This window comes from Gorilla gorilla, chromosome 12 (genome assembly GCF_029281585.2).
Source record: "Gorilla gorilla gorilla isolate KB3781 chromosome 12, NHGRI_mGorGor1-v2.1_pri, whole genome shotgun sequence".
Taxonomy (NCBI): domain Eukaryota; kingdom Metazoa; phylum Chordata; class Mammalia; order Primates; family Hominidae; genus Gorilla; species Gorilla gorilla.
In genome coordinates, this window is record NC_073236.2 from 49,816,340 (window position 1) to 49,960,518 (window position 144,179).

The following is a 144,179-nucleotide window of genomic DNA, read 5'->3' on the forward strand; positions in this document are numbered from 1 at the left end:
CCACTCCTCTATGAAAGACATAAAAACACTGCCAAAACAGTCAAAAATCAACTTTTTCAGAATCTGGAAATTAACTGAAGGCTAGCAACAATTTGAAGAGAATTTATTCAAGCAAAACAGCTGAATCTTGGTGAAATGCCTGTGGCATTTTAACTTCTCTAATGTCATTCTCCTCTCCCCAGCTCCACAGTATGAGCCTTGAAGACTGAAAGCCCTGCAACCTTAACAGCTATGAAAACTAGTACCTACTGGTCACTGGAGTGAGTAGAACAAGTTGGGAGCTTCTCAAAAACTCCACCCCCCACTAAAATTCACTATTTGATCTCACAGCTTACTGAAAAGCTACCTTCTCAGGGCTTAGACTCAAGAGCTCACTCTGTGTGAACAGCCTTACCATTTGTCAAAAACAATCAGTAGCAATTGTTTAATATTGCAACTGGAGGTGTTGTTACCTCCAGAGCCAACAAGAGGCTGAGCAAAAAGCAAAAACAAACAAACAAACAAACAAAAAACTGGGAAATGAAATATCTACAGGGGGCTTTGAAAAGCTCTGACACATCCCTGGGAATCTAGAAGACCATGCATGTGCAGGGATGAGAACATGCCCAAGAAAGACCTGAAAGGGTCCTAAGTTCTTATCTCAGGCCAGCTTGAGGTACTTCTCATGCAGGAAGTAAAGCCTAAGGCAGAGTTGTAAATTCTCAGCCAGAATATTGAAGGTATGTTCCAACTCACACACAGAGTTCCTCTATGAAGACTGGAAGACTCATATGTTCAAGGTATTTGAGAAAATCTCTGCCCAATCAAGGGCTGTCTATTAAGCTAACTAAGCGCTGACTTCAATAGTCATACAGAATAAAAAAATACAAACTTTACACAATTAGTCCAGGAAAAACACTAAACAAACAGCAATGACAATAAGCAGAAACAAGCAAACCCTGGATGGAGTAGTATGATTTACAAAGTTGACAAATTATATTGTTTAAAATGTCCAATTTTCAATAAAATATTATGAACTTACCAAAAAAAGGGGGCCCAAAGAAGTATGCTCCCATGCATAAACAGTCAATACACACTATCCCTAAGGAAGCTCAGAACTTATGTATTAGTCCGTTTTCATGCTGCTGATAAAGACATACCTGAGACTGGGAAGAAAAAGATGTTTAATTGGACTTACAGTTCCACATGGCTGGGGAGGCCTCAGAATCATGGCAGGAGGCAAAAGGCACTTCTTACATGGCAGTGGCAAGAGAAAATGAGGAAGATGCAAAAGCAAAAACCCCTGATAAAACCATCAGATCTCATGAGACTTATTCACTACCACGAGAACAGTATGGGGGAAACTGCCCCCATGATTCAAATTATCTCCCACCAGCTCCCTCCCACAAAATGTGGGAATTATGGGAGTACAATTCAAGATGAGATTTGGGTAAGGACACAGCCAAACCATATCAGCTTACTAGAGAAAGACTTTAAATCAGCTATTATAAATATTTTCAAAAAAAGTAAAGAAAACCATGTCTAAAGGAGGTTGTCTCATCAAATAGAGAATATCGATAAAGAGATAGAAACTTTTTAAAAAAACAAATAGAAACATTAAGTTGAAAAGTATAAGGTTGAAATAACAAATTCACAAGAAGGCTCAAGAGACAATTTGAGCAGGCAGAAGAAAGAATCAGTGAATTTAAACATAGGTCATTGATATTATCCAGCTTGAGGAACAAAAAAAAAAAAAAAAAAAGAAAGAAAAACTATCTGAGCCTTAGATATTTGTGAGGTCACCATCAAGCATATCAATATATGTATAATAAGCATCTCAGAAGGAGAAGATAGTAAGAAAAGAAAGAAAGGGTATTTGAATAAATAAGGCAGGAAACTCCCCAAATCTGATGAAAAACACTAATATGCACATCCGAGAAGCTAAAAGAATTCCAAGCAGGATAAAGACAAAAAGATCCACACTTAGACCCATCATGGTCAAACTGTTGAAAGTCAAAAAGAATTTTTAAACTAGTAAGAGAAAAGACTTCAAGTATAAGGGAGCTTCAATAAGAGTAACAGGTCACTTCTCATCAGAAACTATGGAAGCCAGAAGACAGTGGGAGGACATATTCAAAGAGATCAAAGAAAAAAAGCTGTTGAACAAGAATTCGATATCAGCCAAACTCTTCTTCAAGAAAACAGAAAGTTAGGCATTCTCAAATACAGAAAAATGGAGAAAATGTATTGTTAGCACACATACCACATAAGAAATATTAAAGGGAGTCCTTTAGGCTGATACAAAAGAACACTCGAGAGTAACTTGTATTCACACAAAGAAATAAAGAACACCAATAAAGGAAATTATGTAAGTAAATGTAAAAGACAATATAAATATATTTTTTGTTTATGACACTGTTAAATTTTACCTTATTTAAATGACAACTGCATAAAGCAACAATTATACAACTGTGTTGATGAGTTTATAATGTATACAAATTTAATTGGTATAAATAAAATAGTACAAAAGAGGGAAAAGGGAAAAAAGCCATATTGGAACAGGTTTTCACTGTCTACTATAGAAATTAAATTGGTGTCAATCTGAACTAGATTGTTTTACATTGTTAATTATAATCCCTGGGGCAATCATTAACAAAATAACTCAAATGGCTATAGTAAAAGAAATATCAAAGGAATTAAAATAATAGACTAGAAAATATGTATTTAACACAAAAGCCATTCGTAGAGGAATAGAGAAACAAAAAGGACATGACACTCAGAAAGCCAATAACAAAATGTCAAACATAAAATTCTAGCTTACCAGCAATTATATTAAGTGTATTTGGACTGTTATATATGCATAAATTTTATATATGTATGGAGTAACTACTAAAAAAACTATACAAAGAGATACACTCCAAAATACTATAGAGAAATAAAAATGGAATTCTAAAAAATGTTCAAGTAACCCACAGGAAAGCAGGAAAAGAAAAAAAGAACAAAAAACAAAGATAGCAAAACAAATAATAAAATGGCAAATTTAAGTCTTGACAGATCAATAATTACATTAAATGTAAATAACAGTCTAAATACACCAATTAAATCATTTGCTCATATTTGTGTGGACCTAGTTCTGGAATCTCTAATCCATTAAGTTGATATGTTTGTCTGTCACCTCACCAGTATCACACTATCTTCATTACTGTAGCTTATAGTAATTTTTAAAATCCAGCTAGCATGAGTCTTCAAATTTTATTCTTTTAAAAAAAATGTTTGGACTATTCTAGTTCCTTTGCTTTTCCATATAAATTTTAGAATGAGCTTGTCTATATGTATAAAAAATTATTTGGGGATTTTTATGGGAGTTATGTTAAATCTAAATTAATTTGGAGAGAATTGACATCTTCCTAATGTTGAGACAGTGTAGAATTGGTGGTGTTTCTTTTATAGATTTTGGTAGAATTTGCCAGTGAAAATATCTGAACCTGGAGATTTCTTATGTATAAAATTTAAACTATGACTTCAATGTCTTCAGTAGTTACAAGGACTAATTCAGGTTATCTACTTCCTCTTATATGGGTTTAGTCATTTGTGATTTTAGAGGAGTTGGTGTATTCCATCTATAATCTCAAATTTGTGTGCATATAGCTGTTTGTAGTGTTCTCTTATCCCTTTCATTTCTTGCAGGATTTCTGGTACTGTTCCCATTTTCATTCCTAACACTGGTATTTTTTGTCATCTCTCTTTTGCTCCTTATCAGTTTGCCTAAAAGTTTATCAGTTTTACTGACCTTTACAAAGAACTTGGTTTAACTGACTTTTTTTCATTGATTTTGACCTACAAAGCTTTGGTTTCACTGATGTTCCCTATTATTTTTCTGTTTACAGTTTCATTGATCTCTACGGTTGTCTTCATTTCCTTCATTCATTTTGCTTTGGATTTATTTTGCTATACTTTTTCTAGCTCTAATCCATTTTAGATTATTGACTTGAGATTCCTGGGTTCAAGCAATTCTTGTGCCTCAGCCTCCCAAGTAGCTGGAACTACAGATGTACACCACCACAGCTAATTTTTACAGAGACCGGGTTTTGCCATGTTGGCCAGGCTGGTCTCAAACTCCTGGGCTCAAGCAATCCACCTGCCCTTGGCCTCCCAAAGTGCTGAGATTACAGGTGTGAGCCACCGTGCCTGGGCTTCTATTATCTTTCTTATTGACTGTATTTTTTTTTGAGACAAGATCTCACCCTGTTTCCTAGGCTGGAGTGCAGTGGCACAATCACGACTCACTTCAGCCTCAACCTCTCGGGCTCCAGTGATCCTCCCACCCCAGCCTCCCAAGTAGCTGGAACCACAGGTGCACACAACCATGCCTGGCAGATTAAAAAAAGAATTGTAAAGATGGGGTCTCACTCTGTTTTCCAGGCTGGTCTCAAACTCCTGGGCTTAAGTGATCCTTTTGCCTTGGCCTCCCAAGGTCCTGGGATTACAGGTGTGAGCCACTGTGTTCAGCCTTCTTACTGATTTTTAATCTACTTCCATTATGTACAGAGAATAGACTTTGAATTATTTCAATACTTTTAAATTTGTTAAGTTTTATTTTATGACCCAAGATATGGTTTATCTTAGTCAATGCTCCATGAGCACTTGAAAAGAACGTGTATTTGGCCAGGCAAGGTGGCTCATGCCTGTAATCCCAGTACTTTGGGAGGCAGAGGCAGGCAGATCACCTGAGGTCAGGAGTTCGAGACCAGCCTGGCCAACATGGCAAAACCCTGTCTCTACTAAAAATACAAAAATTAGCCGGGTGTGGTGGCGGGCACCTGTAATGCCAGCTAGTTGGGAGGCTGAAGCGGGAGAATTGCTTGAACCCAGGAGGCAGAGGTTGTATTGAGCAGAGATTGCACCACTGCACTCTAGCTGGGGCGACAGAGAGACTCCATCTCAAAAAAAAAAAAAAAACAAAGAATGTGTATTCTACTCGTTTGAGGTATATTCAATAAATTTCAATTAGAGCAAGTTAACTGATAGTGTTGCTCAGTTCTTCTGTAAATTTGTTCTGTCTATTAGTTGTATGGATTACTAAGAAAGGAGTGTTGAAGTTACCAAATATAATTGTAAATTTGTCTATTTCTTGTCTCAGTTCTGCCAGTGTTTGCTTCATATTCTGATTCACTGTTTTTAGAATGTGTACACATTTTGGATTGTAATGTCATAACAAGTCACCCCTTTTGTTATTATGCAGTGACTCTATCTTTTGAAATTATCTTTGCTCTGAAGCCTATTTTATTATTAATATAGCCTCTCCATCTTTCTTTTGTTTAATGTTTGCATGTTGCATTTTTTTCCTATCCTTTTACTTTTCACCAAAGTGACTTTACTGTAGACAGCATATAGTTGGGTCATTTTTAAAAAATCCATTCTGACAATCTTTTTCTGTAAAGGCAGAAAGTAAATATTTTGGGCTTTGCAAGCCATACATCCTGTGTAGCAATTACTAAAGTCTGTTGTATTGGGAAAGCAGCCATAGACAACATGTAAACAAATGGGCATAGTTGTGTTCCAATAAAACTTTATTTACAAAAACACCTAGTGGACTGGGCTGGAGGTGGTGGCTCACACCAGTAATCCCAGCACTTTGGGAGGCTGAGGCAGGAGGATCCCCTAAGGTCAGGAGTTCAAGACCAGCCTGGCCGACATGGTGAAACCCCTGTCTCTACTAAAAATACAAAAATTAACTGGGCATGGTGGCAGGTGCCTGTAATCCCAGCTACTCGGGAGGCAAAGGCAGGAGAATCGCTTGAATCCTGGAGGCGGAGGTTGCAGTGTGTCAAGATCACACCATTGTACTCCAGCCTGGGTGACAGAGTGAGACTCCATCTCAAAAAACAAAACAAAACAAAACAAAACAAAAAAAAAAAAACACACATAGTGGACTGGGGACTGGATTTGGCTTTTGAAGTTTAGACCATTTACATGTAATTATGTCTGGATTTAGGTCTATGTTTTATTGTTGGTATTCTGTTTGATCCATCCACTTCTTCCTTCTTGTTTTACTGGCCATTTCTGTTTGGTATTCTTTGCTGAGTCCTCCTTATTTCCTCAGACTCTTAATTATGGAGTACCCTATGGTTCAGTACTGGATTACTACTCTCTCTCTTTTTATCTCCACTAACTTTCCAGATAATCTTATACAGTCTGATAGTTTTTAATATTATCTACATGCTGATAACTCCAAAATTTATATTTCCAGGCAAAACTTCTTGAAACAAATCATATCTTAAAAGGGAAACAAATCATATCTTAAAAGTGACAACTTCAAATTCCTCTGACATTTGGGGATCATTTCATTTGTAATAACATAAATATATTTCTAGTCCAAATGACCCAAATTAACCCTCTGGACCTGTCTTGAATGAATGGCTGATTTCAGAAAAAGGTTATGATGATGTGGCATTTGATTTGGACAATCCACCCCCTCCCCAAGATCCCTTTTGGTTCCCTTAAAAATGCATATTAGACAACTTCCATTGTATTGTCCCTTAAATTTTTCAGTGTATTTACATCCATTACCTCATTGGAATCTCAAATCAAAATCATAATGTAGGCATGACAGATTTTATTTTTGGCTCCATTTTCCGGATAAAGAAACTAAGTTTCAGAAAGATTAACTGCCAAATGTCACACAGCTTAAAAATGAAGAAAATGGGATTCAAACACAAGACAATAATGAAAACATGGTGCTTTTTCTGCTGAAACAGGCTACCTTTCCTCCTTTATCTGCACCTCCGGCTGCTTCTCTGGAGGTGTTTTAGTATGAAGAGTGCTTCAGAACTTCTGAGTTTGACAGACTTGGGTTCAAAGTCCAGTTCAATCATTTGCTGAATTACCCTGGGAGAAACTCAACCATTTTAGCTTTCTGGTGTGAAATGGCAATGACATCATCTACCTCATAGGCTTACTTTGACAATTAGAAGTAATAAAGAAATATACCATAAACTTAGGGAATGAAGAAATAATTTAATGGGCCCACAAAGCATGGCATCTCCAGAGTGAGAAAGGGGAGACAGAGACACAATGTGTCAGAACATGACTACATTGAGAATGTCAACATGAGAGGGTAACCAAGCATGGGCTATCACCAGAGCCTGAGCAGGGTGAGGAAAATGGAGTCAGACAAAAATTGAAGTCACAAAAGGAAGATGGCAATCTGACCCAGGATGTAGGAACCCTATATAGGGAAGATGCATGTCTTCACAGGATGGCCACCTGACATAGTGTGAGAGCCCAAGCAGAGTGAGGAGTCCATCTGCTTAGAAGAGTGGCCCAAAAAAGGGTGTCAGAGCCAAAAGAGGGTGAAATTGACATCTGCACATGTCAGCCTGGCCTGGGGTGTTGGAGGATGAGGGTGAAGTAGGATTAAAGGTGGAATCTATACCAAGTGGAGCCGGAGCACCAAGTGGAATGAGAGATGTTTATGTGGGGAGTGGTGATGCTGGCAGCCCAGCACGGGGTGTCTGAGCCTGGGGAGGGTGAGGAGGGAATTTGTGCAAGATATAGGGCACTGAATTCTGAAAGGGATGGGGAGGAATCCAGATTGGTGATGGCAATCTGACATGAGGTGTTGGAGCTCAAGCAGAGTGAGGGCAGTGTCTTTACATGAGGTGGAGAATGTGGTGGCAGGGGCATGGCTCGGTATACCTGAAGCCCAGAAGAGTATCAGAGTCTTATCCTTCACTCAGAGATGGGGTAGCAGTAGGTAGCTGCAGTGGCGATGGAGATCGTAATCAATTAAATTAATATGTATATTAAAGATATTGGGATCCAGAATTCTCGCTGTTGAAGAAGGTTGTTAAAAATAAGGAAAGGTAATAGGCCGGGCATGGTGCCTCACGCCTGTAACCCCAGCACTTTGGGAGGCCAAGACGGATGGATCACCTGAGCTCAGGAGTTTGAGACCAGCTTGGCCAAGATGGCGAAACCCCGTCTCTACTAAAAATATAAAAATTAGCCAGGCTTGGTGGCACATGCCTATAATCCCAGCTACTCAGGAGACTGAGGCAGGAGAACTGCTTGAACCCAGGAGGAAGAGGTTGCAGTGAGCTGAGATTGTGCCACTGCACTCCAGCCTGCGTGACAGAGTGAGACTCTGTCTCAAAAAAAAAAAAAAAAAAAGGAAAGGTAGAAAATTGGACTGGAATTCAAGATGCTGGTGTGAAATCATGGTTTCCAATATATGTTGAAATATAGATGTAAATGTGTGTACATTTATACATACACACAAGACACATATTCCCTAGTTGTGTCTTAAGAAGGCACTAGATGCAGTGACATTCAGTAGTAATGAACACATCTAGCGACCAGTATTGGTTTGTAAACACTATTCTTAACTAAAAGGAATCTGGGCTGCTTGGAGAAATGGCTGATCTGAGGGCTACGGTGGGAAGATACAAAATAAGCCTGGAGCACCTCTTCCAAACTCATTCAGGTTGCTGATAGATTAAGTGGCTGTGGTTATAAGACTGAAATCTCCACCTCTTGTCATCTGGGGGTTGCCCTCAGCTACTAGTGGCTGTCCACAAGTCCTAGATGCATGGCAGTTTACTTCTTCAAGGCTAATAGCAGAATCTCTCTGATGCTTCCTGTCTTTGACTTCAGAAAGGGCCCAGTCTCTTTAAAGGGCTCAACTGATTCATTGAGGTCTACCCATGATAATCTGCCCCACATTTTTTTAGAGTCAAAATCAACTGATTTGAGACCTTAATTGCATCAAATGTCAAATCTTCATATTTGCCATATAATAAAAATTAATCATGGGAGTGAAATCCATCATATTCATAATAATGCCCACATCCAAGAGGAGGGATTATGTAGGTGGTATACATTAGGGAAGAGGAATCTTGGGAGCCATCTTAGAACTCTGCCTACAGAAAGCAGGAGGGGGCAAAGAACCATTCTTTTTCATTGAAAAAATCTTCATTATGCTTTTATAATTCATTCATCCATAATAAACTCCATAACAAACTTTATTTCACAGTAAACTTTTATTTAACTATGTACAACTTCAGTTAAAAATTATATTTAATAGAATCTAAATGCCACTGAATCAATAAGATTCACCATTTCTTATGTACTGCTAAGAAAACAATAACCTGCTAATTAAAATGTGAGTCTATCAATTGTAAAATATATTCCAGTTTCAGAGATGTTAAATAATGTGTAGCTCAGAGTAACATACAATAACTAAAAACATGTCTTTTTTTGTTTTCTTTCATGCCTCCAAGACAAGTTCGAATTTAGTTTATTTATTTTTAAATAATGTAAATGAGTGTTACAAATTTCATGGGAATCAACAGCACTTTTAAGATGAGTAGGGCATCTTGTCCCTCCCTATCCAAACATATACATTCTCCCCTTTCCTCTTAACCCTTCTAAATATATCTATTCTTCCTAGTTTTCTGCTCCTTATTATGAAAATAGCCCTCCCCATCTTAATTTCTCTTCATTTCTTAGTCCATTTGGGCTATTATAACAAAAATACCATAGACTAGGTGGCTTAAACAACACTTACTCCTCACAGTTCTGGAGACGGGGGGAGGTCAAGGTCAAGGTGCTGGTAGATTCAGTGTGTGGTGAGGGCCTGCTTCCTGCTTTGTAGACAGCCATTTTCTTGCTGCGTCCTCACATGGTGGAAAAGGGAGACAGCTCCCCAGGGCCTCTTTTATAAGGGCACTAATCCCATTCATGAGGGGCTCCACCCTCAAAACCCAATCATCTCCCAAAGGCCCTACCTCCTAATAGTTAGTCCTAGGAGTCAGGATTTCAACACATGAATTTTGGGGGTCGCATACATTCAGTGTATAACACTTCCTTAAACCTGTTTCTTAATGTGTGCTCTTTGCAGGAGCTGAATACAATGAATGTAGTTTTTGGTGAAGAGGATGGCGAGGGGGAGAAACATGGACTTTGGGAAGAAGAATGTAGGTTTGCTTCTTAGTTCACATTTATTAGTTTCCCTTTGGCTGCAGGTAGCATAGTAGACAACCCAAATCAAAATGGCTTCAACAATAATGAAAATATATTATTTCAGGTGGTATGACATGAAATCTGAAGGTGGGGTATCGCTCATCTAAGACTGGTTAAGTCCATGGCTCAGCTGTTATCAAGGATCCAGCTTCTTCCCAACTTTCCTCTCTGTTTTCTTCAGCTAGCACCCCTTGAAATCTTAAGACAGCTGTCTCTGTTCTGGTGTCATAATCCCTATTATAAGACTGTAATAAAGATTAAAAATAGATTTAAAATGCATAGACACAATCCTAGCATTCAGCAGGTGCTCAACCTGAGATATTCTGATCTTGCCAAACTCCAAATGTGATGTCTTTGCTTATAATTGGCAGGAGGAGCCCCATGCTCTTTAGGCGCATTACCAAATCACCCAGTATTTTGACTTCAGCAAGCACAACTCAGAAGAAATCCTTTTTTTTTTTTCTTTTTAAGAGACAAGGCTCTGTTGCCCAGGCTAGAGTGCAGTGGCACAATCAGGACTCACTGCAACCTCGAATTCATGGGCTCCAGTGATCCTCTTGCCTCAGACTCTCAAGTAGCTGGGACTCCAGGTATGCACCTCCATGCCTGGCTAATTTAAAAAATTTTTGTAAAGATGAGATCTTGCTATGTTGCCAAGGCTGGTCTCAAACTCCTGAACTCAAGTGATCCTCCTGCCTTGGCCTCCCAAAGTGCCGAGATTCAAGGTGTGAGCCACTGCACCCGGCCTGAAGAAATCCTTGCACGTAACCCCCCAGTGGTTATGCTTATAAGAAACTAGTCAGTGAACTGAGACAATTATGCTGAAAGTCAGGAAACCTATTAAAACAGGGGACAGTCATTTAACATCTCTGGGTCTGAATTCCTAAAGTTCTACAATTGGATCAAGTTAAAACACCAAAAGGCTATATACTTGACCTATATTATCTCACCAACAGATAAAAATTGAGTTCTGGCCGGGTGCGGTGGCCCACACCTGTAATCCCAGCACTTTGGGAGGCCGAGGTGGGTGGATCATGAGGTCAGGAGATCGAGACCATCTTGGCTAACACAGTGAAACCCCATCTCTACTAAAAATACAAAAAATTAGCAGGGTGTGGTGGCATGCACCTGTAGTCCCAGCTACTTGGGAGGCTGAGGCAGGAGAATCACTTGAACCCGGGAGGCAGAGCTTGCAGTGAGCCAAGACTGCACCACTGCACTCCAGCCTGGGCGACAGAGCAAGACTCTGTCAAAAAAAAAAAAAAAAAGAAATTGAGTTCTACTATTATGTGGCTTTTAGTAACTGACCATAAAAAGACCCATACGAAACCTGTCACACAGAATTTTAGAAATGAGAATTCTGTCCATTCTATTCTGTGATTTCCATAATGAAGACCCACTTAAGAATTTTTTTTTTTTTTTGAGACAGAGTCTCGCTGTCGCCCAGGCTGGAGTGCAGTGGTGCGATCTCAGCTCACTGCAGGCTCCGCCCCCTGGGGTTCACACCATTCTCTTGCCTCAGCCTCCCGAGTAGCTGGGACTACAGGTGCCCGCCACCTCGCCTGGCTAATTTTTTGTATTTTTAGTAGAGACAGGGTTTCACCATGTTAGCCAGGATGGTCTCGATCTCCTGACCTCGTGATCCGCCCACCTCGGCCTCCCAAAGTGCTGGGATTACAGGTGTGAGCCACCGCGCCCGGCTAAGAATTGTTTTTATGAAATTATTGAGAGATTTTGCCTCCTGCCTCCTTTCTGGTATTGAGAGGTAAGTAGTTGATCACTTTATCCCGTTTGCTTTGGCTTTAAAGATGGTCAAGGATAAATTCAATAGAGCCATGATAACCATGCTGGCCAAATAAATCTGTGCAGATTTTTCCCATACAACTTTCTTGCTTTATTTCTCCTGGTTTGAATTTTTTAGACTATGGTTTTATTATATATATATTATATATGCTTGGAGCTGCATCAAGGGTCAGTGAGATTTACTTCACAGGAGGAAACCAAGGGGAGCAGAGGGAAGTAGGAAGCCCGGCTTGGTATGGCTACAATAGCTAGGTGATAGAGTACTTTGGACGAATGGCTCTTGGTTCAGGGAACGGCACAGTGGGGGCATGCCTGAAGCAGTATACTCGGAAATCTGTTCTGAGGAACCAGAGCAAACTGTACAGAGGAAAGGGGAGAATGGAGGCCAGTGATTGGCTGTGAGGTGCTGCCATAACCCAGGTAGGAGAGACCCACAGGCTAGCAGCTGCTTTGAGAACACAGGACACATTCATGAGAATCTCTGTCTCCTAACTTGATTCAACACAAATTAAGATATTTCACTTACACAGGTATGCTTGTTTCTTAAAACAATTATTTGAAAAATAAGAGGTTTTTAACCCACTTTATTTGACTTCTGAGTCCCTCAAATCTCTGCGGTGTCTTTTAAGTTTACAAGTGAGATGGGTACTGCCTCAGAAATATAACAATTATTTTTTTCCTTATATATAAACTTTATATATAAAATCTATACTTTATAAGTATCAAACTATACATGAGGTAATATTAGGAAGTAAACTGCTAGACTGTAGTATAAGATTAATTACAAGTATTGACAAGGCTCATAAAAATTAAAAAATTAAGCATTCCTATTTTCCCTTTCTATGCAATGAATTGCATTATCCACTGTATAAGGTTGTTACGAGACTTAAATAAGAAGTGCCTTGCCCACCTCCTGAGCCACAGCTGAGAAGTGAACCAACCAACCTGGGCAGACAGCAAAAGGGCACTGAGAGATGACTTGCTCTCCATTCCTCAGTTTCCTGCTTCTAAGGGCCTAGGATTTACCCTTGTTTCCTGCTTTATTTGGTCTTGTCTGATAAACCTTTGCTTGGAGTATATGCAGTTCCCTTTCTTGCTTTAGCAGGATTAGATAACAATGAAAATAACTTTGATTCCTATTTTCAAATAGGACTTTGCTAAGAAGTATCACTAGCTTTGGTGTACTCTGTATGTCCAGCAAGTTGGTAATACTATTACTTTTCCCAACAATAAAACAATATAATGACGAGTTTCCATTTCATGGTATTTGTCTAATAATAACCAATAATCAATATTACTATATAAAACTGCATATTTAGAATCTCATTATTATTTGTACTTGGAACATTTGTATTTGAATCTTGTGTTAATGATACCATCACACTCCTAAAGTTTGTAACTCACACAAGTGTATAATCTGAATACAGTTTATAAACCAATGAGAAAGATAAATATTCTTATATTTTAACAACAGAAAAGTTAGGAACTCTAAATTTAGAAATGGTATAGTAAGAGATATTGTTTCACTTTATTTATAATAGTAAGAAACTGGAAACAAATGTCTAACAATAGGAAACTGGTTTAAAAAAATCATAGAACCATAATTTATTTTAAGCCCTAAAATGAAATTGTGAACAACCACTAAAAATATGTTGTAAAACTATTTAATGTCATAAAGAGAACTAACTCTGTTTTTATGGTCCATCTACCAATGTCTTCCGAGCAGTTGTCTCTCCTCAAATCTCCTCCACCTCTTTACTCACCCTCACTCAGCCTAACCTTGCTTCCTATTTTATTAAGGAAATCCAATCAATCAGAAGAGGTGTCTACAATTTACTATCACATTTACCCACCAGCCATCACCTCTGCCATATATGCTCCTCTCCTATTCCAATGGTTGGAATGTCTCGGGGAAGACCAAGCCCTTCACTTGCACATTAGATCCCAGCTCTCTGTCCCATCCATTATGGAAGCTGCACATCACCCCAGTCACACAAGAGGGCACTCTGAATGAGGAATCTTGTAAACTACTCCAAATCACCAGTCTTGAACAGTCTTGAACAGGCATGGGCGTTAAAGTACTCTTTATCTGTACATTGCTACCTACAGAAGAAAACAGAGAACAAAAACACATCAGCTCATGAAAATTACCAGCAGAGCCGCCCTTACTCCCAGCTCTCATCTCCCAAAACAACAACAACAAAAAACATATAGCTGAAGAAAACAAGCAAAAATCCAAACAGAATTAAACACCCCTCTTTGGGAAAATTAAAGAACATTCTGAATTGAAATTCAAAAACTAAGATTAGAACTGAAGCAAAAAAAAAAAAAATACAAATAATGAGACAAGAGTTGACTAACCTCAGACATGGCAAACAAGAAAAAAATTATATTACAAATGAAGACTATATTACAAGAAAGAATAAATTTGAATGGAAACATGATGAACATTATCGGACAAAAGCAGAAAGAGAACAAAAAATGAGATGAAGAAAGAAAAATTTAATAGAAAACAAAGAAAACACATTATAGAGAAAGAAACACAGTAACAATAAAATGACAGAAACTAAACCAAACATTTGGTAATTTCAACAAATGTGAATGGTCTTAATCCACTTATCAAAAGAAAAAGATTTTTGGTTGAGCCCACAGAGCAAAACCCAACTACATATGTTCCATACAAGAAACAAACCTAAAAATTATTCAGAAAAGCTAAAAATAGACCAGGCGCGGTGGCTCACATCTGTAATCCCAGCACTTTGGGAGACCAAGGTGGGTGGATCACTTGAGCTCAGGAGTTCGAGACCAGCCTGGCCAACATGGTGAAACCCCACTTCTACTAAAAATAGAAAAAAATTAGCCAGACATGGTGGCACATGCCTGTAATCCCAGCTATTCAGGAGGCTGAGACATGAGAATCACTTGAACCCAGAAGGCAGAGGTTGCAGTGAGCAAAGATCGTGCCACTTCATTCAAGCCTGGGTGACTCCATCTCAAAAAAAAAGAAAAGCTAAAAATAAAGTGATGGGCAAATGAATATTAAAAGCAAATGGAAACATTTTCAAGTTGCAGTATAAAATCTGAAACCACATCAATGAACTTTTTATACTGTTACATTAAAATCCATTGGTCTTTGTAGGTTGGATGGGTGCTTTATGCATGTATAATTCTGTAATATTGTGCATTGTTTATTTAGAAAATATCAGTTTACTAATCTATGCAGATCTTCCACATGTTTCATTATATAGTAGAGTGTTTTTAAAAAGTTACATTCTTTAATATCACCAATGAATCTTGCCAAAACAGTCTTTAGGTACAGGAAAGCTTTCAAGCTCACAGGGATGGATCAGATGTTCTAAAATTATAATTTTTGCTTAAAAGCTTGAATTTTATCATTGACAACAAATATTTTCAGTTGTCCTCCTCAAAGTGACAGGGTCACTCTGTTCATTTCTGAAAAAGTTCCTGTCAAACATCTATATCTGAAAAAAAATGTTGCCCCTTGGTTTTGTTTCTTTGTTTGGGTTTGTGTTTGTATGTGTGTCTGGTTTCTTGTGTTTTTTGTTTTTGTTTTTGTTTTTGTTTTTGTTTTTGTAGAGATAGGGTCTTATTGTGTTACCCAGGCTGGACCTGAATTCAAACTCCTGCCTCCACCTCCACAGCAGCTGGCATTACAGGCTCATACCAGCACACCCAGCTCTCAGTTGTTCTTTCAAGTAAAAATAGCAGTCATGAAAAACAACTCATTCAGCTTGCAACTCAGATAACACAGCACATGTACTTATCTTAGGAATACAGTTGCAGAAGTACTTCATCTATCTTCCCATTCTCTAGGCATAATATTGAAAAGACTGTATATGAGGTTTAATAACATTAATAATTGTTACTGCTTCATCAAGGACATTCTTAAATGAACCTCACCCCAAAGGCAGATGTTTTCAGAAGGGAACTCTACTCAAGGTTTAGAAACCAGGCAGTCTCAATGGAACATAGACTCTTCTAGTGGAAATGCCTCTACTGTTTGCCTTATTGAGTATGGTGCGTTCCTATTAAGGTATAGCATATTTTATCATGTTAAAAAAGTATCCCCCCAATGATCTTCTATGTAGAAAACCTCAACACACAATAATCAGGTGTATTTCTACACACTAACAATGAACAGTCTAAAAAGGAAATTAAAACAATTCCATTTACAGTACCCAAAAAGAATAGAATACGGTTGACTCTTGAACAACACAAGTTTGAACTGTATGAATCCACTTATATATAGATTTCAATAAATACACTGGAAAATTTTTTGGAGATTCACTACAATTTGGAAACATATATAGAGAGAGAGTCTACTTACGTGTTAATCGACTGTTTATGTTCTTGGTAAGGCTTCCCATCAACAGTAGGCTATTATTATGATTTTGAGGAGTGAAAAGTTATATGCAGATTTTTGACTGCATCTATATATGCAGATTTTACTGCAGGGGTCAGTAACCCTAACTCCTCTGTTATTCAAGGGTCAAATGTACTTAGGAATTAATTTAATCAAGAAGGTGAGACTTGTGTAACAGAAACTATAAAACACTGCTGAAAGAAATCAAAGGCACATAAGTAAATGGAAAGACATCCCATGTTAACGGACTGGAAGACAATATTGTTCAGATGTTATTACTACCAAAAGCAATCTATGTATTCAATGCAATCTCTATCAAATTCAAATTGATGGTTTTTTCCAGAAATAGAAAAATCTGTCTTAAAATTCATATGGGATCTGAAGGAACAAATAGCCAAAATCTTGAAAAAGAACAAATTTGGGAGACTCACACTTCCTGAGTTCAATACAAAGTGATAGTAATCAAAACAGTGTGCTAACAGCATAAAAGATAGACATATAGAGCAATGGAACACAGTGGAGAGGGTAGAAATAAACCCTCACGTCTATGGTAAATAATTGTTGACAAAAGTACCAAGACCATTCAATGAAGGAAGGACGGTCTTTCAACAAATGGTGCTAGGAAAACTGGATCTCCTCATGCAAAACAATGAAGTTGGACCACTGTCTTAGACAACATACACAAATTAGCACAAAACGGATCAAAGACATAAATGTAAATGCTAAACCTATAAAGCTCATAGAGGAAAACATAAGGGAAAGTCTTCACAACACTATTTACAACATTATTTACCCAGAAGTCATTCAGGACCAGGTTAACTTCCATGTAATTGTATAGTTTTGAGCGATTTTCTTAGCATTGATTTCTACTTTTCTTGCACAGTGGTCTGAGAGTGTGAGTGGGGTGATTTTTTTTTTAATTTGCTGAGGATTATTTTATGCCCGGGTGTATGGTCAATTTTAGAGTATGTGTTATGTGCAGATGAGCAGAATGTACATTCTGTTTTTGGGTGGAGAGTTCTGCAGATGTCTACTAGGTCCATTTGGTCAAATATAGAGTTCAGGTCCCAAACATCTTTGTTACTTTTCTACCTCAACGATCTAATACTGTGAGTGGAGTGTTTAATGTCTCCCACTATTATTGTGTGGTTATTTAAGTCACTTCATAGGTCTTTAAAAATCTTTGTTGGTTTAAAGTCTGTTTTGCCTGAAATTAGAATAGCCAACTCCTGTCTTTTTATGTTTTCCATTTGCTTAGTAGATTTTTCTCCGTTCCTTTACTTTGAGCCTAAGGGCGTCATTGCATGTGAGATGATCCTCCTGAAGACAGCATACCATTGGGTTTTGTTTCTGTATCAGTTTTCCAGTCTGTGCCTTTTAACTGGAGTGTGTAGCCTATTTACATTCAAGGTTAGTATTGATACATGCAGATTTGATCCTGTCATAACATTGTTAGCTGGTTATTATGCAGACATGTTTGTGTGGCTGCATTATAGTGTCACTGGCCTATGTACTTTTAAGTGTGTTTTTGCAGTGGCCAGTAATGGTCTTTACTTCCCATATTTCGCACTCCCTTCAGGACCTCTTGTAAGGCAGGTCTGGTGGTAACAAATTCCCTTAGCCTTTGCTTGTCTGAAAAGGATGTAATTTTCCTTTGCTTATGAAACTTAGTTTGGCTGGATATAAAATTCTTGGTTGAAAATTCTTTAAGAATGCTGAATATAGGCCTCTAATCTCTTCTGGCTTGTAGGGTTGCTGCTGATAGGTCTGCTGTTAGCCTAAAGACCCCTTTGTAGGGCTGGGCGCGGTGGCTCACACCTGTGATCCCAGCACTTCAGGAGGCCAAGGCAGGTGGATCACCTGAGCTCGGGAGTTCAAGACCAGCCTGACCAACATGGAGAAACCCCATCTCCATTAAAAATACAAAATTAGCCAGGCATGGTGGTGTGTGCCTGTAATCCCAGCTACTCAGAATGCTGAGGCAGGAGAATCACTTGAACCTGGGAGGCAGAGATTGTGGTGAGCTGAGATCGTGCCATTGCACTTCAGCCTGAGCAAAAAGAGCGAAACTCCATCTCAAAAACAAACAAAAAAGATCCCTTTGTAGGTGACCTGCCCCTTCTCTCCAGCTGCCCTTAACCGTTTTTTCTTTCATTTTGACCTTGGAGAATCTGATGACTATCTGTCATGAGGATGATCTTCTTGTGTAGAATTTTGCAGAGGTTCTCTGTATTTCCTGAACGTGAATGTTGGCCTCTCTAGCAAGGTTGGGGAAATTTTCATGGACAATATCCTGAAATATGTTTTCCAAGTTGCTTGGTTTCTCTTCCTCTCTTTCAGGGATGGAAATGAGTCATAGATTTGGTCTCTTTACATAATTTCATATTTCTCAGAGGTTTTGTTCAGTCTTTGATATGGTTTGAATCTGTGTCCCTGCTCAAATCTATGTTGAATTGTAATCCCCAATGTTGAAGGTGGGGAGGTGACTGGATCATGGGGGCAGATTTCTCATGAATGGTTTAGCACCATCCTCCTTGGTACTGTCCTAGTGATAGTGAGTGAATGCTCACAAGATATGGTTGTTTAAAAGTGTGTAGCTCCTCCCCACTCTCTCTCTCTTGCTGGCCATGTGACATGCTGGCTCCTCATTCACCTTCTGCCATGTCTGTAAGTTTCCTGAGGCCTCCTCAGAAGCAGATGCCTCCGAGGGAGGAGCCAAGATGGCCGAATAGGAACAGCTCCGGTCTACAGCTCCCAGCGTGAGCGACGCAGAAGACGGGTGATTTCTGCATTTCCATCTGAGGTACCGGGTTCATCTCACTAGGGAGTGCCAGACAGTGGGCGCAGGCCAGTGGGTGCGCGCACCGTGCGCGAGCCGAAGCAGGGCGAGGCATTGCCTCACCTGGGAAGCGCAAGGGGTCAGGGAGTTCCCTTTCCGAGTCAAAGAAAGGGGTGACGGACGCACCTGGAAAATCAGGTCACTCCCACCCGAATATTGCGCTTTTCAGACTGGCTTAAAAAACGGCGCACCACGAGACTATATCCCACACCTGGCTCGGAGGGTCCTACGCCCACGGAATCTCGCTGATTGCTAGCGCAGCAGTCTGAGATCAAACTGCAAGGCGGCAGCGAGGCTGGGGGAGGGGCGCCCGCCATTGCCCAGGCTTGCTTAGGTAAACAAAGCAGCCGGGAAGCTCGAACTGGGTGGAGCCCACCACAGCTCAAGGAGGCCTGCCTGCCTCTGTAGGCTCCACCTCTGGGGGCAGGGCACAGACAAACAAAAAAACAGCAGTAACCTCTGCAGACTTAAATGTCCCTGTCTGACAGCTTTGAAGAGAGCAGTGGTTCTCCCAGCACGCAGCTGGAGATCTGAGAACGGGCAGACTGCCTCCTCAAGTGGGTCCCTGACCCCTGACCCCCGAGCAGCCTAACTGGGAGGCACCCCCCAGCAGGGGCACACTGACACCTCACACCGCAGGGTATTCCAACGGGTCCTGTCTGTTAGAAGGAAAACTAACAAACAGAAAGGACATCCACACCAAAAACCCATCTGTACATCACCATCATCAAAGACCAAAAGTAGATAAAACCACAAAGATGGGGAAAAAACAGAACAGAAAAACTGGAAACTCTAAAACGCAGAGCACCTCTCCTCCTCCAAAGGAATGCAGTTCCTCACCAGCAACAGAACAAAGCTGGATGGAGAATGATTTTGACGAGCTGAGAGAAGAAGGCTTCAGACGATCAAATTACTCTGAGCTACAGGAGGACATTCAAACCAAAGGCAAAGAAGTTGAAAACTTTGAAAAAAATTTAGAAGAATGTATAACTAGAATAACCAATACAGAGAAGTGCTTAAAGGAGCTGACGGAGCTGAAAACCAAGGCTCGAGAACTACATAAAGAATGCAGAAGCCTCAGGAGCCGATGCGATCAACTGGAAGAAAGGGTATCAGCAATGGAAGATGAAATGAATGAAATGAAGCGAGAAGGGAAGTCTAGAGAAAAAAAAGAATAAAAAGAAATGAGCAAAGCCTCCAAGAAATATGGGACTATGTGAAAAGACCAAATCTACGTCTGATTGGTGTACCTGAAAGTGATGCGGAGAATGGAACCAAGTTGGAAAACACTCTGCAGGATATTATCCAGGAGAACTTCCCCAATCTAGCAAGGCAGGCCAACATTCAGATTCAGGAAATACAGAGAACGCCACAAAGATACTCCTCGAGAAGAGCAACTCCAAGACACATAATTGTCAGATTCACCAAAGTTGAAATGAAGGAAAAAATGTTAAGGGCAGCCAGAGAGAAAGGTCGGGTTACCCTCAAAGGGAAGCCCATCTGACTAACAGCGGATTTCTCGGCAGAAACCCTACAAGCCAGAAGAGAGTGGGGGCCAATATTCAACATTCTTAAAGAAAAGAATTTTCAACCCAGAATTTCATATCCAGCCAAATTAAGCTTCATAAGTGAAGGAGGAATAAAATACTTTACAGACAAGCAAATGCTGAGAGATTTTGTCACCACCAGGCCTGCCCTAAAAGAGCTCCTGAAGGAAGTGCTAAACATGGAAAGGAACAACCGGTACCAGCCGCTGCAAAATCATGCCAAAATGTAAAGACCATCGAGACTAGGAAGAAACTGCATCAACTAATGAGCAAAATCACCAGCTAACATCATAATGACAGGATCAAATTCACACATAACAATATTAACTTTAAATGTAAATGGACTAAATTCTCCAATTAAAAGACACAGACTGGCAAGTTGGATAAAGAGTCAAGACCCATCAGTGTGCTGTATTCAGGAAACCCATCTCACGTGCAGAGACACACATAGGCTCAAAATAAAAGGATGGAGGAAGATCTACCAAGCAAATGGAAAACAAAAAAAGGCAGGGGTTGCAATCCTAGTCTCTGATAAAACAGACTTTAAACCAACAAAGATCAAAAGAGACAAAGAAGGCCATTACATAATGGTAAAGGGATCAATTCAACAAGAGGATATATATATCCTAAATATATATGCACCCAATACAGGAGGACCCAGATTCATAAAGCAAGTCCTGAGTGACCTACAAAGAGACTTAGACTCCCACACATTAATAATGGGAGACTTTAACACCCCACTGTCAACATTAGACAGATCAACGAGACAGAAAGTCAACAAGGATACCCAGGAATTGAACTCAGCTCTGCACCAAGCGGACCTAATAGACATCTACAGAACTCTCCACCCCAAATCAACAGAATATACATTTTTTTCAGCACCACACCACACCTATTCCAAAATTGACCACATAGTTGGAAGTAAAGCTCTCCTCAGCAAATGTAAAAGAACAGAAATTATAACAAACTATCTCTCAGACCACAGTGCAATCAAACTAGGACTCAGGATCAAAAATCTCAATCAAAGCCGCTCAACTATATGGAAACTGAACAACCTGCTCCTGAATGACTACTGGGTACATAACGAAATGAAGGCAGAAATAAAGATGTTCTTTGAAACCAACGAGAACAAAGACACAACATACCAGAATCTCTGGGATGCATTCAAAGCAGTGTGTAGAGGGAAATTTATAGCACTAAATGCCCACAAGAGAAAGCAGGAAAGATCCAAAATTGACACCCTAACATCACAATTAAAAGAACTAGAAAAGCAAGAGCAAACACATTCAAAAGCTAGCAGAAGGCAAGAAATAACTAAAATCAGAGCAGAACTGAAGGAAATAGAGACACAAAAAACCCTTCAAAAAATCAATGAATCCAGGAGCTGGTTTTTTGAAAGGATCAACAAAATTGATAGACCGCTAGCAAGACTAATAAAGAAAAAAAGAGAGAAGAATCAAATAGACACAATAAAAAATGATAAAGGGGATATCACCACCGATCCCACAGAAATACAAACTACCATCAGAGAATACTACAAACACCTCGACGCAAATAAACTAGAAAATCTAGAAGAAATGGATACATTCCTCGACACATACACTCTCCCAAGACTAAACCAGGAAGAAGTTGAATCTCTGAATAGACCAATAACAGGATCTGAAATTGTGGCAATAATCAATAGTTTACCAACCAAAAAGAGTCCAGGACCAGATGGATTCACAGCCGAATTCTACCAGAGGTACAAGGAGGAACTGGTACCATTCCTTCTGAAACTATTCCAATCAATAGAAAAAGAGGGAATCCTCCCTAACTCATTTTATGAGGCCAGCATCATTCTGATACCAAAGCCGGGCAGAGACACAACCAAAAAAGAGAATTTTAGACCAATATCCTTGATGAACATTGATGCAAAAATCCTCAATAAAATACTGGCAAACCGAATCCAGCAGCACATCAAAAAGCTTATCCACCATGATCAAGTGGGCTTCATCCCTGGGATGCAAGGCTGGTTCAATATACGCAAATCAATAAATGTAATCCAGCATATAAACAGAGCCAAAGACAAAAACCACATGATTATCTCAACAGATGCAGAAAAAGCCTTTGACAAAATTCAACAACCCTTCATGCTAAAAACTCTCAATAAATTAGGTATTGATGGGACGTATTTCAAAATAATAAGAGCTATGACAAACCCACAGCCAATATCATACTGAATGGGCAAAAACTGGAAGCATTCCCTTTGAAAACTGGCACAAGACAGGGATGCCCTCTCTCACCGCTCCTATTCAACATAGTGTTGGAAGTTCTGGCCAGGGCAATCAGGCAGGAGAAGGAAATAAAGGGTATTCAATTAGGAAAAGAGGAAGTCAAATTGTCCCTGTTTGCAGACGACATGATTGTTTATCTAGAAAACCCCATTGTCTCAGCCCAAAATCTCCTTAAGCTGATAAGCAACTTCAGCAAAGTCTCAGGATACAAAATCAATGTACAAAAATCACAAGCATTCTTATACACCAACAACAGACAAACAGAGAGCCAAATCATGAGTGAACTCCCATTCACAATTGCTTCAAAGAGAATAAAATACCTAGGAATCCAACTTACAAGGGATGTGAAGGACCTCTTCAAGGAGAACTACAAACCACTGCTCAAGGAAATAAAAGAGGATACAAACAAATGGAAGAACATTCCATGCTCATGGGTAGGAAGAATCAATATCGTGAAAATGGCCATACTGCCCAAGGTCATTTACAGATTCAATGCCATCCCCATCAAGCTACCAATGACTTTCTTCACAGAATTGGAAAAAACTACTTTAAAGTTCATATGGAACCAAAAAAGAGCCCGCATCGCCAAGTCAATCCTAAGCCAAAAGAACAAAGCTGGAGGCATCACACTACCTGACTTCAAACTATACTACAAGGCTACAGTAACCAAAACAGCATGGTACTGGTACCAAAACAGAGATATAGATCAATGGAACAGAACAGAGCCCTCAGAAATAACGCCGCATACCTACAACTATCTGATCTTTGACAAACCTGAGAAAAACAAGCAATGGGGAAAGGATTCCCTATTTAATAAATGGTGCTGGGAAAACTGGCTAGCCATATGTAGAAAGCTGAAACTGGATCCCTTCCTTACACCTTATACAAAAATCAATTCAAGATGGATTAAAGATTTAAATGTTAGACCTAAAACCATAAAAACCCTAGAAGAAAACCTAGGCATTACCATTCAGGACATAGGCATAGGCAAGGACTTCATGTCCAAAACACCAAAAGCAATGGCAACAAAAGACAAAATTGACAAATGGGATCTAATTAAACTAAAGAGCTTCTGCACAGCAAAAGAAATTACCATCAGAGTGAACAGGCAACCTACAGAATGGGACAAAATTTTCGCAACCTACTCATCTGACAAAGGGCTAATATCCAGAATCTACAATGAACTCAAACAAATTTACAAGAAAAAAACAAACAACCCCATCAAAAAGTGGGCGAAGGACATGAACAGACACTTCTCAAAAGAAGACATTTATGCAGCCAAAAAACACATGAAAAAATGCTCATCATCACTGGCCATCAGAGAAATGCAAATCAAAACCACTATGAGATATCATCTCACACCAGTTAGAATGGCAATCATTAAAAAGTCAGGAAACAACAGGTGCTGGAGAGGATGTGGAGAAATAGGAACACTTTTACACTGTTGGTGGGACTGTAAACTAGTTCAACCATTGTGGAAGTCAGTGTGGCGATTCCTCAGGGATCTAGAACTAGAAATACCATTTGACCCAGCCATCCCATTACTGGGTATATACCCAAAGGACTATAAATCATGCTGCTATAAAGACACATGCACACGTATGTTTATTGTGGCATTATTCACAATAGCAAAGACTTGGAACCAACCCAAATGTCCAACAATGATAGACTGGATTAAGAAAATGTGGCACATATACACCATGGAATACTATGCAGCCATAAAAAATGATGAGTTCATGTCCTTTGTAGGGACATGGATGAAATTGGAAACCATCATTCTCAGTAAACTATCACAAGAACAAAAAACCAAACACCGCATATTCTCACTCATAGGTGGGAATTGAACAATGAGATCACATGGACACAGGAAGGGGAATATCACACTCTGGGGACTGTTGTGGGGTGGGGGGAGGGGGGAGGGATAGCAATGGGAGATATACCTAATGCTAGATGACGAGTTAGTGGGTGCAGCGCACCAGAATGGCACATGTATACATATGTAACTAACCTGCACAATGTGCACATGTACCCTAAAACTTAACGTATAATAAAAAAAAAAAAAAGAAGCAGATGCCTCCATGCTTCCTGTACAGCCTACGATGAGCTAATTAAACCCCTTTTCTTTATAAATTACCCAGTCTAAGGTATTTCTTTATAGCAATGCATGAACGAACTAATACAGTCTTCTTTATTGTTTTTACTTTATTTTTGTCTAACTGAGGTATTTTGGAGAGCCAGTCTTCCAGCTCTGAGATTCCTTCTTCAGCTTGGTTGATTCTGCTGATAAGACTTGAGACTGCACTGTGAAATTCTTCTAGTGTGTTCTTCAGCTTTATCAGGTCAGTCTGGTTCTTTGTTATAATGGTCATTTGGTCTAACACCTCCTGTATTGTTTTATTGTAATCCTTAGATTTCTTGGATTGGGTTGACTATCTCCTGTATGTCATTGATCTTTGTTCCTATCCATATTCTGAATTCTATTTGTAACATTTCAGCCATTTCAACCTGGTTAATAACCATTGCTAGGGAACTGGTACAGTCATTTGGAGGTAAGAAGGCACCCTGGCTTTTTGAGTTGCCAGAGTTCTTATGCTGGTTCTTTCTCATTTATATCGGCTGATATTCTTCAATCTTTGAAGTTGCTGTCCTTTGGGTAGATTTTTTGATTTTTTCTTCTTGATAACCTTGGGGGTTTGATTACAGTATAAGGTGGGATCAGTTGACTGGCTTAGATTCTGGCCTGCTCCTGGGTCTTGGAGGAGCCCTCTCTGATTACTGTCTCTGTGCCCATGTTTCTTTTGTTGAGTGTTCTTGTCCATGGGGCTCTCCCTCAGACAGGAACCTCAGTTGACAGATAGGTTGTATCCTTGCTAGGTCAGCCCTAATCTGTTGTCTGTTTACTTCCTGAGTAAACACGGGGTTGCACCTGCCTGCAGAGTTCAGGTAGAAGTGGAACCACTGGGTTGGAAGCTCTAGCAGGTGTGGCCTGGCCTGTATGGCTACAAGAGGTGGGGGGTGGGTGGAGTTGCCTGCCCTGCTGTCTGGGTGTTTCCAGGGCAAAAGGAGGCTGTGCCCTAAAAAAAGAAGGAATTCTGACATGGTACAATATGGATGAATCTTGAGGACATTATGCTAAATGAAATAAGCCTGTCGAGAAGGACAAATACTATATGATTTCACTTACATGAGATACCTACATTTGTCAAAATCACAAGGGACAGAAAATAGGATGGTGGTGACAGAAATGTCTGTCAAAAAGGACAAACTGTATGATTTCACTTATATGAGATAAAAAAAGGACATACTGTATGATTTCACTTATATGAGATGTCTAAAGTAGTCAAAATCACAAGAGACAGAAAACAGGATGGTAGCTGTCAAGGCCTTGAAGACAAGAGGAAATGGGGAGTTTTTGTTTAATGGATACAGGGTTTTAGTTTTGAGATTAAAAACATGAGCTCTGGTGATATATGTGGTGGTAATGGTTTCAAAACTATATGAATGAACTTAACATTACTTAGCTGTACATTTACAAATGGTTAAGATGGTAAATATTATGTGTATTTTATCACAATAAAAAACTTTTAAAGTATCCATCGATTCCTATTTTCTTTAGTGTTTTTTTAAAATAAGAAATGAGTGTTGACTGCATGTTCTCACTCATAGGTGGGAATTGAACCATAAGAACACTTGGACACAGGGTGGGGAACATCACACACTGGGGCCTGTCGTGGGGTGGGGGAGTGGGGAGGGATAGCATTAGGAGATATACCTAATGTAAATGACGAGTTAACAGGTGCAGCACACCAACATGGCACATGTATACGTATGTAACAAACCTGCACGTTGTGCACATGTACCCTAGAACTTAAAGTATAATTTAAAAAAAGAAAAAAAAAGTAAAGAATATTTAAAGAAGGAATAATAAATCTATATGAACAATCGCATGTCAATGTATTAATTTAGACGTAATGGACAAATTTCTAGAAACACACAAACAATCCTCAAGAATAGAATAAAATAAATAAAGCCATTAAAAAAAAGAAATGAGTGTTGAATTTAGCAGAAAGCTTTTTTTAGCATCTACAAAAATCATCATGATATGAAGGACTGCTGTTTTTCCATGATAATTCTTATATAACCTCTTGACTTTTTAAACTATCTGCATATATTACTTTTATAAGAATATTTAATTTAAAAAACTTTGGGGCTACAAGTAAAATAGTACATTAAGAAAAATGTATAGGTTTAGATGTGCTGAGAAAGAAGAAATGCTAACAATCAATCTTTGGGCAAAATAAGCCCAAACAATGTAAAATGACTGATATAATCTAGAAAATAAATTGATGAAATAGAAAATTAGTATAAAATAGAATTAAAGAAAGCAAAGTTGGTTCTTTCTAGAGAATAATGTAACTACGAAACTGCAGATTAATTGATGAAGAAAAACAGAAGGCACAAATAATCAATATAAGGAATAAAGGTCAGGCACGGCAGCTCACACCCTGTAATCCCAGCACTTTGAGAGGCCAAGGCGGGTGGATCATTTGAGGTCAGGAGTTTGAGACCAGGCTGGCCAAAATGGTGAAACCCCATCTCAACTAAAAATACAAAAATTAGCCAGGGTGGTAGGTGCCTGTAATCCCAGCTACCCAGGAGGCTGAGGCAGGAGAATCGCTTCAGCCTGGGAGGCAGAGGTTGTGGTGAGCTGAGATAATGCCACTGCACTCCAGCTTAGGTGACAGAGTGAGACCCTGTCTCAAAAGGCATTAATATTTTGGCATAATATTAATGGTATTTGAAAACTTCACGTTTATATTTAAAAATTTAGTTTATATCAGGAATGTAAGGGTGGTTTAGTATTTTTAAATGCATAGATATAATCTGTTGCTTTGGCAGAATAAAAAGAAAAACTCTGGTCATGTCAAAAAGAATTCCAAAAAAGTCAACATCTCTTCCTGATTATAAAACAAAGAAACAAAAAGTCCAACAACTCTTATCAAGCTACAGTTTGAAGAGAATTTCATTAACTTGACAGAGTTTCTACCAGAAAATTGCAGGACACATTGTATTCAGTGGGGAAAATATTAATAGCAGTCTCTTTAAAACCCAGGACAAAAATACACTATCATTGCTTTTATTTCAAATTACATTGCCTCAAAGACTTGAACATAAATGTTCGCTGAAGCTTTATTTATAATACTCAAATGTCCATCAACAGGTGAATAAACAAGTATATCCATACAAAAGAACACAATTCAGCAATAAAGAGAAGTGTGCTGCTAATATACATAAAAACAGGAAGCTTGAAAACACCATACTGAGCAAAAGACACAAGAGTGTAGACTATATAATTCTGCTTATATGAAATTCTAGAACAGGCAAAACTAATCGATACTTACTGAAAGAATACCAGTGGATGCCTGAGGTCTGAGAGAAGGAGAAGAATGAATTGTAGTAAAGTGTCACAGGGAACATTCTGGGGTGATGGAATGTCCTATTTATTGATTGTGGTGGTAGCCACATGGTTATACACATGTCAAAACTCATTGAACTGTATACTCTCCATTTATTTAGATCTTCAGTGTCTCTCGGTTTTGTAATTTTCAGTGTACAAGTGTACACCTTTTTACTTTATTCCTATTTTATTCTGTTTGATGCTACTGAATGAAATTGTTGTTTAAACTTCATTTTGAGACTGTTCACTGGTAGTATGTAGAAAGAGAATTTATTTTTGTGTATTGATCTTGTTTCCTGAGACTTTGCTGAATTTATTAACTCTAGTGGGTTTTATTTTGTATGTGTGCATTAAAAATGGGTGCAATTCATTGACTGTTCTGTATACCACAAAATAGTTAATTGTTAAAAAAAAAAAAAAACAAAAATATGCAACCCACTGGGGAAAATAATAAAATGTTATCAAAAGACATTTTGAAAGACTATAGACAACAATTAGCCAGGTGTGGTAGCACACACCTGCAGTCCCAGCTACTCGGGATGCTTAGGTAGAAGGATTGCTTGAGCCCAGGAGTTCAAGGCTAAAGTGAGCTATGATTGTGGCACTGCACTCCAGCCTAGGCAACAGAGCAAGACCCTATGTCTAAAAAAAGACTACAGTCAACATATTCATAGATTAAAAGCCTCAATGTCACAAAGCTGGCCAGGCACAGTGGCTCATGCCTGTAATCCCAACACTTTGGGAGGCTGAGGCGGGCAGATCACTTGAGGTCAGGAGTTCGAGACCAGCGTGGCCAACATGGTGAAACTTAGTCTCTACTAAAAATACAAAAATTAGCTGGGCATGGTGGTAAGTGCTTGTAGTCCCACCTACTCAGGAGGCTGAGGCAGGAATATCACTTGAACCCAGGAGACGGAAGTTGCAGTGAGCCAAGATCGTGCCACTGCACTCCAGCCTGGACAACAGAGTGAGCATGGTGGCTCACGCCTGTAATCCCAGCACTTCGGGAGGCCAAGGCAAGTGGATCACCTGAGGTCAGGAGCTCGAGATCAGCCTGGCCAACACAGTGAAACCCCATCTCTACTAAAAATACAAAAATTAGCCGGGTGTGGTGGCACACACCTGTAATCCCAGCTACTTGGAAAGCTGAGGCAGGAGAATCGCTTGAACCCAAGAGGTAGAGGTTGCAGTGAGTTGAGATTGTGCCACTGCACTCCAGCCTAGGCAACAGAGCAAGACTTCATCTCAAAAAAAAAAGAAAATCTTTTTATGATACAGAATTCAAAAGGATTATAAGACAATAATACTATAAACAAATTTACGCCAACAAAGTAGACAACTTAGATGAAATAGCAAAATTAATGGAAAGATACAAATTACCAAAGCTGTTTTTTTTTAAAAAAAGAAAAATCTGAATAAACTTATAACAAGGACAGAAATTGAATCTGTTATGTAAAATCTAATTTAAAAAAAAGCGGCTGGGCACGGTAGCTCACGCCTGTAATCCCAGCACTTTGGGAGGCTGAGGCGGGCAGATCATGAGGTCAGGAGAACAAGACCATCCTGGCTAACACGGTGAAACCCCGTCTCTACTAAAAATACAAAAAAATTAGCCAGGCGTGGTGGTGGGCGCCTGTAGTCCCAGCTACTCAGGAAGCTGAGCCAGGAGAACGGTGTGAACCCAGGAGGTGGAGTTTGCAGTGAGCCAAGATTGTGCCACTGCACTCCAGCCTGGGCAACAGAGCAAGACTCCATCTCAAAAAAAAAAAAAAAAAAAAAAAAAAAAAAAAAAAAAAGCTCAGGCCCAGTTGTCTTACTGGTGAATTAAAGGAGAAATAATAACAAATTTTCATGAATTCTTCCAGAAAATAGGGGAAGCTGGAACACCTTTCAACTCATTCTAGGAGGCCAGTATTACCTTGATACGAAAGCCAGAAAAAGACATCACAAGAAAAGAAAGCTACACATGAATATCCCTCATAAACATGAAAAAGATATAAAAATCCTTAATAAAATATTAGCCAATGAAATCCAATAATAAATTATATACAACATGACCAAGTGGGGTTTACCTCAAGAATGTAAAACAAATTATTTTACAACTAATATATCATGTGAATAAGAGGAAAAATTATATGGTCATCTCAACAGATGCACAGAAATCATTTGATAAAACCCAAGATTCATCCATGATAAAAGTACTCAAAAAACTAGAAATAGGAGAGAACTTCCTTGAACTAGAGTATCTATAAAAACCTACAGCTAAAATCATATGTATTGGTGAAAGACTAAATGCTTCTGCCAAATATCAGGACAAAGGCAACATTATCTGCTTTCACTTCTATTTAACCTTGTATAGAAGGTTTCAGCCAGTGAAATCAGGCACAAAAGAAATAAAAAGCATTAGAAAGGTTAGAAAGGAAGAGGCAGCTGGGCGCAGTGGCTCACGCCTGTAATCCCAACACTTTGGGAGGCCAAGGCAGGCGGATCGCCTGAGGTAAGGAGTTTGAGGCCAGCCTGGCCAACATGGTGAAACCCCATCTCTACTAAAAACACAAAAATTAGCCGGGCGTGGTGGCAGATGCCTGTAATCCCAGGTACTCGGGAGGCTGAGGCAGAAGAATCGCCTGAACCCGCAAGGCCGCAGTTGCAGTGAACCGAGATCGCGCCATTTGCACTCCAGGCTGGGGGAGAAGAGCGAGACTTTGTCTCAAAAAAAAAAAGGAAGAGATAACATAATCCTACATATACAAATTCCTAAGGAATACATGCACACACAAAATAAAACCTACTAGAGCTAATAAATGAATTCGAAGTCTTGGGAAACAAGATCAATAACAAAAATAAATTCTATTTCTACATACTACCAATGAACAATCTAAAAATAAAGTTTAAATTACAATTCCATTCAATAGCATCAAACAGAATATGTACGAATAAATTAACAAAAAAGTGTACACTGTACACTTGTACAATGAAAATTACAAAACTGAGAGAAACTGAAGATCTAAATAAATGGAGAGACATTCCATGCTCACAGATCAGAATTCTATGTGCAGTTTTCCACAGATGCAATGCAATCCCTATCAAAATCTCAGCATGGGTTTTTTGCAGAATGTACAAGCTGATCTTAAAACTTATATGGAAAAGCAAAAGATCCAGAGTAGCCAAAACAATCTTTGAAAAGTAGAACAAAGCTAGACAGCTTACGCTTCCTTATTTCAAAACTTAGTACAAAGCTATAGTAATCAAGACACTGTGATGGTGTATAAGGACACACATATAGAGGTCAATGGAACACAACTAAGTACAGAAATAAATCCATACATTTATAGTCAGCTGATTTTTGACAAAGGCATGAAGGCAAGTCAGGGGGAAGGGGCAGTCTTTTTTTTAAATGGTGCTGGTGGCCAGGCACAGTGGCTCACCTTTGTAATCCCAGAATTTGGGAGGCCAAGGTGGGCAGATCACCTGAGGTCAGGAGTTCAAGACCAACCTGGCCAACATAGTGAAAGCCTGTCTCTACTAAAAATAACAAAAATTAGGAGGCATGGTGGTACACACCTATAGTTCCATCTACTCGGGATGCTGAGGCATGAGAATCACTTGAACCTGGGAGGCAGAGGTTGCAGTGAGCCGAGACTGCGCCACTGCACTCCAGTCTGGCAACAGAGTGAGACTCTGTCTCAAAAAAAAAAAAAAAGTGCTGGGACAATTGGACATCTACATGTAAAAAAAAGTTTTGCCCTTAACTCACACAATTCCTAAAAATTAACTCAAAATGAATCATAGACATAAACACAAGAGCTAAAACTAGAAAATTTTTAGAAGAAAACATAAGAGCACATCTTGTGACTTTGTGTTAGGCAATAAATTCTTAGATACAACACAGAAAGCATGATCCATAGAAGAGAAAACTGATAAACTGTACGACATCAAAATGAAAACTTTGATGCTTCAAAAGATACCATTAATAAAATAAGACAAGCCACAGATTGGGATATTTGCAAATCATGTATCTAATAAAGGATCTGTATCCAACATACATAAAGAACTCCTAAAACTCAATAAGAAAACAATCTAATTTTAAAATGGGCAGAGATCTAAACTGACTAATGGCCAATAAGCACATGAAAAGATGTTCATAGTCATTTGAGAAATGAAAATTACAACTACAGTGAGATACAGCGTCACTCCTACTGGAAAAGCTATAATCAAAATGACTGACAGTAACAAGTGTTGCTACGGTAATTAAGATAGTATATACTGGAGAAAAAGACAAATGGAGAAGAACTGACATCCCAGAAACAGACCTTCAGATCTTCACTTGATGGAAACTTGACATATACCAAAAGGGGTATTACGGGTTAGTGGGGGAAAGAGCAGTCTTTTTAATTAAATAATGCTTGGGAGATTGGTTATCCATATGGGGAAAAGGGAACAACAACAACAAAAATAAGAATGATATGAGGCCTCTATCTGATACCATTTTAAAAAAGTCAATTAGTATTATTTTTTCTTTTCTCCCTAGAGTTACAGTTATACTCTTTTTTCATTCATTCTAGCAGTTCCTCCCACATGTAAAGTACAAAGGGTGGAGTACAGTTTCCTTCTCCTTGACTTTGGGCTTGGCCATATGACTTACTTTAGCCAATGGGTTATAAGTAAATGTGCTGTAAACAGGGCTTTGCCCTCTTGAGTTTCTGCCAACACCATGAGAAGAACATGCCCTAGCTAGCCCACTGGTCCCAGGAGAGTTAGATAAGTATGGGCAGAACTGACCCAGCAGATCTGCCAGATGAAACAGTGCCAACCCAACCAAGGCCAGATGAGATCAGCCAACTCCCAGCCAATCTATATATGCATAAAAAATAAGCACTTTGTGTTATTCACTACTGTGAACCTTGTAGTTGTTTTTGCTAAGCACCATTACTGTACCAACTGTTAATACAATTCCCAATGGATTAAAATATAAACGTATACAGCAAAGCTCCAAAACTTAAAAAAAAAGTTAAATTACTTTACAGCCTCATGACAGGGAATAATTTCTTAAATGAGACACAAAACACAAAGCTAGGCATAAACAAAAAGATTCCCAAAATAAATAATTCTACTCACTGAGATGCCTCAAAAAAAAAAAAAAACAACGAAAAGACCGTCCACAAAATGGGAGAAGGCCTGCCACACATAACTCACAAAGAATTATATAAGGAATATATAAAAATCAATGTATAAAGGACAATCAGACCAATAAAAACATGGGCAAAAGACATTAACAGGCATTTCACCAAAGATGAAACTCAAAAACCAGTAAGCATAAGAAAAGATGCTGCACTTCATGCAAATTAAGTTACGAGATTCTATTTTTACATCCACTAAATTGGTTAAAATTAAAGTATTGACAATATAAAGTACTGGCAAGTGTAGAATGACAGTTCTTCTACACAGTTTGTAGGAGTATAAACTGGTATAACTACTTGAGAAAAAAACTGATATTATATTAAATTTTATGATGATATGATTCTACTCCTTGGCACATACTGTGGATAACTTGTGCACATTCATACCAAGAAGTATGTATATGGATATTTACAAGAGTTTGTATTTTTAAAAATTGAAAATAACCTAAATATTCATTAATAGTAGAATGACCAAATAACTAATATAAACATAAAGTGAAATGTTATATAGGAGTAAAAATGAATGACAGCTGCATGCATCTACACGAATGAATAATGTTGAGTGAAAATAGCCACATCATCAATTAATACAGAGAGTATGATACAGTCTGATAAAATCCAAACATAAGCAAAACTAAATATATTGTTTTGTGAATTATATGTATTTGGTAAATCTACAAAGAAACACAAGAGGAGAATAAAAATATACCTGATAGACAAGCCCACACAAGGAAGCAGGCTGATGTAGATCCATATAGGTATGTAAATATATCAAATATTTTATAATTCTTTTTTAGTGGGGGAGGAAGAAGAAAAATACTTCTATTTGAGAACCCTATTGAGGTCGCATGCCAACTTCTGGAGATGTTCAGACAAGAAAAAAAGAAATGTGGTAAATTCTAATTTTACCTTTTTATGTCTATTTTATTTACATGACTTCTTTTCAGTATCCAAAACCTAATATGAAAAAAAAATCACATAATCATTTTTATGCATTCATGTCTAATTCAGGTATACTGTCATACTCATAACTTTCAAATGATTCCAATCAAATTCATCCTAATAATCATCTAATATTATTTACTACTACTACAGGAACTGAAAAACTTATTTTATATATATCACTTTTCCATATCTATTTCACACAAATAAACAACTAAATATTTGGTACAACTTCTAATTCCACATTAACCATTCATATTTTACAACCTAAAAATATCTATAAACAAGCACCTTTGACTTTGTAATATTTGCATATGCTCAAGGGAACATTTTGCCAGAAGATCGTATGGTTGGCTTCAAAAGAATCTTTTAAATTTTCATGTATACTTAGATTGAATTTTTAAGAGACTAGCTCCAACTAACATGAGAAATGAAAGAATACAAATGACTGTAACTTTTCAATAACCTTTTCTCACAGACTGAAAGAATATCTGAAGAAAACATTTTGAAATTACTACTTAACTATTATTTGATGTAATTCTAAAATGTTTATAAACCCGTAACTTGTAACTTTCCTTCCAAGAATCTTTATAACAGGAGTACTAGTTTTCTTATTTGATTTGCTTTGTTTAGCTTAGCTTAGCTATTAAAATGGCTAATTATACTGAAGATTTTACATCTTTCCAACTTAAATCAGCAATGAATATACATCTTCCTTTCAGCTACAAGGAAACATATACAAATGAAAAATATTTAAACTTAATTCTTAAGTTATCAGTCCTAATATATCCCATATGCTAACCTAAGAGGCACTCTCCTTAATTATCTTCAAATTCTCATCCTTAGTTCAAACATATTCCTTAAAAAAGAAAAAACAAAAGATTATTAAAAATTATACTTACTTTAGCCAACAATTCTTGTGTTTCAGGAGTCAGTGGAGCATGAGAAAACTTGCAATATTCTCCCTGATAACATTTTGTTCCTGTATGGTAAAACTTACAAGGATATTCATGTAACCCAAGTGTTAAGGAAGAGAACAATTTTAATCCAATTGAAATAATGTTATTAACTTAATGACTTTATTTTTCCTAAATAAAGACCTTTGTGGCCGGGCGAGGTGGCTCATGCCTGTAATCCCAGCACTTTAGGAGGCGGAGGTGGGCAATCACTTGAGGCCAGGAGTTCAAGACCAACCTAGCCAACATGGCGAAACCTCGCCTTTACTAAAAATCCAAAAAAATTAGCTGGGCATGGTGGCGCAGGCATGCCTGTAATCCCAGCTACTCAGGAGGCTGAGGCACCAAAATCATTTGAACCTGGGAGGCGGAGGTTGCAGTGAACCAAGATTGTCCACTGCACTCCAGCCTGGGCAACAGAGCAAGATAATGTCTCAAAAAAAAAAAAAAAAAAAAAAAAAGACCTTTCCTACTAGTAGAAACTGGATTTCTCTATTTAAAGTATGAGATAATAAACTAACTGGAATACATTTAAAAATCTAATTTTAGAAGGACTACATACATAAATCAAGTTTCTTGGCTATGACAGGACATTTTTTTCCTTCATATCCATTCTTATAATAGAGTACAGGCATGTTTCATATATGAAAGGGGTATATATTTTAAATACCTTGATAAATGTGATCATTTTAAAAGCATTCCTTTGGGGGTGGAGGAATCAAAGTCAACAACGACATATCTTACAAATCTGGATCCTTTGTACATTAGACTTGTTTACAACAGAATAAATTTATATAACTTCAATATTGTTTCCTAGGAAAACAATCCTCAAATTACAATTTGATACTCCTTATATTGAATGCCTGAAGAAAAAAATTTTTTTGTGATGACTAAAGGTGCTATTAACCTAAAATGTTTATGTTCCATGTTTTTACAACTTGTCTGTGCCATTTGCACTGAAGAGCTAAGGCTATTCTGCAAATTAAAGGATGATTAATTTCTACACAGTACAGAATACACAGAAAACAGGTACTCCCAAATTATGTAATCTTTGCCTTTTTTATGAAGTAGCTTATTTGAATATAGATTCAATTAATCAGTGTCACAGTAGAAATTGTGGTTAAGTCTTTCTGGGATTTGAAGAGGTCTCATGGACCCTCTATACCACCCAGGTTGAGCAGAAAGAATCATCATTTGAGAGATTTTCTAAAGAATTCCTCTTTTCTTGCTTATGAAAAAATCCATGTACAATTTAATCACTTTGATACTAAGTTGGGCTTGGATAATATCATTTTGGTATACCTAAAACATTGGTTTCATTAAAAATTTTGCACATTTAAAATGTTCATGTAAATATTTATAAAGAATAAAGTCACCATATCTTGTGATAAAGGATATTATGCAAATACAGACAGTTTTCACCTCTGGTACAATATCCTTGTACATAAAACTTACACATTTCCTTTTTCTTTTCTATCTCTGCATCATGATCAAATTTACACTGGTCTCCCTAGGCCAAAAGAAGGAGCAAGGAAAAGCCATTATTTCTCATAGTCAAGTCATTATGAATTAATTCCTACTAAACTTTAAATAAGCAAATGATTCCAGAAAGAACCAAAGTCTTAGAGGTAGCACATTCTAACTGTTAATAAATTATAACCACATCACATATATCTGCTTAAAATCTTCTTAAGTCCCAAACATTTTTAAACATAAAGCATTTTTTAAAATTATCGGTCGCTCACGCCTGTAATCCCAGCACTTTGGAGGCGGAGGTGCGCGGATCATGAGGTCAGGAGATCGAGACCATCCTGGCTAACACGGTGAAACCTCATCCCTACTAACAATACAAAAAAAATTAGCTGGGTGTGGTGGCTAGCGTCTGTAGTCCCAGCTACTTGGGAGGCTGAGGCAGGAGAATGGCGTGAACCCAGGAGGCGGAGCTTGCAGTGAGCCGAGAATGCGCCACTGCACTCCAGCCCAGGCGACACAGTGAGACACCATCTCAAAAAAAATAAATAAATAAATAAATAAAAATTATCTGACTCAGGTGATCCACCCACGTCGGCCTCCCAAACTGCTGGGATTACAGGCCTGGCTACTTTTTTAAACATAAAAGAATACTTCACTAAAATTTTCTAACTGATTTTTTTCCAGAATGAAACAGCTTTAAAAACCTAAAGGTATGAATTAAAAGAGTATCAAAAAGAAAGAGCAGTTTTACATTTTAGTAGATTTTTGCTTACACATTTTTATACCTTAATACATTTCCTTTCAAGAAAATATTTACAAATTTGCTTTCCCTTGCGTTCCACTGTATGTTGGTTGATGAATGCCTGACTCAAATGCTGCTGCTTCTCTTTAGGTTTACCATCCTTTAAAAACAAAAAACAAAAAAACTAAATGTAAGAAACAGAAAATTAAATATTTTATTCTGTTGCACAAAATTATTTAAACCAACTTCAAAGCCTTAAAGGTGACTCTTCTAAATTGGCCTTCATATGTAAAATTTGGATTTCTGTACACCAGGTTAAAAATGAATGTTTTGTCAGTTTCAACAGCATTCCATCATTGAATATTAGTGTTTGTATTGATTTGAATATTTTATTATACATTGCCTTTATTTTGTAAAAATGAATGAAAAAAAATTTTTAAATGGGCCAGACACAGTGGCTCACGCCTGTAATCCCAGCACTTTGGGAGGCTGAGGCGGGTGGACCACTTGAGGTCAGGAGTTCAAGACCAGCCTGGCCAACACAGTGAAACCTCATCTCTACTAAAATACAAAAATTAGCTGGGAGTGGTGGTGTGCGCCTGTAATCCCAGCTACTCTAGAGGCTGAGGCAGGAGAATCGCTTGAACCCAGGAGGCAGAGGTTGCAGTGAGCCAAGATTGCACCACTGTACTCCAGCCTGGGCAACAGAACGAGACTCCATCTTGGGGAGAAAAAAAAAAAAATTAAATGAAAGTGATAGTATTTATGATTAAAAACCGAAGTCTAAGAACGAAGATCTTTAGAGTGGTAGAGACAAAGTTGGAAATCAGAGTGAACCAAAAGCACTGGAATCTATAGTTTCAATGAGATGCTCACTGGGTGTGAGTTGAGCACACTTATCAGCTCAAATTAACACACACAACTAGAAATACACCATCAAAGATGGTGATAAAGGTATAAAAGGAGATTTTTACATTAAAAAAAGGAAGAAAATTTTATAATACATTTAAGCTCTTCAGAAACATAAGGTACTTTTTACATGTTAACTTATGCTACAGATTACAGCTTCTGTATACCAAATTTTTGCATACAGTTTTAGGAATACAGTATGTACAAACAAGGGAGCTGACTGTACAGTCTTTTATAATAATGTCAAATTTCCACTTAGCACCATCAAATTTATGTCTTATAAATATCTGCCAGTTTAAATCTTGTTTTATTTGCTAATATTATTAAATTCTACTATATATGTTTAGAATTTGTTCCTTGTGTAGAAGGGCTGTCAGCTTTGGCTGAATAATCATTTGAGCCATGTAAATCAAATCAAAGAGAATATTGACAGGGGGTTGAGAAACAAAATCCTAGTCCTGGCTTGGCCCTGTGTGACTATGGGTAATTATCTGAACCACAGGGCTTCAGATTCCTCATTCATAAAATATGGAGGCAGGGGACAGACTGTATATAAATGTTTTTCAATCTAGAATATTTGGCATTTCTAATATTTTACCACCCCTTACCCTTGCCCCATATGACCAAGCCTAATAAAAAAAGTTGCCATCCAGTTAAAAGCCCTCAGAAAAGTGGAATCCAGAAGAGGTACTTATTATTCTACCCTGCTTACATCTACAGACCAAGGAAAGGGAACTTCTAAAAACCAAAATCAAAATACAGGAAGGTGGGGAGTGGGGAGATTTGGTAAGGCCAATGCTCAGAAATATTGATTTTTAATTTCCAGAGGGAGCCAGGATGAGGGACTTTAGTAGTAAAAAATTTGTAAGACTCAGTGGCCTTTGAAATGCCTCATGACTATTTGATCTTCTCTGGGCTTCCCATTTTTCCAGAGTCATTGATAGTATAACACTAAAAAAAAAAAAAAAAAAAAAATCAAGGAGTGACCAGGCACAGTGGCTCATGCCTGTAATCCCAGCACTTAGAGAGGTGGTGGGTGGTGGGAGCCGAGGCAGGTGGATCACCTGAGGTCAGGAGTTCAAGACCATCCTGGCCAACATGGCGAAACCCTGTCTCTACTAAAAATACAAAAATTAGCCGGGCATGGTGGCGGGCGCCTGTAGTCCCAGCTACTCAGGAGGCTGAGGCAGGAGAATCACTTGAACCCGGGAGGCGAAGCTTGCAGTGAGCCGAGATCGCACCAGCCTGGGTTACGAGGCGAGACTCTGTCTCAAAAAAATATATATATAACAATAATAAAAAAAAATCAAGGAGCTTGTGTGCATATATTCAGGAACAACAGTGAGAACACTAAGGCTTAAAAGTGGTGCTGGCAGCTAATCAGTGAGAAAAAGAAAGCTGCAATAAGAAGGAAGAACACAGAGAACCCAGTGACAGTAAAAGGACATCTTCATCTGAAAACCGATTCTGTGGGATGCTTCCACCTCTCCATATCACATAGCACTTCTTGTCACTGAAGTATAAGATCAAGTCCAAAAGCATGCAGGGGTCAGGTATTCCTAGAAGCATATATTCCAATACCTCATCCTGTGAGCCACTGTTCCTCAGCAAAGCATTTGATCCTTTGTTTCCAGGGCCAGGCCATTTTCGCTTCATTTTCTTCTGTTTGCCATTCTTGTGACCAGCTTTAAGATTTTTATTTTTTTGTTTAGCAGCTAAAAACAAATTAATTTAAAAAATGACATAAAGTTACAATAGCAGTTTACTTTTAAGAAGTACGGGGCCAGGTGCAGTGGCTCATGTCTGTAATCCCAGCTCTTTGGGAGGCTGAGGCAGGAGGACTGCTCAAAGCTAGGAGTTCAAGGCCAGCCTAAGTGTTCAAGGCCAGCCTAGGCAGCCTAGAGATCTTGTCTCTACAAAAACATAGCTGGGTGTGGTGGTGCACGCCTGTAGTCCAGCTACTCTGGGACTATAGGCTAAGGCAGGAGGATTGCTTGAGCCAAGGTGTTCAAGGTTACAGTGAGCTATGACTGCACTGCTGCACTCCAGCCTGGGCAACAGAGTGAGAACCTGTCGCAAAACAAATGGAAAAAAGAAGTATGATTTACAATAATTGAGGAAAGTTCTCTAAGGCTCAATAAGTGAAAACTGGCATGATAGTGATCAGTTTTTCTAGAAGCTCTGGGACTAAGGGACCAAAAAGAGAATTATGACAATACATCCTGGATTCCCCATTCATTGTTTTTAAAAATATATACGGTATTGTCAAGAAAAAAGCAAGATAATAAAATCAGTCTTACAAGTTCTAAGGCAGATCCTTTAGAAGTGTTCAGAGTATGATGGATCTAATTAGGAACTGCAACAGTAAAACTTTAAGTGTTTACAATGACCTCATATATTACTGTCAGATTTTTCACTGAAAACATTTTAAATAGATCAAGTTTTTATTTATTTATCTATCCGTCCATGCATTTATCCATCTATCCTGCAATGGCATAATCATAGTTTACTGGAGCCTCGAACTCCTGGGCTCAAGCAATACAGATCCATTTTAAGTAAAGAAAACAACAAAAAAATGACAGCATTAAAATTTTAATTTTTTTTTTTTGAGACAGAGTCTCGCTCTGTTGTCCAGGTTGGAGTGCACTGTGTGATCTCGGCTCACTGCAACCTCTGCCACCTAGGCTCAAGTGATTCTCGTGCCTCAGCCTCCAGGGTAGCTGGGATTGCAGGCGTGTGCCACCATACCCTGATACTTTTTTTTATTTTTAGGTTTCACCATGTTGGCCAGGCTGGTCTCGAACTCCTGACCTCAAGTGACCCACCAGCCTCGGCCTTCCAAAGTGCTGGGATTACAGGCGTGAGCCACCGTGCCTGGCCAAAAATTTCATTTATAATTGCCATTTGCCCTCATATTTATGGCTAAATCTCATTTTAGTAATCTAGAAGAATATATTTCTGAGTTACAGTCTGACATACAACCATTCCAGTCAATCCTCTTTAAATGACAGCAATACAAGCAGGCATATTCTATCCTTCATACATGCAGAGGCCAGGGCTTTAGCATTCTCCCTTTAGAAATAGTCATGGCCTTTGATAACCCACCTCCATCCTCCAGCTCCCTCTACAAACTAAGCATTTAATGCACCAAGTGGCCAGGTCTCAGATGGGGTCTCTGGCCATGCAAGCTCATGTCTGGTATAAATATGCATGAAAACCATAGTCTTATCATAAGATAAAGTGCAAGGAAAAATCCTCTGTCCATATATGGACAACTGTGACTGCTTCTCTAGATAAACTTTAAATGATAAAATAGTTTGACTCTTACCCTGTGGGGTATCTTTTACTCCTTCTTTCTTTGTAGATTCTTCAGGTTGAGCAGCATTTGCCATTTCTCTGGCTTGTATGTACTGTTGAAGCTCTTTGGCAAAATTATCTTCTGATTCCTGACTGCAGATATCATTATCACTATATACATCATAGTCCTTACTTCTTGATTTTCTATGCAGCGAACTTTTTGGTGATATTGCAGAGTGTCTAAACTAAGTAAAAATTAAAACTTCAATTTTAAAAACCTAGCATGATTCAAAACAATCTGGCTATACAGAAGAAACAAGATTGGCTATAAACTGGTCATTGTTGAAGGTGGGTAATAGGTACATGGGGTTCATATACTATTCTCTCCACTCATATATTTGAAAATTTCCAGAATTAAAAAAAAGAAAAAATTTCCAGAATTAAAAACAAACTAACAAACCACTATGACATATCTATCCTTAAAGATGATTTGAGGGAAAATTCTAAATTTGTACATTGTATGCCTCTGACTGAATTAAAAGTCTAAACCCCTAAATCTTAATTATTTGATATGAGAGGATTACAGTATTACAGTTTACACATTACATTTCTGCCTTTGCATTGACAGTACTTTTAAATGTCTTCAATAATTTATCATTTTGTAAAACACCCCAAGTAAACTGTAATGGTCCATATGAAAACCCACTTACACTTAAGATACATCTAAGCTACCAAAGTCTAGTCTTTCTCCTATAACTCACAGAAGTGGTAGCAGCAATGATGACAAGGAATAAAGAACTACCCTATTCTCTGTAATCAAGTTAACTTTACTTGCAGAAAGAGTTTCCTAACTCTGTTGTTGCAAGTGCCCAAGGCAAGGGTGAAGAACCCAGGTATGGGAGCTAATCCTAGAGGAGCCCAAGCTGATCACAGCAATGACTTAAAGCAATTTCTGCATAAAAATTTTCAGGTATTGGTTACATGTGTTTCTACACTTGGTGACACAGGTATATTAAACTGTATAATTATAATTAGTATGTATGACACATTTTAATCAGAAAGTTGATTTTTAAAAAATGACCAAGTATCAAAGGGCTCCTATTCTGATGTCAGGAAGAAATGGCATGCCTATCATTACAGTGGATAATGATTTTGTTTCAAAGCATACTTTGGGGCCTGGTCTCTTATTTGCTTTCACATGATAACTAAGAAGCAAACTCAAAACAAACAGACAAAAAACAAAACAGAAGAATCGCTATTATAAAATATATTAGGTGGCCCAATTTAACAGTTTACTTTTTTTTTTTTTTTTTGATGGATTCTCACTCTATTGCCCAGGCTGGAGTGCAGTGGCACGATCTTGGCTCATTGCAACCTCTGCCTCCCAGGCTCAAGTGATTCCCTTGCCTCAGCCTCCCGAGTAGCTGGGACTACAGGCATGCACCACCGTGCTCAGCTAATTTTTGTATTTTTGATAGAGACGGGGTTTCACCATATTGGCCAGGCTGGTCCCGAACTGCTGACCTCAAGTGATCCGCCTGCCTCGGCCTCCCAAAGTGCTGGGATTACAGCCATGAGCCACCATGCCCGGCAACAGTTTACTTCTGATGGTTAACTTCAAAGTTAGGAGTTGTTCCACCAGAGGATTGATTATAAGCCTAGAAAATGAACTTGCTCCCTGCTTAAAGAATCCAAACAAGCTGAGGAAGTTTCTTGATCTGACAATGGCCTCAATTATACCTTATCTTCCCTACACCAGACAAGACTATCAACCAATTATCTTCAGGCCACCAAACTTCTTGTCTCTAGGTCTTCAAGAAAGAGTGCCTTTTCCCCATTAACACCATAGAATAAACTTGTAAATATAACTTCTGGACTGATAGATCAGGGGTTGGCAAACTTTCAGCTTCACCACCTGTTTCTGTAAATACAGTTTTACTGTAACACCAATTACATCCATTCATTTACATATTGTCTTAGTTGTGACAGAGACAACATGGCCTACAAAGGTGAAAAGATTCACTAACTGATCCTTTATGAAAAGGTTGGCCGACTCCTGTGATAGATTATGTTTACCTTGGTTTTGGCCTTTAATTTTATTTAGTAGGCATGGGGGAACCGAAAAGATTATTCAGTATGCAGCAGCTCCTATGAAGTTTAGCTTAATCAAATACATAGAGGTGAGATTTTCTTCAGTGCATCTGAATCAAAATATTAAAATGATCCAAATGAGTGATTAAGTTCCCTCTGTCTGCACAAAACACATAGGCCTACAGTATTGAAGCAGACTCCTTTTACGACAAGTAATAATACGTCGGACTTAATTAAATGAAGACATGAAACAATCTGGCAACATTAATAAAGCCAGGACAATCATCAATTTTGCTGTTTTATTATACAGTAGGGATAAATATTACTAATGATTCTTTTCAGAGGGCATTGAAATATATAAAATACAAATAATTGAATACTTTTCTTCACTTAGCTAGCTATAAACTCATTGCTTCAGTTTGTTGTTTTTTGTATAATTTAAAAAGCATACAAACATGATTACATTCCCTTTCTCCTTTTGTAAGAGTCTAAATAACTTTTTTTATTCAAGATGGTTTACTGAACTAGTATGGCCTCCAGAAACCTCCAAAATTAAAGTACAGGTAACAGTGTGTGTGTGTGTGTGCGTGTGTATGTGTGTTGTGTTTTGTGTGTGTGTGTGTGTGTGTGTGTGTATGGGAGGCATGAAGTGCGTTCATCAGGAATTAAGAGTCAAATTTCTGATAGACAAAAAGGAAGTTATGCTCTAAAGGGTGGGCTTAGGTACAGTGTGAGAAATGGGGCTATAAATGAGAATGAATTAAAATTCTACAAAAAACAGACAAAGCTGTTACAACAAATTCTCTCTGCCCTCTCCCTCTCCAGAACACAACCACCCAGGTACTTTCCCTAGGAAAAAAAGAGAAGGCTGTTATCCAAAGAAATGGAATAGAATGTCTGGTAAAAGCTAAGATGTGGGTACTACGACCACCCACACGGAGGTACTAAATCTTCCATGGGCTGGCATTTGGGAGCAACCCCTACTAGAAAAATACTCCATCCTACTCACCATAAAGCAGGGGTTCTCACCCTGCTGTCCAGAGACCCCCCTCAAGGGCCTATGGATTGAATTCAGAAAATTCAGTGAACTTGAATGAGAAGAAAACCACATATTATTTTCATCAACCTCCAAATTGACATTTGGTATTTGAACAAAGGAAGTATGTTCAAATATGTTATTCCATTTTGAACATAGGAAACAAAATATAGCAGTATCAGCAGTGCCTGTGACTGTCACTAACACAAATCACAGATATTTTCATGTATCACATTATAGTTGTTGCAGATCTCAAAATATCTTTTATGTTCATGACCACTGCAAAATTAGAATCAGACTAACTGCTCTGCTAGGTCTTAATATTCAGTGTATTAATAAAGAACATATTACTCTATAGCATTTTGTTTTTAATATTTTGATAAACTGTATTTCAATCCAATCAATTTCCTTTGTAATCAAACATTTTATTTTATACACTTAAAAAACTTGAAAAGGGGTCCATAGGCTTCACTAGACTGCTAAAGGGGGTGCATGGCACAAAGTGGACTGAGAATTGTTACACTGCTGGAAAACCTCCTATCCACACAGCCTACTCACTCACCACCCAGTCAGGCTTCCTATTTAGAGAAAAGGCCTTTAGAGACACAGACTTACCAACACATCAGCAGAGGACATCTATTAACTCTCTGGGCCTTTCTTAAATGAATGGACAACAAAGGAATACAAAAGCATGTGACAAAAATCTAGAGCTGGAGTCAGTGAACTACAACCCAAGGGCAAAATCTGCTCTGCCACCTGTGTTTGTAAGCACCCACAAGCTAAGAATGAACTTTACATATTTTTTCATGGTTGAAACAAAAGAAATCAAAAGAATATTTCATGACACTTGAAAACTATATAAAATTTAAATTTCAGAGTCCATAAATACAATTTTATTGGAACATAGGCATACTCATTCATTTAGATATTATATGGCCTGCTTCTTTGCTACAACAGCAGAGCTGAGTAGCTGCAAGAGACCTTCATGGCATTCTCATCACTTCGCAGAGATGCTCAGTTATAAATTGACAACATTTTGAGTGCTTCGTTGAGTACCTCATGCCATTTAATTTTTTTTCCAGAGCGTACTTACCACATCAAAACACAAAAAGCAGACTTCAAATGTCAAGTATTTAAAGGCACAGTGAATTGTGGATTATTATACCGCCAAGTCAGACGGCAAATCACTGTGGTTATTATGTAACAATACTACAGTAGTGCTAAAAGGAAACAATGTATGTTGACATTACAGTATCAAGCATTCATCACAATATTCCCAACTCACAAGAGAGTAACAGAAAAATTAGAAAATTTTACTCCAGCTCTCTTCTGATTAAAATTAATTTTTTTAAAAATTAGACAATTTAAAATAAATGATCACATCCACAGATCTTTCCAAAAATAAAACAAAAACTATAATCAAAGTAAGTTTCATTTGTAGCCAAAGAAAGCTTATAATGAGTTAATTAAATCATGATTGATTACAGCAAAGAAATCTGTCCAGAGAAAATAAAGTTCTTAAGTGGCCTTTTGGCAAGAACAGCTGCTCAAAGATGTGAGGAAACTGGAGCTTCATCAGACAATTTAAAACCAGGCAAATACTTTCCAGTGGTTTTCCTTGGCTTTTAATGAGTTCACAGGTGTTACTGACACTGCTTGGTATCACTGTGCTGTTCAAAGTTAAAATAGGAACAAGATCTCCATACCTACATTAATTTGCAGCAGATATATTTTGCACACTCAAACAGTTCCAGAAGTGTTTTTTCAGACTTTAAGTGCTTCAAAATCCATTTAACTATGCAACTGAGGAGCTTCTGCCTAACCTTTGATTGGCAGTGATTCATCTGCAATGTAGTAACATGCTAAAAGACAAATCTAAGAGAAGAATTGAATAAAGTTCCATAAATGTCTTCCAGGCAATGAATATGCTCAATTAAAATCATATTCTGGTGAACTGATATCAGTATTTGGCAATATCCATCTGTAGTGAAAAGACATTTTCAGAGATGAAATAAAGTCTTATTATATATCAGCTTAACAGATGAATCTTTGCAATCAATTTTGATAAGGAACAGTAACTTTGAACCCCAATTAAGCAAATAATTACCTCACAAAGAAGAATCCCATTCTTCTCATTAGAATCGTATTAAAAAACAATTATTATGTACTGAAGTCTATCAGTCAAAGGCTGTGTTGTGGAAACTTGTTTTCTCTCCTTCATTATATAAATACGTACATAACATCCTCAATTTTGCTTCTTGCCTTAAAAACCTAAAATATTTATTGTCTTGTCCTTTATAGAAAATGCTTACTGATCCCTGATCTCCAGAACATAACAAAAAAGCAGTAACTGAAAAACAGATCCAGAAGAAGCAACTATCATTTGAGAAAAAGAACTCGAAAATTTAAAAATACACAAAGATATTAAAAAATATATTCAAAAACAATGTTAGAAAGCTATCAAAACAAGAATAAGATCTTAGTTAAATTGTAATTTATGAAATAATGATAAATAGAAACAGAGGAAATATCTTGGGATATAAAGAAAAAAGATAAAAAATAAGAGATATGTCTCATATAAAAGGATATGAATAAATAATCTCACCACAATAGCACTAAGCAGAATGAATGAAAAAAGATTCACAATCGCATAGAATTAAGAATGCCAAGAATGAAGAGAAGAGCCTTAAAGCTTCCAGAGAAAACAGGATACTTACAAAGATATTAGAATGAAATTGGTAAATTTCACCTTTGTAACACTGGATAGTAGAAGACAATGGAGCAGTAAACTCAAACTTAATTCTATTTCAGCCAAACTATCAACGAGGTAAATTCAAGATATTTTCAGAAATGTTAACAAGAACTCAAAAATCTGTCTTCCATGCATCCCTGCATATGGGTGTATGCCAACCAATGAGAAACCAACAGCTAGAAAATGATACTTAAAAAAAATTATTCACAATAGTTTCATTAAACACTTAGCAATAAATATAACAAAAGGTATATAAGATGTGAGATATCTACAAAGAAAGTTATAGGCATACCTTATTTGATGTCCTTCATTTTACTGTGTGTCACAAATAATACATTTCTTTTACAGATTGAAGGTCTGTGGCAACCCTGCATCGAACAAGTCTATTGGCACCATTTTTTGAAAAGCATGTGTTCACTCTGTGTCTCTGTGTCACATTTTGGTAATTTTCGCAATATATCTGTTATAGCGATCTGTGATCAGTGGTCTTTGACGTTACTATTGTAATTTTTGAGGGGGTGCCATGAACCATGCCCACATAAGATGGCGAACTTAATCGATAAATGTTGCATTAGTTCTGACTGCTCCACCAACCAGCCATTCTCCTGTCTCTCTCCCTCCCTCTCCCCTCAGGCTTCCCTATTCCCTGAGACACTAAGATACTGAAATTAGACTAATTAATAACCCTACAATGGCTTCTAAGTGTTCAAGGGAAAGGAAGAATCATATGTCTCTACTGAAATCAAAAGCTAGAAATGATTAAGCTTAGTGAGGAAGGCATGTCAAAAGTCAAGACAAGCTGAAAGCTAGGCCTTGTAAGCCAAATAGCCAACTTGTGAATGCAAAGGGAAGGTTCCTGAAGGAAATTAAAAGTGCTACTCCAGTGAACACACTAATGATATGAACACAAAACAGCCTTATTGCTGATACAGAGAAATTGTATTGGTCTGGATAGAAGATCAAACCAGTCGTAACATTCCCTTAAGCCAAAGCCTAATCCAGGGCAAGGCCCTAACTCTCTTCAATTCTATGAAGGTGGAAAAAGGTGAGGAAGCTGCAGAAGGAAAGTCTGAAGTTAGCAGAGGTTGGTTCTTTAGGTTTATGGATAGACGATGTCTCCATCACATAAAAAGTGCATGACAGGCCAGGCGCAGTGGCTCATGCTTATAATCCCAGCACTTTGGGAGGCCGAGGCGGGCAGATCACTTGAGGCCAGGGGTTCAAGACCAGCCTAGCCAACATGGTGAAACCCCGTCTCTACTAAAAATACAAAAATTAACCGGGTGTGATGGTGCACACCCGTAGTCCCAGCTACTCAGGAGGCTGAAGCAGGAGAATCGCTTGAACCCAGGAGGCAGAGGATGCAGTGAGCCAAGGTAATGCCAATGCACTCCAGCCTGGGTGACAGAGCAAGACTCCATTTCAAAAAGCAATGTGCACGATGAAGCAACAAGTGCTGATGTAAAAGCTGCAAATTATCCAGAAGATCTAGCTAAGATCATTGATGAAGGTGGCCACACTAAACAACAGATTTTCAATGTAAATGAAACAGCCTTATGTTGGAAAAAGATGCCACTTAGGACTTTCATAACTAGAGAGAAGTCAATACCTCACTTCAAAGAATACCCTGACTTCACCACTACAATCTATGCATGTAACAAAATTGCACTTGCACCCCGTAAATTTATAAAAATAAAATACTTTAAAAGGCTTCAAAAAGATAGGCTAAGTCTTGTTAGGAGGTAATGCAGCTGGTGACTTTAAGTTGAAACCAATGCTCATTTACCAGTCTGAAAATTCTAGGGCCCTTAAGAATTATGCTAAATATACTCTGCCTGTGCTCTATATATGGAGCAACAGAGCCTAGATGGCAGTATATCTGTTTACAGCATGGTTTACTATTTTAAGCCCACTGTTGAGACCTACTGCTCAGAAAAAATATCCTTTTCAAAATACTACTGCTCATTGACAATGTACCCAGTCACCCAAGAGCTCTGATGGAGATGAATGTTTTCACGTCCACAAACACAACAACCATTCTGCAGCTTATGGATCAAGGAATAATTGACTTTCAAGTCTTATTTAAGAAATAAATACACTTTTTAAGGTTATAGTTGCCATAGAAAGTGATTTCTCTGATGGATCTGGGCAGAGTAAATTGAAAACCTAGAAAGGATTCACCATTTTAGCTGCCATTAAGAACATTCGTGATGCATGGCAGAAGGTCAAATATCAACATTAACAGGAGTTTGAAAGAAGGTGATTGCAACCCTCAGGGATGACTTTGAGGAGTTCAAGACTTCAGTAGACAAAGTAATTGCAGGTGTGGTGGAAAAGCAAGAAAACTAGAATTAGAAGTGGAGAATGAAGACGTGACTGAATTGCTGCAACTTCATGATCAAACTTGAACAGATGAGGAGCTGCTTCTTACAAGTGAACAAAGTGGTTTCTTGAGATGCAATCTATTTCTGGTGAAGATGCTATGAACATTGTTGAAATGACAACAGATTTAGAATATTATATAAACCTAGTTGATAAAGCAGTGGCAGGGGTTGAAAAGATTGACTCCAATTTTGAAATTTTTACTGTGGGTAAAATGCTATCAAACAGCATCACATACTACAGAGAAATCTTTTGTAAAAGGAGAAGTCAATTGAGGTGACAAACTTTACTGCTGTCCTATTTTAAGAAATTGCCAGAGCCACCTCAGTGTTTAGCAGTCACCACCCTCAGCAGCTATCAACACTGAGGCAAGACCCTCTGCCATCAAAAAGATGACTCACTGACTGTTAACATTTTTTAGCAACAAAGAATTTTTAATTAAGATATATACTGTTTTCTAAAATATAATGGTATTGGACACCTAACAGACTACCATATAGTATAAATGTAACTTTTATATGCACTGGGAAACCAAAACATTCTTGTGCCTAGCTTTACTGCAATATTTGTTTTATTGTGGTGGTATGAAATCAAACCCTCAAAATCTGAGGTAATGCTCTTTCTTAACTTGCAAAGTGTTTACCTGGGTATTCTCTTTTAAATAAGCTATAGCCAGGCATGGTGGCTCACACCTGTAATCCCAGCAGTTTGGGAGGCCGAGGCGGGCCAATCACTTGAGCTCAGGAGTTCGAGACCAGCCTGGCCAACATGGCAAAAACCCATCTCTACTAAAAATACAAAAATTAGCCAGGCAAGGTGGGTGGCAGGCACCTGTATTCCCAACTACTCAGGAGGCTGAGGCAGGAGAATTGCTTGAACCTGGCAGGTGGAGGTTGCAGTGAGCCAAGATTTTGCCACTTTACTGCAGCCTGTGCAACAGAGTGAGACTCTGTCTCAAAAATAAATAAGTTAATTAATTAATTAGCTGTGATATTTATTTGATAATATATTCACCTTTTACATACTTGTGAGTGAAGAGGCTGCACTGAAGCAAGCCTGGTTGAGAATAACCTAGGAGTCCATCTTCTCACAGTACTGTTTTGCGGAAACTACGTAAGACAATTGTAGAATGTTGTTTCTGCCTGTCTGCTGTGGAAGGTTATAATATATAATACAAAGTCTGGAGGAGCTAAAAGTGGACATAAAAGACTGAGGCCTATGTGACTCAAGCAGTATAAAAAACTCGTGGGAAGTTGAAGTTGCAATTTCTTGTCGTCAACCTTGGCTCTCATCTTTGGAAGCCACATAGGCCCCAAAGGGGAAAAGAAGTTGCTTACTTGGGTAGCTGAGAGGCTTCCAAGAAGATGAAGATACTGTACCTGCTTCATCATCTGTCCTGTATTCTTTTATAAAACTAAGGAGGCTGGGCATGGTGGCTCACACCTATAATCCCAGCACTTCGGGAGGCCGAGGCTGGCAGATCACTTGAGCTCTGGAGTTTGAGACAAGCCTGGGCAACATGATGAAACCCTGTCTCTGCTAAAAATACAACAATTAGCCAGGTGTGGTGGCGTGTGCCTGTAGTCCCAGCTACTCGGGAGGCTGAGGTGGGAAAATTGCTGGAACCCAGGAGAAGGAGGTTGCAGTGAGCCAAGATCATGCTACCACACTCCAGCCTGGGCGACAGAGACAGAAAGAAAAGAAAGAAAGAAAGAAAAGAAAGAAAAAGAAAAAAGGAAAAAAAGAAAGAAAGAAAGAAAAGAAAGAAAAAGAAAAAGCAAGCAAGCAAGCAAGAAAGCTAAGTAAAAGATATACTATTAAAGTCTATTTCTGTCTTATAAGTCTCAGTGACAATTTAACCCATTCTTCTATAGTGTGTTAAAACTCAATTTTTTTTTTTTGAGATGGAATTTTGCTCTTGTTGCCCAGGCTGGAGTGCAATGGCACAATATCGGCTCACCGCAACCTCTGCCTCCCGGGTTTAAGCGATTCTCCTGCCTCAGCTCCCCGAGTAGCTGGGATTACAGGTGCCTGCCACCATGCCCGGCTAATTTTGTATTTTTAATAGAGATGGGGTTTCTCCATGTTCAAAAACAGAAAAGAAGGGCAAGATAGGAATATACATTACCTTTGTTATGGGTTGAACTGCACCCTCCCAAAATTCTTATAATGAACTACTAACCCCTAATACCTCAGAATGTGACCTTTTTTGGAAATAGGGCCATTGCAAGTGTAATTAATTAAGATTAGGTCATTAGGGTGGGCCCTAGTCCAGTGACTGATTTCCTTATAAAAAAGGAAAATTCAGCTGGGCACAGTGGCTCAGGCCTGTAATCCCAGCACTTTGGGAGGCCGAGGCAGTCAGATCGCTTGACCCCAGGAGTTCGAGACCAGCCTGGGCAACATGGGGAAACCCCATGTATGTTTTTTCTCTACAAAAAACACAAAAATTAGCTGGGCATGGTGGTGCACACCTGTAATCCCAGCTACTTGGGAGGCTGAGAATTGCTTGAGTCCAGAAGGAGGTTGCAGTGAGCAGAGATTGTGCCACTGCACTCCAACCTGGGTGACAGAGCAAGACTCTGTCTCAAAAAAAGGAAATTCAGACAATTCAGACACAGGCATACAGGGAGAACACCATGTGAATATGAAGGCAGAAATCAGGATGATACTTTTGCAAGCCATCACCAAAGATTGCCAGCATTCCATCAGGAGCTAGGGGAGATGAATGAATAGATTCTTCCCCACAGCCTGAGAAGGAACCAACCCTGACAACACCTTGTGCTGGGACCTCCAGCCTCCAGAACCTTGAGACAATAAAGTTCTGGGTTTTTTGTTTTTGCTCTTGTTTTGAGACGGAGTCTCACTTTGTTACCCAGGCTGGAGTGCAGTGGCGGGATTTTGGCTTACTGCAAGCTCCACCTCCTGGGTTCAAGTGATTCTTCTGCCTCAGCCTCCCTAGTAGCTGGGACTACAGGTGCGTGCCACCATGCCTGGCTAAATTTTTTTGTATTTTTAGTAGAGATGGGTTTCACCATATTGGCCAGGCTGGTCTCAAACTCCTGACCTCATGATCCATCCACCTCGGCCTCCCAAAGTGCTGGGACTACAGGCATGAGCCACCGCACCCAGCCAAGTTCTGTTGTTTAAGCCACCCAGTCTGTGTTACTTTGTTATGGCAGCCCTAATGAACTAATATGGGCTTTAAGCTATAAATCACTAAGGTTGGTTAAGTTAACAAATCATAACCCTCAAAAATGTTAACCCAACTTGAAAGAAGCTTTTGAAACTGTCTACAGTCCATTTCAGAAATAACAAAAATCGAAATAAATGCAATTATTAAAAATATGTCATGTTAAATGACAATAAAGTTATTAAATAATAATTTATTTAAAAAGTATAACCAGTTTTCTTTGACATAAGTAACTGGGTCCCAAATGCTGGTAAAATGAGACAAGTAGGATCCTTCATTAATTTCTCATATCCATTTCTATCTGTTTTTTCTTTTTTTGTTGTTCCATGTGAAACTGAGAAAAAAAAAATCTGCGTTTTCAACTCAAACAGTGGTCAACTTAATCTTACTTTTTTGGGAATTTGCTCGCACTCCAGTTTAATTTTCTCTTCTTGTGTTTCTTCAACTTCTGTATCTATTTCATCATCGATTCTGTAGCAAAAATATCAAATAACACAAAAGAGTTTTTTCAACCTGAAGTGTTCATACCACAGCGTTATAATTCACTGCTTTGGCTTGTCTTTAACTTACCCTCAAAGAAATTACAAATTCAAATTCTATACCAAATACTCCAGAAAATGTACAAAATTATGATGACCAATAAATGTCAATATATATTTATGAATAGCCTTTAAAATTTTAGATTATAAAGCCTTAATGTTCAAGTATTAGCAGCTATATAAATCATTCATTCATCCATCATTCCATTAATTCAACAACTACTAAGTACCCACCATGTACGAGGCTCCGGGCCTTAGGCCCTGGACTACAACAATGAAAAATACAGACCCTGTCACTGTGTTCTGAGAGATTTCTATCTCCTTGGGAGAAAAAAATAAAGCTATTTCAATATGGTATGGTAAGTATAGGGGCATATACGGGGAACACAACCCAGACTTGGGGATCAGAGGCATTCAGAGCCTAAATGATACTTATGAGTTAGCCAAAAAAGAGGAAAGAGGAATGTGAGAGAGAAGGGTATTTTAGGCAGAATGCAGAGTGCCTTTTGAGATTAGGAGCGAGACAAACACATTTAAGTGTAAAGATGAAAAAGAAAAACTGTTTTCAGACTTACAGGACTGAGAAGTTGACCATGCATATATATAACAGTCTGAGACAATTACTTGAGGCTATTCCAGCAAAACTAAATATGAACCCAAGAGGGATGGGAAATATAAGAAACTGGTGAACAAAGAAGCCAATAAAATGTATAGATGTATCTGAATAATGGTTGACACTAGAAATATAGAGAGCTGAAGAAAATAGTATCTTAGTAAGTGGTGACTACTGAACCCAAGATTGGGAAAAGCTGTGAATTAAAATATGAGTTACACACCAGATAAAGACAAGGAATTGGGGAATGTATCCCATCTCAAGAGAACATGTTACAAAGGGAAAGCACTGACAGCACAAGGAGAATGTGAACAGTGGCTCTGTGGCTGTTCTTTCAAAGTTACAGGAGCTCAGGCTTCACAGCTTTGTCCAATTCAACAGTTTACACCGACTCAGAGCTCCAGAATTACATCCATCAGATGAGGTACTAAGTTGTGAGCCTGCTACAGAAGCCACCATTACAAGAACCAAAAACCCCAATACTTGTGAACCTTTATAGCTATAGTTTCCAGTAATGAATCATCTCATGGAGTAGGAGGCAACCTCTCCTTAGGCAGAGGAATAATGACAATAATGACCTCAATAGCAGTAACAGCATCCGCCAACACTTGAATGATGCTTACTCTGTGCCAGATGCTGCTCCATACACGTAACACTTACCACAAACAACAGTGTTATGACATACATACTAAAAGCCCATTTTACGGATGAGAAAACAATCACAGAAAGGATATGTAACTTGTCACAGAGCTAATACATGGTGGAGCTGAGATCTGAGCCCCAGCAGGCAGGCAAAGCTCCCAAGTATGTGCCCTACAATCACACTGTTATTCAACACTGCCCATTCTAAATAGATGTCTACTTTCACTGTGAAGGTCTACAATACTCAGCACCCATATTAGACCTATGAGCAGGATAGGACAGAGTTGACCACCTCTTCTCTGTAAAACATGTTCTTTACTTAGCTTCAGAGATACTGGGCTCTTCTAGTTTCTTCTTTCCACAGCTACTACTTCTCAGTCTCCTTTGTTGGTTCCTTATCTTCACAACTTTCAAAGTCAGTTCTCACCTCTTCTTTTCTTTGTCTATATTCTCATCTATATTCTCATTCCAGGCTATCCCTTTCTATATCATCACTATGAATATCATCTGTATGTAGTTGATTTCAATATCCAAGTCTCCAACCCAAACCCCTCTTCTTAAAACCAAACAGAGCTAACTTCCTAGTCAACATAACCACCTGAACATCTACTAGACATATGTAATCTTAAAACATCCAACACTGAACTCTTGCTCTTCTCTCTGAAGCCTAATCCTTCTTGCTATCTAAAACGGCAACACCATCCCTCTCAAGATCCCTACCAAAACCTTAAAGTCAATCTTGATTCCTCTCTCACATCCGTATCCAATCTCTGAGGAAATCCAGTTTATTCTATCTTCAACATACCCACGTTTGACCACTTCTTGCCACTAATACAACAATCCAAGCTGCTCTGGCACCCCTACATTCTACTCTCAACACAACCAGAATGACCCTGCTAAAATATTTCAAATGTCACTCTGCTGAAAAACCCTCCAATGGTCTCTTGTCTCATTCAGAGTAAAAGCCAAAGTCCTTATTTTGGCACCTACCAGTTCCTCCATGATTGGGCTCCCCTAACCCTACCCCAGTACCTCGCAGACTTCCAAGTCCCTCTTACTCCACCCCAGCTGTCCTGGCCACTTTTCTCCCCTAACCCAATCACACCAAGCTCACTCTGCCTGAGGACCTTTATACAGACTCCTCTCCACCCCTCTAGACTATGAAACCCCCTCACCTCCTTCAGGTCCCTACACAGATTTTTAAAACTTACCAATGTTATCAGTGAGGTTTTCCTTATCTACCTTCTTAAAATATCTACACCTCCCAGCCGGGCGCGGTGGCTCACGCCTGTAATCCCAGCACTTTGGGAGGCCAAGGCGGGCAGATCACAAGGTCAGGAGATCGAGACCATCCTGGCTAACATGGTGAAACCCCATCTCTACTAAAGATACATCGGGCGTGGTGGCAAGCGCCTGTAGTCCCAGCTACTCGGGAGGCTGAGGCAGGAGAATGGTGTGAACCCGGGAGGCGGAGCTTGCAGTGAGCCGAGATCGCGCCACTGCACCCCAGCCTGGGGGACAGAGCCAGACTCTGCTCAAACAAAAAAAAAAAACCACAAAACTACCCCCTCCCTACCATCCCACCAGTACTTATTTTCCCCTTACCCTTCATTCATTTTCTCAGGGCTTTTAGTACCACCTAAAATATGATATATTTATGTATGTCTCCCCCTTCCCCTAATAATGTAAATTCATTAGTACAGAAATTTTCATCTCTTCTTCATTTACTACTATATCCCCAAGGCCGTAGCAGGTGCTCAATACGATTTTTTGAATGAATGAGAAGTATTCCCATCACGAATTACTCGGAAAAAAAAAACAGAAACCATATGAGAAAAGACTGATTCATCTGACTGCATAAAACCAAACCACAACATCCCCATTCCTTTTTACATTGACAAATAATGCCATAGGCAAAGACAAATGACAATTGGGAGTAAAGTATTCGCAAATAAGAGATCCTAGAATGTGAAAAAGACCAAAAAGGAGAAAAATGGGCAAACAATATGGACAGCTCACCATACTTCCATACCATCCTTCACCCATCATTTTGGCAAAATTCCAAGTGTCTTTTATGTATTGCAGTCAAGTTTTTGGGAATGGAGCTTGTGTCCAACACACTTTGAAACTGATAGCTGCTGTTCGGATTTTTACATGTTGCTATTATCTTTTTTTGTGTGATGAATTCTTATGTATTTTATAACATATCAATTAGTACCAGTTATTTTTCTTAGTAAATTATATCATCTGCAAGTAATTAGTGTATTTGTCTCTTTCCAATATTTATAGGCCTTATTTTAAAATTTTAGTCATTTTGCATGAGAAGCTTGGTGATAAAATCATGGATCCTGGACATAGCTCTTCCACTTAGACTGTGCAATCTCGGCAGGTTATTTAGCCTCTCCGTGCCTCAGTTTTCCCATCTGTAAAACGAGGAGAGCATCATCTTCTCTTTAAGTTTGTTTTGAGGATTAAATGATTTATTTCATGTAAAGCACAAGGTAAAGCTCTGGATGATCAGTTAAGGTAAAATTTGAGATAGAGTGAACAGCTGACCAATATCGAATGGTAAAATCAATCACAATTGGAAACATATCTCAGTTGAGGGAAATAAAAGACGTAGGTTTAAGAACAAAGATGGTGGTTTTTAGCATTTCAAATCACTATACACTGCTCCAAAAATATAATCTACAAATTAGGGCCATTTGACCAAGAGTCTCGCTTGCTTTTCCAACCTAATGGAAATATTAAGTCCAAATGATGTCTGTTGCTTTATTGTGGTCTTTAGGGTCTTTCCATGCAAATCAGTGGACTAATGGCAGAGTATTGCCTATTCTTTACCTTTTAATAAACTTGTGGTTTCATCCTTTCTACAGAAAAGAACCTAGCATGTGTCAGTGAAAAAGGTCAAATCAGTGTCCTTTGGGAGTTTACGGTCTCGTGGAAACAGGCAACAATGGTAAAGACAGACGCTACGGGACCACAGAGGCGGGCTCCTAACCCGCTGCTGTGCAGAGAAAGGGGCGCATCCCGGAGCCTTCTCGCCTCCACCCCGCTCCCCCGCCCAGGCTCTCGACAGCCCCGGCCCTGGCGGCCTACGCCTGAGCCCCGTGTTCAGCTTCTGCTCCCACCCGGACCCCGCACGACCTCTATAGGTCAGATGGTGGCGCCCGGCCGGCCCACGTGCTCCCCACGGGCCCTCGCGACGTGGCCCCGGACTGCCTCCAATCCAGAAGAAACTAAGAGGCGGAGTCCCGCTGAGCCCCTGCATTCAAAAGATGAAAAGATATGGGATCACCTTTCGTCAGAGTCCGTGGCCGTTTTGCCGAGGGCCGGGTTGGGGGGTTTTGAGAAAAGATTCTCAAAATCCATGACCCAGACAGGTCCTCCCTTTCGCGAGCCGGGAAGCTACAGAGTAACAACCCGAGAGAGTGACAACCCGGACGCGACGAGACGGACCCAGAGCCGCGCCAGGGCCACAGGCTCCGCCCCGCGCAGCCTCTCCTGCCCCGCGCATGCGCTGCACCGCCCTCCGCGACTCTGGGCAAGCCAGCTCTCTCCCTGCCTCCTTCGCCTCGGCTCTGCGCAGGCGCCGCCGTGGCTGCCCTTCTGTATGATTTTTCGTCCATTACCTCAGATAGTAGAATTTTGTTTATTTTATTTATTTGTTTGTTTATTTGTTTGTTCATTTAAAGACAGAGTCTAGCTCTGTCGTCCAGGCTGGAGTGCAGTGGCGTGATCTTGGTTCACTGCAACCTCCGCCTCCCGGGTTCAAGCAAGTCTCCGGCTTCAGCCTCCTGAGTAGCTGGGATTACAGGTGTCTGCCACCACGCCCAGCTAATTTTTGTATTTTTAGTAGAGACGGGATTTCACCATGTTGGCCAGGATGGTCTCGATCTCTTGATCTCGTGATCCGCCCGCCCCAGCCTTCCAAAGTGCTGGGATTACAGGCGTGAGCCACCGCGCCCGGCCCCAGCCCAGAATTTTTAAAATGAGTTGTTAGGATTCTGCTTTCACCTTGGTGAAAACTCTTCCATCAAAATCACAGTATTTCTAAGGGATGGTAGTAACAGCTAACATTTATCTGAGCACTCCACTACTATTCCTTAGAAATAGCGTTTCACGTGTTAGCTAACTTAATCCTCACAACAGCCCTGTAAAAGATGTTCTATTACCATTCACATTTCTGAAATGAATAAACAGATGTGTAGTCAGGTAATGTAACTTGTAGGGTCTCTACAATTGAATGGGAATTAAAATGAATACACAAGTAACCTCAAGACAGAAAAGTCCGTTAAAAAGTACCAAATACTAAGAGAATTCAGAAGAGGGAAAAAATTGCATCCAGTTGGGAAGGCTTCTTGAGAAGGGAGTATTTGAGCTGGGTCTTGAGATATTTCCATAGGAAAAGAGGAAGTGGGCATTCCAAGTAGAGAGAATTGTATGAAGGCAGGAAAATAGAGCATGCTGTTGCAGAACAGGAAATTGCTCAGTTTTGCTCAATGTAATGCCATTTAAGGGACCTGTAGAAAGGAAGGCTCAAACCCTAGGTTGGGCCAGTGATAGAGAGCCTGACTTGCTTCTGTAAGTGAAGGGAGTGTTTGATTCTTGGCATGAATCAGGATCCCTTTACCGATTAGTGAAGGGAACTATTTGAAGCCAGACATCTTCCCCAGGAAAATTCTACTTTCCCATGTTGTTTATATTATAGGCCATCACCTATGGAACATGAATCATTACTAAAAATTGAGAGGAAAAATTGAATTAAGGAGATAAAAACTGGAATTACCCCCTCTTTAGCAGGAAGCATTATTATAGAACCCAAATTGTTACCATACACACTTTTTTATATAAAATATCCAACATACAGCAAAAGATAACCAGACACAAATGAAAATTAGATTGGTAGGTAAAAAGCAGCTAAAACATCTGACCTGCAAAGGCATCAGACACTAGCATTTTCAGACAAAGACTATATAAAAGGCTACATATGTTTGTGTTAGGTTGATGCCAAAAAAGTCCCCAAATTCTCCAACCTTTCCTGTATCCATGTCCTTTGCAATGTGACTTTGCAGCTCCTCCTATAAAGAGGTAGGATCTATTTCACCTTCTCTTTAATCTGAGTTGATTTTGCCTGACAGAATGACTTGTCTTAGCTAGTAGAATGCAGAAGTGGCCTGCCAATACCAAGCCAAGGCCCCAAGAGGCTTTGTATGTGTCTGCTGTCTCTTATATGCCTGCCTTCTTCAGGACAATAAGCTCAGGCTACCCTGCTGACAATAAGGGAGAGGCATGTAGAAGACAAGGCTAATGGAGGAGAGCGAAAACACCCAGTCAACAGCTAGCAAAACCCTAAAAGCAAAGCCTCCTAGGCAACATACAGCTGAGCACACACATGATGGAGTCCTGCAGAGAACCGAAGACTCTCAGATGATCCCAGTCCAAATTACTAACCCACATAATTGTGAGCTAAATAAATGGTCCTTGTTTTAAGCCACTAAGTTTTTAAGTAGTTTACTATATAGTAATATCTAACTAATAAAAAAGAAACTATAAAAAGTGTCATAGAGAAATTGGGGAGAAGTAACCAAGTAGAACTTCTAGAAATAAAAAATATAATACTGAAATTTTAAAAAATCAGTGGATGGGGCCGGGCGCGGTGGCTCACGCCTGTAATCCCAGCACTTTGGGAGGCCAAGGCCGGTGGATCACGAGGTCAAGAGATAGAGACCATCCTGCCAAGATGGTGAAACCCTGTCTCTAATAAAAGTACAAAAATTAGCTGGGCGGGTGGGCGCACGCCTGTAGTCCCAGCTGCTCTGGAGTCTGAGGCAGGAGAATCGCTTGAACCCGGGAGGCGGAGGTTGCAGTGAGCTGAAATTGCGCCACTGCACTCCAGCCTGGGAGACAGTGTGAGACTCCATCTCAAAAAAAAAAAAAAAAAAATCAGTGGATGGTGTGATCATATTAAAATGTGTTCAAAAATTCCTTAACACTTCTCCCTGCAAAAGTTGGAGATTTAGTCCCCTCTTCTTTAATGTGGATAGGATTTACTTATTTATTTCTAACAAATACAATGTGGCAAAAGTGATGATGCATGATTTCTGAGGTCATAAGAAGACATTGTAGTTTCTGCCTTATTCTCTTGAATCATCTGCATGAAGGGAAGTCAGTCACCATGTCATGAATCACTCAGGCAGCCTGTGGAGAGCCAGCCATGTGGGTGAGGTACCTTGGAAACAGATCTCCCAGCACTAAGCAAGCCAGAAGACATCTTGACAGCAATCCCATGAGAAACTGTGGGACAGAACCACCCAGCTAAGCAGCTCACAGATTCATGACCCACAGAGGATATAAGAAGATCAATGTTGGGCCAGGTGTGGTGGCTCACGCCTGTAATCCCAGCACTTTGGGAGTCTGAGGCAGGTGGATCACCTCAAGTCAGGAGTTTGAGACCAGCCTGGCCAACATGGTGAAACCCTGTCTCTACTAAAAATACAAAATTAGCTGGGCGTGGTGGCGCATGACTGTCGTCCCAGTTACTTGGGAGGCTGAGGCACGAGAATCGCTTGAACCCAGGAGGCGAAGTTTGCAGTAAGCCGAGATCGCGCCATTGCACTCCAGCCTGGGCAACAAGAGCAAAACTTCATCTCAAAAAAATGATAAAGAAGATCAATGTTTGTTTTTTTAACCACAAAGTTTTAGGCCAATTTGCTGTCCTGTATAGCAATAGAAAAGTGAAATTCCCTATTATTATAAAGCAGATGGCCTAAACATAAAATTATCATATGACCCAGCAATTCCACTCCTAGGTATATACCCAAAGGAATTGAAAACAGGGACTGAAACATATATTTGTACATTCATGTTAATTGCAGCATTATTCACAATAGCCAAAAGGTAGAAACAAACCGAGTGTCCATCCACTGATTAATGGATAAAATGTGATATACACATAGGATATTATTTATCCATAAAAAGGAATGATGCTCTGATACATGCTGTCAGAACTGAATTTTGTATACTAGCTGAACTTTGAAAACGGTATGCTAAGTTAAATAAGCCAGGCACAAAAGGACAAATATTGTATGATTCCACTTATATGAAATATCTACAATAGGGAATTGTATAGAGACAGACAGTAGATTAGAGGTTACCAGGGACTGAGAGAGGGTGAAAGAGGGAATTGTTGCTTAAAAGTGACAGAATTTCTGTTTGAGGTGATGGGAAAGTTTGGAAATACATAATGGTGATGGTTGCACAACAATGTGAATGTAACTAATGCCAATGAATTATACACTTAAAAATGGCTGGTCAGACACAGTTGCTCACTCCTGTAATCCCAGCACTTTGGGAGGCCAAGGCAGGTGGATCATCTGAGGTCAGGAGTTTGAGACCAGCCTGACCAACATGGTGAAACCCCGTCTCTACTAACAATCCAAAAATTAGCCAGGCGTGGTAGCAGGCACCTGTAATCACAGCTACTTGGGAGGCTGAGGCAGGAGAATCGCTTAAACCCGAGAGGCAGAGGTTGTAGTGAGCCGAGATGGTGCCATTGCACTCCAGCCTGGGCAACAGAGTGAGACTCCGTCTCAAAAAAAAAAAAAAAAAGTTGAAATGGCAAATTTTATATTATATTTCTTTTACCAAAATAAAGCAGCTGGCATGTTAAAATGGTGAAATGGCCTGTGATAACTCAGCTCCAGTATGAGCTAGATATAATACCTTATGAGTATGTGCTATAAATCAGCAATCACCAATACATGGTGCTGTTTCTCCCATAGCCAGTATACACAGGGTCTGGGAATCAAGGCTTCCAAGTGGGAGTAGATCCTCTCTGTATTATTCCTAGTGATGCCCTAGAATAATGTTTGCTTCCTATATCCACAACTTTGGGCTCTGCTGGTTTAGAGCAGACTTTTTCAACCGTAACATTATTGTCATTTCGGCCTGGATAATTGGGGACAGTCTTGCGCATTGTAGGAAGCTTGGCAGCATCCCTGGCCTCTGCCGCTAGATGTCAGTAGCAGCTGTTCCCCAGTTGTGGCAACCCAAAATGTCTCCAGACATTGCCAAATGTCCTCTAGGGGGAGCAAAATCGTCCTCACTTGAGAACCACCGGTGTAGCGTTAATCCCAAAAGTAGGAATGTTTGCATCAAGGGGCATGACGATGAGTCCATTAAACTTGAGGTTGAGACTGCCGTTTGGCCACCTTAGGCTCCTCATGCCAGTGAATTAACAGGTAAAGAAGGGGCTTACTGTATTGGCAGGGGTGATTAATCCTAACTATCAAGTTATCCTGACTACATAATGATGTTAAGGAAGAGTATGTCTAGGATGCAGCTGATTTCCTGGGCGGGAGACTAAGTAATCCTATGCTCTATGATTAAAGTTAATAGAAAACACCACCACCACAGGCAGCACTGAAAGTGCCCCAAACCCTTCAGGCATGAAGGTTTGGGTTATCCACCTGTTATCAGGAGGGCACTTGAGTGTAAGTTGTGGTGGTCCTTGGTGTTTTCAACAAAGAATTAGACAAAATGCACAAAGTAACAAAGGAATGAAACACAGGGACGAAGCAGCAAAAGCAGGAATGTATTAAAGCGAGAAAGCACTCCACAGGGTGGGAATGGGCCAGAGCAAGCAGCTCAAGGGCCCAGTTGCAGAGTTTTCTGGGTTTTAAGTATTCCTTTTGAGGTGCCTATAGATGAAGGATTTGGTCTCTGGCTAATTAAAGGCTGAGGTGAATTGGTGCCCTATGTAGATGAAGCGATGGTCCCTGCCAGGCCCTCGGCCAATCCAGGGCACTTTCCTTTTCCATCTGAGATGTGGTAGATGGGGGAGAGTTGTAGGGAGAGTAGCCTTTGATCCTTTGCTACTCTGGTGTGAGGAGATGGGAAGGGAGGGGGTTCCTTTTGGTTCAGCTTTAGGATATTTACAGTAATTGGCCTTAGGATCCCTTCCCCCAGACCCAGGTGTTTTCCTTTTGATCCAGCTTTGGGAAGTCAGCGTGAATTGGCCTCAGATTCCCTGCCCCCAGACCTTGGTGTTTTTCCTTGATTCAGCACGAATTGGCCTTAAGTTCCCTGCCTCCAGACGCTATTCTTCTGCCTCACACCCAGCAAGGAGTCAAGACCAGCTTGGGAGAGCAAAGAGAACATGGCAAAGAGTAGGAGCAGAAGGTAGTTGTACAAATATCAGCTGCAACTGATACAGGAGCTTAAAAGAAATTGTTTAGGCTGTTAGTGAGGGTAAGAGAGACCTCAGTAAGGTTTCCCTTTTAATAAAAAAGCAGCTCCAAAATCATTTCTAACAAAGAGCAGCCTGAAAAATCAAGCAGCAGACATAGAAAAGCATGCTAGAACCTTGCAGAGGTAAATGCTGGCAGCTGTGCCAATAGAAAAGGGCTACCTAGGAGCCAGGCATATCCAACATGGAGGCTCCATCTTCGCTTTTCTTTGTCACCACATGTACAGTCAGGGAACAGGCAACATGGCACCAGCCAGGTAGCAAACCTATCTGCATAATAAAAGATTAGGGTGGGGTTGCTAGCTTCTTCAAGCACCATGTAAATGGTGCACCTGGTCCAACCAATCCTTTGCACCCTATGTAAATCAGATACCAGCTCCTCAAGCTCATCTATAAAACCACCCACATCTCTCCCTGAACCTGGAAATGTTGGGGACCCCTTCCTCTGCATGAGGCAGCTTTTCTCTTTCTTTCACCTATTAAACTTCTGCTCTTAAACTCCGTCCTTGTGTGTCCGAATCCTCGATTTCCTTGGCATGAGACAATGAACCTAAGGAATTACCCCAGACGAATGATGCTGCTTCCCAACTACATGACCAGTAGCAAAAATGATTGCAATATTTATGAATATATCATTCTTAATTTGATATAAATTTGTGGAAATATGTGTGTGGAATTACACACACATAGACACACACACACATATATATTTAAAATTTTCCCTTCTACTATTCCCCTACCATCTAACACAAAATATGTTAATAGTAGTTAACTTTATATCTCTATTTAAGTTATAGGATATAAAAGGAGGCATGTGACTGAGCTAAAAGAAGAATTCAAAGAAGAATGAACGTCACCCAAAAGTGAAAAAGGGACTTTTTGTCCTTTCTTGGGAAAATGGGTAGCATGTTTTTGGTTGAATGGGGGATTGTTGCATCATGTTAGGCAGAGGCATGACTTTGCTATTGCTTTTATCTGAAAACTAAATATGGGTTAAAGAGATATTTATAGGTACCTAGTTAAAAAGTGTATACTTGGGCCGGGCGCAGTGGCTCATGCCTGTAATCCCAGCACTTTGGGAGGCCGAGGTGGGCAAATCACGAGGTCAGGAGATGGAGACTATCCCGGCCAACATGGTGAAACCCCATCTCTGCTGAAATACAAAAAATTAGCCAGGCATGGTGGCAGGCTCCTGTAGTCCCAGCTACTCAAGAAGCTGAGGCAGGGGAATCGCTTAAACCCAGGAGGCAGAGGTTGCAGTGAGCCGATATCGCGCTACTGCACTCCAGCCTGGTGACAGAGCAAGACTCTGTCTCAAAAAAAAATAAGTGTATACTCGATGATTTTGTAATATGTCATCTTAGTGTATACTTGGTGATTTTGTAACATGTCATCTTAGGTAGGCTAACCCATGTTTTCCAGGATTCTTATCCTGCATATTTCTAGTTAGGGTAGACCACAAGATAGATTTTGCATAAAATTTGGGAGGTGGAAGTAAAACAGCAGCCATATTGCTTTTTACATTCAGGAGGTCAGTGAAGGGACAGAAGATGCTATTGCAACTCATGCACATTGTTGTTTACTGGTTTACCTTGTTGATATGGGACAACAACAAGACCTGATATAACTCACCCCAGATCCTCCTTCAGATTTTCTAAATTCTGGGCCAAGCATGTCTTTAGTTCCACGATAAAGGGCTCAAGAGTCTCCTGCACAACACCTATGTCATTAAAGTAGAGCAGATTAATACAGGTTCTGGGTTTATGCTCAGGGATTCTAGATTGTCTTCATTCTCCCCCACTTTACATCCAACTTCCCTTCCTGAATGTGTGCCTTGCAGGTCTTAAAAGTTTTTTAGACAAGGTCTTGCTTCATCAGTGGCACAATTATAGCTCACTGCACTCCCATGGGGTCTCACTGTGTTGCCCAGACTGGTTTCAAACTCCTGGCCTCAGCAATCCTCCTACTTCACCCTCCCAAAGTACTGGGATTATAGACATAAGCCGCTGTGCCTGGCCCCACCTTGCAGCTCTGAAGCTCCAATATCAGACAAGAGCTTTACAGACTGTTTTAAACAGCTCCCACAATTGCATAAGGTCAAATCCCTGTAAATCTAGCTAGCTATCATCTGTCATCTATCTATTTATTTATCTTCTAGTGATTCTGATTATCCAATTAGACTTTGAGTAATAAGATGGCTTTAATAGAGTAGACAGGGTCTAAAAGAAAATTAGTGAACTGGAAGATAAGTCAGAAGAAATTATCCAGAGTACATCATAGAGAGACTGCCACCCAAAAAAGGGAAGTTACAAAAGAGATTATTATAAAAACATAAATAATAGATTTAAATGTCTAACATATAACTAATAGTAAGAAGAGAAGAAAAAAAGAAAGAGGAGGAGGACATATTTGAAAAGAAAAGGCTGGCCAGCTGTGGTGGTTCATGTCTATATTCCCAGCACTTTGGGAGGCCAAGGCAGGTGGATCTCTTGAGGTCAGGAGTTCAAGACCAGCCTGGCCAACATGGTGAAACCCTGTCTCTGCTAAAAATACACAATAGCCAGGCATGGTGGCCCACACCTGTAATCCTAGCTACTTGGGAGGCTGAGGCAGGAGAATCACTTGAACCCAGGAGGCGGAGGTTGCAGTGAGCCAAGATTGTGCCACTGCACTCCAGCCTGGGTGACAGAGTGAGACTCTGTCTCAAAAAAAATAGAAAAGAAAAAAGAAAAAGAGAAAGAAAGAAAAGAAAAGACAGACTTTTCCAGATTGTTGAAACTCAGCAATTTACAGATCAAGACATTAAACAAATACTAGGCAGGATAACTAAAAGAAATCCATACTAAGACACACCATACTGAAACTACAGAAAAGCAGAGAAAATATGTAAAATAGCCACAGAAAAGTTTTAAAAGTTTACCTTCAGAATAATGACAATTAGACTGCCAGCTGTCTTCACAGCTGCAACAAGGGAATCCAGAAGACAATAAAATTATATCTTCAATAAATTGAAAGAAAATAAAACTTCTGAACTAGAATTCTATACCTTGAAACAATATTATTCAAAAATGGAGGTGAGCTACAAGATATATTTAGGAAAACAAAAACAGAGAGGTCACTATGAGCAAATTATTTAGGAGATTCTGAATAAATTTAGAAATTAGAAAGAATGAATTTGATAGCAGCAAATCTCAGGCGCAGGTTTGAGTTATAAGAAAAAAATGGACAATGAAGAAACTGATCATTCTAAGTAAATATTTAGTGAATAGAACAATATTACTAAGGTATTTGGTAGTTTAAGTTTATATATGATGGGATTTCTGGTTCTAGGTAACATAGTAAAAGCACATTATAGTCCCTGAATATAGGTTTACCTAGATAGGATGCATGGAATTGCTTGAAGACTCTAGAAAGTAATTAACACAGGCAGATTGGTGAAGAAGATGACAATTCAAAGTACCACTGAAATAGCGTTAAGTTTTTAATTTTCTTTTTTCTGTGGTCCTCCTGCCACTAAGCCCAGACATAGGTACAATTGCAAATGTATGCAGAAGTGGGGGTAACTGAAGCTCAAGCTTTCTGGTTGGACAACCAAAAAATAAAGCTCCAGGGACCTGAAAAATTTCTAGGAGACCATAATGAAGAAGGGGCCTAGAAAAATGACATCATAAATTTCTGAACCCCCAGGCTTACCATATAGTTGCCCATGCATGGATCTGATCCTCATTGGCATGCCAAAGACTTTTGAGAGTTGAATAGACATAATTAATCCATGTCCTGACTGGTCCCTGGTAGTACAGATCTAAGATTCAAATAGCATTGCAAAGGCATCCAGTTGAACAGGCACTGGAATCGCAGTGGGTTAGAAATCGAGGCCTGAACCTAACCGGGTCTATTACCAATAAAAACAAAAACATAAACATTCTGCATAAGATTTAACTAAGATCCAGAGGTTTTATAGCATATTATTATTCAGAATCTCCAGGATACAAATCAAACTTATTTGGCATACAAAGAACCAGGAAAATCTCAAATTGCCTGGGAAAAGACAATCAACAAATGCCAAAGCTGTGATGACTTATATATTGGAATTATCTGACAGACTTTGAAACAGCTTTTTATAAAAACGCTACACTAAATGCCCTTGAAACAAATGGAAAAAGTAGAGCATCTCAGTAAAAAAAGAGAAGACATAAAGAAGAACCAAATGGAATTTTGAGAACTGAAAAATATAAAAACTAAAATTAAAAACTCAATGAATATTCAAAGACACAATAAGTAAATCAAATATGGAATATCCCAAAATGTTAAAGCAGAAAAGAAAAAAATAGAAGAGCAACAAGAGAATGAATAGAAAAAATGTTAAAGATAGACTTAAAATCAAACGTATTAATAGGTACATTGGATGCAAATGGGATAAATTTACCAAATAAAACAAAGAGATTGTCAGAATGGATAAATATGATCCAGCTGTGTATTCTCCACAAGAAACTCATTTTATTTTATTTTATTTCATTCATTTATTTTTTTGAGATGGAGTTTCGCTCCTGTCACCCAGGCTGGAGTGCAGTGGCACAATTGCAGCTCACTGCAACCTCCACCTCTCAACTTCAAGGGATTCTCCTGCTTCAGCCTCCTGAGTAGCTGGGATTACAGGCACACTCCGCCATGCCTGGCTAATTTTGGTATTTTTAGTAGAGATGAGGTTTCACAATACTAGCCACGCTGGTCTCGAACTCCTGAGCTCAAGTGATCTTCCCACCTCAGCTTCCCAAAGTGCTGGGATTACAGGTGTGAGCCACCACCCCTGGCAAGAAACTCACTTTAAACGTGATATGGATAGGTTAAAAGTAAAGGTTGGTAAAATACATACTAAGAAACACTAAACCAAAGAAAGCCAAAGTGACTGTATTAATATCAAACAAAGTGGACCTTAGAGTAAAAAATTAGCAGAGATAAATATAGATGTTGTGTAATTACAAAAAGGCAAATTCACCATAAAGTCATAATAGTCCTAAATAGGTATGCAGAAATATACAAAGCACACGGAAAATTCACCAAGATAAACCATAAACTGGGTTATAAAATAAACTTTAACAAATGTAATAGTATTGAAATAATAGAGAGATATTTGCTAACCATAATGGAGTTGAATAAGAAATCAATAATAAATAATAACAACAACAACAACGAAACCTCCAAATACTTGGAAATTAAACAACATACCTCTAAAAATTCCATAGGTCAAAGGAGGATTCACGAAGTAAATTAGAAAATATCTTGAACTGAAGCTGGGTCCAGTGGCTCACACCTGCAATCCCAGCACTTTGGGAGGCTGAGGCGGGTGGATCACTTGAGGTCAGGAGTTCGAGACCAGCTTGGCCAGTATGGTGAAACCCCGTCTTTACCAAAAATTAGCTGGGTGTGGTGGCACGCACCTGTAATCCTAGCTACTCGGGAAGCTGAGGAAGGAGAATTGCTTGAACCAGAGAGGAAGAGGTTGCAGTGAGCCGAGATTGCGCCACTGCACTCCAGCCTGGGCGAAAGAGCATGACTCCGTCTCAGAAAAAAAAAAAAAAGAAAGAAAGAAAGAAAATATTTTGAGCTGAATGAATGTGAAAATGCAACATAGCAAAATTGTGAGATACGGCCAAAGCAGTGTTTATAGGAATTTTAGAGCTCTAAATACTTAAAGATCTCAAATAAATAAACTTCTACCTTCAGAAATTAGAAAAAGCAAGCAGAAAGAATGATATATTAAAGATAAAGGCAGAAATCAACGACAGATAAGAGCAGAAAAACAATAAAGTTAAACCAAAATCTAATTATTTGGAAAGATAATTGATAATCTCTAGCAAAACTGAAAAGAAAAAGGAGAAAAGATACAAATTACCAATCAGACATGAAAGAGGATATTTCAGTACAGACTCCCCCGATAATTAAAAAAAAAAAGTAAGTCAATTTTATGAAACCCTCTTAGATTAAAAGCCAAATCCTCACAAACCACAAACCATGTAAACTCATCTAAGGTAAAGTACACAATCTAACAGAACAATAACTATTGAAGAAATTAAATTCATAGCTTAAAACCTTCTAAAATAAGAAATCTCAAGCCCCAGATGGCTTTTCTGGAGAATTCTACCAAACATTTAAGGAAGAAATACCAGTTTTATATGATCTCATGCAGAAAATAGAAAAAAAAGGAACACTTCCCAAATTATTTTATTAGGCATGCATTAATCCAATTCCAAAAACAGTCAAAAACAAAGAAAGAAAACTGCAGACCAATGTCCCTCCTGAACATAGATTTTAAAATCCTTAACTAAATGTTAAAAATCAAATCCAACAATATAAAAAGAATAATATGCAACAACTAAGTGGAGTTCATATCAGAAATATAAGGTGGTTTGTTATTTGCAAATCATTCAGTGCAATCCAACATGTTATGAGTCAAAACAAGAAAAACTGTATGATCTCATCAACTGATGCAGAAAATTATTTGACAATATCCAACATCAATTCAGCAAATTAGGCATAGATAGATTTCCTTAACAGAAAGATTTCCTTAATAGACAAACCTTAACAAATGTCATAGAATTGAAATAATATAAAGTATGTTCTCTAACTATGGTGGAATTAAAAAAGAAATCAATAATAAATAATAAAAAACCTCAAAAACCAAAAAATAGATAGATATCCTCCATCTGATAAGGGCATGTCAAAAACTATGGCTACTAGCATACTTCATATGATTGAATGCTTTCTCTCTAAGATTTTGAAAAAGCAAGAGATATAAAAACTGAAAAAATGGCAATTTTTAACATAAAAAATAAATGAAGAAAGTCATTTTTCTGAGTGAAAAAAGCCTTACACAAAACAGCATTTATTCTATTTATAAATCACACCATGTTTTAAATCAGGCAAAACTAATTTACAGTGAAAAAAGTCAGAGGAATGGTTGCCTCTGGATGCAGATGAGGATTGAATGGGCAGGGGCGGAGGGAAATTTCTAGGGTATGGTCATGTTTTATGTTTTCATAAGGATTTGGGTGACACAGGTGTATGTATTTCCTGCATTTTTCAGAACTCATCAAATTGTTTTCTCAAGATTCTGCACCTCACTGTATGTAAAATTTACCTTAAAATGGTACTGCAAAAATATTACATTGTAATTAATGATTTGTATGCTGAAGTGTTTAGAAGGTGCTATAGACTGAATGTTTGTGTTCCTCCCAAATTTATGTTGAAAATTTGAAATTTTGAAATTCAGTATGTTGAAACGTAATCCCCAATGTGATGGTATTTGAAGATGAGGCCTCTGGGTGGTGATTAGGTCATGAGGTTGGAGCCCTCTTGAATGAGATTAGTGCCCTTATAAAAGAGAACCCAGAGGGCTCCCTTGTGGATTCCACCACGTGAAGACACAATAAGAAGACAGCCATCTGTGAATCAGGAAGCTGGCCAAATCTTCTGGCACCTTGATCTTGGACTTTCTGACCTCAAGAACTGTGAGAAATAAATTTCTGTTGTTTATAAACCACCAGTCTATGATAATTTGTTATGGTGGCCCAAACAGACTAAAACCAGTGAAGTCTGCAACTTACTTTGAAATGTGTCTAAAGACAAAATCAACTGATGGATGGATAAAGGAAAGAATAGATAGCTAATAGTGCAATAAATATGGTAAAATGTTAACAAAGTAACAAGTAACAGAGAAAATTGGGAGAAACCTCTGGAGATTCCATGGCAATGGTGGAGTTTGTGGGACTAGGTGCTGTTTTAAACTGACGTCTGTGGGTTGGTGTCTTAGTATGTTTTGTGCTGCTGTAACAGAATACCTGAGACTAGTTGACTTAGAAACAACAAAAATGTATTCCTCACAGTTCTAGAGGCTGGGAAGTCCAAGATCAAGGCACTGCCATGTGGCCTGGTGAGGGCCTTCTTGTTGTGTCCCCACTGGTGGAAGATGGAAGGGCAAGAAAGGGAAGAGCACCATGTCTTCACATGGTAGAACAGCAGAAGAGAGAGAAACAACTCCTGCAATCCCTTTTTATGGCAGCATGAATCCATTCATGAGGGCAAACCCCTCATGACCTCTGCACCTCCCATTAGGCCCCACTTCCCAATACTGTTGCATTGAGGATTAAGTCCCCAACACATGAATTTTGGGGGACACACTCAAACCATAACGGTGTCTTGGGCCTGGGGCAGAAAGCAGCTTGGGAAGGTTGTGAGAGGATAAATTAGAAAAGAAACAGCTCCAATTGTGCCCTTGTTTCCCTCACCACTGCCTTGGACAGACAGTGACCCACATTTTATATTGGTATCCTCCAGGCTAAAATCAGGGTAGTACAGAGCCTTGAGCTTGTGAAATGCTGGAAAAACAATGAAAAAAAAAAAAGACTCATCAGACAGAAACTAAGAGAAAGGTTTTATAGCTATATGAATATTAAAAAAAAGATTTAAAAGACTTTAGGAAAAACAGCATCACTAGAAATGGAGAAAGTTACTAAATAACTTACTAGGAAGGGAAAACAACTTTAGACACTTTTGTACGATATCCTTGTAATAAATGAAGAATATGTGATATAACTATAAAAGAAGTGGAGAAATACATCATTGTGAGGGATTTAAATTACTTTACTTGATTGTTTTATCAAACAGACGAAGAAAAATCAGCAAGGATATAGAAAATAAGAACTTTACAATGAATAATCTTGACCCACTGGACATATATAGAGTTCTGCATTCAACAATGAGAGAATTTACATTTTTAAAGCACAAATGGAACATTTACAAAAATGAATCTTATACACAAACCCTCAAAATTGTAAAGAATAGGTGTTATACAGGCCGTAATTTATGACCTCATGGCAGTTAAGCTAGAATTTAAAAACACTGCTAAGTAACTCATGGGTTAAAGAGTCAATTATAATAAAAATTATAAAATAACTGAATGAAAATAAAAATACCACATGTTAAAACTTATAGGATTCAGCAAAAGCAGTTCTTCAAGAGAAATTTATAGACATAAATACTTATAATAGAAAAGATACGTCAAAATTAATGAATGAAGAAGTTAAAAATAAAATAATAACCAAAAAAGAAAGCAGGAATAAAGATATAATATGATTGAGTGAAAATTGATGAAACAGAGACAATAAAAATAAGAGTAAAAAATTATGACCTACAGTAAAAAGTGAATTCTTAAGGAAAAAAATCAATGAATCACTTATATGAGAATTTTTTTCAACCAAACTTGGGAGTATCGGAGGGGTGCAGAAACCGGCGTATACAAAGGACCCACTTTTCATATAATAGAGTTGCCAAGGCCGAGTATGCGTGGATTTTGGTATATGCCGGGGTCTTGGTACCAATCCCCTATGTATGCTGAGGGATGACTGTATATAAAATCCCCAGATATCATCCTAAATGGGAAAACTTTATAGTCATCTCCTTGAACATTGGGAAACAAGACAAGTATATCCAATATAACCACTTCTATTTAACACAGGATTGAATGTCCTAGTGCTGGAGATCCTAGCCAGGGCAGAAAAAGAAACTGGAGTCTAAGGATTGGAAAGGAAGAAATAAAACACTAGGTATGTTGTAACTTGTTATGCAGCAACAGAAAACTAATACAAATACCAAATGCTTAGGAATAAATCTATAAAAGATGCAAGATATTTATATAAATGAAAGACATATAGGAAAACTTTCAACATTGTATTAAGAGATATGAGTCCTAAATAAATGGAGAGATATTACATATTCATAAAATGAAAGACACAACTAAGCAATTGTCAGTTCTTTCAAAATTGGTCTATCAATTCAAGGCAATGCTAATAAAAATCTCAAGTTTTCTTTATGGAACTTGATAACTCTAAAAGTTGTATCAAATTATAAATTCTAAATGACTACTTCTAAACTCTATATTAAAACTTAAGGCCGTGTGTGGTGGCTCAATCCTGTATTGCTAGTACTTTGGAAGGCTGAGGCTGGAGGATTGCTTGAGGCCAGGAGTTCAAGACCAGCCTGGGCAACACAGTGAGCCCGTCTCTACAAAAATAAAGACATAGGAAAAAATTACAAAATTGTATTAAGAGAAATGAGTCCTAAATAACACAGCGAGACCCTGTCTTTACAAAAATACAAATAAATTAGCCAGCCTGGGCACATAGTAAGACCTCGCCTCTATAAAAAATAAGCCAGATGTGATAGAGTGTACCAGTGGTCCCAGCTACTTGGGGCAGTGGGGGGGTGTGGACAGCGGGTGATGGTGGTGGCTGAGGTGGAAGGCTGCAGTTCTAGTTCTTGTATTATCTAGTGTGATATCTGTGATACATACACTCCTCCTTATCTGAGGCAATTAAAGACAAGGTGTCACAGATCACTAAGCACTATAATTGTGCCACTGCACTCCAGCACATCTGGATGTACTGAGGTCATAACAAGGCTTGATGAGGCACATCTCACGCGTGCACATGAAAATCTAATCATCATGCTTATGAGCTGCAAAAGAATTGGAGGCAACATTTTAAAAGTACTTTTTCAGGCCGGGTGCTGTGGTTCACACTTGTAATCCCAGCACTTTGGAAGGCCCAAGCGGGCGGATCATCTGAGGTCATGAGTTAGAGACCAGCCTGGCCAACATGGTGAAACCCCGTCTCTACAAAATACAAAAACTAGCCGGGTGTGGTGGTGCATGCCTGTAGGCCCAGCTACTCGGGAGGCTGAGACAGGAGAATCACTTGAGCTCAGGAGGTGGAGGTTGCAGTGAGCCGAGATCATGCCACTGCACTCCGCCTGGGTAACAGAGTGAGACTCTGTTTTAAAATAAAATGAAAGTACTTTTTCAAAGACATGGCTACTGTTCAGATGCTTGTATTTTTAGGGTGTGTGTGTGTGTGTGTGTGTGTGTGTTAAAAACTTTCCAGTGACTAACACAAGTATTCATTTGTAACCTCAATGTGTACTGTACAGGGTATTATTCCTGCCAATTTAATTCTAACTCTAAGCCCCTATTCTGGTAGGTAGACAGAAAACAGTTGTAACTGGGGCTCCCTCCCCCTGCCTAGGGCCACATATACATTTAGGGTTTGTATAAGCTACCAGGAAGGATGGGGAAAACGCCCCCTAATCTTCCAGCTAGGATGATCACCTAGGAGACCGTTTTTGTCCCAAGTCTGACCAGTCTCCGAATGTCTAGTGGTCCAATATTGGGAGCCTTGGTATACCAGGGCTTATTCTTACCATCTGGGACAAAACACGGGCAATAAAAGGAATTTTTCTTAACACTAAATGTAAAGGAATTCAAAGTAAAGTAATTGGCTTTTTAAAGTATATCCTTGGCCAGGCGCGGTGGCTCATGCCTGTAATCCCAGCACTTTGGAAGGCCGAGGCGGATGAATCACTCAAGGTCAGGAGATAAGAGACCAGCCTGACCAACATGGCAGAAACCACCGTCTCTATGAAAAATACGAAAATTAGCGGGCATGATGGTGCGTGCCTGTAATGCTAGCTACTACTCGAGAGGCTAAGGTATGAGAATTGCTTGAACCCAGAAGGCGGAGGTTGCAGTGAGCCGAGATCGTGCCACTGCACTCCAGCCGGTGAAGTGAAACTCTGTCTCAAAACAACAACAACAACAACAAAAACCAACGAAACAAAAATAATGATATCCTTCCTACTTTCTTGATGTTAAAATGTCTTTTATGAAATAACCGTAAGGTGTTTAATATGTTTAATTCATTTAGCAAAATAAAGTGTTGCTACCTTTATGTCCGTTACAATTTTTGTGTGCATAGGGGGTGGGGAAGGTTGACAAAGATAAAAAAAAAACTGGACATTAAAGTGGTGAAAACCAATTTTATTCAGTAATTACTAATAGTAGGGGAAAGAGCAGCGTTCCATTTCAATGCAGAGATAATTGAGCAGCTTAAAGAGAGAATAAGGGAGGGGGAAAGAGCCGGAATACATGCAAAACATTTCAAAGTCTGTCAGTATAAAAGTGATTAGACCAGCTGCGTCAGCTAGCTAGTGATTATCACTGAAGTCAGGATTCTACCCTCCCACCAAGAATGGGAGATAGCAACCTTCCAGATGATTAAATTTCAAAGGAATGGCTTTCAGGTCCTTAAGAAAGATACTCCTGAATTGTAGGAGAGAACACATACGTGTCAAGGGGACAGAGGAAGGACTCACAATTGTAAGCTCTTTTTTTGTAAATGCTCCAAGAAAGGGGGTCAAGGGCCTATGGCCAGGTGGGCAGTGTTGAGTTTTCTCTGGGAGACATTTAACCTAGAGGCCTGGGGAGAGATCTGCGGTCATCCTACGAACACTTATGCTGCTACAAGCCTCGCTATAGTTTGGTGGTCTCTTTTTGCTGAGGTTTGGACAAGGTCATTACGTGACAAGAGTTCTGCAGTTCTCATGATCCATATGTCATTATTAGGTAAAATCTGTTAGGTTTAAAATTAATTAGTGTAATCTCTTTGATACCTACATTGCTCCTTAACTGAGGCAATTAAAGACAAGGTGTCACAGATCTCTAAGCACTTCTAGATTCTAAAAACCCATAGCCTCAAAGGAGCACTGCCCCTCAATGCTCACCCCCACACACCTCCCCTTTCTGTTACCTAGAGAAAAAGACCAAGGCCTGATGACAAATTTTACCATCAAACTTAAGTGGCGCATGCCAACGGTTCAAAAAGGAGGCTTTTCATCCAGAGAGAACTGCACTGTCCTACGCCATCACAAACCAAACACCTTAACGAAGTTTTGAAAGAAATTCTCAGACCTCCAGATACAGGGGACAGGGGAAAACAGAAGTGCAAGAAAGAACAGCAACTGTTTACCACAAGGGCCTTTGGATAACTTCAAGAAAGCAGTTACCCAAATTAGCTACAAAAAGGCCTAAATTAACTAAAACAGTTACGATAAAACCGAAGTCCTGAGATTTTAATGTAACTCCAAATGTTAACATAGTTTCTTCAGATCTACCTTTTGAAAGCTCCCTACAAATTTATTGTGGTAAAGTGTGGCTATAAGTACAGGTCCTGTCACTGGCTGCATTCAACTGAAAAAAAAAAAAAAAATAGTGCGACTACAGGTCCTGTCACTGGCTGTATTCAACTTTAAAAAAAAAAAAAAAAGGGCGACTTTTTTTTTTTTTTTTTAAGACGGAGTTTCGCTTTTGTTGCCCAGGCTGGAGCGCAATGACTCGACCTCGGCTCACCGCAACCTCCGCCTCCCGGGTTCAAGCGATTCTCTTGCCTCAGCTTCCCGATTAGCTGGGATTACCGGCATGGGCTACCACGTCTGGCTAATTTTTATTTTTAGTAGAGACTGGGTTTCTCCATGTTGGTCAGGCGGGCCTCGAACTCCCGACCTCTGGTGATCTGCCCGCCTCAGCCTCCCAAAGTGCTGGGATTACAGGCGTGAGCCATTACGCCCGGCCTTTATTTTCAATGTATATGTTAATATCAAAAACTTTACATTTCTAATTTAATCCACTCATTGCAATTGTTTTTGAATGCATTCCATTTATGTATTAGTAACATGTATTATTAAGGAAAGACAAATTAAGGCAGATATTTGGATTAATCATTGAGTCTATCATTTTAGTAAAAAGCAAGGAACTTTCCTTCAGGACTAATAAATACGCCAAAACACGACTTGTCATTTAAAAATTTTTTAAGGTCACTTCATAAGTATAAAAAACTCATGCATGGTCGGGCGCGGTGGCTCACGGCTGTAACCCCAGCACTTTGGGAGACCCAGGAGGGCGGATCACCTGAGGTCAGGAGTTCGAGACCAGCCTGGCCAAAATGGGGAAACCCCCATCTCTACTAAAAATACAAAAATTAGCCAGGCGTGGTGGCGCGTGCCTGTAGTCCCAGCTACTCGGGAGGCTGAGGCAGGAAAATTGCTTGAACCCAGGAGGCAGAGATTGCAGTGAGCCGAGAGCGCGACACTGCACTCCAGCCTGGGCGACAGAGGAGAGTCCATCTCAGAAAAAAAAAAAAAAAAAGCATGCCTAATAGTATTTATAAAATACTCGCATACATTTTACATGTTAATATTATTACGAAATAAAGTAACGTTTATATAATTATTTCAATAGCTATTCCTATTTAAGTAATAATTGGGTAAATTTAACAGCAAATACAAGAAAAAACTGCATGGCAAGCTATTTTCCTTAAAACATGATTCTGAACACTAAACGTTACAAAAACAGATACTTGCTACAACTGTGAAGGAGAAACTGCATTTCCCTATTATTACAAGAACAAAGGTTTTAACAAAAAAATTTAAGGACTCTACAGCCGCCTTGTTCTTTGTTCTCCCACCCCTGCCCGCCTCGGCTAACGGTTTTGGGGCCCGTTTGCTTGGTGCGTCTGGAAGTCCTCAGGCGGCGGGCGTCTCGCAGGAAAAACCGCGGCCCGTACTGCGCCGGGAGCAGAAGCGCTGGTGGCCCTCGTAGGTCCCGTGGGCTGCCTCCCCCTCCTGCAGACACTCGAGGAGCCATCCGGCCGCGTCTCTCGCCGCCCGGCCCCGCCACTAGGCTGCCGCCTCCGCCGCTGCACAGAGAAGGGCGAAGACCCGCCCCTGCAGGTGATTGACGGGCACTCTCCTCCAATGGTCAACGCGCTCGTCCCCGGCGGGCTGGGCAAGGGCCGCGGCTCGCGGAGGAATCTCTCTTGCCCTTTAGTCCCGGGCAAGGTGTTGCGGCCGGCGCCATTTTCTCGAGCCGCCTGTTTCGGGTGCCGCCATGTTGGTGAGGAGAAATCACCGTTACGGCCACTGTCCAAATCCCCGCGTCGCTGCACGCCGCCCGCCCGCTCCCACGCCACAGCCACCGGCGGCGAATAGAGACTAGAGCGGCAGCGCCGGCAGCGCGGGGCCGTTGCCCAGTGTTTGCAGTTAGAGCCCCATCTCTCTGGCGTGGTTGTTAATAGACTGGAAAGTCTGTGTCTGTGTCGCTCACTAGTAACCGTGAGTTTTTACCACTTCGTCACCTGTCGGCGGCGGCCGGGAGCAGGTTCCCGCAGGCGGCGCAGGGGTCTTCCCCGCGCCCCGCCGCCGCCGGCCTCGCAGACCTGCCCTCCAGCCCCGCCCCGTTCTTGACCAAACATGACAGACTCTGAACATGCAGGGCACGACAGGTCGGGAACCCTTCTTGTCTGTCTTTCTGTCGGATGAGAGGAGGGGTCTGGGGCGGCGGGAGCGGGCCGGGGCCGGGCGCCTCCTGCATGACCTAGACGTCTCTGTGTGGCTCCGTCAGTTCCATGACGCGCACCCTTATGTAAACTGCTGGATCGCGGCCGCGGGGGAGGTCGGCCCGGCCGCGCCCGCCTCCCCGAGCCGGGGTCGCTGCTCGCCGGCGCCGGCCCCGCCCCCGGCCGGGCACGTGCGAGCCCCCCGCCCCCCGGGCGGGCTCCGTGTGCGCCGGGCGGCTCTCAGCGTCCCGGCTCGGTGCTGAGGTCCTGCTTCTTCCCGTCCAGGTGTCGGTGCTCCCGGCCAGATAGGACCAGCCAGGAATTTTCAGGAACGGGTGTTTTGATATTTGACTGCTTCCCGAGAACCGAGAACACCTCTAAAAAATAAACATTTGGTTTTCAGGGAAGTTTTAAGCAGCACCAAAAGGCCATCTGTTGTATACAGTCTTATCCCTTGGAATTTGAGATGGCAAGTTTCAAGTTTAATATGTTAACACAAAATACTTAGGCTTTGCAGAAACTTAGTTTAGCACAGTTTTACCCTAACGGAAAAACTCCATGGATTATTCCGGCTAGCCCAATTTTCTAGATGGTGTGTATCACTTGAATATTGAGATTCTGATTTTTTATTTTTTGCTCTGTGCCTTAAGAGGCACATTCTTGTTTCCATTCTAGTTTGGGGACATTTACAAAGTATACTGTAGCATACTTAAATTTTGGTTATAATTCAAAGTTTCATTCGTATATATCTTTAATAATGCGAAAGGGGGGCTTTCATTCATTAAACTTACTGAAACAAAATCCATTGCATCTGATTCTTACTTAGAATATTAATTTGAAAATCTAGAACCTCACAATTACTCCTTTGTGAATAGAAGTAATAAAAAATATACGTTTTACTATAGACTATATACATTGCTGAAGTTTTATCTGTAGTAATGTGATCGGCTTGGTAAAGCATCCTAAACACGTTTTTTAAAACCCAGAAGCAAAAATCACAAACACTGCTGAAATTTGAAATATCTAAATACCTAGCAATCTTGAGAGGGATAAAAATGGTATTTCAACAACTTCAGTATTGTAATAATAAAAGTAGATTCCCAGAGGGCACGTCAATCAAAGTGTAATAATTTTTGGAAAGTAAAATGCACTTTTAAAAATGATAAGCTTGCACTTGGCACATTTTTAATGATTTTTTTAACGTTATCTTTTGTATTAAAAAGGAAATTCTTAGAATGGGTTGACTAATACCTTGCTCTTGAGGTATGGACAAACCAATGATGGGGTTTTGCTAATGGAGCCTAAAATCCTTTTTTTTTTTTTTTAATATGGAAGAATGATATCTGTTCCCCTCTCTTAGTGCACAAAGTAACTTCAATATATGGAGTTATGTATTGTACATCATGAAAAAACAATGCCATCAAATTCAAGTATCAAAATAATTTTGCTGGTGAGGAACTGTGATGACAGACCTTTTAAAGAATTTGAAATTTTAAAATACTGGTTTAGAGGTTAGAAAACTTTAAAGAATTATTTGTAAGATATGTTAATAGGTTGGTAGTAGGAGCTAAAGATTAAGATTAGTCTATTTCATTTAAAATTCGGACTAAAAGTATTTTCTAGTGATTTCTGAAACAAAAAGGTTAGCTCCACTTTAACTTAGCCAATTGTTAAGTGGCATCATTGTGCTGAGATGAAGGAGATAGTTTATTTTTTTCATGCTTTTTTTGTCAACCCACATGAAAAACAAAACAACTACATCAAAAACAAAGTGAACTAGAAGTCAGGAGAAATTCTACAAGATCAGATCAATGGTTCTAAACCTTCCCTGGGGAACTTTTTTTCTTGAAAGTATTGGCGCTATTTCTGTTGGTCTGGACCTCAGCCTGGGTTTTAAGAGTTCTAAAAGCTCCCCAGGAAATTCTAATATGTGCCAAATTGAGAACCGCTATACTCGATCAGTGTTTCCCAATGATAGTTAATCATCAGAATCACTTTGGGGAATAAATTTTTGTTCTGCCCAGAGCAACTGAATCAGAATCTCTAGGGTATTTTTCATAGGCTCCCTGGGAAATTCTTAAGAAATTTGGGGAAAAAATGGACTAATCTGCGGGCTTCCAAAATACTGTATCTTTCCATATTATAGCTATTTTATGCTGTTATAAAAGTTTCTGTGAATTAAGTGGAGAAAAATATATGAAACTTGGTATATGGAGCTAGGCTTTGTCTCAAGGATTTTATTTTATTTATTTATTTATTTTGAGACGGAGTCTCGCTCTGTCGCCCAGGCTGGAGTGCAGTGGCGCTGTCTCAGCTCACTGCAAGCTCCACCTCCCGCGTTCACACCATTCTCCTGCCTCAGCCTCCTGAGTAGCTGGGATTACAGGCACCCGCCACCACACCTGGCTAATTTTTTGTATTTTTAGTAGAGACCACGTTTCATCATGTTGGACAGGCTGGTCTTGAACTCCTGACCTCAAGTGATCCACCAGCCTTGGCCTCCCAAAGTTTTGGGATTACAGGTGTGAGCCACTGTGCCCAGCCAAGGATATTCTTTTTATAACATTTTCAAAAATTAAGGCATATTGTGTATGCAGGAAAAAAAATGAAGCCTATGATTTATATTTACAATTGCTTTGATTTTATACAAATTAAAATATTACCGTTTATGCGAATGAGATTCTAAATGTAAATGGAATTCACAGAATGCATATTTTTTTTCTCGTTTAAAGAAATAGAGTCTCGCTATATGCCTACGCTGGTCTCGAACTCCTGGGCTCCAGCCATCCTCCCATTTCAGCCTCCCAGAGTGTTGGGATTACAGGCGTGAGCCACCACGCCTGGCCTTGTACATGTTATATAGTGAACATTTTGCACAAGATTGTTTGCCAAATGAATAATTTTAAAAAAATCCATTTAGTGTACTTTCCTTTAAATATTTTCACACCTGGAGTTAAAACATTGTATTTTATAAAATGTTATTAATATAAAAATACTTCTAATTCTACTTGTGGCTATGTAGAATGTAGTAGAGGACTTTTGCATAAGCCCAGAGCCTAGTTTCTAAAGGTCTTTAGAAATATATAATAGACATAGAGGGGAAAGAGTTGGGGGAAATCAGAGGGAGGTATAATTCTGGTCTCTCGTCGTTCAGTTCTTTTTCATTCAGTTCTCTCAGGCACGACTCCAGCCTCTTAGTTTTATATTTCAACTGGATGTTGACCCAATTAAAACAATTCACAACTCCTGAAGACGAAATACTATGAGTCCCTGCTTTGGACACATCTGTAGTAGAGTAGGAAAAGATAAATATAACCCAAGTAATTGTTACAGAATTTTCTGAAATATACTAATGCTAACAGGTTTTGTAGGGCTTGTACTGGGGAAAAAGATAATTTTTTAACATGAACCTTTTAAGAGCTTGTGAGTCTCAAAGAGTCTTTAATTGATAGGTGATATGGATAATACTCCCCTTTGGGAGGAGGTTTATAATACATAAACAACCTCCCCACCCTTCCCTCGCAGCTTTCTGTCCTGTACTACAAGAACAACAAAACTCCAACTAGTCAGAATTGCAAGTGGTTTATGGCCCCCCATATAGATTGAAAACTTGCTAAGAGACTGCACTGGAGAACCTGAAAGGATGAGGATGGAAAAGATGATTATACTTTTCATTTGCAACAGGGCTTTCATTTGATTCTCACATTAATCCCATGTGGTAGTTAATTAAGGTAGCATTACAAGGTTCAGTGAATTGTCTGAGATCTCACAAATACAACCTAGATAAGAACCCAGGTATTATTATTTTCAGTCTTGCAATATTATTTTCCTACTTGCAATATTATCTTCACTCTTCATTAAGTTTGCACAGCAAAGTAATGGAATAAGTTCTGGGCTTTAATCCTTGAGTAGTTTGGAATTGTAATGTGCTACATTTGAGAGAGAGCCCTTCATTTTGAATAAAACCTTGGTACTGATCCTGATCTTCTAACTTGGGTTAATGCTCTTCCCCTTTTCATGATTTTTTTCATTTGTGAAATGAAGTAGTTGCACTAGATCATTTTCAGTTTTCCTTCCCACTTAAATCAATTTTAATTAAAAAAATTGCAGATGCCTTTTCTCAGATTAGAGTACACTTTTTGCTCCACACAATATCTGGTTTGTAAATTAGTATGTTCCGTGGAGTAAATACCTTTCCTGACTAGCCATTAACTTACTTCTGATTCCTGAATCCACTAATTTAACTATTGTTGAAATTACTAAAGGAAATTTTTCTTTAGCGAATGTGAAAACTCATATCAGGTCTCAGGTTTGATGTTGTAAAGCACTCTGACTCTTAGGAAGACTCTTTTTTTCCCCCAACCTCTCATAAACAAATTATTTCATTCATTATAAAATTTAATTCATTACATTTTCATTCCTCAGACTTACCAGTGTTTCGTCTCTGCTAAGTATAGTGTTAAGCACTGGCAAAAGAACTCTGGACACATCATGAACTTGCTCTCTGGGATCTTATAATCTAGTTGCAGAAACAGATTGGTAAATACATAGTATAGCACAAGTACTATAATGGAGGCCTGAACTGAGTGCTTTGGGGGTACACAGATGAAGGCTTCTGGGAGACATCATGGCATAACTAGACCTGGAGGATGAATAAAACTTTGGCCAAGTAAATACAGAGATACACGAAAAGCATGGATAAATGGCACAAGTAGGTTCAGGGATGATAAAAGTGTTAGTATGTGGAGAGTGTACAAGTATTTTGGGGAATGGGGAAACGGATTAAATTTGGGGCCAGACCCTGAAGGATGTGGGGATCCCATCAAAGTCTTTTAAGCAGGAGAATGATCAGATGCATTTTTTGGTATACTACCTGGGGGATAGGAGGAAATGGACTACGGAAGGGGAGATCAGTAGAAGGAAGACAAGTTAGGAAGCTTTTCAGTCATTTTCATTAAACATGAAGCTTAATACATATTGTTCTAGGATCAGGAATACAGCAATAAAGAAAAAAACTTGCTGTAATGAAACATATTTTATTGGGAGAGACAGAAAATAAACATGAAAAACAGATGTGTTCAATGGTGATAAAGCAGAAAGGGAGATGGGGAGTCAAGTGGATGTGGGGAGGGTGTTTAGGGAAGCACTTATGAAAGAGTAACATTTGAGCAAGGAGCCCTGATACAAGACAACAATCCAGACCCAAGACATTTGAGGAAAGAGCATCCATATAAAGGGAGTGGGAGGTAGAGAAAGCCTGGACCAGGAATGAGCCTGGTATGATTGAGGAAAACACAAGGGATGTGGCCAGAGAATAATAAGAGAATAAATTAGAGGGGTAATAGGCAATTGTATAGGGCCTTGTAAGCCATTGTGTGGACCTTGGATTTCACTCTTGAGTGACCTGGGAGCTAATGGGGGATTAAACAGAGGAGGGACAGGATCCTCTATGGTATATGGTAAGTGAGTAGTATGGTAAATGAATAGTAAAAGGAACTGCTGTGGTAATTTAGGTAACAGATGATGATGGTTTAGGTGAAAATGGTTGGATTGTGGATATGGTTTGATTGGTGTTAGAACCAATAGGATTTAGTGGTGGCTGGATGTGGACAATGAGAGAATAGAATGAACCAAAGCTATTGTAAACGTCTAGAAATCAGATGAGGACTTGACCAAAGGCATTGGCAATGAGAAAGTAGACAGGCACCATTCATGAGGTATTTCTTAGCATTGATAGAGTTGGATATAAATATCTGGAATTTTTAGCTGATTGAAATGTTAGTTGAAATGAATGATACCACTCAAGGTATGTGTGTCAAGAGGTATGGAGAAGAGCACAGAAGTTTTTGGAAACCAAGGGAGGAGAAAAGAAGGGATAGTCACAGAGCAGTAAAGAAAAATAAAGGTTAAAAATAGGTCACAAGATGTACATTATCCTAAGTTAAATGAAAGGTTTGAATGAAAGGGTGCTGCAGGGTTTGCAAACTGGTGGGCTTCAGGCCTAAAATCTGCCTATACTGTTGTTTTTGCCTGACAGAATATCTTAAAATATCTGTATTTGAAAGCATTTAAGGCTTGACTTGTGCTCTACACTCCACAGTCTTATCATTCATAGTTTCTTGGCAAACTCACCACTCAAGGTGTGCCTCACTTATTTAGGAGATCTGCCTCACTAGGGTAGACATTTTAGGTTTATGACTCTTAAGTTTTCACCTGGACAGATTGGCTACCAAAAAGAACCTCACAGGTGGGTGACCTTGAATTCACCAGGTCATGCCATCAGTTCAGAGCGGCCGGAGAACTCTGTTCTCTTGTGTATTGATGCCCCCTGAGTTGTGAAACACAGTGGCCCTGCTTTAGTTTTTTTAGATTTAGAAACTGATCAGTGTCAGAGCAATCAGACACAGGAATGTTAATTCATGTTCAAAAATAATAACCAGGCTAGCATTTGTTTAGCACTTGCTATGTGACAGGTACTGTTTTAAGTGCTTTACATGAATTGTTTAATCCTCACAACAACCCTGGGAAATAGGTCCTATTATTAGGCGCCCTTTCTACAGATGAGGAAACAGACAACAGATTGGTAAATTTCCCAAGATCACAAAGTCAGTCAGTAGGAACTCAAAGTAACCTGACTCCAGAGCCCACACTCTTATCTAAGCATATACATCCCCATCACAAGAGAACGCCAGTTTATTCAAGTAAAATAAGGACTAGAAATTTACATCAAGAAATGTATTCTTTCAATGTAGAATGCTGAATGGAAAACCAAATTTCAATAGTTGCCTACTGAACAAGATCATGAGATAACAACAAGGGAGTTGATTATAAATGACTAGAAGATTTAAATGGCATCGGCGCTGATAAAGTGATAATCTCAGCTCTATGATATACTTGTCAAGCAGTTACTTACATCAATCTGCCTTCTAGGATATCTTTTCTCCTGGTTGATGCTTATATGATAGTGTTTTGTACCTTTCCTTTTTCACTGCTTCCATTGCTGACCAAACTACTCACCTCCATATTTCTGGTAGATATATTTCTTTTCATTAGTATCTTAAATTTAGTCCTATCTTTTACTTGATCCTCTGGGCTTGACTTCCTAATCTATGTTCTGGTTTATGTTTTAGTTTTACAGTTGAGCTTTCTGAGGACATTCTTATTCCCAGTATCTTTTTTTGGGTGGTTGGGTTCTGGGAGGTGGTATTTGACTGCTGCTGATTTGTACCAACCAAGACAGTAGTCATTAAGTGACTAACAATAATGATTTCAGCAGATTATTATTACTCTTGGCAAAAAGCAAGCTTTCTCTATTATAAATGATTTTATATTTGTTTTGTTTTTCTTTATTTGTAATTTGAGTTCTAGCTTAACATTAATACTTCAGATAACTGTTAATACACTTTCATAAATCATACCCACATTCTTGAATGGCAAATAAATAAATAATCAAGTTCCAAGTAGTTTCTAAAGAGAGTAAACATTAAAAGTAAACATAAAACTACATAAAAATCAATCACAGTCTATTTATAAAGTTGGTATGAAAATAAAGATCCTAGATTTGGAACCCTCATGATACTCAATATTTTACATATATCAGAGTTTGTAATTTCCATAACTTCATTTGGTACATATAGACAGAGAAGATATTAATATATTCATTTTATAGTTTAGGAAATAGACTTGGAAGGGCAAATAACTTGTCTAAGATGACTAAGCAGCTGAGTGAGAACCACAGCCTATCTGTGGCATTCAGTTTCAGCCATCTTTCCCTTGCTTCATAAGGATAGTTACTCTGGTATCAGTTGCTGGATTGGGATTTTGGGCATTTATAAATGTTTTTATTTTGGATATTACTGAATCACAGACAATTTCATCTTAGTTAATTAAAAATTCATCTTATGTGACACTTGTCTAAATCTTAAAATATACCTTTTTCTAAATCTTAAAATATTAAAATTTTAATGTATAAGGATGTTAATAATCTTTATATTTTAAGAGACTATGAAGTCAAGTCTAGCTAACTTAGATCTGTAAGTTTTTAGCTATGGAAAGCAATTCTATTGTGTACAAGTTTCAGCCTGTGAAGGGAATTCATTGAAAATGCATAGAGATCAGAAGAACTAACACCTTTCTTGCATGGATTTTTCTTGATTATTGGCAGTTAACAATAAAATGTTATTAGATCACTGGTGCTTCTGTGTGGGGTTGAGTTTTTTATGGTATCTCCTGTTAGACCCATAAGGGAGGCTGTGAGTTCTTTTCTACATCCTTGGACTATATAAGATCCTCTTTTAAAATTATATTTTATATAAGCACATGAAAATGGAATGAAATAATGAATTGACATAGGAATTACCTACATATTTTGGCTGTACATTTAGTGCACAAAATATCCCTTTTTTGAATGCGAAGTGGCCAAGTGTGAAAACCAATATTTGTTAAAGCTGGAGCAGAAGTCGGTATCATCATCATAGAGTAAACTTCTGGCATATGTGAAGATATGAAATGTTATCCCTGAAGTTATTATAATTTATTCTCAGAAATATTAGTAATCTTATTTTAAGAGTAGGACATTATAGTGCAGTAATGATAATTTTCTCAGTGCTGCCTGTTGCTAGATTGTTCCTATGATTGCTGTCATGCACATACAGACACTAAATTGAGGGTCACTTTCCACTGAAGTTAGTGGAATACAAAATAGGTGGAGGAACTTTCTTCCTGTAACGTCTTTATATGTGTCTGTGTTTATATGTGTGTGTATACAAATATGTATACACATAATATCTGGAGCAAAAATGATTATGTTGTACAGAACTTTTGGAGGTTTTCCTCCTTATAAAATTCTGAAGTGGTAGAGTTAACATTCTGCTTTTAATTTATCTACAAAAAAATGTGAAGAATTCCCGAATAAGATTTTCTCATAGAAGATTCATGGATTTTGAGTCTCAGAAAAAAAAGGAAGAAAAAAATTCATGGTATAAAATAACTAAAAATTAAATATAGTCTTTAGAAATGATTTTGTTTAGTATAATTAATACTGGTATGACAACTGAATGCAATTGAAATTATGATATAAAATTTCTATTCTGCTTTGTATTTTTCATTAAAGTTTTTATAATTGTCATCTGAAAAAGGATTTAATATTCTTAAATCATTAGCTAACTCTCTCAATATTATTACACTATTATTTGCCTATTTGAAAATTGTTACTTTCTTTCGTACATAAATAGCATTCATAATCATTGTGACATTTTCTTCTTGCATTAGTGTACATTTATACTTCATCTAATTGAGAAAATTTTAACATACAAAGTGACACAAAAAGATTTTCATTTCAAGTTTTATGTAAAACACCTCAAATTGGAAAATGAATATTCAGATACTAAGAGTAAATTTTTTTTTTTTTTGAGATGGCATCTAACTCTGTCACCCAGGCTGGAGTGCAGTGGTGGGATCTTGGCTCACTGTAACCTCTGCCTCCCGGGTTCAAATTATTCCCCTGCCTTAGCCTCCTGAGTAGCTGGGACTACAGGCCCACAACGCCACGCCCGGCTAATTTTTGTATTTTTTGGTAGAGACGGGGTTTCACCATGTTGGCCAGGCTGGTCTCCAACTCCCAACCTCAAGGGATCTGCTGGCCTCAGTCTTCCAAAGTGCTGGAATTACAGGTGTGAGCCACTGCACCTAAATGACATACTTGAAAAAATATTCTCGGGCCGGGTGTGGTGGCTCACGCCTGTAATCTCAGCACTGTGGAAGGTTGAGGGTGGATCACCTGAGGTCAGGAGTTCAAGACCAGCCTGGCTAACGTGGTGAAACCCCATCTCTACTAAAAATACAAAAATTAGCTGGGTGGGGTGGCATGCGCCTGTAATCCCAGCTACTTGGGAGGCTGAGGCAGGAGAACTGCTTGAATCCAGGAGGCGGAGGCTGCAGTGAGCAGAGATTGCCCCACTGCACTCCAGCCTGGGCGACAGAGCGAGTCTCCGTCTCAAAAAAAAAAAAAAAAAATTCTCACTTTCTGTTGTTGTTGTTTGTTTAATGATTAATAGATGATTTATTTAAGCAAGAATACATAGTCATCATTGCCAGACTTAATATGACAGGTTAAATGTTGGACCCAATTTTCCTTCCCAGATAAGTTTTTCTTTCCTATCCCTGTCAGTTTTAAAAACATAATACCAGAAGAAGAGGGGCCCAATTCCACACAGAGCTCCCAAGAGTGGGTTTTTAGGAGTGGGTCTGAAATTAGGAAAGACACTTGCTGATCTTGCATAGGTCCAGGGAATCAAGGCAGGATTTTCGATGAGCCCTCGGCAGTTAGGGTAAGCAGGTTTCAGCCAGGCTCTTAATGGTCAATCACTTGGCTTGTGCCCGCTGGGTTTCCAAAAATATGTCCTCTTTGGCTGGGTTGAGGGCATAGTGGCCAGGGGCGAAGGAGTATACTTTGGGAACGACATCTTGGCGACCCAGCGCACAACTCACTTTTTTTTGGAAACGAGGTTGGCTCTGTCGTCCAGACTGGAGTGCAGTGGCGCAATCTTGGCGTACTGCAACCTCCGCCTCCCGAGTTCGGGCGATTGTCCTGCCTCAGCCTCCCAAGTAGCTGGGACTATGGGCGCACACCACCACGCCCGGCTAAATTTTGCATTTTTGGTAGAGACGGGGTTTTGCCATGTTGTCCAGGCTAGTCTTGAGCCTCCTGGGCTCAAGTGATCTGCCCTCTTTGGCCTTCCAAAGTGCTGGGCTTACAGGCATGACACTGTGCCTGGCCAGATTTTTGTTATACTGTTTAGATATGATGGTAACTGAATGATCATGCAATCTCTGACCATGTGACATTCAGGGATACCAAAAATGACTTGAGATGGGCCAAGGCAGAATTGGAGAAGCATACTTTGGCTGAATACTTAGGCCAAAGTATAATTTGGAACATTTCTTTTAAAAAATCTACTCCCCTATGCCCCCCAGTTGCAGTACCTTACAATTACAGTTAATCTAGTAGCAGATACTGGATTGGGATATTAGGTATTTACAGACCAAATGCCCATTGGGATATTACTAGGTAACAGGCAGTTTCACTCTGGTTCATTGTAGATTCATCCAGTAAGCATTTCTAGAGAACTGCTATATGAAAATATTGTGGAAAGTATCAACTTTTTAAACTTTTGATGTCATGACACCTAGAAGATTATTTTCTGATACTCATATTCTAAGGGAATTTTGTTTTCTGAGATTTGTTTCTGTGGAATTTCTAGTTCCCCAGTCTGCACTGAAAGCCTAAATCAAGAGGATAATTTGAAAGGTAATGAAAGTAAATCAATTCTAGCTTAGATACCCAAGAGAGTTAATGAAATATAAAAATAATAACTTTTAAAATGTCTCAAAAAAAAGCTATGGCAAGCTAATTCAGTTTGATTTATTCATGCAATAGTCTGTCTCTGCTTATGACATAAAGTATAATATATTTTAGGAATAGTGTGATTTTCTTCATGATGTCAAACATACAAGCTTATGGATATATTTAAAAATTCTTAATTTTCTAGATTAATGTTCAGCACTACTTCTTCCATCTTGCATTGGATGGGGGCAGATAATTAATAATTATCAGATATTTTCTTATCAAAAACAAATTTGTTGGAAAAAAAATTTTTTTTTTGAGATGGAGTCTTGTTCTGTCGCCCAGGCTGGAGGTGCAGTGGCACGATCTCAGCTCACTGCAAGCTCCACCTCCGGGGTTCACGCTATTGTCCTGCCTCAGCCTCCCACGTAGCTGGGACTACAGGTGCATGCCACCACGCCCGGCTAATTTTTTTGTATTTTTAGTAGAGACGGGGTTTCACTGTGTTAGCCAGGATGCTCTAGATCTCCTGACCTCATGATCTGCCTGCCTTGGCCTCCCAAAGTACTGGGATTACAGGTGTGAGCCACCGCCCCCGGCCGTTGGAAACATTTTGAAGGAACTCTTTGTAAATAAAATACATGGCATGCCTTTCTGTTTTACTATACAGTTGCTGATTTATCCTTTAGTTGGTTACTTTGAATCATCATTAACATCTGTTGTCACCATAATCCCTGTGATCACTAGATGTCATACTCCATTTTATGTTTTATTGTTGCCTTGGGGAGACTTTGAGAGTATGAGAGGTGTTCATGCAGACTGCTGCTGAGTGTTGCATAGAGATGGAATAAAGTACAAATACCTTCAGGAACAGACTCCAAACTTGGTCTATTCCAGCTTCCTTTCATTTTTTTTTAAACCTATTCCAGATAATTTTTCATTGGTATTCTCTGAAGGAAAATAAGAGAAATTTCCTCTTAGAATCCCTTCTCCTTGGATTTGTAACCTTTCCCAGTTCATTTCTGTGGAAGTACTTGTAATCCAGCATAGTAATTCTATTCAGATATGTATAGTTCAGTTAAGTCACGAAGAGAAAGGAAGCTTTCGTTGAGGGCTATCTACTAGGTGGTACAGTGCTAGGTAATTAACTTTATCTCAATCCTTAAACAACTCTGCAGTGGTAAGGGTGATTAATTCATCCCATTTTGTAGAGAAGGAAACTGAATGTTAGAGGGATGGCATAATTTGTTCATGTTCATATAGGTAGTACATTGGGAAGCAGAATTTGAACACAGATCTTTCTGATTCTAGAGCTTTGTGTTCTTCTACCTTGCTATGATGTTAAGTAATTAGTTTTAACATGCCATTTAAGTTTAAAGCCTTGAGTAGTCCTTTTAAGAAATCTTTTGTTGCTGGTTATTCTCATTTAACACTCCTATTTTAATTTCCAGGTTCAGGTGACCTCACTTTGCCAGAACCGTGGGTCTTCATGAAATAAGAGATTTCATTTGGTTTTTGTTTTGGTTTGGATCCTCTCTAACTTTAGGTAGAAATTGCTGTTAGGGCAATCACCTACCTCACTATATTCCACTCTCTCTTCTGGATATTGGTGCTCAGCCCTTTTTTGAACTGCAAACCTTATTAATAAAATAGTTTTCATTCTTTGAGCGTTCCTCTTCTCACCGTCCACCCCCCCCCCTGCCACCACCACCCTACTGACTTTGATGAGCTGAACTGAACCACTCTTTTTTTTCTTTTTTTTTTTTTGAGACAGAATCCTGCCCTGTTGCCAGGCTGGAGTGCAGTGGCACAATATCGGCTCACTGCAACCTCTACCTCCTGGATTCAAGCGATTTCCGGCTCATTTTTGTAGTTTTAGTAGAGACAGGGTTTCACCATGTTGGCCAGGCTGGTCTCGAACTCAAGTGATCTGCCCACCTCAGCCTCCCAAAGTGCTAGGGTTACAGGCATGAGCCACCGTGCCCAGCTTTTGAAAAACCTGTACAATAAAAAGTTTGGACTAATGTTCTTTGAGCCCTTAAAAAAATGCTATTCAATTAAAAAAAAAAAAACCTATAGCGTCTTATAACTCCAAATCCCATACTGTCACCCAACTGGTCTGCCCTGGTGACCACCATTTCCTGATAAACATTCAAATAACTCCTGAGGAATTGAAGAAATTCACATTTATGACCCAGTGACACTGGCCTTGTCTCAGTTCCTATAGTGTGTCATACTCTGTTCTGCACAGAAGTTTTGCTCATCCTATTCCTTTGTTTGCAGAGGTCCCTTCCCCATCCCCTATCTCTCAGGCAGACTCCTCATCTCAGTTTATTTACAACTTCCTCAGGGAAAGCCTTCCACACTTCCCTGACGGATGACTTTCCCCTGTTGTGTGTGCTCATAGCACCATTTACCTACTTCGTATACTTGTGTGGTTATTTTATGTTTATTTGTGTGATTCTTTGATTGGTGTCTGTGCTGCCCCAAGATTAAAAACTTCATGAGAGAAGAAACCATGTCTTTTTCTTGTTTTTGTTTGCCATTGTATCCCCACTGAGAACATGGTGAATAAATACGTGTTAAATGAATGAATGGCCTTTTTTTTTTTTAGCTGGAAGGACATAAAATTCTTACATACATATAGTTTTTAAGAATTATGGCTCCAGATATTTTGGATTTCATCTCTGGATTAAGTCAGAATGTCAGACAATTGTGTACTTGCACAGTAGTACTTTGTTCCTTTACATAATTGTTTTTACTTAATTGAACTTTGGTAGTGTGCCCTTGGCTCAAGTTGGCATATGCTGTAAGAAATAAAATGTTGCATTGATTGTATGGACACTCTTGAGGACAGTGTCTGCCATATCAAGTACTATCCATTATATCAGGTAATATTGTCATTATGAGGACTCAGAGGAGAAATTTCTCTCTGATCTTACTCCCAGAAAAAAAAGCGTGGTTTTCTTGAGCAACTGGTCTGTTTTTGTCTCGGAAGCACTGTTGTCTTAGGCCTAACTTTTGTTTCCTGAAGCTCAAAGCCAGATTTGTGACTGACATCTAAAAATTAGTTAGGGGTTTCTGGCATACCCTGTGTAAGCTAATCTCAGTTTTAGTTTCATCTTAATCTCTAGAATTTTAACTGTGATTATGTGATTATTTACATATTTTATAGTTTGTTCAATAAAATACTTTTTTTTTTTTGGAACAGAGTCTCACTCTGTCGGCCAGGCTGGAGTGCAGTGGCACAATCTCAGTTCACTGCAATGTCTGTCTCCTGGGCTCAAGCAATTCTCCTGCCTCAGCCTCCTGAGTAGCTGGGATTATAGGCATGTCCCACTATGCCTGGCCAATTTTTGTAGTTTTAGTAGAGACAGGGTTTCACCATGTTGGCCAGGCTGGTCTCGAACTCCTGACCTCAGGTAATCCGTCCGCCTCGGCCTCCCAAAGTGCTGTGATTACAGGCATGAGCCACCGTGCCAGGCCTCAATAAAATATTTTATAAATACCTTTAAGGAATAATACAAACACCACCAGAGCTTAAATAAATAAATGTAAATCAATCTGCTTGCTGGTTAAGTAATGAGTTCAGTGTTTCTCTCCGCACAGAAAGTGGGAGAGATAGATGAAGAAGAAAATAAAGCTTATTACATGTTGAGAAGGATGCTAGGCACTAAGTTCCTTTTTTTGAGACAGAGTCTCATTCTGTCGCCCAGGCCGGACTGCAGTGGCTCGATCTTAGCTCACTGCAACCTCCGCCTCCCAGGTTCAAGAGATTCTCCTGCCTCACCTCCCAAGTAGTTGGGACTACAGGCACCTGCCACCATGCCTGGCTAATTTTTGTATTTTTAGTAGAGATAGGGGTTCACCATGTTGACCAGGCTGGTCTCAAACTCCTGACCTGAAGCGATCTGCCCGCCTTGGCCTCCGAAGTGCTGCGATTACAGGCGTGAGCCACTGTGCTTGGCCAGTTCTAGGCATTAAGTTCTAATTGGTTCATTTGGGGACTCGAAATTCTCCATTTTATTTTATTTTATTTTTTCTGCTTTTGTCACAAAAGCACAGACATTGCTTAACAAAGAGGTCTGAGATGGGATATGAATGTTAAGCTCAGGGACATAGGGTCAACACTTTTGAGTGCACAGACTGGGAACCTGGCAGAGTTTTAACAATCCCCTCCCCTATTTTCACCATCCCTTAGTCCTGTAGAAGTAGAGCAGATGATTATGTATTCACTGCTATATGGCTTATTACCTTTGTAGGAATTCTAACTGAAGGGCTTGGCATTTGGCCTGAGTGAATATCAGAATCCCTTTATTTTTCGTTCCATTGCAAAATAATTTTTTGTGCCATCAGTGAAATAACAGCTATGCAGTGGCATATACAGCTCTGGAGACCAGGCATTAGAAGACTGTGAGACAAGAATAACCAGAATGATGATAAGGAGACACTGGAAGTCACTTTAGATTGATGACCAAAGATTTCCTTATTTTGACTAGGAGGTCAGATCTCAAGGGTCCTTCTGAGTCCACTTTTGATTAGCCAAATTGTCTTTTCTTTCAGTTTGACTATAGGTGAGTCAACCTTCCCTCCACATTCATCAGGGAATGTTAGCAATATGTCATATTTTTTTCTTGGTGTACCATTAAGCAATCTTAAAGCTATGCTGTTACCTGTAACCACTTGGATTAATTATTTTAGATTAGTTGGTTATACTTCTAGGGCTTTATGGCTTTATCTTTTCAGTCAGCATTATTAACCAAGTTTTGATAGCTTTTTCAAGTTTTGTAACCCCCATCCAGGGAGATCAGTGTCCTCTCAGACACTCCCAGGTAAGCATGATCTCCTGGAAGACGTGAGAAGTCTCTTAAATCATCTAATTATTACATTGGAGCTATATAATAACTCCAGTATGCCTGGAGTTATTATGCATATATGCAAGTTAGGTTCTAATGAGGCAAATGTAAGTAAATATGTTGTTGATTCAGGAGGTAAAAATTAGGAGAGCCACGTGTAGTTTTAAAAACAAAAGAGGAATTACTTGTAACAAAAGTAAGTAAGAAAGGAATTCTCAGTTATCTCTTGGGTAGAGATACCTTGCATAGAGTTCAGCAAAAATTGCAAAGGTTGTCATAGGACTATGGAGGCCATTAGGCTAATTAAAATTTATAATATTGCCCATATATTTGTACTAAGTCTCATTCCTGAAGGATTTTATATTTGGGTTGAGGCTTTGAGAAATTTTAAGACTGGCTTGAGCAGTAAAACAAACCAAGTAAAAATTGCCATGGCTGTAAATAGTCAAAAAGGGGTAAGCTAAGTTTCTGCAAACTAAACAATTTCAGAGGGTGTAAGAATGTATTGGATAAAGGATGAAGATAAAAAGCACTTTGAAGACTATTGATACTCATCAGATTTTACCACTGATAATTTTTCAAGAGGAACTGTTTATGAAACTGTAAAGAGAAAATGGAGATACAAAAAGCCATTCAAGATGTAAATGCCGAAGGCCAAGTTTTGAGATAAACAGAAAATCACAAAAACTCATGTCTGGTGGATCTTCCATGGCCCCAGTGTGAGCAGACAGTATTTTCCTTGAGGAGAAATACTAGTTTGGTGGGGGTAAGGTAGGGAGTTAGTTTAAGGATTAATCAAGAGAACTATACATACGCTATTTAGGTTGAGGGAAAAGATCAGAATAGGCATGGGCAAAGCCTAGACTCAAGTTATCTATCAAGCAAGCTGACATATTCAGACAGTTTATTAATTACTTAGACAAATGCATGATCAGCATAGTGTCAGCTCCTCATGTCCCTCATCCGCAGGGTAACACTGAAACTAAACGGGGCCACATGATAGGTAACATGAGTGGTGGGCACTCTGGCTGAGGAACAGTTTCCATCCTGTAGCTAAGTAGTTTTTTAGCCTACAGCTACATCCTAAGGAGTGGGCAAGGTGGTGAATCTCAGACCTCATGGAACCAGGGAAGGTGGATGAGAAACTGCCTCCCAGCAGGCTCCCACAAAATATGGAGGTTGGTAAGAAATAGCCTTGTAGCAGCACCTCAGAATACTGCCTATCTTTCCGTATTCTGAAGGAACACAGAGCATTCTGCCAAGGCTTAGGTCAGCCTATCGTTGGGCTTACGTAAGTGGCCTATGTGGAGGCATGCAAGTTTTCCAGGGCACCAGTACAGAGCAGTTATCCTACCTTATCATCTATAGTAAGGAAGAAACGACCGTGTGAATTAGTACAAAAGCATGAAAAGAAAAATGTTATAAGTAATCATTTCAAACATCTAGGAAATTTTGTTCTGTTGGTCTTAGGATAAGCATTCTGCTTCTATTAAGTTGTTTGCTCCTGGACTGGAAAGAAATCCTAGAGATTCTGACACAGTCACTTGGCACATTCTGAAGATTGTCTTTTTTTGTGGTGATCATATTATCCCAAGAAGTTTGCATTCATGAGTAATGTCATTGTACTATCATCTATCAGGAGTACTTGTATAGTCTTTTATAGAGGCTTTTGTGTTTCTTCCAGAAGACTCAGTTTCTGATCTGTAGCTTGTAACAGGAGCCTTTAGGCAAGCATAAAGAAAAAGCAGAAACTACTGTGGAGGTAAGACTGAATAGTTGAGGTTAATTTATTTTAATAGCCATCAATATCAGAGTGGAAAAAAGTAGAATCCTCTATTAAGGCATATCAGTTTGTAAAGATTTAATGAATAATTACCTTAGAATAAGAACATCATGGGTGACGAGGGTACTGACCATTTTCAGAGTCTTGAATTTTTATACCATAGTGTATTATGATTTTCCCCAGTTGTCTCAATCTAGATACTTAGATCTAGAAAAAAAATATTTTTAACTATTTTTTAAAATAACAGCTTTATTGAGATACATTTCACTTTTAAAGTGTACAGATCACTGGTTTTTAGTATATTCAGAGTAGTACAGTCATTACCACTATTTAATTTTAGAACATTTTCACCACTCCACAAAGTAACCCTTTACCCACTAGCATTCACTCCCTATTTTTCCCTATAATCTACCTGGCAACTCCTAATCTACTTTGTATCTGTATAGATTTGCCTAAGATATAAAATCTTTTAAAATTATTGTTTATTAACTGGACAGTTATTTACCAGTCATTGGTACAAGAACATTAATATGCTCCTTTTTTAAAAAGGACATAATCAGTCTATTGTGTTTATATTAATAAAACGTCACATATATAATTAATTGACTAAGGAACTTATCTATTTGATGTATTACATTTTTTAAAGTCTTGTGTTTAGTAAACAAAACAGCTCTTATATAATAGTATTAAGCTAGTTCAAAATCTAGAGAATGATAAGCACTCTTAATTATTTCTGTTACCTCTTCTAGGTATTTCCCAAGATCACTAGGTTAGTATCTGATACATTACTAGGTGTTCAATTAAGAAAGCTTTATTTTATTTTGGTGATAGAGCTGGAGTTAGAATCCAGCTTTCCTCCCATGAAATCTCCTTCTCTTTCCATTATACCACACATGCTTTCCACATGTGTCCAAAGCTGACATTTCAAAGGGTTTGGAAGCAGTTCATAGTGTGAATTATTGTTCTCTATTTCGTCTTTCTCTCGCATTTTTTGTAGCGATACAAAAATATACAAGTTTAAATCTGCTATTATATGAATGCTGAAATGATAAGTAGGCTAAGGGAAAATAAAAAAAATTTTAAAAGCTTGCAGTGTTTTATATCTCGTAACAAATATAAATGACCCATATTTCACACTTAAATAATGTAAGTAAAGTAGGACATGAGTTTATGGGCATTTTTAGCATGTTTACTTTGTTTTTAAATAGCTCTAGTTAAAATGCTAAATATGAAGCAGTGATTTCCAGATGTAATTTTTTTTATGCTTTAAGGAGCTCACGTTGAAGGAGAGGTGCAGTAAAAGAAAGGATAAACACTTATAGATTTTTTTTGTCATTTGTGTTTTAAATTTTATTGTGGTATAAATGTAGATAGCAAAGTACACAATACTTAAATGTATAACTTGATGGCTTTTTACAAATATGTATAATGTATATATAGTAATCACCACACAGATTAATATACAGAATATTTCAGTACCTCAGAAGTTTCCTTAATACCCCTTTTTTTGTCACTTGCACTTGTGCAAGAGGTAATCACTATTCTGACTTCTGTTATATATTGGTTTGTCTGTTTTCAAAGTGCATATACATGAAATCATACAGTACTGTCTTGTGTCTGGCTTCTTTCACTCCTCATTATGTCTATAAGATTCCTCTATATTGTTTTTTTGTAGCAGTTGTTAATTTTTTCTTTGTAGTATTCTATGATATAAATAAAGCATAATTTATCTATTTGCCTGTTGATAGAGATTTGTTATTTATAATTTTTTACTATTATGACTACAGCTGTCAAAAACATTCTTATACTTGTCTTTTGGTGAATATGTGCACTCATTTTCTCGGATTGTAAGGTTTTGTAGTTTATAAAAGTTCAAAACATTTTAATTGAAATAGCCAGAATGCCAAGACTGCCTCATAAGCAATTTTCAAGTCTAAGTGAATATTACCTCTCTGATTTTATAGTAGAAGCTGTGGAAAATTCCAATGACTTTACAGCCACTTTAGGGTCGTATCATATGCCTCTTCTATGATGCAAGAGTTATGGGTATTATACATTCAGAGATTCAGTAAATAGCAAGGTGCCATGCTAGGTGCTAGAGATACCTCTGTAAAAGACAGTCATACACCCTGCTTTCACCAATGAACAAACAAGTCATTTGACATAATGTACAGAGTGCAATGATAAGAGAAATGAGAACTAGCAGAGGAGTACTTAGAATGAAGCATCTCACCTAAATCTGGGTAGTAATGGGAGACATCTTCTAGGAAATGACATCTAAACTGCATCCGAAATACTGAATTGGAATTAGCCAGGTGAAAGAGGTGTGGTGAGGCTGGTGACATGAGCTGGGCATTGAGAGATTTTAGGCACTTTTTAAGGCTTGTAGACTTGAGAAATTGAAAGTAGCTGGGTGAGCAGAGGGAACCATTGAAGATTATCTTTTTATTATAGAACACCTCAAAAAGAATAGAATGAATCCTCGTATACACATCCCAGTTTCAGCAGTTACCAACTCATGGCCAATCTTATTAAGACCACGTCCACTATCCATAGTGGATTATTTTGAAGCAGATTTGAGATATATCATATCATATCATTGAAGATTTATGGCAGGAGAGTGACATGGTCAGTTTTGTATTTAAGAAATTACACATACCTGGTAATTCTAAATTACCTTTAAAATGCCCACACCATAGTTTAGTTGTTTTTCATTTGCTGCCATTTATACATAGACAGTTACCTTTCTACATGTACTATTTGTAGTAGTTTGCACTTTTTCAAACTATAGTGTTTTGGAAGTATGATTAAATGTTAAAATTGTTTTATGTATTCATCTTTCCATGTGTATCGGTTGGTTTATTTGCATTTTAAAATACTATTAATGAATATTTTGGTTTCTATCTATAAAATGTCATAATCAATATAAAAGTCAGTTTGTTTCTAGGATTCAGCCTCCATAATAGCAAAGATACTAGTATTTGGAAAGAAATTAGATTTATAGTTTTACTATGAATCTTTTTTACAGATTCAAGTTGAGGAATTGTTTTGTGGCTTGAGTTTTGTTACTGTGTATGAAAATTTGGTTTTTTGTTTGTTTGTTTACTTAGTGTTTGTTGGTAAGAATTAATATTGACTGGCTGGGCACAGTGGCTTGCGCCTGTAATCCCGGTATTTTGGGAGGCCAAGGCAGGCAGATCACTTGAGGTCAGGAGTTTGAGACCAGTCTGGCCAACGTGGTGAAACTCCCATCTCCGTAAAAATACAAAAATTAGTCGGATGTGATGGCGTGTGCCTGTAATCCCAGCTACTCAGAGGCTGAGGCACGAGAATCGCTTGAACCTGGGAGGTGGAGGTTGCAGTGAGCTGAGATCGTGCCACTGCACTGCAGTCTGGGTGACAGAGTGAGACCCTGTCTCAAAAAATATATGTATACATATAGATAGATAGATTGCTTTTTAAAAATTTTTTTATTTTTTTCAGATTATGAAAAACATTTGTATTAAATATGACCAACAGTACTAGTTTTGAGTAAAATGTTTTACACAGATAAGTTTAAAAAAATAGTATGACCCCAATCCAAAAGAAGGACAGTGACATAAACAGGCAAAGTATGCAAGCAATATAACAGGCAGGGAAAATTCAACTTCACTAGTCATCAAAGAAAGTAAAATTTTAGACCTATTAAGCTGGCAAAAAAAACCAACTGAAATTCCACCACCAACATTAGTAAAGTTGTAGTAAAACTAATCTGCTGATTCACTGCTAAAGATGATCTAAATTGGTGCAGCCCTTGTGCAAAGCATCATGGCGATACATGTCAAAATTCATGAGCATGGTAATTTCTGTAGACCAGAAATCTCACTCTTAAGTAAGCCCCATATCAAGAATAAAATTCAACCAAAGAATTACTTCATGCTTAAAAATGCTTATTGCCTAGTTATCGGCAAGCAATCAAATGCCCAGCTCTATGTGAATTATTTATGATATAAAAGAACTTGATCGAATGAATATACAGCCATGAAATGTAAAATATTTAAGTACAAAATACAAATTGTCGTATGCACACCAACTAAAATTTCTGAAAATACATAAGCACAGGAAAGGGAACAATACAATAAAGAAAAAAGTTATGATTCAAATGAAGAAATGTTTAATTATTTGATACTGATACAGTATTTTTTAACTTAAAATGAGACAGATCCTTATGTGCCTTTTGAGGTTTCCCTTTAAGCCACATGCCTGTATTATCTATTGAAAGAATTATTTTTTAGAAATAAAAATAAAAAAAGAATAATTTGGCCGGGCGTGGTGGGTGGCTCACACCTGTAATCCCAGCACTTTGGGAGGCCGAGGCAGGCGGATCACGAGGTCAGGAGATTGAGACCATCCTGGCTAACACGGCGAAACCCCGTCTCTACTAAAAATACAAAAAATTCGCCAGGCATGGTGGCGGGTGCCTGTAGTCCCAGCTACTTGGGAGGCTGAGGCAGTAGAATGGTGTGAACCCAGGAAGCAGAGCTTGCAGTGAGCCGAGATGGTGCCACTGCACTCCAGCCTGGGCGTCAGAGTGAGACTCCATCTCAAAAAAAAAAAAAAAATTTAAGAACTGTATGCATAGGGACAAGCCATAAGCTGCACCAACTGGATCCTGGATCCTCTTTCCCCAAGGGCAGCCCATTCTTGGTTCTTAGATTGCTTTTATTTTAAAACTATAGCTGTCTATGAGCCACTAAGTTAAAAATACCTTCCTGTAAGTCGAGTGTTTCTTAGAGCATCTTAGTTTAATTCCTTTTTTTGAAGAAAGTTTAGTAGATGGTAACTATTGCAGTACTTTGGGATAGCACTGTATTTATTCATGCATTCATTTTGTGAGAATCAGTGATTTTAATCTAAGAGGTTTGCAAACTTCGGCTGCTGATAATGGTTCTTACATTTTTAAAGGAATGTTAAATGAAGACGAATTCGCAACAGAAACCATATATGGCCTGCAAATGTAAAATATTTACTATCTGGGCCTTTATAGAAAAATTTTTCAAGCACTTGTCTAAATGAATATAACATAAATCCTTGGCATATGCTTTTTTTCTTTTGAAAATCTTTCTGTAAGATTTGTTTTAGAATGATATTTGAAAATTAAAATTTTCCTTCTATAGAGAAGATGGCGAATTAGAAGACGGTGAAATAGACGATGCAGGATTTGAAGAAATACAAGAAAAAGAAGCAAAAGAGAATGAAAAGCAGAAAAGTGAGAAAGCCTACAGAAAATCAAGAAAAAAACATAAGAAAGAGAGAGAGAAGAAAAAATCCAAAAGGAGAAAACGTGAGAAACATAAGGTTAGTTAGAATCTACTTTTTATTCTTTTGATAAATGTTTATGAAATATAAAATACTGAAAATTAGAAGGTAGAAGTCATTATTTTATTATAAAACATGTGGATTAGATATTTTCATTTATGTGATTAAACTTTCTAAACAAAGATTATATGAATTATCTTAAAGATTTAAAAAGTAATTAAGTTAAATCTTTTTTTTTTTTTTTTGAGATAGGGTCTATTGTCCAGGCTTGAGTGCAGTGGCACAATTTTGGTTCACTGCAGCCTTGACCTCCCAGGCTTAGGTGATCCCCCACTCAGCCTCCTGAGTAGCTGGAACTACAGGTGCACACCACCACACCTGGCTAATGTTTTATTTTTAGTAGAGACAGGGTTTTGCCATGTTGCCCAGGCTGGGCTCAAACTGCTGGGCTCAAGTGATCTGCCGACCGTGGCCTCCCAAATTGCTAGGTTTACAGGTGTGAGCCACCACACCGGGCTTCAAGTTAAATTTTAATGCAGGTTGAAATAAATAATATTTTAATTGATGGAAGATTGTATACATGGATATTGGAAGATTAAGGAAAGAGAGTTTCATTCTCTACAGATACAGATTAGCAGCATTGGCATTGTCCATCTATTTATTATTCATTTAGGTATATGATCGAGTGCTTACTATGGAAACCTTTATGCTGTATGCTGAGGGTTATAGTAGTGAGTGAAATAGTTGGCTCTTAAAGAGATTACATTGCAATGGGAAAGCTATGAAAAAAACAACAGGGTACTGGATAGAGAATTATGTGGATTTGGGGTAGGGAAGAAGGGGAACCTATGCTGACTGAGAAATCATGGACAAGTTGGCAGCAATGTAGGAGCAGGTTTTGAAACTCCCTGAATTTCCTCCATTAAAATCACATCAATTAGGATAACACAACCAAAACCCATTGACAACATCTACAAAAAAAGGAAAAAACAAGTTATCTCTAATAAACCTAAAAAATACAAATGACTGGAGCCAAACGATAGACAGCAACAAGACCAGTGTAACAACAGCATCAGTACAAATGAAGCAGAGGGAAAATAAAGGGACTTCCAGAAACCAAGTTGCCAACAGATATTCACCTCAAATGGTCAGTGCCCAGCATGGAAACCTCATGGGCCTGAGAACAGCAACAGAAACTGGGAGGGGGCTGTGCTATCACCAGTTCATGCATGAATGTAAGGTGACCACAGAAATTGGATGGTGCTGAAAAGATCTGGACCTGATGAACCCCAAATATGAATCAACCAAATTCCTTTTTATGACAGAGTCCCACACTGAGGAGGTAACTGCTGGAAGTAAAATCTACGTTGAGAAACAGGCATATAGGGCCAAGGAAAGAAATAGTCAGATAACAAATGGGGGAAGGAAGCAGAAGAGGCATAGCTCAGAAAATAGCCATATTTTTGAATACTCCATGCTAACAACAGAAGAGATAACCCTAGAGCTATGAAGCTAGGAAAGCTTTATTGGCCCATTCCATCCATTTTTTTCACATGAGAAGCAAGATAAGACTATGGTCACATTCCATAGTTGTTATTGTAAGATAAAAGAGAATAATGGAGAGTAAGTCTTCCAGAAAAGAAAGCATGCCCACAAAGCATATGAAAAATTTAACCTAATATTTTAAAATGACAAAAAATTAAGAAAATATAAGCTATGCTCAAACAGCATAGAATAACAAAACAAAACAAAACCAAAAGGAAGTACTTAATAAAATTATAAGCAGAAGTGAATGAATTAGAATGAAAACCAATAGTTTTTTTAAAAAAGATCAACAACATATATATTATTGACCAAACTTATCAATAATAAAAGGGAAAAGAAAAATAAATGTATATATGCTGAGGGTGAAATAACTATCAAAAAGGAAATTAAAATCATAAGAAGTTTATGTATATAATTTTATGAAAATAAATATTAAAAGCAAGATGAAATGGAAAATTTTCTAGAAAAGTACTACCTAACAAAATTAATTCCAGAGAGTCAAAAGGTCTGAGACTTTTTGGAGTTTGTAATCTACCCTACCAAGAAACACAAGGACCAAATCTTTTCAGAGTATAATTCTATTAGTATTTTTCAGGTGAAAGGTTTTCCTTAGAGCTGGAGCTGACTTCTGATGGTGACTGAGCAAACTTGGCTTTTAAATAGACACTATTTATTTTAAATCCTAGCCAAGAATGATTAGATACTTAAAGTTGAAGCATTTGACAGCATAATTATAAAAATATTTCTTTATGTCACCTATCAAATCAACAAAGACAAAAGCAATAAAATCATAAAAACCAAACTCCAGACCATTTAGGAACAAGATGGAGGAAAGCAATTTGTCTTTCCTAAAATAACATTTCAGGATGGGTTAGAGAAAAACAGAGCCTTCCCTTGTAAAAGCATCAGAGTTCAATCATTTCAGCAAATTTTTACTGAGTTTGTACTAGATCTACATGCTGGGACTGCAACGATAATAATACACAGAGCCAGTGTTTTCATTGCTAGGAAGTGTAAGAACTCTTTAAAGAGAATGCTCAACTCGGGAAGGTAATCATTCTGACCAGATGGAGGAGATTTGGTCCCATTTTTTTTGAAATTGTATTAATACTTGAAAAAGCTTACTCTTGATATCAGTTATCATTGTACTTGACATCAATAATCATTATCAATTACTTATGCTTTTCATTTCACTTTTGTTCAATTTTGTGGGCCAGAATTATTTTATTTTTGTAATTTGTAATGTTTTGGTATCTTTTAGTTTTAGGGTACTCATGCAATAGAATAAGAACTCCAAAGCCATTTTAGGTAAAAACAAATTAATACATACTCTACTCATGTTCTATGACCTTTTTTGGTGATCTAGGAGCCAATTTTACTTTCTTAGGTTTAGCTTAAATGTAGATCATTTTAGAGCACAGGGGCAGAATATTTCTGTTTAGGTCAAAGGGATGATGAGGAAAATGTCATAAAGTCTCTGAGCAGAGAGGAAGATATACTTCTCAGAAAACCCCAGCGAAGTTGGAATGGTGGTGGCCTTTGGGGCAAGAATTTTTCAGTAGTACTTCAGAGTCTCCTGGAATAATATAATCTACTGGTTGGTACCTCTGGCTGAAACAAGCTTATCTAATTACTAGTTAAATTTTCTTCCTTTTGCAAATGTAACATATTTGTCTTTCCCCTCCCTTCAGCATAATTCCCCATCTAGTGATGATAGTTCGGACTACAGCCTTGATTCAGATGTTGAACATACAGAAAGTTCCCATAAAAAAAGAACTGGTTTCTACAGGGATTATGACATTCCATTTACTCAGGTATTGCCATTTTTTTGTTTTGTGATAAAACATAGATAGCATAAAATGTACCATTTTAACCCTTTTAACTGTACAATTCAGTGATATTAAGTATATTCACAGTGTTGTTCAATCATCACCACTTATCCATTTCTAGAAATTCTTGATCATTCCAAACAGAAACTCAGCACCTATTAAGCAATAACACCTCGTTTTCCCCTGCCCCCAGCCCCTGAAAACCACTATTCTATTTTCTGTTTCTATGGATTTGCCTATTCTAGGTATTTCATGTAAGTGGAATCATACAGTATTTGTTCTTTTGTATCTGGCTTATTTCACTTAACATAACATTTTAAAAGTTCACCCAAGCTGTAGCATGTGTCAGAATTTCATTCCTTTTTAAGGCTGAATAATATTCCGTTGTGTGTATATATCACATTTTGTTTATCCATTCATCTGTTGATGGACACGTGGGTGTTCGTGAAAAAAAGTTTCTACCTTTTGCTATTGTGAATCATGCTGCTTATGAACATGGGTATTCAAAAATCTTTTTAAGACTTCTTTCAGTTTATTGGGGTATATATTTAGGAGCAGAATTGCTAGATCATATGGTGATTCTATGTCCAACTGTCTGAGGAACCATGAAACTTTTCCACAGTGGCTGCACTATTTTACATTATTTACAATGTTTACATATTATTTACATTACAATAATGTAAGTATAAAAATACATTTACATTATTTACATAATGCCTGAGGGTTTCAGTTTCTCTACATCCTTGCCAACATGTGTTTTTTTTTCTTTGTTTTCTTTTGGAAACAGAAAATGAGTATGAAGTGGCATCTCATTGTGGTTTTGAGTATTGCCCTTTTAAGAGAAAAATTAAACTTTCAATTTTATTCTTTCTGGTATTTTATCAGACATAGGCTATAAATTTGAAATCTTTGAACATAAAGAATACATAATGTATTAGTTTGCTAGAGCTAACATAACAAAATTTTATAGACTGGGTGGCTTAAGCAATAGAAATGTATTTTCTCACAGTCTGGAGTCTAGAAGCCCCAGATCAAGGTGCCAGCAGGGTTGGTTTCTTTTGAGGGCTGTAAGGGAAGGATCTGTGCTAGGCTTCTCTCCTTGGTTTGTCACTGGCCTCCTTCTCACTGCTTTGTCCTAACATGGTCATCCCTCTGTGTGCAGGAACCCCTGGTGTCTCTCTGTGTCCAAATTTCCTCTTATTATAGGGACATCAGTCAAACTGGATTAGAGCCCACTTTAACAGCCTCATTCTAATTTAGTCACCTCTTTAAAGGCCCTATCTCCAAATATACAGTATTTTGTGCTAGGCAAGTTATGATGCTTCTCAGAGTCACTAGGAAGTATTTGGATCAGTGTGCACTTATCTGAAAAGCCCCAAAGTTTCTGAGTTCTCGTTTTTGCCAGTCTCACTGTTCTGGTCTACAGGAGCACTATTTTTTCTCCTAATTTGGTGTTCCTAATCTCTTGTGAGTTTAGAAACCAAAATACTATTTTTGTTAGAGTTATTTCTATAGTCTGATTCACTGTTGCCGCCTTTATAGTTGAGATTGCTAAGTGACCATTAAATAAATGAGGTTTCATTAAAATATCTTCTCTTAAAATTTGAAAAGAATTATACACTAGTTAATAATTTTATCTAGTTGGGTAAATATCAGAATGTTTATAAGGTCAATATGTCCAGTGATTTTAGAGTCAGTGGTTGTTGCTATTTCTCAGAACATTTTATAACTATTCATTAAAAATATTTTTACCACAAGTGACAAAACTTTTAATTCAGCAACACTGATATGTAGTTAGATTTATTCTTTAGAAATATTCAAAAGTCATTTGGAGACTCTTACAATGAATGAAAAGAAGCTAAGGATGGGCATTATTATTTCAAGTGAGAAGACATTTGAAAATATCAAGTAATGAGACAGGTTCTGGATTCATAAGTTATCACGGAAAGTAACCCCAAAGAGGAAGTTCCAAATATTTAAAATAGTGGCAGCATTATTGTAATAAGTACATAGCCTTCTATGTGGCCACTGTGGGAGGCAAGATGGATTTGTATGTATAAACAATAATGCAGTTGTTTTAGGTATCTCACATTTTTTAAACATTATGCAGTTATTTATTGTTAATAAATATGCATTGTTAATATTACGCTGACTATTATATATCCCTGTAGACATACTGTTTTATTTTTGCTTCAAAAAAATCAGTTAAAGAAATTAAGAAAAAGGATGGTCTTTTATATTTATCTACATTTCATTTCCAGTGTTCTTCACTTTTTTTGTAGATCTGAGTTTTAATATGATACCATTTTCTTTTAGCCAGACGCACTGCATCGTTTAGCCTTTGCTTAGCATATCTTATAGCACAGGTTTGCTATCAAATTCTCTCAGCTTTTATTTATTAGGCCAATGTGTTTATTTTATCCTCATTTTTTATAACTTTTCATTTTGTCATAATTTCAGGCTTAGAAAAAAGTTGCAAGAATGGTGCAGAGAACTCCTGTATATCTTTCATCCAGATTCCCCAGTTAACATTTTACCACATACGCTTTACCTAATCTTTCTTCTCTAGTCTTCTCTTCCCTTCAGGGAGATCTAATTTGCCTTTATTTATTTATTTATTTATTTGAGACAGAGCCTTGCTCTGCTACCCAGGCTAGAGTGTAATTTGCCTTTAAACCTATCTATTAAGTATTTTTCATACATAGAAATTTGGTTCTTTAAAATCTTCTAAGTCATTTTTATAGTTTCAAGTTTGCTGCTGAAATGCTCATATTGTCTTTTACTTGAAAATAGCAGACTTCAGATACAAATTTCTATATCTGAAGTCTGTATTTCTTTCTTTTTTTTTTTTTTTTTTGAGACGGAGTCTCACTTTGTTGCCAAGGCTGGAGTGCAGTGGCGTGATCTTGGCTCACTGCAACCTCTGCTTCCCGAGTTCAAGTGATTCTCTTGCCTCAGCCTCCCAAGTAGCTGGGACTACAGGTGTACGCCACCACACTTGGCTAATTTTTGTATTTTTAGTAGAGAGGGTTTCACCATGTTGGCCAGGCTGGTCTCAAACTCCTGACCTCAGGTGATCTGCCCACCTCTGCCTCCCAAAGTGCTGGGATTATAGGCGTGAGCCACCGTGCACGGCCTGAAGTCTGTATTTCTATTGCCTGTTATTTTTTGCTGGTTCTCTTTCATGTGATCCTATCTCTTCATAAGTCTATTTTTGTTTTCAGTTTTTTCTATTCTGTGCTGAGCATTTTGTAGAAATAACTTTAGGCCTAGGATGATGTTCTTTTCCTTCAGAAAGGATTTTTACTTACTTCTGCCAGATTTCTGGTGACCCTTACAAACTTTATTCCAATTTCAGGATTTGAGACCTCTGAGCCACTCAGATTCCTGAAGGCTGGGCTGCAGTCTGTGATTCCCATTTTGAGATCCCCTTATAATTGAGGATGGGGGTTACTAAGCTTCCACCTTTTCCAGACTCTGGACTCCACCTTTTGTTTCCATAGACAACAGAGACAGTCTAAAGTCCTGTTGGATCTCTCACCTGGTTCTTCCTGATGGGGTGATACTCTCGGAGCAAATGCAGCTCCAAATGCTGCCCACTTCTCAGGATTTTCATCTACTCCATGGGTATTGGTCTAGTAATCCTTCACTAATTTGTTAGCTGTCTGATGTCTACAAACGGATTTAAGAAAAATATTTTGTCTATCTTTTCTACTTTTTTTAAGAGAGACAACTAGTCTGAATTACCCAGTCTGCTATTTACAAGAAGAGAAAGTTCAGTACCATTTCTTCCATATATATATTTTAGAGTTGACTCACTGAGAATTAAGATTATATCTTAATTACATCTAAAAATCCCTTTTTCTTAGATAACAAGTATCTGCTATGTAACTTCTACAATTACAGGGCAAAATTTGAATATACTGTTAACCCTCCAGCAGTTAAATTAGAGAACTTAATTTAGCTTCTTTTTTCCTCATCTTTTTTCAGGACCTCCTTTTCCTTTATTTGTTTCCAGTGATTGCTGTGGGGCTTGTTTTTGTTTTACAGAAACCAAATCTATCCCTACAGACATTCTAGCAGTTTGTATAGCCAAATAATCAGTTGGCAAAGTGATTACAAAAGCTATCTATTTTTGTGGAATTTATTGTCTTTTTCATTTATCTTCTCTCGGTTGGACTTGAAAAAATACTTGCTAGACCCTTGCCCATGAGTGCATTTTGTTCATCCCAATGATGACTATATGAACCATAAGGAATATATGAACTACTCTAGAAAAGCGGGGCTGCTCTGTAACCCTTCATTCATTTCATGCTTCCTGGAAAACTCATACAACATGGTGTGAATGCGAATGTGAAGGACCTTAGCAGTCCACACTAGAAGTCTTTAACCACAAAAGGAGCCCTGGGATGGAATGTGCATTCTTAGGGGACTATTAAGAATATTTACAGGTGGGAATCTAGGGAGGAGGTAAATGAAAATTTAGGGATAATTCTACTTAAGGTAAGAACACAGAGATTATTTTGATAAAGCTATGCCAATCAGAGAACTGAATTAATGTTAAGAATTTAAAACTTGTATGAGAAGCATCTAATCTCCAGAGAAAAATTTATACTCATCTATTAACAAAGTCATCTTCAATCATAAAGTGTTGAAATATATCAAGTATTAATATAGTCACAGTTTTAATAAAAGGAAATATAACCATCATTTAACTAGTTAATTTAATCTTCAACTTAATCTAAGCAATTATTTTTTGTTTTGCTTTAGTTTTCATAGTGGCTTTAAAAAATGTCAGAAACACTGTTTTGGCTACAATCGTAAATTCCCTTTTGAACTTCTGAAGTGCTAGACTAAGAATGGAGTTCATAAACTTTAAAAAGTACTACTTAAAACAAATCAAAAATATGATAGTGTTTTTAAAATTTAAAATTGATGAGTGAATTGGTTTTCTTGATTAGTTATGCATTTTTTCTCTATTTTATAATTAGAAAGATCTAATACTTCATTGCATTTCATTAAATACATAGTCTCATATTGGTATTTTGCCAGAGTAGTATTTTATTTTATTTATTTATTTATTTATTTATTTTGAGACAGGGTCTCACTGTGTCACCCAGGCTGGAGTGCAGTGGTGCGATCTTGGCTCACTGCAACTTCCTTTCACCTCTTGGATTCAAGCAATTCTCCTGCCTCAGACTCCTGAGTAGCTGAGACTACAGGTGTATGCTACCACATTCAGCTCATTTTTGTATTTTTTGGTAGAGACGGTGTTTCACCATGTTGGCCAGGCTCTTCTCGAACTCCTGACTTCAAGTGCCTCCACCTGCCTCAGCCTCCCAAAGTGCTGGGATTACAGGCGTGAACCACTGTGCCCAGCCAGAGTAGTATTTTAATATCACATTTAAAATGCACTAAGCTGGCCAGGCACAGTGGTTCACACCTGTAATCCCAGCACTTTGGGAGGCTGAAGCGGGCGGTTCACGAGGTCAGGAGTTCGAGACCAGCCTGGCCAACATAGTGAAACCGCATCTCTACTAAATATACAAAAATTAGCCAGGCATGTTGGTGCGTGCCTGTAATCCCAGCTACTTGGGAGGCTGAGGCAGGAGAATTGTTTGAACCCAAGAGGCAGAGGTCGCAGTGAGCCAAGATCATGCCACTGCACTCCAGCCTGGGCAACAAGAGCGAGACTCTGTCTCAAAATAAATAAATAAATTAAATTAAATGCACTAAGCTAAAGATGAATTATTTGGTTTGGATTTGTCTAGATCCTTAAGCTGTAATTATGTGCAATTTTTTCTCGCTTTACTAAAAAAAATTGATAAAGGATACAATAGAACTAATAAAAATATTTCAGTGAATAGAGACAGACCTGAATACTGTCATTTAATAAACTTCTAGTACTAAAGTGTATTCTTTGTTTTCACATGCTTTAGTAAGGAAGCAATAAAATTAATAATGTTTGTTGTAATAAACAGTTTCTAATAAGCAACTTATTCACTAGATGTTTTTCACTATTAGGGAAAGCTCTGTTTTTTCTATTAGACCCTTGATATAGACATTTTCTTTTTATAAAATTTTCCACACATACAGTTTTTTATTAAATATAATGTAATTTGAGAATTTTCCAGTGTTAGGAGAAATAGTATGTTTTACCACACTCCTCCACCCCAAGCTATTTAACTATCTTTTCCCTATTTTCAAAAAGGCCTTTTCATTTTTTGGAGGAAAAATTTATGTATGATGGTGTGTATTTTTACTTTTTCCTGTGTGTAAGATACTGAGACATAGAACATAGAAAGCAAAGGCTAAAGCATAAAGATAACAATATTTAATTATCTCAGGGTAACATTTAGCCTTTTGAAGTTAGTGTTAAGTAGTATCATAGATAAGTACTGATCAAGAGTCAGAACTAATAACTGTCTTTTCTCCTTTCTCCAAACTTGCTGGGGGGAAAAGGATGTCCTGTGCTACTGTCAATTGCTATATATAATTGAAAAATCCTGATAATGATTGTCCATTTTCACTTAGCGTGGACATATATCAGGAAGCTACATAACATCAAAGAAGGGTCAACATAACAAAAAATTTAAAAGTAAAGAATATGATGAGTACAGCACCTACAGTGATGACAACTTCGGTAACTACAGTGATGACAACTTTGGTAACTACGGTCAGGAAACAGAGGAAGATTTTGCCAATCAGCTGAAACAATACAGGCAAGCTAAAGAAACCTCAAATATTGCTTTAGGGTCATCATTTTCTAAAGAATCAGGGAAAAAACAGAGAATGAAAGGAGTTCAGCAAGGTAAGTTTGAAATTACAGTCTGTCTTAGAATGTGAGAACCTTATTAAAACAGGCAGCTATGGAGTAAAAACTTAGAAACTTATCCCCGTTCAAGATTAGCTTATTCTTGTAGAACCTAAATTCATTTTCTTTTATTTTGTAGACCTTGAGAACAGAATCTACAAATATTTCAATCTGTATGATACATGAATATTTCAGTTGGAAAGATATTCTAATGATTTAAAAATACATAAAAATGCAATACAACTTTCTTATATTTTTCCCCTTGCTTCTGTGTCATGTCAGTATACAGTTATGTCTGTTGCTGTATGTATTGCTTTAAATTTAGACCAGCTGGGAAGCTATTCTTTTATTAGGCTTTAAAATACAGCAGTCATTTTTGCTAAGCAAGTGTGCATGGACTATGAACATCTTTTAAAATTGGAGATAAAAACATAATTTAAAGACATTTCTACACTGATCACCTGTTTATCTGCAATATTGAATTACATGGTCCCTGGAGAGACCAGGACAAGTTGCCAGCTCTTGACAATAAGTGAAGAAACTATGGGTCATGTAAGGCTCAAATCAGCCTTAAGTATTGGCTAGTCAATATATCTGCTTCAGGAAAAGTGGAGCAATATGAGACTGAAATGAAGTAGTGAGGAGCCACACTCTGTATAACTACCCTTTAATTATCTTTGCATACAGGAATCAGTTATGAGTAAATTTGGTTATTTCTATGACTTTATTTTTTCTCGATTTCCTAGCAGGATTTCTTTGAAAAATATGAATGTAGGCTTTAGCTGAAATAAAGGGAAAATAATTTTTCTACACATATGCTGTTGTACTGAGCAAGTTTGTTCCTGTAGTCTAGATGTTGTGGTATCAGGGATCATCCCACTTGGACAATAAGGGTAATGCAAAGAAGTCTTGCTCATCCCTTCCCACCTGGGGCTTTTCTTTTCAAGCTCCTACTTGTTTGTGCTCTTAAAGAACTGAGTATTGGCCAGGCCAAAGGCTCACACCTTAAGTCCCAGCTACTCAGGAAGCTGAGGAGGGAGGATTGCTTGAGCCCAGGACGTCAAGGTTATAGCAAGCTATGTTCTCACCACTGTATTCCAGTCTGGGTGACAGAGTGAGACCCTGCCTCTAAAAAGAAAAACTAATTTTTGTAATTTGGGTATCTTTTTACATACTTTTAGATACCAAGTTTTTCAAAAACAAAAGAAGTATAATTTTTCCTGGAGATATATGTGTATATATCTACTCAAAATTACCAGTGGAAATTTGATTTGCTGCTAATTAACCACTGATACCTACAATGTCTTCCTTAAATAGGAATATAATATTTGATTCTCTTAAAAACAGAAAGGCTTGTTAATGATCTTATGCTAAGGAAAATTAAAAAGAATAAAACTTGATTTCGCTTCTCTAGCCATGTGTATCCTTGTTCCTTGCCTTCCTATGTTGTTAACATCCCTTAAGAAACAGTACCAAGGAGATAAGATACAAAGATTTAATTTTTTTCATTGAATCTAGAAGGAAAAAAAAGAATGCACTGTATATTATAGACTATTAAAATGTGCTGTTCCTTATAAACTAATAAATTGAAAGGTATGCTGTTTTTCTTTTAAATTTAAGTACATTTTAACTTTTCTAGGTATTGAACAGAGAGTTAAAAGTTTTAATGTTGGTCGTGGACGTGGCTTGCCGAAGAAAATCAAACGAAAAGAACGTGGGGGAAGAACCAATAAAGGGCCTAATGTGTTTTCAGTATCGGATGACTTTCAAGAGGTACTAAGAATTTATATATAAAGAGGGGAGGAGCTTTTTCATCTTTTAATTTATTTGATGGCGAAGAAAGCATTGTGATTTTAATGATACTTCTCTAGTAAATGAAAAATTACCAGCTCAGATAAAATGAGTATCAATAGCCTCCAAAAAATAGTTGTTAATTAGTTGTGAAACTAATTTACAGATTTTGCTGACTTTGAAATAAAATTGTTATGTTTGAAAGAACCTCAAAATAAAATTGCTAAGTTTAAAAGCAAAAATATATCCTCTATTAGTCTTCTTTTGTGCTTTTCTTTCCTAGGAATCATCTTCCCCAGATGTAACTGGCAATGAAATGCTAATAGCTCAATATGTAGGGGGTACAAGAAGGGAGGCAGTGGTAAATTAACTTCCTTTTTAGAGTTGAAAAGATTGAAAGAGAAGAAAGGGGGATATAAATGGTTGGAAAGGTGAACTTGTGTATGTTACATGTGGTAGATATTCAATAAATATATGTCAAATTGAGTTGAACTCTGAACATGAACTTTTAACCTTGTAGTGACTCCCTGGATTACTGTGGTCCAATTCCTGTATTCTACTACTGTTCTAGTAAGATTTGATTGAATTATAGAGGCAATAGTGGGTCATTAAAAGCTGCAGCTTTGGCCGGGCACAGTGGCTCATGCCCGTAATCCCAGCACTTTGGGAGGCCAAGTCGGACAGATCGTGAGGTCAGGAGTTCAAGACCAGCCTGGCCAACATGGAGAAACCCCATCTCTACAAAAATACAAAAATTTGTCAGATGTGGTGGTGCACGTCTGTAGTCCCAGCTACTCGGGAGGCTGAGGCAGAAGAGTCGCTTGAACCCAGGAGGCAGAGGTTGCAGTGAGCCGAGATGGCTCCACTACACTCCAGCCTGGGTGACAGAGCGAGACTCCATCTCAGAAAAAAAAAAAAAAAAAAAAAAAGCTGCAACTTTGTGTGAGAACTGAGAGGGATAGCTGTATACTATAATTTGAAAATGCTTGGTTTTCTGATCTCTCAGTTTAAAGATAGTGGGCAGAGATTTCTTAATATGCACTCCTTAGTATACTGTTTCAAGAGATGTTAACAGGTGTGACCTAAAAAAAGAAGTTCAGACCCAAATAAATTTGCGAAACCCAGCACATGCCATCTGCTTTTGGAGATTCTCAGTTGACATTAATGTAGTAAAGCTTGTGAGCAGCTTAGGCAAAAAGAAGCTTATTTTGTTCAACCCATCATTTACTCAACTACAAACTATTTTTTTTCCCTACACACCTACTAACATTCACTGAGCCACTCACTGTTCCATGGAACAGCAGCTTTGGAATTACTATGGTTATTATTTTAGAATTTTGGGGTGACTAAAAACCTGCCTGTCATCTTCTTAGACACCAGTAGACCTTTAGAATATGCTGATTTCCCTAACCCAAACTAATACAAATGCTTTCTAAGTAAGCCTGCTCCTATACCCAGTTCTTACACCCTATACCTTTAAACAAAATTAGCTTCCAGGAAAGTGTGACTTTGAGCAAGTTATACCTGTCTCTTTGCCTCAGTTTGCTTAATCTGCAAAATGAGGGTATAGTATTAAGTTAACTCTAAGGGCCCCATCAAGCACAACATTTTAGATGTCTGTAGATCTGGGCTATACCTGAAAGATAATCATATAACAGAAAAATAAAGATAAAAATACATTATCAATCATGTCAATTTATTGGCTATCACGAGAGACATTTCTTATGATTCCAGAAACAACTGGGAGTGTGCCAGAGCCCACGGAAGCAGTTCATATTCAGGAATGGTCTGCAGGTGGCCCATCCAGAATAGCATGAACATGCAGGCCACAGCAGAGTGGCCAAGATAGATCCGTCTCTGTCCTAGGCCTTTCAGAGACTATGAGAGTCTCCAAAGCCAAATCAATTCGGGGTACCTTCAGATTCATCATAATTTTTTTGAAAAATCAAGAGTAGTCACGAAGAAGCAAACTTTCACTGAATTTTAAAGGCTTCTTCATTTTATTGGCCATAATACTCTTAAATTGTTTTAGTATTTACTGTACCTATTACATTTTTTGTAATAAATATTATTTTCCTGGTAGATCCTTACATTTCCTCTACCTGATATATATTAATATTTTATGCTCTTGTCTCTTGTATCAATATATCTTCTAAAGTAAATAAGTTTTAAAATGACCAAGTACAGTAGATAGCTTGGTTTTTTTTCTCCCTCCATCTCTCCCTCTTTCTCTCCTTCATTCTTGTGTTGTTTTTTTATTCGCAGTACTGTCTTGTAATGCAAAGAATATAGGAGGAGTTGCAAGGCACAATTCCTGAGTTCTGTCAGTCTGCTAATTCGCCATATCTTCTAGGCACTTAATTTTGCCCTAAAAATTTATTCGTTAAAGTTGCTTTAGATTTTCTATAGTACCTTGATTATAGTCAGGTTTCCCATAGCTGTGGACACTGAAATACTTTCTACTCATTTAAGTGGAACTAAACTAAAAAACAAAACAAAACACTTCCTCACCACAATCCTCTATTAAAACAATGAAACATTATTTGGAAGTAATGTATACAGAAAGAGTAAGTTATTAATGAAACGCTAAGTACAACTTGTTGCATTTTTCAGGGTGTGTGTGTGTGTGTGTGATTACCTAATTTTTTTACTTTTTAATTTCAGAGTTATATTCCTCAGGTTGCTCATTGATTTTTGCATAATTTACTTTCTTTGGCTGTTTATTTTATTTTATAACAGCCACGATTCTTTGTATAGAATGCCTATGTGAGCTGGTCATTTATATCTGCTTATTCTAAACGAATCTCTAAACATAAAAATGTTTGTGAATCAAATTTATATAGATTTGAGACACTTTAAATGATTCTGTCATAGTATAAGCAATTTCATTGTGTTTTCCTGGGGTAAATTAGGTATGTTTATATTTTTAAAACGAATCTCTAGGATTATCTGTTCACTTGGTATTCTTGTACCTTTTTTAGAATTCTTACAGTAAAATGTGATTTGAGCTGTGAATGCTGGGGATCAGATTTCAATTTAGACATCTATTGCCTCAATGTTTGCTGTGAGGCAATCTCTTGTTTTCAGTAGATTGAACTTTATGCTCTATCTTTTAGGAAATTAAGAGAAAAGGGAAAACAGAAATCAAATCAGAAGAGTAAATAGTCATTGAACTCCTATGATATACAGGGCACAGTGCATGCCAGGTGCATGAAAAATAATGTTGTTTTTTAGAGTTGATGAATGTAACTCATTACATTTAGCATGGCTAAGCCTCATACTCTGCCTTGTTACTTAATCTTATACTTAAAGCAGAAGTTGAATAGGGGACTCAGGAGAAGTAAGGAAAACAAGTAGGGCTATAAGATTTCTTTTCCTTTAATTTTCTTAAGTTTTTTTCTTAACTTTTTATATTTAAAAGTTAAAGGTAATACACGCCGCCTGTTTGTTTGCCCTTTTTTTCCCCTAAAGAAAGTACAAAATAACCACACACATAAAATCTCTAATCCTGCCATCCAGAGACATACACTGTAAAATATGGGGGTATATTCTTTTTGTCTTTTTTCCTTTGCCTTTATTTATTATTGTAGAATTGGGATCAATTTTTTACTTCATAAAATATTGTAAACTTTTTTTTTGTTTTTTGTTTGTTTGTTTGTTTGAGACACTCTCACTCTGTTGCCCAGGCAGGAATGCAGTGGCGTGATCTTGGCTCTCACTGCAGGCTCCACCTCCCAGGTTCAAGCGATTCTCGTGCCTCAGCCTCCCAAGTAGCTGAGACTACAGAGGTGTGTGCCACCACACCCAGCTAATTTTTTGTATTTTTAGTAGAGACAGGATTTCACTATGTTGGCCAGGCTGGTCTCAAACTCCTGGCCTCAAGTGATCCCAAAGTGCTGGGATTACAGGCATGAGCCACCATGCCTGATCTGTAAACAGTTTTTATGATCCAAAGTTGTTGATTTTTTAATGACTGCATAATATTCTACCACCTAAGTGTATCATAATATATTTGACCAGTCTTCTAGTTTTAAATGTGTAGAGTGTTTCTCGTTTTGCTGTTTTACTATGTCAGTATTTTATTATATGAATAGATCTTTGTGTCTCCCTGATAATTCTTTCAAAATAATCCCAAAAAGTACAAGTTGTATGTCAAACAATATGGATATTTTAAAGTCTTTTATAACATACCTGTCAATAATATGAGTGCATATTTTATTGTGTCTTTGCCCAAATTGAGAATTGTGAATTTTTAAGCTTTTTATAATTTTATTTAAAGTTATTCATCTTCATTAAAATAGAAAGAAATAGGCTTTTTTTTGCGATCACTAGTAGCATAAGTAGATTACTAGACACATATCTCTCTCCAAATAAATGAATAGCATCAGAATGTTCAATCTTGATCACTTTTTGTAGTCAATTTGTACTTTTTTCCAGATCAACTTAATCATACATTTTGATACCTATTAATATTTCATATGCTGCATTCAAATGGAATTTTCTTCTTGCAGTATAATAAACCAGGGAAAAAATGGAAGGTTATGACTCAGGAATTTATTAATCAGCACACAGTGGAACACAAAGGAAAACAGATCTGTAAATACTTCCTGGAAGGGAGGTGTATTAAGGTAAATTTATAGAGGTATCATAAGTCATTTTAACTTCCAAAATAATCTTTAAAATTAAAGTCTTTTGGGGGATGGTTAATTTTTTTCTCTTCTCATATAGTTGTAATAAAACTGGGTCTTTAAAATGTATCTTGCATGGAAATACCGTACATTAGAGCTCATTTAATTATGTTCTGGGACAATAACATAATTTGTTGAAATCGGATTTGTTTAAAAGACACATAATGCTACGTGGCAAGTACTGTTCAAAGTACAACTAATATTAAATGATTTAATCCTACAGTGACCCTACAAAGTAGTTAATGTTATTATCCCCATTTTATTCATGGCACCAAGAGGTTAAGTAAGTTCCTGTGGTAGCTCAGCAAGAAATGGTGAGTGCTGGTTGCCAATTCAGGCAGTATCCTGTGAGGTCTTGCTCACTGTGCTGCCTTAATGCATGTAGCTACCTCCACTGTCTTGGGCAGGAATTCAAAGGGGTCATTTGAGTTATTATTTGTTCATTATTAAAGACTGAAGATAATGACCATAATTTTACCATGAGACACCATGTAGAAAATTCAGCTGTTGTTTCTTTGTTTCTCTTTGTTTCTTACCTTTTTTTCTTTTTCTTTTTTCTTTTTTTTTTTGTGAATAGGGAGATCAGTGTAAATTTGATCATGATGCAGAGTTGGAGAAAAGAAAAGAGATCTGCAAATTTTATTTACAAGGATATTGTACCAAAGGAGAGAACTGCATTTATATGCATAATATCCTTTATTTAAAATGTATGTTAAATAAAATGCTGGGGTTTTAAAGCATCATTGAGGTTTTAAAAAATAATAAATACACCCTATAAAGCCTAGTTTGGTTTTAAATTTAAAACAACACATTACATAAACCCAGTCTAGTCAAACTTTGTACTTCAAAAGAGCAAACTGACTTTTATTCTTTAGGGAAATGAGATAACTGCCCTTTGGAAAAAATTCTGTAAAGGGAAGGTACTTTAATATAATCAGCTTAAAGTAGTTCAAGAGATTGTGCTTCCTGAAGGAGTAGTTGGCAAAATACTTATTTTATTCCATAATTATTTTACTTAAGTTCAGGAGTAAAAAATTATCCTTGTGAAAATTATAAGTCTTATCAAATCTTACCACTCAATGATAGATGCTGTATATTCTTCCCCACTCTCCCTTGGGAAATATATACATTTAAATTGTATTCCTGCTCCTACCCAAATTGGAATTTCACTATATATAGTGTTCTGGTCCTTTAAAAAAATGTATTCTGCAATTTTTCCATGTTAATTTTCCCCCAAATATCTGTCAGGTTGCTCACTACCACTTATGACTAATGAAGCTTTCCCCCACAGAATTGAAACTCTATCACAGACAAAATGTTTATATATATGGATTTTTCTTCTGGACTTCGTGTTTGGCTCCATGGATTTGTTCACCCTCATGTCTGTCTTGCTTTGCTGTGATTATTTCTGCCACAACAGCCACGGTAATATTTGGTAGATTCTGATTATTTTTCCAGATAAATTTTTAAATTCTGTTGTCGTGTTTAAAAAATGTGAAAAAAAAAGAAAGTGAATAAAATGAAAAATGCGTGTTATCGTAGATCAAAATGTCAAAAAATGGAACCATGCAATTACCAGAGGAATACATGATGAATTGGAACAGAAAAATTTCCTGTCTCAAAATCCAGAAGCAAAAAGGGAACAGATTGAAATTTTGACTCCATGAAAAAGCTTGCATTTGCAAAACAAATACATATAACATGAGCTAAATAATAAGATAAATAATAAAGTGAGAAAGATTATGTGTAATTTATATCACTTATGAAGAGGTCATATCCTTAATATATGAGTTTCTAAACATTGAGAAGAAAAATGAGGGAAGAGATACAGATAATTCACAGAAAGAGAAATGCAAATGGTCCCAAAACATATAGAAAGATGTTCAATCTTGTTCCTAATAAGGGGAATGTAATTTAAGCTACACTGAGATAACATTTGCAGCTGTGTCACGTTTGCAAAAATAAAAAAAATCGTGACAGTGAAGTTTGTTAGCAAGGATGTGAGAAAACCTTGATGCTGGCAATGTCAAAATGGTGCGTTCCTATGGAGGAGAGCTTGGTAAATGCAATATGCATTTACCCTTTGACCCAGCAATCCTACGTTTTGCAGTTTCTCCACAATAGACCTGGGCAGTGATTACTGATGGCTGCTAAAATCATGAGGTGAAAAGTTAATTAGGAACTTTACAATTGATGGATGGAGCTGACAACACCTGAAAGGACTGATCAGTCTTAACATTACTAAAAAGAAACAACCAGATATTAAATGCCTTTTGATATGATACAGTAGAGAGTATTTGAATACCATCTATGACCAATATTAAAATTAACAAATGATACAAAAATAAAAGGGAAAGGGGAACTTCTAGAAATCAGTAAAAGTAACTTGGGAGATATATTAACTAGATACAATTTGTGGATCATCTTTATGTCCTGATCTGAAGAAAGGAATTATAAAAACATACTTTTTTAAAAGTCTGGAAAATTTGTATATTGACTGGTTACTAGTTGAAATTAACACATTAATTTTGCCAGGTTGGTAATGAAGTCGTGATTGGTAAGAAAAAGTATTGCTGGCCAGGCATGGTAGGTCACACCTGTAATCCTAACACTGGGATGCTGGGGTGGGAGGATTGATTGAGGCCAGGAGTTGGAGACCAGCCTGGGTAACATAGTGAGACACCTCCCCGACTCCCATAACTAATTTAAAGAGGAAAGGGGCCAGGCGCGGTGGCTCATGCCTGTAATCCCAGCACTTTCGGAGGCCGAGGCGGGTGGATCACCTGAGGTGAGGAGTTCAAGACCAACCTGGCCAACATGGTGAAACCCCATCTCTACTAAAAATACACAAATTAGTTGGGCATGGTAGCGTGCACCTGTAATCCCAGCTACTTGGGAAGCTGAGGCAGGAGAATCGCTTGAACCTGGGAGGTGGAGGTTGCAGTGAGCCAAGATGGTGCCACTGCACTCCAGCCTGAGCAACAGAGCAAGACTCTGTCTCAAAAAAAAAAAAAAAAAAAAAGGAAAGAAACAATAGTCCTTATCTGTTGAGAATAGGTATGGAAATATTTACAACAAATGATGAAAGTTGTTGAACCTATGAGGTCAACATGAGAGGGACTTCATTTTATTATTCTCTCTACTTTGGTATGGTTAATGACCTTCAAACAAACTTAGAAAAAAAATCCTAAGTAATGTCATCCTACAGAGAACCATACTTGGAGTATGGCATAAAGCCTTTCAGACTTTTTTTCTATGCTGGTATGTATGTATGAATGGATGTGTATATGTTTATACACATAATTTTTTATTTTTGTGAGACGGAGTTTCACTTTTGTTGCCCAGGCTGGAGTCCAATGGCGCGTTCTCCGCTCACTGCAACCTCTGCCTCCCGGGTTCAAGCAATTCTCCTGCCTCAGCCTCCCGAGTAGCTGGGATTACAGGCATGCACCACCACGCCTGGCTAATTTTTGTATTTTTAGTAGAGATGTGGTTTCTCCATGTTGATCAGACTGGTCTCAATCTCCCGACCTCAGGTGATCCGCCTGCCTCGGCCTCCCAAAGTGCTGGGATTATAGGCGTGAGCCACTGGGCCCAGCCTATACACATAATTTTTTAGAAAAATGAAATCTATAATGATTGTGAATATTGTATTTTTAAATTTAACATTTACATTAATATGGACTGTATTTTAATACACAGTGTGTTAATAAGGACGTTTTTTTCAGATGATTAACTCATTGTCTTATCTTTACTGATTTAAAATGGCATCTTTACCAGACCCTAAATTCTCATTTGTACACAATTCTGCTTCTATACTACTCTTATCTATTGTGGTATTTGATTATTCACCTCTGTAAGAGTATGTTTGATATTTGGTAAGGCAAATACTCCTTCCTTTTTAAAAAAAATGTTGTAATAGTCTCAGGTCAGAAGTGATTTGGCAAATAATAAAAACAAATAAAATGTAATGAATTTGTCCTATTCAAGAAAAATAAATTTTTTCAGATTTGACGTATTTCTTTAGAAAGCAAATACTTTATTCTGTTTCTGAAAGCTTTCCATCTATTCTTATGGGGTTTTTGTTATATAGTCATGCTGTTTGTAAATAATAATAATTTTACTTCATTTACAATATTTATACCTCTTATTTAATTTTAATTGTATTGGCCACATTTCCTGAAGAATGTTAAATAATAGTGACTGTGGCAGACATAAAACATGTTTTAATGATAGTGCCTTTTTGTTTTAGCTTGTGGCTGCAGTTTTAAAGTAAGTTTTAAAAAATCAATTAAGAAAGTATATTTTTATTTTACTAAGAGGATTTTTTTAAACCTAAAAAAGAAATCTAAAAAAGATTTTGAATTTTATCAGTTGCCTTTTGCATCTGCCAAAATGATCATATAATTTTTTTCTTGACCTTATCAGTGTTTACAATAATAAATTTCCTAAAACCATCCAGCTATTCCCTGAACATACATCACCTGAGAGTGGTATATTTTTCACTGTACTTCTAGATTTAATATTTTCTTTATACGTTTGTCTCCAAAATCCTAAGATTAGTCTGTAGTTGATTATTGGGATATTTGCCTTTAACATGACATATTAAGCCTCTTAATTTTCTTTATAAATATAAGCTCTTGCTACAAAATTTATATTTTATTTTATTGTGAAAAGTAACAGAGCTTATGTAATTAAAATATAATAGTGTTTGCTATAATAGTGATAAATTTTTTTTCCTTTAAAAAGTGGCTTTCTAGTTTTAATAGAGAAAAAAGCTGTTTGAATGTTTTTGTATAATTAAAATATCTAACCTTAATAGAATTAAAAATAAGCCGATGTGATTATAGTAAATTCAGTATAATATATAATAATACAGCCTTATTGATTCAGCACAGTTGTGGTTTTGTGTGTGTGTGTGTTAAGAACACTTAGCATGAGTTCTACTCCCTTAACAAAATTTTAAGTATACAATACAGTATTGTTGACTATAGGTACAATGTTATATAGCAGATCTCTAGAACTTAACTATCTTGTCTAACAGTTGTAGGTTTTGGTTTAAAAAAAAAAATTAGACCTTGATTTTACTTGGTCTTTTCCTTAATATTTTTATTTACATGAATTTCCATGCAAGTTCTATCATAGTGGAGCAAAATGTTACCAGGGAGACAACTGTAAATTTTCCCATGATGATCTAACTAAAGAAACAAAGAAACTTTTGGACAAAGTGAGTAATATTTTTGTACCTTGATTATGTCTCTCCACAAATACATTTGACTTGAATCATATTTTATAAGTGATATTTTATGAAACTGCTGAGAAATTGAAAGTTTACTATTTTATATTTTATTCTATTTGAGCAATATTCTTTACCTTTTTGAACCTCATTCTGTTTATAAAAAATGAGGAGTTAGCTATCTCCAAACCATTTCAACTGTTTTTTTTCTTTCTCTCTCCTTTCCCTCCTTCCCATCTTCCTTCCTTCCCTCCTTCCCTCCTCCCTCCCTCCCTCTTGCTTGCTTGCTTTTTCTTTCTTATTTCTCTCTCTCTCTCTGTCTCTTTTCTTTTCTTTTCTTTTGGCAAGGTCTCGCTGTGTTGTCCAGGCTGGGTGTAGTGGCGTGATCTTAGCTCAGCTTACTGCAACCTCCACACCCTGCTCCTTGCCAACCCCCTGCCCTGCACCGCCCCCCCCCCCGCTCCTGCCCCTGGGGTCATCCTCCCACCTCAACCTTCTGAGGTGGGCACTACCATGCCCAGCTAATTTTTGCATTTTTTGTAGAGACAGGGGTTTCTCCGTGTTGCTCGGGCTGGTCTCTTGGGCTCAAGCGATCCAGCTGCCTTGGCCTTCCAAGGTGTCGAGATTAAAGGCGTGAGCCACTGCGACCAGCCCATTTCAACTTTAATATTATTTTTCTACTAACCAAACTTAAGTCTTCTAGTTTTAAATGTGAGGAAAAGACGCGCTTTGAAATAGTAATCTTTGCCAATTATTTTTAGGTGTTGAATACTGATGAAGAACTCATAAATGAAGATGAAAGAGAATTAGAGGAACTTAGAAAGCGTGGCATAACTCCTCTTCCCAAACCACCTCCAGGGGTTGGGCTTCTGCCAACCCCTCCAGAGCATTTTCCCTTTTCTGATCCTGAAGACGATTTTCAGACAGATTTCTCTGATGATTTTAGGAAAATTCCATCTCTTTTTGAAATAGTTGTAAAACCTACTGTGGATTTAGCGCATAAAATTGGGAGGAAGTAAGTGAAAAACTTTCAAAATGACATCAAATTTTTTTTTCTGAAAATTATCGTTAAGAAACTAAGTCATACTCCAAGCTAATCATGTAATTAAACTTGGTTAGAGATAGCACATATGTGGCATGCACGCAGATGGTTGCTTCCACCTTTGTTTTCGGTTCCCACCTGCTGCTTGCCATCAGTGCTTTCCCATATGGAATCCTTATACAGCTTCTGAAACCTCTCAGCATAGTAATCCTGAAGAACCCTGCCTGGTGGGTGGATTTGGCATTTTCACTTGATTATGAGGCTGCATTGTCATTGATAATGCCTTCAGATTGTGGGAAATAGGTCTCCACATATTTGATTATTTTGAAGAGCAATTCCTTAGGCTATTGGCGGAAGACCTCTGGATCCAGATTTTCATTTTCTAACACCACCATTTCAGCCCTGCTGCCAGTCCCCCAGCGTCTGTGCACCTGGGCCCTAAGTCGCATTGTTGAGCATTCGTTTAGTCTTGACAACTCAGGAAAGCAAGGAGGTCTCAGCCAATGAGGAACAAGAAATCTATAGCAAATATCACAATTCATTTGAACCATTAAAAGTATTTCTACTAATGTCAGGAAGATAAGTATGTCCACTATTTTGGTAATATTATATATTGTATCCTGGTCAATGAAATAAGAGAAATAAAAGTTATAAAGATTAGAAGTGGAGTGGCAGCCTAATTATTTGGGAAGTTTCCCTCAACCCAAAGGAATCAACAGACAAAACTATTGGAAATAATAATTAAATTAGCAAGATGTCAAGAAAGAAGAGCGACATTCAAAAACTGAATGTCTTTTTATATGCCAGCAATAACCAATTAGAAATTGTTATAAAAAGTTGGATGTTTATATAGTAGATTCTAATTTTACTGTAAAAGGTTATACATGCCTGAAAAAGAGGACTAGTAGGAGAGAACCAATAAAATTTTATCTCTGGGTAGTGGGATTAGGGGTGATTCTTATTTATCTTTGTACTTTTCTGTGTTTTTCAAAACAGTAAGTTTTAGAACAGCTAACGGTAAGCAGCAAGTGGGCTAAAATGAAAGCATGAGGTCTATTTTGTGTTTCTACCTATCGACGATATGGAACAAATTGCTTCTTAAACACACAGTATTCTAATCTGATGTAAAAAAAGTACTTAACCAATATCTGTTTAGAAGTGTTAACATTCTTGTTTGTTTCTTTTTCTTTGAACTAAGAAATATTATTATTTCTGTCTACAGGCCACCAGCATTTTATAACAGTGCCTCACCACCAGGACCACAATTTCAGGGAAGCAGTCCACACCCTCAACATATCTATAGTTCTGGGTCAAGTCCAGGTCCTGGACCTAACATGTCTCAGGGACACAGTAGTCCTGTGATGCACCCAGGCTCCCCTGGACATCACCCATGTGCAGGACCTCCTGGTCTACCAGTGCCACAGAGCCCACCTTTACCACCTGGTCCACCTGAAATTGTAGGTCCTCAAAATCAAGCTGGAGTGCTTGTTCAACCAGACACATCTTTGACACCACCAAGTATGGGTGGGGCTTACCACTCCCCAGGCTTTCCAGGACATGTGATGAAAGTACCCAGAGAGAATCACTGTTCTCCAGGTTCATCATACCAGCAAAGTCCTGGTGAAATGCAGCTCAACACCAATTATGAGTCCCTGCAAAACCCAGCTGAGTTTTACGATAATTACTATGCACAGCATTCTATACATAATTTTCAGCCACCCAATAACTCTGGTGGTAAGTTTACTTTTTGAAATAATTTATTCCTAATTTAAAATACAGTCCTATTTTTCATTAAAAGCATGACAGAAACGTAAGTTTTAAGTAAAGCTGAGTAAAATTGATAAGATTGAAACCTTAAAATGTTTTCAGTTTGCCAAACTTTTGAAACAATAGAATTGTAGATAACTTTTAGAAGTATTTTAAATGATATAATTTGATAATCCAGTGTGCCTGTGATGAAAGCTTTCATTTCTTATGACTGGTGAAGTTTTGTGCTCACTCAATGACTGTCTCTCCCCATGTTATACATGTAGATGGGATGTGGCATGGTGAATTTGCCCAGCAGCAGCCTCCTGTTGTTCAAGACTCACCTAACCATGGGAGTGGGTCTGATGGCAGCAGCACTAGGACAGGCCATGGCCCTCTGCCTGTACCAGGCCTCCTCCCTGCAGTGCAAAGAGCTCTTTTTGTCAGACTTACTCAGAGATACCAAGAAGATGAAGAACAAACCAGCACCCAACCTCATAGGGCACCAAGCAAGGAAGAAGGTGTGTCAGAAGTTATTAATAGCATCTTACCTATTTGAATGGGTTAAAATTTTTAAATGGCCGAGGCAGGTGAATCACCTGAGGTCAGGAGTTCGAGACCAACCTGGCCAACATGGTGAAACCCCATCTCCACTAAAAATGCAAAAATTAGGTGGTCGTGTTGGCATGTGCCTGTAGTACCAGCTACTCTGGAGCTTGAGGCAGGAGAATCGCTTCAACTTGGGAGGCAGAGGTTGCAGTGAGGCTAGGCAACAGAGTGAGACTCAGTCTCAAAAAAAAAAGAATTAAAAATGAGCTCTGTCTTCTATTTCCAATGTATTTCATAGCCACTATCTTGTGATTGATTGTGGTTTCAGTGCCATTAATTGCATTAATACTTAATTGCTAAAAGTTTGACTTGAAGCAGTGAAAAGATCTGAAGCTAGAGTTCAAGATTGTGCAGACTTGCAAGTAATTAAGCCTTTTGCTTTTTTTTTCTGAAGAAAATAAATAGAACAGGAAAAGGACACCTTTCAGTTTAAGGATTTTGAATTCTAGCCCAATTTCAAAATGATTCAGTTATTAGAGATATTTTTATGTCATAGGCTCTATAATTAAGGATCTGCTATAATAAGAAATATTTTTAAATATAAAAAGATTATATGGAAACTAAGTTTATCTTAGTATTTTTGATACTGGTAAGTATACAACAGTTAGTTAATTCAGTAAAGGATGAGAACAGTTTAAAGCATCCAGTTCTGTTTATGAATTACAAAACGATGTTTGGCCACTCTTAAACATGACATTTATGAAAAACTATGTAAAACTATGTAATGCTAGGTAGCTACAAGCTATTATATGAGCATTTAAAATATATATATTCATAATTTTTAAATTATTTTTGTGGGTACGTAGTAGGTATATATATTTATGGAGTACATGAGGTATTTTGATAGAGGCATGCAATGCATAATAATCACATCAGGGTAAATAGAGTATCCACCACCTTAAGCATTTATCCTCTGTGTTACAAACAATCCAGTTATACTCTTTTAGTTTTTTTTTAAATGTACAATTAAATTATTATTGACTATAGTCACCCTGTTGTGCTATCAAATACTAGGTCTTACTCATTCTTTTAAACTTTTGGTACCCATTAACCATCCCCACTTCCTCCCTATCTGCCAGCTACCCTTCCCAGTCTCTGGTAACCATCCTTCTACTCTCTATGTCCATGAGTTCAATTGTTTTAATTTTTAGCTCCCACAAGTAAGTGAGAATATGAGAAGTTTGTCTTTCTGTGTCTGGCTTATTTCACTTAACATAATGACCTCTAGTTCCTTGTTGTTGCAAATGACAGGATCTCATTCTTCTTATGGCTGAATAGTACTCCATTGTGTATATATGCCACATTTTCTTTATCCATTGTCTGTTTTTTGTTTTGTTTTGTTTTAAGACAGAGTCTCACTCTGTTACCCAGGCTGGGATTCAGTGACACGATCTCGGCTCACTGCAACCTCTCCCTCCCAGGTTCAAGCAATTCTCGTGCCTCTGCCTCCCAAGTAGCTGGGATTACAGGTGTGCACCACCATGCCCAGCTAATTTTTATATTCTTAGTAGAGATGGGGTTTCACTGTGTTGGCCACGCTTGTCACGAACTCCTGACCTCAGGTGATCTGCCCGCCTCGGCCTCCCAAAGTGCTGGGATTACAGGTGTGCGCCACCGTGCCTGGCCATTGTCTGTTGGTGGACACTTGGGTTGCTTCCAAATCTTGGTTATTGTGAATAATGCTGCAGTAAACGTGAGAGTACGGATATCTCTTTGATATACTGATTTCCTTTCTTTTGGGTATATACCTGGCAGTGGGATTGCTGGATCAGATGGTAACTTTATTTTTAGTTTTTTGAGGAACTTTCAAACTGTTCTTCATAGTGGTCGTACTAATTTACTTTACCACCAACGGTGTATGAAGGTTCTCTTTCCTCCACATCCTTGCCTGCATTTGTTATTTCCTGTCTTTTGGATAAGACCCATTTTAACTGGGAAGAGATGATATCTTACTGTAGTTTTGATTTGCATTTTTCTGATGATGAGTGATGTTGTGCACCTTTTCATATACCTGTGTGCCATTTTTATGTCTTCTTTTGAGAAATGTCTATTCAGATATTTCGCCCATTTTTAAATTGGATTATTGATTTTTTTCCTATAGAGTTGTTTGAGCTCCTTATATATTCTAGTTATTAATCCCTTCTCAGATAGGTAGTTTGCAGATATTTTCTCCCATTCTGTGGATTGTCTCATCATTTGTTTCCTTCACAATGCAGCTTTTTAACTTGATGTGATCCCATTTGTCCATTTTTGCTTGGTTGCCTGCGCTTGTGAGGTATTACTTAAGAAATCTTTGCCCAGACCAGTGACCTGGAGAGTTTACCCAATGTTTTCTGGTAGCAGTTTCATAGTTTGAGGTCTTAGATTTAAGTATTTAATCCATTTTGATTTGATTTTTGTGTATGGTGAGAGATAGGGGTCTAGTTTTACTCTTCTGCATATGGATATCCAGTTTTTCCCAGCACCATTTATTGAAGAGATTGTCCTTTCCCCGATGTATGTTTTTAGCACCTTTGTCGAAATCGGTTCACTGTAGATGTATGGGTTTTTCTTTCTGGGTTCTCTGTTCTGTTCCATTGGTTTATGTGTCTGTTTTTTGTTAGTTCATTTTTTTGTTTTTGTTTTTGTTTTTTCTTAAGACAGGGTGTCACTCTGTTGTACAGTGGTGCGATCTCGGCTCACCACAACCTCTGCCTCCTAGGTTCATGCCATTCTCCTGCCTCAGCCTCCCAAGTAGGTGGGACTACAGGTGTGCGCCACCATGCCCAGATAATTTTTTTGTATTTTTAGTAGAGACAGGGTTTTACCACGTTGGCCAGGTTGGTCTCAAATGCCTGGCCTCAAGTGATCTGCCTGCGTTGGCCTCCCAAAGTGCTGGGATTACAGGTGTGAGCCACTGTGCCCAGCTTATGTGTCTGTTTTTATGGAGGTACCATGCTGTTTTGATTACCATAGCTCTGTAGTATAATTTGACCAGGTAATGTGATTCCTCTAGTTTTGTTCTTTTTTGCTCAGGATAGGTTTGGCTATTCTGAGTCCTTTGTGGTTCCATATAAATTTTAGGATAGTTTTTTCTATATCTGTGAAGAACACTATTGGTATTTTGATTGGAACTGCATTGAATCTGTAGATTGCTTTGGGTAGTATGGACATTTTAACAATATTGATTCTTCCAATCCATGAACATGGAATATCTTTCCAATTTTTGGTGTCCTCTTCAGTTTCTTGCATCAATGTAAGTGAACATTTTTTGTTATATTTTCAAAGAAGATATTATTAATTCTTCATTTACCTAACATCACAGGAGAATGAAGGATTCCTAATAAGTGAATTTCCTGTACAATTTAAATTATAAGCATTTTAATAGCAATCTTTCAGCCGGGCGCAGTGGCTCACGCCTGTAATCCCAGCACTTTGGGAGGCCAAGGCGGGTAGATCACGAGGTCAAGAGATCGAGACCATCCTGGCCAACATGGTGAAACCTTGTCTCTACTAAAAATGTAAAAATTAGCTGGGCATGTTAGTGCATGTCTGTAGTCCCAGCTACTCAGAAGGCTGAGGCAGGAGAATCGCTTGAACCCGGGAGGTGGAGGTTGCAGTGAGCCGAGATCATGCCATTGCACTCCAGCCTGGGTAACAGAGCGAGACTGTGTCTCAAAAAAAAAAAAAAGTAATCTTTCGATAGTCTTAAAAGTTTTATGTTTTCATAAACAAAGATATTAAAACTTTTAGATAATAGAAAATTTTATTCTATAATGTTATATAATTGGTAATGTTCTATGGGAGTTGTTGGCTCTGATACAGAAATATTTTGAACAGCTAGGTTTACTTGTGTTTGTGTTAATTTTTATGGATTTTAATGCTTTTATGCATTTTATCTCTGCTTTGATAAAAAGCTGCTAATTATCATTTTTTATCTAATATCTGTTTTCCACTGGCCTGTCTCTATTCTTCTACTCTCCCTCTGTTACTATTTTCACTCTCATTTAAGAAAGATTTTAAGTATGCTTTATAAATCATGAAATATATATATAATGCTTATAAAATATATTGATACGGGAATGAAAAGAAAGTAAGGATAGAAGTAACAAATACTATGAGGAGTGAAATTACTATACAGAAATATTTAAAGTAATTGCAGCAGGTAAAAGTGAATCACAAATCCATCTGTAGATTTCCTTGATGTCAAAGAGAAGAAAAGAGATCTAGTGTCTAGAAGTAGTTTTTTCAGATACTGAGATCTGAGTAAAACTTTTTGCAATTGTGACATACCATATGCTGTTTTAATCCACATTCTACCCTAAATACCAATGCTTGTTTTGTAAGCACTGCTTTGTTCAAACTAACCCTGTAACACTAAAGTTCCATGTAGTAGGCATGCATTAGTGAGCAGTGAGATGAGGTAAAAATGAGAATATCTAGGATAGTCTGCTGATCCAAGATACTCCAGGATGGAGATACATATATGCATATACAGTATATCTATATATCTGTATTCCATGTTCTGACTCTTACATTCTGGCAAGAATGTGAACAGTAGATACCTTGTGGCCAATTCAGAGCCAACCTGTGTATATTTTAATGGAGAGGAGGGAGAATCACCCTTCTGAAACCAGTTTGTAATTCCTTCTGCTAGAGAAAAGACTTATGATAGGTAGGCTTCTTTAGGTAGGCTTCTTAAACTTGCGTCTAATATGCTAGAGTTAAATAGGCTTTAAGAGTAAGACTCAAAGTGTTCTCATAAAGTATGTAAGTTTTAGGATGGTAGGTTTTTTTTTGTTTTTTGAGATGGAGTCTTGCTCTGTCGCCCAGGCTGGAGTGCAGTGGCTCGATCTCAGCTCACTGCAAGCTCTGCCTCCCAGGTTCACGCCGTTCTCCTGCCTCAGCCTCCTGAGTAGCTGGGACTACATGTGCCCGCCACCGCGCACGGCTAATTTTTTTGTATTTTTAGTAGAGACAGGGTTTCACCGAGTTAGCCAGGATGGTCTGGATCTCATGACCTCGTGATCCGCCCACCTCGGCCTCCCAAAGTGCTGGAATTACAGGTGTGAGCCACCACGCCCAGCCAGTTTTGTTATTTTTAAAGTTAATGTTTGAATAGCTAATATAGTCACACAGGTCAAATATCTAAACATATAATAAAGAGTAAATGAAAAGTCTCTACCCCATTCCTCATTTGCTCAGTTTCCATTGCTACCTTAACCATCACTTTCAGTGTTTTGTTTTCTTTTTAGTCCATTGTTAACTTGATAAATTCAGAGCTAGGAAGCTTAAGGAATGCTTGATTTGAAGAGACCTAGCATATTTTAGAATGCTAACAGCATTTTCCTTTCTCCTACAGCCCACCACACATACAACACACATATCTGAATTCCCTTTGGCCAGTTGGAAGGAAAGGTCCTGCCTTTTCTCTGACTGGAAGGACATTACACATATTCTAGTATCACCCCACTTCCTTAATAGAGTATAATGACTGAATTGATAGTTTTCTTACCACATCTTATTTTGTTCCAGTATTGAAATCTGGCATTTTTGTTATGCATTTTCTTGAAGTTAGATTATACTTATTTCAGAAATAGTATGTGTTTTTTAATATTAATTAAGGCTACATATAAATGTAGCCATATTATAAAGAATAATTTATAATTATAATAATTTCATTATAAGTTTATAATATAAAGTTTATAATAAGTTTTTGTCTGCATTTAGATGATACAGTTAACTGGTATTCCAGTAGTGAAGAGGAAGAAGGAAGCAGTGTCAAATCAATACTGAAAACATTACAGAAACAAACAGAAACTTTAAGGAATCAGCAACAACCTTCCACAGAACTCAGCACTCCTACTGATCCAAGACTTGCTAAAGAGAAAAGTAAAGGAAACCAAGTGGTTGACCCTAGGCTTAGGACTATCCCAAGGCAAGACATTAGAAAGCCTTCTGAGTCTGCCCCACTGGATCTTAGACTTGCGTGGGATCCCAGGAAATTGAGAGGGAATGGAAGTGGTCACATAGGCTCTTCTGTTGGTGGAGCAAAGTTTGATTTGCATCATGCAAATGCTGGCACTAATGTCAAACACAAAAGAGGCGATGATGATGATGAAGATACAGAAAGAGAACTGAGAGAAAAAGCTTTCTTAATACCTTTGGATGCCTCACCTGGCATAATGCTCCAGGATCCAAGGTCACAATTGAGACAGTTCAGTCACATTAAAATGGACATTACTCTAACCAAACCCAACTTTGCAAAACACATCGTGTGGGCTCCCGAAGACTTACTTCCAGTACCTTTACCTAAACCTGATCCAGTGTCTTCAATCAATTTACCTCTGCCCCCACTTATAGCTGACCAGAGGCTAAATAGATTATGGAATACAAAAAGTGATCTTCATCAAAACACAGTGTCCATTGATCCAAAATTAGCAGCCAAAGCCAAAATTAACACAACAAACAGAGAAGGCTACCTAGAACAATTTGGAGACTCACACGGTTCAGGAGCTAAATTAGGAGATCCTAGACTACAAAAAAATTTTGATCCTAGGCTTCACAGACTGCCCAATACAGAGTCTCATCAAGTGGTTATGAAGGATTCACATACATCAAAGGGTGCCCCTCACTTATCCAGATCAAACCCTGGTTCATCACAGCCCTCAGGGGCAGGAACTAGCAATTCTGGTTCCGGGGCTCTGCCTCCATATGCCCCTAAACTCTCTTCCTCAGCTGGCCTTCCACTGGGAACTTCAACTTCAGTTCTTAGTGGTATTAGTTTGTATGACCCTAGGGATCATGGTTCATCATCCACATCAGAGCTAGCAACAGCTTCTTCAGGAGAAAACTCAAAGAACCAGAAAAAAAGTGGTGGCTTAAAAAGTAGTGACAAAAATGAACCTTCTCCTGGAGAAGCTATCCTTCCACAAAAAACCAATCCAAATGTGGAAGTCACTCTTGATGGGCCAGCTGATCCACAGGCAGATGTTCCCAGGAGTTCTGGTAAGGTTCAGGTCCCAGCAGTGCACAGCCTTCCTGTTCAGGCATTAACAGGCTTAATTAGGCCACAGTACAGTGATCCAAGGCAGGCAAGGCAGCCAGGACAGGGGAGCCCAACCCCAGATAATGATCCCGGTAGAGAAGCAGATGACAAATCTCTGAAAGAGGTTTTTAAAACTTTTGACCCAACCGCTTCACCATTTTGTTAGCTATTGTGTAACTGAGCAATTCTTTTCACTCTTGTGACTATCTCAGTCCTCTGCTGTTTTGTAACTGGTTTACCTCTATAGTTTATTTATTTTTAAATTATAAACACTTTTCAGCTGCTAGTTTCAGAACCACATGAAGTTATAGCCTCTAAAGCCTGTGGTATTTTATATAATATTTTTATAACTTTAAGAGACTGTAGTAATTGACCTAAAAACTTATGTTAGCTTCAGTAAAAGTACTTTTATTGTAAATAAACAATCATGAACTCAACACTCTGCCTGAATATATGCCAGTTGTCTTTCATAATCAATGTTTAGATAAATGATTGCCACTTTTTATATGGTTGTTTAGTTTCAAGCAATATGATGTACATTACTTTTGAGAAACAGTATTTTGACTAGGACCTCTCTTATTTGTCAGCACAGAACTGATTAATATGTAATGCTACCTGCTAATTAAAATGTAAAATCAAGTAAAGAAAACATTTTAAAATTACAATTAGCAGAGCAGTTCATGTTTAAGGGCATCACTTTTATTAGTATTGGCAATATTATTTGTGTAAATGAAGCATTTGAATGTCATATCTTTTTAAAGTATTTTATTGTATACTGTATCATAGAAGTTGGAGGTATATAAATAGAACATTTTGCTAAAGTGAAAAATTTCCAAGTTCTCTAGCATAACTTTTTACATTTAATTTTTCATATGAAATAGCAATTAGTTACTGCTGTGTTACATTGTGATGTTTATGTATGTCAATGTTTTTGTCTTTAACAGCATAATTTATATTGCTTTTTCAAATGATGTAGCTGCATTAATTGTGTTCATCATGACTTTGGCAATTTTTAACAAAATTTTTAAAGACCCAGTGAGAGTCTGTAGTGATTATTACACGGATAATGTTTTAAATGTCTAGGTTCTGTATTTTTTTCTTAAATAGCAAGAAAATACAGATTGCTAGTATAGTCAACAGTATTTGGCTATCAATAAAGAATCTCTTTAAGATCTCACCTGGCTGGCATTCTGTAACAGAGGGGATTACCTGGTGTTTTAAGTATTTAATGTCCTCATAGTGTGGAAATCCCCTAAATTGATTAGAAATTGTATTTTATGAAAAATAACTTGTATTCATTCTTGTGTATTTATTACAATATATAAATAATGGCAACTCTTTGTTTTATACATATATAATTTATAACTGAATCTAAGTATTAGACTGCTACTCATATTTTGAACTGCAGGTGTAGGACAATGTTTGCTGGTAACAACTCCAATGTGTATTAATAACTTGAAAAGGAGCATTTCACTATAAAAGATAATGAAGTAGGTAATGAAATCAGTCCTTGAATGAAAGCAGTGCCCTTGAGAAGGGATTTTTTTTAAATATACAGTAAAATATTTCGTGGGAACCTAACACTCACATAGCATATGGTTTATTAATAATGCATATCCTTTCTAATCACTTCTTCAATTCTTTTTGCTGCAGTTCTGTGCTAAAATGGGGTTGTGGTTAAGTGAACGAGAACTCTGCCTACCTAAGAAGTTCATTGTGTTCTAAGTGGAAGGAGAGTTACTGAAGGGAATGTGAATTTTTACTGTTTGTACTTCAGATACATTTGTTGTCTAAAATGGCTCTGGATAACATTTTTGGGTTAAAAAATGTAATTTAAAGCCACCATAGAAAGTATTTTCTGATTTACTGTCCAAATGAATTTTGTTGTTAATTGAGAAGTCAATAAAATGGATTAAACTGACAGAAAAAAACATATATATATATCCCAAGTTGTAATTTACTCTTTTGTCAGGATAAAATCAGAAAAATGGCTGATTTTAGTAAATGAAATTTTTAGCAAATCTTTCATTCATGTAGTTTATAATTATTGTGTCAAGCAGTGGTGTTTACATTTTAAGCATCATACAAAAAAGATAATTTGGCTTGCTAAACATCAAAATAGAATCCAAACTCTTAACAGAATATCTTTTTTACAACTAAAAGAGATATTCCAAGATTTATTAAAGAGTCAGGTTTAAAAGTTATTAATGCAAATTATGTAATGTTCATTTATTCAGTATTCTTGAGTCCCTGTTACCTCAACTGGTGTTCTAGAGGCTATTTTACAAGAAAGTTTGAACTTAGTTTCAAATTTGACAATATATTTTATATGAAAATGTTTATGTTTAAAATAACATTTATTATGCAGCATTTTTATTGTGATAACGTTAGTTTATGGGATATTCTGTCATATCCTGTAAACATAGTTTATTTTTCTTCTTTTTTCCCATTTTCTCATACAAATTGAATAAGTAGCCATTTTCACCCAGTGAATACCTCTTCTTTTAGGTCAATTGGTGTTTTTAGAATCCATGTAATTTGATTTGCACTGTTAGATTGAAAAGTAAGTTACGTTCCTGTTCTTAGAAGCCACACATTTAGAGATAACAGAAATAACTTGAGTCTTAAGAGTCTGGATAGGCTCATCCAATGAGATGTAACTTAGCTGTTCATACTGTTTGTGATGGAAATTCTATACCTGTTTACTGTGATGATGAATACAGTGGATATAGCAGGGGGTTGAAATGGAACACACAGAAGATCATGACAATTGAGATTCAGCAACTGCTGTCTCATATCTTGGTTAAGACCTCATTGTGAACCTTGAAAACAAATCAGATGTTGGAGTGATTTCAAACTCTATTTCAACAATTGGGTCTGTTTCTATATGGACCCTCTATTTCCCAGCTGAATGTTTCAAACCCCCAAATTAGGCTGCAACCGAAAGAGCCTAATTGTGAAATGATGTGCGCTTATGTTTCTGTTTATCCTTTAGCCATGGAACTTTAAAGAGTAGTGTTCCTTCTACTTACTTTAAGCTGGAAGAAGAGTTGAGTAGTAAATCCTGTGTGAACTTTTAGCTCAGCTACTCTGCTGAATTAATTAGAGGTAGGAAGGACTTACAAGGGCTGGAAGTTTAAAGAGAATAAATTCATATTTTTGGTTCTGAATTGATTTCTGTGTAATTTATATCAGTATCTAGTTGCTTATCTGTGAAATTGGGTTAATTTTTATTGATCACATTTGATGTAAAGAATGAATTATTTTTATAAAGTATTTGTAAATATAAAATTGCTTTATAACTTGAATGAACATAATCATTATGCTCCCATTAGGGTGCATTAAGTTGTACAAATTCCAAAATAACATGGTATGGTTTGTATGGTTTAGCAATTTTACGAAGCTTCAGATGACATGCACTGGTGACACAACAGTAGAATTTCCTGAGAGGTTGAGTGAATATTAACCCATCAAGTTAGCAATTTCCTTAACTACATGAGTATCAGGAAGACAGGACTTCCCTGCCTTAGAGCTATATAGACTTGGGCCTCTTCAAGATCTGACTTCTCTGCACATTTTATACAGGTTGGATATTGATGGAGGGTTAAAAATGCTATGACAGTTCATGGTGCATGGTGTGTTTGTTTAAATCATAGCATGTTTAGGCAAAGTGGCCAGCTCATTCAATATAAGAGCCACCAGCTCTTAGAAACAACAGATATATTCACACCGTCTGTAATATGTATTTCTTCAGGCATGTCACACTGCGGTCTTCCTGAAAGACCACTTACTTCATAAAGGTATTATGTTTCTTTAATTAATGGCCACTAGAAGTTAGGAAGCTCCTAGGGACCAGGATATGAGATCTTAAAGAGGCTGTCAGAATCTTTCCATTTGCATGACATAGAATCTGTGGTGGAGATGTTTTCCCTGATGTTTTTGGAGGGTTGGACTGTGTTGAAGGCTGTATCTTGGTGGGGGTGGTCTGCAGTCATGCAGTCCACTGATAGGGTCCCCCACCCCGCAAGCTTCAATAATTGAGCTTTCTGTTAATTTCTTGAATTATCTTTTCAAAAATGGTTTGGCAGCACTTGATGACATTATGTTCAAAATTAAGTCCAGTAAAATATATAAGCATTTGTAAACTATAACTATAGTTTAAATAAGACTTAGTTTAGGAAATCCAAGCTTTGACATATATAACCAAACGGCCTAAGAGTTCAAAGCTATTTTCTTAGGTGTTACACCTTAGCATTTACATAATGCCTTCTCCCCAAGCAGTTTCATGTGGTTTGCAGAAAGTTTTGGCAGCTACCAGTCACTATATTGCTGGAGTTTTGTGTTTGAGTATGTCATTTATGTCATTTATCAGCAGTATCTGCCAGTTGTGACAAAGCTCTCCCTATTATCCTGCCTTTCCTGGAAAGGATACAGACCCAAGAAAGGTTAACATCTACATAGTACTTAGAATTTCTAATTTTAAAATAAGAAACAAAAAGCACATTTAAAGTAATATTTTATGCTTTTGGAGGCAGGACCCACATGTATCTCCTTATTTTTATACTTGCCATAGAAACAAGCCTAGTTGTAGGCCTACAGTGGGTGCTTTGTTAACTGCTTGTTGATGGCTTCCTGACATCCATCCAAATGTCACTTTTACAGATGCTGTCACCCGTTAAACAGGTGTGGCAGAAGTATTCCATGACTGCATTAGGAAGAATGCACCTTATGGGTTATATCTCTTTTGGTAGACAGCCCACCTGCTCTTTTTTGTCCCCACCCTCACCCCAAGCAATGTGAAGACAGATTATGGCAACTTAGGAGCTCCATGTTTCCATAATAATTCATAACTTTAAGAGTCCTCCAGACTTACAAGATTACTTCATGGTGAAAGTTTGGATTGATCAATAATTTATTCCTATAAATGTCTGCAGGATTTTTTCTGTAACCAGAAAAGTAACTGCATAGCCAGTCTTTTTTTTTTTTTTTTTTTTTTTTAATTTGTTGTTGTTTTTGTGTGTTTGAGATGGAGTCTTCATTCTTGTTGCCCAGGCTGGAGTGTAATGGTGCAATCTCGGATCACTGCAACCTCTGCCTCACAGGTTCAAGTGATTCTCCTGCCTCAGACTCCCAAGTAGCTGGGCTTACAGGCACGTGCCACCACACCCAGCTAATTTATTGTATTTACTAGAGACGGGGTTTCACCATGTTGATCAGGCTGATCTTGAACTCCTGACCCCAGGTGATCCACCCGCCTCAACCTCCAAAAGTGTTGGGGTTACAGGCGTGAGCCACCGTGCTCAGCCTGTTTTTTATTTATTTTTTTGAGACAGTCTCACTTTGTCGCTCAGGCTGAAGTGCAGTGGCGCTATCAGCTAACAGCAGCCTCCGCCTCCCAGGTTCAAGCAATTCTCCCACCTTAGCTTCCTGAGTAGCTGGAACTACAGGTGTGTGCCACCACACCCAGCTAATTTTTGTATTTTTTTGGTAGAGACAGGGTTTGACCATGTTGGCCAAGCTGATCTTGAACTCCTGGCCTCAAGTGATCCACCAGTCTTGGCCTCTCAAAGTGCTGGGATCACAGGCATGAGCCACCACGCCTGGCCCAGTCTTTTTTTTTTTTTAATTATTATTTATTTTTATTTATTTATTTTTTGAGACGGAGTCTTGCTCTGTTGCCCAGGCTGGAGTGTAGTGGCATGATCTTGGCTCACTGCAACCTCTGCCTCCGGGTTCAAGCAATTCTCCTGCCTCAGCCTCCTGAGTAGCTGGGATTACAGGCATGCGCCACCACAACCAGCTAATTTTTTATATTTTTGGTAGAGACACAGTTTCATCATGTTGGCCAGGCTGGTCTCAAACTCCTTACCTCAAGTGATCTGCCCGCCTCAGCCTCCCAAAGTGCTGGGATTACAGGCGTGAGCCACTGTGCCTGGCCAGTCTTTTATTTTAAAATAAATACTTAGTCCTAACCTAGTGAATTATCAATAACATTTAAAATTCCTTTTATCCTGATACCATGAACAGTAATTTTCCCTTTTAAGTTATGATTTGACTCTAATTTTGGGTCTTGTATCTGGTCTTTAAACACCTTTCGTTACCCTTTGGAATAGAACAATCATGCTACTGTTAGCAAAATTATTGTAGGCATAAGGAAGAGCTGTGAGTTCAAAGAAGATTGTGAGTTCTTGGAATAGTATTTTACAGCGTTGTTTATTCTTGACCTTCTTGTTTTTTAAGCTTAGAGTTTATAAGAAAAAAGTGAATATATAGCTAATTATAGCATTTTAGAAAAAATTAGCTCTGCAGATAGTCAGGCCCCATACTTCTTGGCTCATTACTGATTTTAATACCTTCATGAGAGTATTAAGGTTTAAAGGAATGGTGAAATTTGCATTATCAGAGGTCTGATATGTAATTTATTGTAAAGAAATTAAATATATAGAGGCTCAATTAAAAAATAACCATATTGTTCTCAAACCTCCATTACCACTAATATCTTGGGGTTATTTGTCAATGATAGACTATATATGTATGTATGTATATGTATGTGTGTATATATATATATATATATATATATATATATATATATATATATATATAATTTTTTTTTTTTTTGAGACGGAGTCTTGCTCTGTCACCCAGGCTGGAGTACAGCTCACAGCAACCTCTGCCTGCCAGGTTCAAGCAATTCTCCTGCCTCAGCCTCCCGAGTAGCTGGAATTACAGATGCCTGCCACCACACCCAGCTAATTTTTCGTATTTTTTAGTAGAGATGGGGTTTCACCATGTTGGCCAGGCTGATCTCGAACTCCTGACCTCAAATGATCCACCGACCTGAGCCTCCCAAAGTGCTGGCCTTACAGGCATGAGCCACCACACCTGGCCTAGACTATACCTTTTATACACTTTTTAAATAGAGAAAGTGAAAAATGATAAGCTAACCATTATAAAATAGAGGTTTGAGTCCACCTCTATTTTACAGAAATTTGCCCTCAAATGTTTGAGAGGGAAGTCACATATGATAGAAAAATATCTTTTCAAGGGTAGAATGATATTTCCTTATAAAAGTGACAATCAAAAAAGACTCATTTGTATACTTGCTAAAGTTTAAAAGTTTTTTACATTCCTTACCCTAAACCCACTGCCCCATCCACCCAGAATTCAGAAAGGGTTTGGCATAGATCCAGGGCTTCAGGGCCCAGGTCATTTTGTTATTAGTCTAGGGCTTTTGTCCTCCACAGTCTAGGCAGGGCATCTTTTTATGTGTGTTGCTGGTTGGGGCCAGGGATGGGGGCAGGCGGGAGTTGTCCAGGTTTAAGATTGTTTTCCATCAGATCCACAAGCAATATCTGTGGGCTGAAATCCAGGTTATACCTATTCACTATGACTTTTTTTTTTTTTAACTTTCTACTGTAATTATTTCAGTTCCCCGAAGTTGTATCTCAAATGTTGGGGAAATGCTGCCTTGACTATTTTACTTTGGAAGGTTTTACTAGATATCAGTTTAGTAGATTAATGACATTAATCTGTCTGCTCAAAAGACACCAGCAAGGGGGTATACTTTGCTGAACTGATAAATTATTCTATTAAGGACTAACCCGGTACTTGGCAAAATTAGGAATAACTTTTCCCCTCCTTCTTTGCTAATAAATTTTCCAAGTTGCATACTGTTGTTGCAAGTTTCTGTAATTTTTTTCTGCATACCTTTCTATTGTCTGAATTTAAATAAAAATGTTTCTAATAATATCTGTCTGGCAGTGTGATGCTTTGCTTTAATAAATCTTCAGCATTTAAAGACAGAACATAGGGGAACCATGTGCACATTTAAAAGCTTATAACTGGAACCCTCCCAGACTTTCCTGGAAAAAAAGGGGGATAGCATTAAACTATTTGCCCTTCAATTTATCTTTAGTACACTGAAATTGTGCTTCGCTTATCTACATAGATGCTGTTAGCATTTAAAGCCCCATTTCCTGATATTACCTTCATTCCAGGAAACGTCTCTTACATTAGCTAAAGTTAATTTTCTGTTAGAAGATCTGAACCTAAGAAGTTGTTAGCAAATGTACTGCTTAATAGAGCACAAACTCTTTAGGATCAAAATGGGATCTCATTGCAGGAAAGGCTTTCAGAGAACTGGTCATGCTTCCCCCGAAGTCAGGAAATGTCATTAAAAGATGTTTTCTGGCTTCTGTTCTAACATGTTCTGTTAAACATGTTCAATGGTCAAGAACACACTGTCTTAAACACGGGAGCCTAGTAGATTACTGGATATAATTCCTGAGCAATTCTGTCAGAAGCTTACTCCTTAAGAGATAGCGTGGTCTGGACTTGGTACCCTCTCTTCTGAGCAATGTAATACTGGGCAAGTCAGGACTTCACTGAGCATTGCTTTCCTCATCTACAAAATGCAGATTTATTCATTCATTCATTTAAGAAAGATTGAGCACTTAGCATATGCTATTAGGTGTTGAGATACAGAGATGAGTAATAAGATGGATTGCTTTTTGAATATCGCTTACTGCAAAGTGAATGAAGTCACGTTGCTTTGTGGTGGATATCAAATTATCAAGCACACAAGGATACATTTTAGTAACTAAAGGGACCAAAAAAAGTATGGTGGATGTAGGGTTACATAATTTTTTTCAAATCAAACAATGCCCATCTCTGCCATCCTCACATTGGTGTTGGTTTCACCCCTTTGACTTCATTTTCCACAGTGGCACATTAGTCTACCCAGCATTTTTGAGCCCCAAAGTATTTATGATAATTACGGTAAAGCCTCAATATATGCGAATTGGGTGATGGTGTGCTCGAGGGCTTATGTGCATCATCTTATCAAATCCATAGCTAGTATCCAGGACAGTCCAGTAAGGTGAGCCCTGGTTCCCATTTTAAAGATGGGCAAACAGCATCATGAGGATACATAACTCACCTAAGATCATAACTGATGTGTGACAAAGCTGGGATTTAAACACACCTGCCTGGGTCCAAACCAGTGTTGTTAACTACAACAACATGGCTGCTTTTCAATACTCAGAAAA

The 144,179-nt window shown here is 38.1% G+C and overlaps 2 protein-coding genes and 1 pseudogene across 7 annotated transcripts; 1 reads left to right on the forward strand and 2 right to left on the reverse strand.

The window, feature by feature from the left end:
* Positions 1–8,696: 8,696 nt before the first annotated feature.
* On the reverse strand, positions 8,697–58,551 carry ZC3H8 (zinc finger CCCH-type containing 8). Of its 6 annotated transcripts, none has more exons than XR_010129917.1 (10): positions 58,352–58,551; positions 53,649–53,730; positions 41,837–42,050; positions 40,090–40,223; positions 37,643–37,759; positions 36,781–36,894; positions 35,331–35,438; positions 34,396–34,443; positions 13,659–13,908; positions 8,697–10,247 (listed from the first exon to the last, which is right to left on the reverse strand). XR_010129917.1 is itself a non-coding variant. In XM_063695703.1 (10 exons), exons 1-8 carry the CDS (start codon positions 58,423–58,425, stop codon positions 34,411–34,413), a joined length of 876 nt encoding a protein of 291 aa, XP_063551773.1. In that variant the 5' UTR covers positions 58,426–58,551; the 3' UTR covers positions 12,358–15,635; positions 28,251–28,278; positions 34,396–34,410. The 6 variants fall into 6 exon arrangements, 3 of the variants coding, with proteins under 3 accessions (XP_063551773.1, XP_063551771.1, XP_063551772.1); XR_010129918.1 differs by lacking the exon at positions 8,697–10,247 and adding an exon at positions 15,727–15,851 and having other exon boundaries at positions 12,358–13,908; XR_010129916.1 differs by lacking the exon at positions 8,697–10,247 and adding an exon at positions 15,727–15,851 and having other exon boundaries at positions 12,358–15,635.
* Positions 58,552–74,730: 16,179 nt separating this feature from the next.
* LOC115933665 (uncharacterized) lies at positions 74,731–74,827 on the reverse strand (annotated as a pseudogene).
* Positions 74,828–79,014: 4,187 nt separating this feature from the next.
* Positions 79,015–136,309, forward strand: ZC3H6 (zinc finger CCCH-type containing 6). Its single transcript, XM_063695704.1, has 12 exons — positions 79,015–79,470; positions 102,664–102,844; positions 106,042–106,164; positions 112,714–112,990; positions 114,633–114,766; positions 119,296–119,412; positions 120,050–120,161; positions 124,590–124,699; positions 125,470–125,723; positions 126,973–127,484; positions 127,784–128,017; positions 133,815–136,309. The coding sequence occupies exons 1-12, from the start codon at positions 79,439–79,441 to the stop codon at positions 135,296–135,298; spliced, it is 3,570 nt and encodes a 1,189-aa protein (XP_063551774.1). The 5' UTR covers positions 79,015–79,438; the 3' UTR covers positions 135,299–136,309.
* The last annotated feature ends 7,870 nt before the right edge of the window (positions 136,310–144,179 follow it).

Excerpts from the sequence above, each read along its gene's own strand:
- ZC3H8 (XM_063695701.1), bottom strand. The coding sequence starts at position 58,425 with ATGGATTTTGAGAATCTTTTCTCAAAACCCCCCAACCCGGCCCTCGGC. Across the intron at positions 37,760-40,089 it reads ACAGTGGCTCACAGGATGAG|GATGGTAAACCTAAAGAGAA; the intron begins GTATTGGAATAT and ends TTGTTTTTAAAG. Across the intron at positions 35,439-36,780 it reads ACTGTCTGTATTTGCATAAT|GAATATCCTTGTAAGTTTTA; the intron begins ATCCTTTATCAC and ends CTTGGGTTACAT.
- ZC3H6 (XM_063695704.1), top strand. The coding sequence starts at position 79,439 with ATGACAGACTCTGAACATGCAGGGCACGACAG. Across the intron at positions 79,471-102,663 it reads GAACATGCAGGGCACGACAG|AGAAGATGGCGAATTAGAAG; the intron begins GTCGGGAACCCT and ends TTCCTTCTATAG. Across the intron at positions 124,700-125,469 it reads CAAAGAAACTTTTGGACAAA|GTGTTGAATACTGATGAAGA; the intron begins GTGAGTAATATT and ends AATTATTTTTAG.